This window comes from Musca autumnalis, unplaced genomic scaffold, assembly GCF_047663935.1.
Source record: "Musca autumnalis isolate F117 unplaced genomic scaffold, ASM4766393v1 scaffold_1, whole genome shotgun sequence".
Taxonomy (NCBI): domain Eukaryota; kingdom Metazoa; phylum Arthropoda; class Insecta; order Diptera; family Muscidae; genus Musca; species Musca autumnalis.
Genome location: NW_027411644.1, coordinates 64198423 through 64324451, shown reverse-complemented (window position 1 = coordinate 64324451; position 126029 = coordinate 64198423). Strand labels below are relative to the sequence as shown.

The 126029-nt window shown below is 31.1% G+C and overlaps 1 protein-coding gene and 1 long non-coding RNA gene across 36 annotated transcripts; both read right to left on the bottom strand.

Annotated features, from left to right (window-relative positions):
* Positions 1-52940: 52940 nt before the first annotated feature.
* Positions 52941-122817, bottom strand: Mf (myofilin). 35 transcript variants are annotated; one of them, XM_073979075.1, is made up of 10 exons: positions 122617-122678; positions 110541-110704; positions 104457-104669; positions 97556-97625; positions 93170-93279; positions 75493-75837; positions 66527-66811; positions 61551-61612; positions 61034-61263; positions 52941-53665 (listed from the first exon to the last, which is right to left on the bottom strand). In XM_073979075.1, exons 2-9 carry the CDS (start codon positions 110629-110631, stop codon positions 61228-61230), a joined length of 1212 nt encoding a protein of 403 aa, XP_073835176.1. In that variant the 5' UTR covers positions 110632-110704; positions 122617-122678; the 3' UTR covers positions 52941-53665; positions 61034-61227. The 35 variants fall into 35 exon arrangements, with proteins under 35 accessions (XP_073835176.1, XP_073835288.1, XP_073835159.1 ...); XM_073979187.1 differs by lacking the exon at positions 122617-122678 and adding an exon at positions 122433-122562 and having other exon boundaries at positions 66527-67552; positions 75607-75837; XM_073979058.1 differs by lacking the exon at positions 122617-122678 and adding an exon at positions 122433-122548.
* Positions 88767-91761, bottom strand: LOC141399926 (uncharacterized). Its single transcript, XR_012412024.1, has 3 exons — positions 91452-91761; positions 89140-91292; positions 88767-88971 (listed from the first exon to the last, which is right to left on the bottom strand). It is a non-coding gene; the product is annotated as an uncharacterized lncRNA (long non-coding RNA).
* Positions 122818-126029: the final 3212 nt, after the last annotated feature.

Sequence of the window (126029 nt, the reverse complement as noted above, 5' to 3'; positions counted from 1 at the left end):
ACCAAACGTGGATTTATTAAAAAATAATTTTTGGGGGACCTTCAGACCACCAAACGTGGATTTATTAAAAAATAACTTTTGAGGGACCTTCAGACCACCAAACGTGGATTTATTAAAAATAAATGTTTGAGGGACCTTCAGACCACCAAACGTGGATTTTTTAAAAAATAATTTTTGAGGGACCTTCAGACCACCAAACGTGGATTTATTAAAAAATAATTTTTGAGGGACCTTCAGACCACCAAACGTGGATTTATTAAAAAATAATTTTTGAGGGACCTTCAGACCACCAAACGTGGATTTATTAAAAAATAATTTTTGAGGGACCTTCAGACCACCAAACGTGGATTTATTAAAAAATAATTTTTGAGGGACCTTCAGACCACCAAACGTGGATTTATTAAAAAATAATTTTTGAGGGATTTTCGACCACCAAACGAGGATTTATTATAAAAAAATTTGAGGGATTTTCGACCACCAAACGAAGATTTATTAAAAAAAAATTTGAGGGAACTTCAGGCTAACCAAATGTGGATTCATTACAAAAATTTTGAGTGACTTTTAGATTCCAAACTAGGTTATATTAAAAAAAATTTTGAGTGATTTTAGATTCCAAACTAGGTTATATTAAAAAATATTTTTCAGGGTTTGTTAGACCTCCAAATGTGGATTTATTAAAAATATTTTTAATAAATGCAGTTAGCCAAACAAATATTTTTAAGGGTTTGTTTTACCTCCAAAGATGGGTTTATTAAAAAATATTGTTGAGGGTTTGTTAGACCTTCAAACGAGAATTTATTAAAAAATAATTTTTGAAAAGTATTCATAAAAATATTCTTAAAAGTATCAGCTATTGCATAAAATATTCTATAAAAAACCTCGGATATTAAAAAAAAGATTCTTCAAAATCCACTTTTAAAAAAAATCTTTAAAAACCCCACCAATACTGAAACAATATTCTTCGGAAAATCCTCGAATCCACGAAAAAATATTCATAGAAAAATCTACAAATATTAAAAGGAGATTGTTCAAAATCATTGTTTAAACAAATCTTTAAAAAAATATTTAGTAAATCCATGTTTAAAAAAAAAACTATTTTTAAAAAAAATTCACGTGTGCTGCAAAAATATTCTTCGAAAAATCCACAAATCCACGAAAAAGATATTCAAATCCACGGATATTGAAAAAAATTCATAGAAATTCTACGAATATTGAAAAAAAAAAAAACAAGTAAAAAAGGATTAGTTGGCTTTGCCGACAGAGATATACCATCAGCCTGTGTGAATTGAAACACTTTTTTCCCCAAAAAAGTATATATTTAAAGGGTTTTGAAAATTTTTAGGCATATGAAGCGACAAAAATATGGATTTGGATAGAAGCTCAACAAGTTTTGCGGGGAAGGTATCGAAAGGAATGGACCGACATATTCCATTTTGAATGTGGGTCTTAGTATGGTGACATTCCCCTCGATAGATATCGCGACCACCTGTCGTTTCAGTTGGTCACCATATAATTCACAGGTTTTGGACCATTATATCAGGAAGCATGTACTTGCCAACGAAAAACATGATATCGCTGTAAACAGTACCACTAGGTAAAAATTTGCAAGGGATCCTCGCACAGACCCTTAACCGGGTTGCTCTGTTTATGAGATATCGCGCGTACTATTTTAGCTAATATTTTCGAATTTTTGTGGGGGAGGTACCGGAAGGAGTGGATCTACAAGCACCACCTTCGAATTTCATCTAATATTCGAAGAAATAGTACGATATGCAAAGTGTGGATTAACTCAGTATTTGGTTCGAGAGTTCTCGTGCCATAGAGGATTTTTAAAATTTTGGGGCTGTTTTCTTAAGAAGTATGGACTTGCCCCTGAAAAAACTTTTACCGTCGTAATTGAGGCAGCGAATGAAAGTTGTTTCAACAAAAATCAAAGTGATTGCAGAGCAGTTCTTAAAGTGAACTTATCCAAAATTTTGTGTGGGAGGTACCCGAAGGAGTGGACAAATATAGTCCATATTCGAACCTGATATATATTTGGTAGATATATTGTGATGTGTAAAGTATGGACCAAATCGGTCACTATCATCAAGAGTTATCATACGCACAATTTTTCCGAACATTTTTGAACTCTTGGGGGGACTTGCCCTTGATGAAACTTGTACTGTCGTATAGAGGACAGTGAATGGAAGTTGTTACAACAAAAAAACAAAGCGATTCGAGATCAGGTCCTAAAGTGAACTTTTCCAAAATTTTGTGTGGGAGGTACCCGAAGGAGTGGACGATTGGGTCCGAACATTTCTGAAGTTTTGTGGGGGAGGTACCGGAAGGAGTGGACCGATATAACTCATCTTCGAACTTAAACTAAGTTTGGAGAAAATATTACAAAGCCAAATATTGGACCGAATCGGTTAATCCGATCGAGAGTTATAGTGCGCTCCAACCACTACACATTGTGTCATAGGATTTTTTTACACCTTGCAGGCTATTTTCTCAGGAAGTATGAACTTGCCCCTGATGAATACAAGTTGTTACAACAAAAATCAAAGCGATTCGAGAGCATGTCCTAAACTGAACTTTTCCGAAATTTTGTGTGGGAGGTACCCGAAGAAGTGGACCGATTGAGTCCATATTGGAACCTCATCTAAATCCGGTAGAAATTTCACAATGTACAAAGTATGGGCCAAATCGGTTACTCCCTTCAAGAGTTATCGTGCGCACAAATTTTCCGAACATTTTCAAACTTTTGTGGGGGAGTTACCGGATATAACCCGTCTTCGAACTTTAACTAAGTTTGGGCAAAATATTACGAAAGCCAAATTTTGGACCGCATCGGTTGATCCGTTCGAGAGCTATCGTGCCAAAGTTTCTAAGAAAAATCCAAGAATATTGAAGAAATTTTTTTTAAAAATCGACGAATATAAAAAAAATATTTAAAAAAAATCCACGAATATTGAAAACATTTTCTTAGAAAAATCCACGAATATTGAAGAAAATATTCTTAAGAAAAATCCAAGAATATTAAAAAAATATTCTGAGAAAAATCCACGAGTAACGGAAATTTTTCTTAGAAAAAAAACATGAATATTGAAAAAATATTCTAGAAAAATCCACGAATATTGAAAAAATTTCACCAAAAATTTACGGATATTCACAAAATATTCTTCAAAAAATCCAAGATTCTTGAAAAAAATATCTTTTTAAAGAAAAAATTCTATGTATTGACAAAAAACTCTTAAAAAATCTACGATTCTTAAAAAATCCATGATTATTTAAAAAAACATTTTTCTTATTGAGAAAATATTTTAAAAAAACCAACGATTGCTGAAAAAAATTTTCTCAAGTTATAAATGAATTTCAAAAAATATTAGAAAATTATAAAAGAAAATTCACAACTAACGAAAATATATTCTTTAAAAAAAATTCTAGAACATTTTAAAAACATTCTTTAAAAATTCTACGATTAAAAGAACGTTCTTTAAAAAATGCATAATAATTGAAAAAATATTTAAAAAAGGATACTTTTCTTGTTCTTTGATGTACCTCTATTTGTCCTACATTCATTAAGTACCTCACTCAAATTTTGCAGTATAACTAGCCAGAAATAGTACCAGAAACTTTGCTAACATTTCGCTAAACCTTTAGGTCTTCATCACATGAATTTTCTCAATCAGTCATTTGCAGGCTTAGCAAGTTTGACAGGGCAATACACACGTGACACACATGTTGACAAGTAATTGACTAAGAAAAAGGTGGAGATGGTAACATGTTTTGAAGCTAAGGACAAAAAGAATAAAATCTAGGGCAGGATCTTAAAGCTCCGATTAGAAAACAAAAATCTAACGAATCTGTTTCTATGGTGACACATCTAACTTGTTCCTGTCCGTGTGCCTTGAATTTCCTTTTTTCCTCTGTTATTTTATTCCTATTAAATGTAAATTGAATGTGATATAGTGCTGATATGTCTGCCATTATTATCTTGGCAATCTATCAATTTGTAATTTTCTCTTTTATTTTTCTTCTGTTTGCAATCCGTTGATGCCTTCGACATAATCTTCTAAGGCTTAAAGCCAAAGTTTTCTTTAGTTTGTTTTGTTTCTTTTTTGCATTTGTCATCCCAAAATGACAGAGAAAAGTTTTTCATGTGTGCTAAGCCGCCTTCTTTGGCCGGAGGCAGATTTTTCCTACTCGTCTTGCTTTGCTTGCTTTAATAAAATTAAAGAGATTTCATGGAGAAAATAATGGCAACCTTCCAAAAGTTCTTTAAATTGCGGGCTAATTTACTAAAGGAAACCGGAGATGGATATATCCACTAAGTAGCAAAATGGGTTAGCTTTTGCAAGTGGTGGCCAATAACAACTGAAAGAGGACAGGAAAGGGTAAAGAAGAAGGGTAACAACTTAAAGAAAGTGAAAGAGTACCCTTGAAATCCTTGGTGAAAACAGTAACAACTGTTGTTTTGTTTACCTCCTGCAATTGTTCACAGCCGCACAAACACACTCACACACACACACATTACCGCTCTGGTGGCTAAATCCTTGTAGCGAAGTTATTAGTTTCATTTTTATAGAACTTTTAAATTTGTATTATTTTCCTTGCTTCTGTTACGGAGGAACAAAATAAGAAGAAGAAAACCTCCAGTAGCTGTATAATGAAATCTTACCAGAAGTGTCAAACTTTTGCAATTGACATGTGAAAGTTCACAAGAACACGCAAAAGAACTGTTTACGCTTAACTCCTTGAAATCAGCGTTGAAAGGAAACTTTTCAATTCAATTTTGATTTTTGCCAAAGTCATAAAAAGCAGACATAAATAAATCAATCAAAAGCAAGCTAAATGGAAGATAAAAAGTTTAAATCTAGGAGTTTTCGGTTCTAAGTGGAAAGTTCAAATGAAACTAAGGGTTCAATAAATTTAAAACTTTGTCAAAAATAAAAAAAAAACTTTTTAAGGAATAAAAAATTAGGAGTTTTTTAATGGATTACACTGGTCAACAGGACTTTTGTTTCAACCGAAGTTGCAGTTGTTTCTAGATGAAATCGGCGAGTTATTTTCAAATCCGGTCTCGGTTTTTCTCCATCAGCTCTTGTTTTTGAGATATAGCTCAAAATCGGGTTTTACGTGTTTAACCCAGACTTTCGTTATTTTCGGATACAAACAAATATTTTTTGTGGGTTTTTCGACATTAATATATTAAGGAGATGTTGTACGCTCGATACAAATCGTTTTTGGAATAGTTATGGTGAGTATATATCAAAAAATATAGAAAATATACGACGGACCTTGTAAAAATTGCATATTTTGAGTACTTTAAATTACAGCTTAAAGTACTCAAAATAAGCAATTTTTACAAGGTCCGTCGTATATTTTCTATATTTTTTTGATATGTACTCACCATAACTATTTCAAAAACGATTTGTATCGAGCGTACAACATCTCCTTAATATATTAATGTCTAAAAACCCACAACAAATATTTGTTTGAATCCGAAAATAACGAAAGTCTGGGTTAAACTCGTAAAATCGGATTTTGAGCTATATCTCAAAAACAAGAGCTGATGGAGAAAAACCGGGACCGGATTTGAAAATAACTCGCCGATTACATCTAGAAACAACTGCAACTTCGTCTGAAACATTCAACTTTTTCCATTTTGTCGAGCAGTGTTATCTTAAGATAGAATTTTATTGAAAAATATTTTTTAAAAAATCCACCAAATATTGAAAAATATTTAAAAAAGAATCCACGATATATTGAAAAATATTTTTTTAAAAAAATACGAAATATTAAAAAATATTTTTTAAAAATTCACGAAATATTGAAAAATATTTTTTAAAAATCCAAGAAATATTGAAAAATATGTTTTTAAAAAATAAAAGAAATGTTGACAACTATTTTTTAAAAAATCTACGATTTCAATAAAATATTTTCCTTTAATATCACGATTATTGAAAAATATTATTTACAAAATATTGATTTTTTAAAAAATATTTTTAAATAATCGTTGATTTTTTAAATAATATTTTTTAAAAAATCCAAGATTAATGAAAAAAGTTTTTTAAAAAATCCACGCTTATTGAAAAATATTATTTTTAAAAAATTCACGAAATATTGAAAAATATTCTTTAAAAAATCCACGATATATACAAAAATATTTTTCAAAAAAATCACGGCGCATTGACAAATATTTTTAAAAAAATCAGCGAAATATTGTAAAATATTTTTAAACATCCACGAGATATTGATTTTTTAAAAAATATTTTTAAATAACCGTTGATTTTTTAAAAAATATTTTTTAAAAAATCCAAGATTATTGAAATTTATTTTTTAAAAAATCCAAGATTATTGAAATTTATTTTTTAAAAAATCCACGATTATTGAAAAATATTTTTTTAAAAAATCCACAAAATATTGAAAACTATTTTTTAAAAATATCCACGAAATGTTGAAAAATATTTTTTAAAATATCCACGAAATGTTGAAAAATATTTTTTTAAAATATCGACGAAATATTGAAAAAATACTGAAAACTATTTTTTTTTTTTTTTTTTTTTTTGGATCCATGAAATATTGAAAAATATTTTTTTAAATCCAAGAAATATTGAAAAATATTTTTTTAAAAAAATCCACGAAATATTGAAAAATATTTTTTAAAAAAATCCTATTTCGTGGATTTTTTTTTGAAAGATATTTTTTAAAAAATCCACGAAATCCCAAAAAAAATATTTTTTAAAAAATCCACGAAATACCAAAAAAAATATTTTTTAAAAAATCCACGAAATACCAAAAAAAATATTTTTTGAAAAATCCACGAAATACTAAAAAAATATTTTTTAAAAAATCCACGAAATACTAAAAAAATATTTTTTAAAAAATCCACGAAATACTAAAAAAATATTTTTTAAAAAATCCACGAAATACTAAAAAAATATTTTTTAAAAAATCCACGAAATACTAAAAAAATATTTTTTAAAAAATCCACGAAATACTAAAAAAATATTTTTTAAAAAATCCACGAAATACTAAAAAAATATTTTTTAAAAATCCACGAAATATTGAAAAATATTTTTTAAAAATCCACGAAATATTGAAAAATATTTTTTAAAAAAATCCACGAAATAAATATGTTATGTTTTTAAAAAATACACGAAATTTAGCAACCATGTTTTAAAAAATCTACGATTTCAATAAAATATTTTATTTTAAATACACGATTATTGACCAAATCTACGATTTCAGTAAATATTTTTTTTAAATGCGCGATTATTGACAAATATTTTTTTTAAAAATCTACGATTATCGAAAACTATTTTTAAAAATAAATCCACAATTAATGCAAAATATTTTTTAAAATAAATGTTTTTAATCTAGGATTATTAAGAAATACTTTTTAAAAAATCCACGATGATTAAAAAAAGTTGAACAATCCATGATGATTGGAAAATGTTTTAAAAAATCCATGATGATTAAAAAATATTTAAAAAAAAAAAATCCATGATGCTTGAAAAATACTTCTCAAAAAATCCATGATGATTAAAAAAATATTTTTAATTTTCTTTTTTTAAATCCATGATGATTGAAATAACTTTTGAAAAAATCCACAAATAATGAAACTATTAAAAAAACACGAAATATTGAAAAATATTTTTAATAAAATCGACGTTCATTGGAAAATTAAATCCGCGTTTATTAAAAAAATGTTTAAGAAATCTAAGTTTCTTAATTTATATTCTTTAAAAAATCTACATAGGTTGAAATTATATTCTTTAAAAAAATTGCGTTGGGTGAAGTTATATTCTTCAAAAATCTACGCTGGTTGAAGTTATAGTTTTGTTTGAAAAATTATCCTTTAAAAATCCACTTTGTTTGAAAAGATATTCTATAAAAAGTCTCATTTTTTGAAAATATATCCTTTAAAAATCCACTTTGTTTGAAAAGATATTCTTTAAAAAGTCTCATTTTTTGAAAATATATCCTTTAAAAAATCCACGTTGTTTGAAAAATATCCTTTAAAAAATCCACTTTGTTTGAAAAAATATTCTTTAAAAAATTCAGGTTGGCTAAAAAAATATTCTTTAAAAAATCCAATTTGTTTAAAAAAATACTCTTTAAAAAATCCAATTTGTTTAAAAAAATACTCTTCAAAAAATCCACGTTGTTTAAAAAATATTCTTTAAAAATTCACGTTAGTTGAACAAATATTCTTTAAAAATTCACGTTAGTTGAACAAATATTCTTTAAAAAATCCACGTTTGTTAAAAAATTATTTAAAAATCCAAGTTTGTTAAAAAATATTTTTAAAAAATACACGTTGTTTGAAAAAAATCTTTAAAAAATCCACGTTGTTTAAAAAAATTATCTTAAAAAAATCCAAGTTGTTCGAAAAAAATATTATTTAAAAAATCGATGGTGTTTAAAAAAAATTTAGTTTAAAAAATCTACGTTGGTAGAAAAATATTCTTAAAAAAATCGAAATTATTTGAAAAACAAGTAAGAAAAGTCTATAGTCGGACGGAGCCGACCATGGGATACCCTATACCACTATCCCTGAACCATCGCTCTCCACGGAATTTCTTTTCAATGATTGTGCAAATTTAATTATCAAATATCAGAGATGTAATGTATAATACTTATGACCAAAACCAAAAAGTTATCTAGCATGACAAAGACATTTTTGTAGCAGGAAAGGAAAATTTAGTTCACACAAACTAAAATGTAATGAAACCCACTTATGTAGTACTACTACTTCCGTTGTTTAACCGCTACGTTATTAAAATTTTTACCAATTTCACACAAAAGTTTCAGTCCATTGAATCCGCTAAGTATTATCTGATCTTCACGTTGATTTGTACGCTTCTTCTTCATCATAAACTCAAACTTTGTTTAAAATTTTGCGGGTTATTATTTTGACCTACAGAGCCGCTACAAAATTGGTTAAAATATTGTTTTTGGTCCATTTCATCCCCTGAACATTTCACGATCATCACCAAAAACTAATCATTTCTATTCTGGCCCGAACCCAACCTCCTTAAAAAATTCGTTACAATCGGTCCATAATTGCGGCCTTAAGCTTGTTTGCAATTTTTAATGGACGGACGCACATCGCTAAATCGCTTTATCTCGTCGAGATATGACGAATATTTCGTGGTGTTACATAAACTTTTGGAGGGACAATATTTAGCATGGGATAAAAATGTGGTTCTCTACACAGAACCCATTATATATTAGGCATTAGGCCCGTTATCTAGCAAACACTTTATTGCAATTTACATCAGAGGAAAGGTCAGTAGTTTTTTTCCCATATGTAGGCTACTTTGCGAAATATATATGTCCTCAAGGAATTAAAATATCGACCAAAAATAAAATTTTTATATTTTTCATACAACTGTAATGGTCCATTTGACCCGCTAAAGAATATCAGATCATCATTCAAAATTGTAGGCATCTTTTTCGACCCATACTCTTACCCGGTGCAAAATTTCGTGACTATTGATGTATAATTGCGACTTCTAACGAGTTTATTATTACACTACAAACAAATAACGGAATATATTAGGCTGTAACTCTGTTATCTGATCATGCCCACCAACATAATTGGCATCAATTGAAAGGTCAAGCAATCCACTTTCAAGTTTATCTCACTTGTCCAGAATGTCACTTCCAGGAATTAAGATATAAGCTGTATATTAAAAATTTTCACAATTTTCACACAAAAGTTTTGGTTCATTTAACCCTCTAAATATTATCCGATCGCCATCTCAAGTTGCAAGCTTCTTCTTTGTCATATACTCTTACCTTATTTAAAATTACGCGTTGATCGGACTATTATTGAGACCTACAGAGCCGCTACAAAATTGGATAAATATTATGTTTTTGGTCCATTTCATCCGCTAAATATTTAACGATCATCACCAATAAGAATAGGGATCTATTCTGATCTGAACCCGACCTCCACACAAAATTTCGTGACGATCGGTCCATAATTGCGGCCTGGAGCGTGTTTACAATTTATAATGGACAGACGGACGGACGGACAGACACACATCTCAAAATCGCTTTATCTCGTCGAGATATGAAGATTGGTATACCACATTGGGGGTCTCCGACGAATATTTCGCGGTGTTACATGAATTTTTACCAAAACAAACTTATAATACCCTTTTCCACATTGTGGTATAGGGTATAAATATTCTTTAAAAAATTCACGTTGGTTAAAAAAATATTCTTTAAAAAATCTACGTTGGTTGAAAAATATTCTTTAAAAAATCCGCGTTGGTTAAAAAAACATTCTTTAAAATCCACGTTGGTTGAAAACATATTGTTTAGAAAATCCTCCTTTGGTGGAAAAACAGTTTTTAAAAAATCTACGTCGCTTGAAAAAATATTGTTTAAAAAATTTACGTTGGTTGAAAGTATATTCTTTAAAATATCCAAAGAACATTCTTTAAAAATTCCGCGTTGGTTGAAAAAAAATATTCTTTAAAATAACCACGTTTGATGGAAAATTATTGTTTAAAATAACCACGTTTGATGGAAAATTATTGTTTAAAAAATCCACGTTTAGTGGAAAAATATTCTTTAAAATCTTGCATGAAAAATATTGTTTAAAAAATCTACCTTGTTTGAAAAAAATTGTTTAAAAAATCCACGTTGGTTGAAAAATATTGTTTAAAAAAATCCACGTTGGTTGAAAGAACATTGATTAAAAAATCCACCTTGGTTGCAAAAATATTGTTTAAAAAATCCACGTTAGTTAAAAAATATTGTTTAAAAAATCCTAGTTGGATGAAAAATATTCTTTAAAAAATCCTCTTTGGCTGAAAAAATATTCTTTAAAAAATGCACGTTTGGTGGCCTAATTTTACTGAAGTCAGGAGTACACAGTTTATCCTTATACCTTCCTGACTAAAGCAACAGTTAAATTATCTAAAACAAAGTGACCATCCCAAAAAGGACAAACATGGCAAATAAAGAGTCAGTCGTATTACCGAAACAGAATTGATGATAATAAACGCACAAAAGGGAATGTTAATTCATATAAATGTAATGATAAAGTCCTTCCAAGGAAATAAAATGAATGATCATCATTTAGTGTGTCCACCTATTATACACAGACTCATACACACGCAGACTAGTAAAACAACCTTCGTATAGATTTCGTATTTCAAATGTGACAAAACATTGAGACATGCCTGTCCCACTGTTTTTGCTGTGTTAAACAAAAAAATACATATATATATATATATATATATATATATATAATACACACATATGTATATATAAATACATAAATATATGTATGTACATTTGTATTAATGTGTCTGCAAACATTTTTTCTTGGGATTTTTAATGGAACCATTTTGTATGTGATTTAATAACTTCTACATGACGAAACAAATTAATAATTGTGACATATTAGGGTGTGCTATGTGAAACCCCCAGAAAGAAGTAGTTAGGACGGGTAGGCATGATTTTTCATTAAAAAGAACGTTCATCACTTAAAATGAAAAATGATGATGATTTATCTTTGGTCTGTCTACTTTTTTAAATAAATGAGAAATATATTTAACGTGGGAAATATATTTAAAATATTTTTTGGACCGGATTTTCCCGGTGATATTAACAGCATTCCCGAGAGATTTTGTGATGTTGGGGTCTGATGGTACCTTAAAAATATTCTAGTATCGTTTGAGATTTCTAAGCTATTCTTAGATCTCCTAAATCACCCAGGGATGCCACGAAAAAAATTATTACTGCTAATAATGTTTGTGGAACAATTATATATTATGAATTTTGAAATTTTCAAACAATTTGATGCTCAACATTTCAATTAAATTGAAGTGTGAATTGTTCCAAAACGCCTTTGGAATCTTAACGACTATTGATGGCTTATACAGTAATTTTCCATAAATCAATTTTCTAATAGAACGCCTTCCATCCTTCTCTCTCCCCCCAATAAGCAGCAGCACGTGTTAATAAAGAAGCGTGACACACATTTTTAATCTCCCCAAAAAGAAAAAAAAAAAAACAATTAAAACTTCAATGTCGAACTCTTGCTTTTGTGTTTGTGGTTTCCAATTAAATGCCTAAGCAAATGTTTTCTAATCTTTCTTATCAACTTCTTAACCAAATCATTTAGGCTTCTTTACAAATCATTAATTTACTTCTAATTTAAAATTGTTTTCGAAGAAAGAATTTGCCTTCCGCATGTCTACAGTTTGTCTGTTTAAGCGCTTTAATCCGCACAAATGTTTGCCAAGAATTTTATAATTATATTCTTTGCTTCTTCTTTCATTGTTGCCTTGCCTCCTTATTTTAAACATAAAAAACAAATAAAATAAACCTTAATGCCACTAAAAATTAGTCAAGACTCATTAAAAACTTTAGCAGCTGAAAACTTTGGACTATAGCCAACAGTTGTCTCTTAGCAGAGACAAATTCCCCTATCCTTTGGTGGAGAAACAAACACGCATTCTTAGCAAGTATTTAAAATGAAAGATAAAAGATAGTTAGCAACAAGGATTACAAGAGGAATACATGTAAAAATTATAGGTCACTATTTTGGCAGTTATTGCCAAACAAGTTTTAAGGACAATAAAAACAGTTGCTTTAAAGAAACATCCGAACAAGAATGGATTTTTTTTTTTTGCAAAAATATTTTTTCAAAACCTTATACTGCAAACAGAACATGGATTTTTTTAAAAATATTGTTCAAACAACGTATATTTTCAAACAACGTATATTTTTAAGCAATATTTTTTCAACCAACGTAAATGTTTTAAATAAATTTTTTTCCAATCAACTTGGAATTTTTAAAGAATATTTTTTTAAACAACGTGGATTTTATAAGGAATATTTTTTCAACCAACTTGGATTTTTTAAACTACATTTTTCAAACAACGTGGATTATTTAAAAAATATTTTTCTACCAAACATGTATTTTTTAAACAATATTTTTCCACCAAACGTGGATTTTTTAAACAATATTTTCCCACCAAACGTGGATTTTTTAAACAATATTTTTCCACCAAACGTGGATTTTTTAAACAATATTTTTCCACCAAACGTGGATTTTTTTAAACAATATTTTTCCACCAAACGTGGATTTTTTAAACAATATTTTTCCACCAAACGTGGATTTTTTAAAATATGTTTTTCTAGCAAACGTGGATTTTTTAAAAAATATTTTTTCAACCAAACGTGGATTTTTTAAAAAATATTTTTTCAACCAAACGTGGATTTTTTAAAAAATATTTTTTCAACCAAACGTGGATTTTTTAAAAAATATTTTTTCAACCAAACGTGGATTTTTTAAAAAATATTTTTTCAACCAAACGTGGATTTTTTAAAAAATATTTTTTCAACCAAACGTGGATTTTTTAAAAAATATTTTTTCAACCAAACGTGGATTTTTTAAAAAATATTTTTTCAACCAAACGTGGATTTTTTAAAAAATATTTTTTCAACCAAACGTGGATTTTTTAAAAAATATTTTTTCAACCAAACGTGGATTTTTTAAAAAATATTTTTTCAACCAAACGTGGATTTTTTAAAAAATATTTTTTCAACAAAAGATGATTTTTTCAAAAATATTTTTCCACCAAACGTGGATTTTTTAAACAATATTTTTCCACCAAACATGGATTTTTTAAACAATATTTTCCACCAAACGTGGATTTTTTAAACAATATTTTTCCACCAAACGTGGATTTTTTAAACAATATTTTTCCACCGAACGTGGATTTTTTAAACAATATTTTTCCACCAAACGTGGATTTTTTAAACAATATTTTTCCACCAAACGTGGATTTTTTAAACAATATTTTTCCACCAAACGTGGATTTTTTAAACAATATTTTTCCACCAAACGTGGATTTTTTAAACAATATTTTTCCACCGAACGTGGATTTTTTAAACAATATTTTTCCACCAAACGTGGATTTTTTAAACAATATTTTTCCACCAAACGTGGATTTTTTAAACAATATTTTTCCACCAAACGTGGATTTTTTAAACAACATTTTTCCACCAAACGTGGATTTTTTAAACAATATTTTTCCACCAAACGTGGATTTTTTAAACAATATTTTTCCACCAAACGTGGATTTTTTAAACAACATTTTTCCACCAAACGTGGATTTTTTAAACAATATTTTTCCACCAAACGTGGATTTTTTAAACAATATTTTTCCACCAAACGTGGATTTTTTAAACAATATTTTTCCACCGAACGTGGATTTTTTAAACAATATTTTTCCACCAAACGTGGATTTTTTTAAACAATATTTTTCCACCAAACGTGGATTTTTTAAACAATATTTTTCCACCAAACGTGGATTTTTTAAACAATATTTTTCCACCAAACGTGGATTTTTTAAACAATATTTTTCCACCAAACGTGGATTTTTTAAACAATATTTTTCCACCAAACGTGGATTTTTTAAACAACATTTTTCCACCAAACGTGGATTTTTTAAACAATATTTTTCCACCAAACGTGGATTTTTTAAACAATATTTTTCCACCAAACGTGGATTTTTTAAACAATATTTTTCCACCAAACGTGGATTTTTTAAACAATATTTTTCCACCAAACGTGGATTTTTTAAACAATATTTTTCCACCAAACGTGGATTTTTTAAACAATATTTTTCCACCAAACGTGGATTTTTTAAACAATATTTTTCCACCAAACGTGGATTTTTTAAACAATATTTTTCCACCAAACGTGGATTTTTTAAACAATATTTTTCCACCAAACGTGGATTTTTTAAACAATATTTTTCCACCAAACGTGGATTTTTTAAACAATATTTTTCCACTAAACGTGGATTTTTTTAACAATATTTTTCCACCAAACGTGGATTTTTTAAACAATATTTTTCCACCAAACGTGGATTTTTTAAACAATATTTTTCCACCAAACGTGGATTTTTTAAACAATATTTTTCCACCAAACGTGGATTTTTTAAACAATATTTTTCCACCAAACGTGGATTTTTAAACAATATTTTTCCACCAAACGTGGATTTTTTAAACAATATTTTTCCACCAAACGTGGATTTTTCAAACAATATTTTTCCACCAAACGTGGATTTTTTAAACAATATTTTTCCACCAAACGTGGATTTTTTAAACAATATTTTTCCACCAAACGTGGATTTTTTAAACAATATTTTTCCACCAAACGTGGGTTTTTTAAACAATATTTTTCCACCAAACGTGGATTTTTTAAACAATATTTTTCCACCAAACGTGGATTTTTTAAACAATATTTTTCCACCAAACGTGGATTTTTTAAACAATATTTTTCCACCAAACGTGGATTTTTTAAACAATATTTTTCCACCAAACGTGGATTTTTTAAACAATATTTTTCCACCAAACGTGGATTTTTTAAACAATATTTTTCCACCAAACGTGGATTTTTTAAACAATATTTTTCCACCAAACGTGGATTTTTTAAACAATATTTTTCCACCAAACGTGGATTTTTTAAACAATATTTTTCCACCAAACGTGGATTTTTTAAACAATATTTTTCCACCAAACGTGGATTTTTTAAACAATATTTTTCCACCAAACGTGGATTTTTTAAACAATATTTTTCCACCAAACGTGGATTTTTTAAACAATATTTTTCCACCAAACGTGGATTTTTTAAACAATATTTTTCCACCAAACGTGGATTTTTTAAACAATATTTTTCCACCAAACGTGGATTTTTTAAACAATATTTTTCCACCAAACGTGGATTTTTTAAACAATATTTTTCCACCAAACGTGGGTTTTTTAAACAATATTTTTCCACCAAACGTGGATTTTTTAAACAATATTTTTCCACCAAACGTGGATTTTTTAAACAATATTTTTCCACCAAACGTGGATTTTTTAAACAATATTTTTCCACCAAACGTGGATTTTTTAAACAATATTTTTCCACCAAACGTGGATTTTTTAAACAATATTTTTCCACCAAACGTGGATTTTTTAAACAATATTTTTCCACCAAACGTGGATTTTTTAAACAATATTTTTCCACCAAACGTGGATTTTTTAAACAATATTTTTCCACCAAACGTGGATTTTTTAAACAATATTTTTCCACCAAACGTGGATTTTTTAAACAATATTTTTCCACCAAACGTGGATTTTTTAAACAATATTTTTCCACCAAACGTGGATTTTTTAAACAATATTTTTCCACCAAACGTGGATTTTTTAAACAATATTTTTCCACCAAACGTGGATTTTTTAAACAATATTTTTCCACCAAACGTGGATTTTTTAAACAATATTTTTCCACCAAACGTGGATTTTTTAAACAATATTTTTCCACCAAACGTGGATTTTTTAAACAATATTTTTCCACCAAACGTGGATTTTTTAAACAATATTTTTCCACCAAACGTGGATTTTTTAAACAATATTTTTCCACCAAAGGTGGATTTTTTAAACAATATTTTTCCACCAAACGTGGATTTTTTAAACAATATTTTTCCACCAAACGTGGATTTTTTAAACAATATTTTTCCACCAAACGTGGATTTTTTAAACAATATTTTTCCACCAAACGTGGATTTTTTAAACAATATTTTTCCACCAAACGTGGATTTTTTAAACAATATTTTTCCACCAAACGTGGATTTTTTAAACAATATTTTTCCACCAAACGTGGATTTTTTAAACAATATTTTTCCACCAAACGTGGATTTTTTAAACAATATTTTTCCACCAAACGTGGATTTTTTAAACAATATTTTTCCACCAAACGTGGATTTTTTAAACAATATTTTTCCACCAAACGTGGATTTTTTAAACAATATTTTTCCACCAAACGCGGATTTTTTAAACAATATTTTTCCACCAAACGTGGATTTTTTAAACAATATTTTTCCACCAAACGTGGATTTTTTAAACAATATTTTTCCACCAAACGTGGATTTTTTAAACAATATTTTTCCACCAAACGTGGATTTTTTAAACAATATTTTTCCACCAAACGTGGATTTTTTAAACAATATTTTTCCACCAAACGTGGATTTTTTAAACAATATTTTTCCACCAAACGTGGATTTTTTAAACAATATTTTTCCACCAAACGTGGATTTTTTAAACAATATTTTTCCACCAAACGTGGATTTTTTAAACAATATTTTTCCACCAAACGTGGATTTTTTAAACAATATTTTTCCACCAAACGTGGATTTTTTAAACAATATTTTTCCACCAAACGTGGATTTTTTAAACAATATTTTTCCACCAAACGTGCATTTTTTAAACAATATTTTTCCACCAAACGTGGATTTTTTAAACAATATTTTTCCAACAAACGTGGATTTTTTAAACAATATTTTTCCACCAAACGTGGATTTTTTAAACAATATTTTTCCACCAAACGTGGATTTTTTAAACAATATTTTTCCACCAAACGTGGATTTTTTAAACAATATTTTTCCAACAAACGTGGATTTTTTAAACAATATTTTTCCACCAAACGTGGATTTTTTAAACAATATTTTTCCACCAAACGTGGATTTTTTAAACAATATTTTTCCACCAAACGTGGATTTTTTAAACAATATTTTTCCACCAAACGTGGATTTTTTAAACAATATTTTTCCACCAAACGTGGATTTTTTAAACAATATTTTTCCACCAAACGTGGATTTTTTAAACAATATTTTTCCACCAAACGTGGATTTTTTAAACAATATTTTTCCACCAAACGTGGATTTTTTAAACAATATTTTTCCACCAAACGTGGATTTTTTAAACAATATTTTTCCACCAAACGTGGATTTTTTAAACAATATTTTTCCACCAAACGTGGATTTTTTAAACAATATTTTTCCACCAAACGTGGATTTTTTATACAATATTTTTCCACCAAACGTGGATTTTTTAAACAATATTTTTCCACCAAACGTGGATTTTTTAAACAATATTTTTCCACCAAACGTGGATTTTTTTAAACAATATTTTTCCACCAAACGTGGATTTTTTAAACAATATTTTTCCACCAAACGTGGATTTTTTAAACAATATTTTTCCACCAAACGTGGATTTTTTAAACAATATTTTTCCACCAAACGTGGATTTTTTAAACAATATTTTTCCACCAAACGTGGATTTTTTAAACAATATTTTTCCACCAAACGTGGATTTTTTAAACAATGTTTTTCCACCAAACGTGGATTTTTTAAACAATATTTTTCCACCAAACGTGGATTTTTTAAACAATATTTTTCCACCAAACGTGGATTTTTTAAACAATATTTTTCCACCAAACGTGGATTTTTTAAACAATATTTTTCCACCAAACGTGGATTTTTTAAACAATATTTTTTCCACCAAACTTGGATTTTTTAAACAATATTTTTCCACCAAACGTGGATTTTTTAAACAAATTTTTTCACCAAACGTGGATTTTTTAAACAATATTTTTCCACCAAACGTGGATTTTTTAAACAATATTTTTCCACCAAACGTGGATTTTTTAAACAATATTTTTCCACCAAACGTGGATTTTTTAAACAATATTTTTCCACCAAACGTGGATTTTTTAAACAATATTTTTCCACCAAACGTGGATTTTTTAAACAATATTTTTCCACCAAACGTGGATTTTTTAAACAATATTTTTCCACCAAACGTGGATTTTTTAAACAATATTTTTCCACCAAACGTGGATTTTTTAAACAATATTTTTCCACCAAACGTGGATTTTTTAAACAATATTTTTCCACCAAACGTGGATTTTTTAAACAATATTTTTCCACCAAACGTGGATTTTTTAAACAATATTTTTCCACCAAACGTGGATTTTTTAAACAATATTTTTCCACCAAACGTGGATTTTTTAAACAATATTTTTCCACCAAACGTGGATTTTTTAAACAATATTTTTCCACCAAACGTGGATTTTTTAAACAATATTTTTCCACCAAACGTGGATTTTTTAAACAATATTTTTCCACCAAACGTGGATTTTTTAAACAATATTTTTCCACCAAACGTGGATTTTTTAAACAATATTTTTCCACCAAACGTGGATTTTTTAAACAATATTTTTCCACCAAACGTGGATTTTTTAAACAATATTTTTCCACCAAACGTGGATTTTTTAAACAATATTTTTCCACCAAACGTGGATTTTTTAAAAAATATTTTTCCACCAAACGTGGATTTTTTAAACAATATTTTTCCACCAAACGTGGATTTTTTAAACAATATTTTTCCACCAAACGTGGATTTTTTAAAAAATATTTTTCCACCAAACGTGGATTTTTTAAACAATATTTTTCCACCAAACGTGGATTTTTTAAACAATATTTTTCCACCAAACGTGGATTTTTTAAACAATATTTTTCCACCAAACGTGGATTTTTTAAACAAATTTTTTCACCAAACGTGGATTTTTTAAACAATATTTTTCCACCAAACGTGGATTTTTTAAACAATATTTTTCCACCAAACGTGGATTTTTTAAACAATATTTTTCCACCAAACGTGGATTTTTTAAACAATATTTTTCCACCAAACGTGGATTTTTTAAGCAATATTTTTCCACCAAACGTGGATTTTTTAAACAATATTTTTCCACCAAACGTGGATTTTTTAAACAATATTTTTCCACCAAACGTGGATTTTTTAAACAATATTTTTCCACCAAACGTGGATTTTTTAAACAATATTTTTCCACCAAACGTGGATTTTTTAAACAATATTTTTCCACCAAACGTGGATTTTTTAAAAAATATTTTTCCACCAAACGTGGATTTTTTAAACAATATTTTTCCACCAAACGTGGATTTTTTAAACAATATTTTTCCACCAAACGTGGATTTTTTAAACAATATTTTTCCACCAAACGTGGATTTTTTAAACAATATTTTTCCACCAAACGTGGATTTTATAAACAATATTTTTCCACCAAACGTGGATTTTTTAAACAACATATTTTTCAACAGAACATGGATTTTTTAAAGAATAGTTTTCAAAGAATATTTTTTTATTTTTAAAGAATACTCTTCCTGTTTCCTTAGAAAAATAATTCGACCACAGATTTTTGAATTTATTTTTCATCCAGATGTTTTGACATGGTTCATGTTCTTTCATGTTGCTATTACTACAACATAAGACACAACACACAAAAATTTTTGCTTTGTTATCAATCAAAAATGTCCTTTCATGACACCGTAGAGATTACTTGTATCATATGCTCACTCACACATTCATCCAAGTGTACAGAAATGAAAATATGTTAAAAGTTATGAATGACACTGTCAAGCAGCCGGCAACAGCGTTTAATCAATCAGTGCTGAAAGTTCTGCTAGGCAACATGTGAATTCATGTGAGACATTGTGACAAGTCACTGTGACAATATTGCAAAAGTCGCAAGTCAAACGTGTCGTCCTGGGGATTACCATCGACAACAGCAAGCCGTTCATCCATTTGCAGCATTCTTTTCAAAATTACTTTTGTTGAGATTCTAACCTTGATAATGGGGGGAGGGGTGGCGGTCTTGTGTCAGTGTGTGTGTGAGGGTGATTACTTTCATTTTTCCAAGCCAACCATGAAACCACACAACCGCACATGCATTAGTATACAAATGTTATTCAAAAGCCCAGTTGGTCTTTGTTGTTGTCTTCCAACAATTGCATTCTTGCACCTCAGCAACTTACTCTAATTGGAGAGGCCTGGCTGGCATGATGACCACGACCACACAACACAATGCATTAGCAGAGAAAAGATTGTTATAAGGTGAGAACTCGAAACATACTTGCCATCAGTGCAACTGGTTGTAATGGGAATGTTCAAGAGAAAGCCATAAGGAGAAATTCAACCTTGAGGAATAAAACAGCAAATGGGGTACTTAATGTTTACATTAAATAAGGATTGGATTTGCAATTTTTCCAAGAAAAAGGGGCAACCTTTAAGCCTGTTTCCAGATGATATAAAATTTTAAAAAAAACAGGTTTTGATGGTTAGAAAAATATTTAAAATAAAAATACAAGTTTAGTGGAAAATATTTTTTTAACATCCACATTTTAAAAAAATATTGAAAAAAAAACAATATTCAAATCTTAGAAAAAAAAATCCGTGTAAAGATATTTTTTAAGAACCTATGGTCTTATGGAAAACAAATTTAAAAAAATCATCGTCCGGTGAGAAAATATTTTTCAAAAAAATCTGGCCTCTGGAATGTTATGGTTTAAAAACATCTTCGTCCTTTGGAAAAATACCTTTTAAAAAAAACCCCGTGCTATGGAAAAATATTTTTTAAACAATTCATGTTCTGTGGAAAAATATTTCATTAAAAATCCACGTTCTGTGGAAAAAATTTTTTTTTAAATCGCGTTTTAGAAAAATGTTTTTTAAAAAATCTACGTTCTTTAAAAAAATATTTTTTAAAAACCTACGGATTGTTGTCTTATGGAAAAATAACATAAAAAATCATCGTCGGATGCGAAAATATTTTTTAAACAAATCTCGCCCTATGGTTTAAAAAAAATATTTTTTTAAAAAATCCATGTATGGTAGAAATTATTTTTAAAAAACCTACGGATTGTTGTCTTACGGAAAAATACTTTAAAAAAATCATCGTCCGGTGCGATATTATTTTTTAAAAATATTCGTCTTTGGAAAAATACCTTTTAAAAAATCCTCGTCCTATAGAAAAATATTTTTTAAGAAACCCGTGTTCCATAAAAATCCATGTTCTGTGGAAAAATATTTTTTAAAAATCCACGTTCTGTGGAAAAATATTTTTTAAAAATCCACGTTCTGTGGAAAAATATTTTTTAAAAATCCACGTTCTGTGGAAAAATATTTTTTACAAATCCACGTTCTGTGGAAAAATATTTTTTAAAAATCCACGTTCTGTGGAAAAATATTTTTTACAAATCCACGTTCTGTGGAAAAATATTTTTTAAAAATTCACGTTCTGTGGAAAAATATTTGTTAAAAATCCACGTTCTGTGGAAAAATATTTTTTACAAATCCACGTTCTGTGGAAAAATATTTTTTAAAAATCCACGTTCTGTGGAAAAATATTTTTTAAAAATCCACGTTCTGTGGAAAAATATTTTTTACAAATCCACGTTCTGTGGAAAAATATTTTTTAAAAATCCACGTTCTGTGGAAAAATATTTTTTACAAATCCACGTTCTGTGGAAAAATATTTTTTAAAAATTCACGTTCTGTGGAAAAATATTTGTTAAAAATCCACGTTCTGTGGAAAAATATTTTTTACAAATCCACGTTCTGTGGAAAAATATTTTTTAAAAATCCACGTTCTGTGGAAAAATATTTTTTAAAAATCCACGTTCTGTGGAAAAATATTTTTTACAAATCCACGTTCTGTGGAAAAATATTTTTTAAAAATCCACGTTCTGTGGAAAAATATTTGTTAAAAATCCACGTTCTGTGGAAAAATATTTTTTAAAAATTCACGTTCTGTGGAAAAATATTTGTTAAAAATCCACGTTCTGTGGAAAAATATTTTTTACAAATCCACGTTCTGTGGAAAAATATTTTTAAAAATCCACGTTCTGTGGAAAAATATTTTTTACAAATCCACGTTCTGTGGAAAAATATTTTTTAAAAATCCACGTTCTGTGGAAAAATATTTGTTAAAAATCCACGTTCTGTGGAAAAATATTTTTAAAAATTCACGTTCTGTGGAAAAATATTTGTTAAAAATCCACGTTCTGTGGAAAAATATTTTTTAAAAAATCCACGCTCTGTTGAAAAATATTTTTTAAAAAGTCCACGTTCTGCGGAAAAGTAGTTAAAAAAAATATTTTTTTTAAAATATCCACATTCTGTGGAAAAATATTTAAAACAAATCACCTTTGCCGAAACGTATTATTAAAAAAAATCCAAGTTATTCACGTTCTGTGGAAAAATTAAAAAAAAAACATGTTCAGTGGAAATTTGTTTTTTAAAAAAATTACGTTCAAATTCAAAAAGTCTAAGAAATTCAATATACAACAAGTAAAAAAGTATCAGTGGCCGACAGAGATATACCCTCAGCCTGTGTATATTGAACATTTTTTTCACAAAAAACTTATGTATTTTGAGGGGTTTAAAAATGTTGGGCGTATGAACCGACAAAAATGTTGATTAGGATTAAAGAGCAAAAGTTTTGCGCTGGAAATACTTAAAGGAATGGATCGACATTGACCATTATGGAAGCGGATCTCGAGCCACTACATATGGTGCCATAGGGGGTTCTTACACCCTTCGGGATTTGCCCCTGAAAAAACTTTTACCATCGTAGTTGAGGCAGCGAATGCAAGTTGCTTCAACAAAAATCAAAGTGATTCGATAGCAGGTCTTAAAGTGAACTTATACGAAATTTTGTTTGGGAGGTACTGGATGAAGTGGACAAATATAGTCCATATTTGAACCTGATCTATATCTGGTAGATATATTAGGAAGTGTAAAGTATGGACCAATTCTGCCACTCCCTTCAAAAGTTACTGTACGAACAATTTTTCCGAACATTTTTGAAATTTCGTTGGGGACGTACCTGAAGGAGTGGACCGATATGGCTTATCTTCTAACTTAAACTATGTTTGGACAAAATATTTCTAAGTCCAAATTTTGGACCCAATCGGTATATCCGTTCTAGAGTTATCTTCCGCTCCAACCACCTCACATGATGTCATAGGGGTTTTGTGCAACTTTCAGGCTATTTTCTCAGGAAGTATAGACTTGCCCCTGATGAAACTTGTACCGTCGTATGGGGGGCAGTGAATACAAGTTGCTAAACCAAAAATCAAAGCGATTCGAGAGCAGGTCCTAAACTGAACTTATCCGAAATTTTGTGTGAGAGGTACCCGAAGGAGTGGACCGATTGAGTCCATATTGGAACCTCATTTAAGTCTGGTAGACATTTCACGATTTGCAAAGTATGGACCAAATCGGTTACTTCCTTCAAGAGTTATCGTACGTACAAATTTTCCGAACATTTTCGAACTTTTGTGGGGGAGGTACCGAAAGGAGTGGACCGATATAACCCATCTTCGAACTTAAACCAAATTTGGACAAAATATTATGAAAGCCAAATTTTGGGCCGAATCGGTTGATCCGTTTGAGAGTTATCGTGCGCTCCAGCCAGCCAGACAGACAGACGGACGTACATTGCTCAATCGATTCCAAATTGTCTGAAACACATTTCGTCGAAACATACTTGGGGTCTAAAACCATTATGAAAGTGTATATACCCTCGTTAGCATAAATGCTGAGGGTATAAACAATAATATAAATTTTTGTATACTAAAATCTACGAAAACTAAACAATTTTTTTTTAATCCCGGAATATTTCAACAATTCACGAATATTAAAAAATTAAAAAAAAACCAGTATTAAAAAAGGATTTAAAAAATCACGATTATAAAAAGAATTAAGAAAAATAACGAATTAAAAAAAATATTTAAAAAATCCATTAATATTAAAAAATATTTAAAAAATCCTCGAATTTTAAGAAAATATATTTAGCAAAAAATTCCTTTAATATTAAAAAAAAAATCCACGAATATTAAAAAAATATTTTTTTTAAAAATCCACAAATATTAAAAAAATCCAAGTATATTAAAAAAAAAATATTTAAAAAAAATCCACGAATTTTAAGAAAACATATTTAACAACAAATCATTTAATATTAAAAAAATATTTAAAGAAAAATCAACGAATATAAAAAAATATCAAACAAATCCAAGAATATTAAAAAAATATTTTTACAAAATCCACGAATATTAAATATCCTTTTAAAAATCAACGAAAATTAAAAAAAAATATTTTAAACAAAATCGACGAATATTGAAAAAATCTTTAAAAATTCACGATTAGTTAGAAAAAAATATTGTTTAAAAAATTTACAAATTCTGAAAAATATAGTCTTTAAAAATCCACAATTTATCCGCGAATAGTAAAAAAATCCACGGCTCCAGGTTCTTTGAAAAAATATTTTTCTACAAACATATTTTAAAAAAATTCACGAATATTAAAAATATTTAAAAAAATCACCAATATTAAAAAAAAAAACAATATTATAAAAAGAATAAGAAAAAATCACGTACATTAAAAAAAGAAAATTCACGAATTAAAAAATAAATTAAAAAAATTCATAAATATTAAAAAAATATTTAAAAAATATCCACGAATTTAAAACAAAAAAACATATTCAACAAAAAAATTCTTTAATAAAAATTAAATTAAAATATTAAAAAAATATTTTTTAAAAATCCACGAATATTAAAAAAATATTTAATAAATTCAAGAATATTAAAAAAATATTTTTACAAAATCCACAAATATTGCAAATTATTTTAAAAATCCACGAAAATTAAAATAAAATATTTTTAAAAAAAATCCACGAATGTTGAAAAAAATCTTTAAAAATTCACGATTATATAAAAAAAATATTGTTTAAAAAATAAACAATTTTCTTAAAATCCAGGAATATTTGAAAAATTCACGAAATATTAAAAAATATCCACGAATTAAAAAAAACATATTTAACCAAAAATCTTTAATATTAAAAAATATTTTTAAAATATCCACGAATATTAAAAAAATATTTATAAAAAAATCGAATAATAAAAAAATTATTTAAAAAAATCAATTATTGGAAAAATATTCTTATTGGAAAATATTCTTTTAAAAATCCACGAATATTAAAAAAATATTTGAAACAAAATCCACGAATTTTAAAAAATATTCTTAAAAAAATCCACGAAAATTAAAATAATATTTTTAAAAAAATCCATTATTACTGCAATTTTTTTTTTAATTCACGAATATTGAAAAAAAGTTCTTTAAAAAATTCACCATTATTTAATGCAATATTCTTTAAAAACTCCACGATTATTGACAAAATATTTTCTAAAACAAAACGCCACGAATTTCGAAAAAAATTTTCTTTAAAAAATCCAATATTTAAAAAAATATCCACGAATTTAAAAAAAAAACATATTTAACAAGAAATCCTTTAATTAAAAAACATTTTTTAAAAAATCCACGAATATAAAAATAATCTTTATAAAAAAATCGAATAATAAAAAAATTATTTAAAATATCCATGAATATTAACAAAATATTAACAAAATATTTAAACAAACCACGAATATTAAAAAGAAAATATTAAAAAAAAATCCACAAATATTAAAAAAGTATTCTTAAAAAATCCACGAACATTAAAATAACATTTTTAAAGAATTCCACCATTACTGAATTTTTTTGTTTTTAAATTCACGAATATTATAAAAAGTTCTTTAAAAACTCCACGATTATTGACAAAATATTTTCTAAAACAAAACACCACGAATTTTGAAAAAAATATTCTTTAAAAAATCCACGAATATTGAAAAAATATTCCTTAAAAACTCTACAAATTCTGAAAAAAATGTTCTTTAAAAATCCATAATTTATATATTCCCATCCCTGACCTTAAATCTCCAAGCGAGTGTTCGAGTAAATTTCTTGTTGATAAGACAACAAAAACAAAAACTATTGGCAAATGGCCACGAAATTGTTTTTACGTAGGGTTCATACAGCAAAAAAAAAAACAATAACGCCCATATCTTGCCGAACCAAATCATTTCAATGTTGGTCGCGGCAGGGTAGCATATGGACTGGAGGTTAAAGTTAATTGCCTTGTGACCAATGACAATGTTGGAACTGTGACAATTTCAGTGGAAAATTATTAACTGTAGGATAAAGAGGATGTTTGCTGTGGCTTGACAACTGATGGTGCCAAGAGCAACTACATACATACATATGTCTGTGGTGATATAAGGGTGTAACAGTAGAGGAAAGAAAAATTCAAAGAAAATATATTAGGACAGGAATGCTTTGTCAAACCCCAACAGGACCTAAACAAAATTCAAAAGAAAAATATTCAAAAATCCAATTAAAGTGTATCCTGGTAAGGACGTTATTGGTTTCAGAACCGTTCTCCTTTCTGTGTCCATAGAACTACGTATGTGTTAGTAAAGAAATTTAATAGTCAATTCTTTTCAGCATATCAGCCACATAGACACCATCATTAATGGTTTTGGTGTCGAATAAAATTGTCGTTTAAGTTTTGAATGGTTACAACAACAAAAACACCAGAATACTGGACATCATCAATTATCTCCCACCAACACCTTAAGAGACCCCACACCCTCAACTCACCCAGGAATTTCACAATGACCACAATTGTTTGTGACGTTGTTGTTGTTTGTGTTTCCCAGTTTGTTTTTTTTTTGGCGTGCCATAATGAGTGTTGAGATTTGCGGCATGTCCTAAACAGTTGTTAGACAAATATTTGTTTTAACAATATTTGTTGTTTTGGTTTTGAAAAGATGCTTTTTTGCAAAACATACACAGGCACCAGACCTTGACTGGTGAACGACTAAATAACCTAATGACGATATAAGTAACCTTTGTTTTTGGAAGTTACATTTTTCGTTGTTTGTTTTCATTTCTTCGAGACGACTTTAAAGATGATAAATTAATAAAAGTTTTATGTTTTGGTAAAAACAAGCAGCAGAGGTGGCCAACAACACCAACAGTTGGTAGTTTGTGAAATATCATTCATTAACGTCATAAAAATTTGGGAAAAACACATTTTTGAAGGGGCTGTTGTTGTTCTAGCTAAAAAACCGACAGTTTGAGAAAAACAAGCAAAATAAGTTTATAATTCAATTAAGAAAAGTAAGCACACACATACTAACATTTGCAAATATTCCTACAAACCTACTAATTATAACGGATAACACTGGGTAACAAAGGTTTTCTCAAGGACAAACGAACCAATACGTGGATTTTTTAAACAATATTTTTCAAGGCTTCACAGGCCAATAAACGTGAATTTTTTAAAGAATATTTTTCAAGGCTTAACAGGCCAATAAACGTGGATTTTTTAAAAAACATTTTTCAGCGACCCCAGACCAATCAACGTGGATTTTTTAAAAAAATATTTTTCAAGGCTTCACAGGCCAATAAACGTGGATTTTTTAAACAATATTTTTCAAGGCTTCACAGGCCAATAAACGTGGATTTTTTAAACAATATTTTTCAAGGCTTCACAGGCCAATAAACGTGGATTTTTTAAACAATATTTTTCAAGGCTTCACAGGCCAATAAACGTGGATTTTTAAAGAATATTTTTCAACGACGCACAGGCCAATAAAGGTGGATTTTTTAAAGAATATTTTTCAACGACCCACAGGCCAATAAACGTGGATTTTTTAAAGAATATTTTTCAACGACCCACAGGCCAATAAACGTGGATTTTTTAAAGAATATTTTTCAACGACCCACAGGCCAATAAACGTGGATTTTTTAAAGAATATTTTTCAACGACCCACAGGCCAATAAACGTGGATTTTTTAAAGAATATTTTTCAACGACCCACAGGCCAATAAACGTGGATTTTTTAAAGAATATTTTTCAACGACCCACAGGCCAATAAACGTGGATTTTTTAAAGAATATTTTTCAACGACCCACAGGCCAATAAACGTGGATTTTTTAAAGAATATTTTTCAACGACCCACAGGCCAATAAACGTGGATTTTTTAAAGAATATTTTTCAACGACCCACAGGCCAATAAACGTGGATTTTTTAAAGAATATTTTTCAACGACCCACAGGCCAATAAACGTGGATTTTTTAAAGAATATTTTTCAACGACCCACAGGCCAATAAACGTGGATTTTTTAAAGAATATTTTTCAACGACCCACAGGCCAATAAACGTGGATTTTTTAAAGAATATTTTTCAACGACCCACAGGCCAATAAACGTGGATTTTTTAAAGAATATTTTTCAACGACCCACAGGCCAATAAACGTGGATTTTTTAAAGAATATTTTTCAACGACCCACAGGCCAATAAACGTGGATTTTTTAAAGAATATTTTTCAACGACCCACAGGCCAATAAACGTGGATTTTTTAAAGAATATTTTTCAACGACCCACAGGCCAATAAACGTGGATTTTTTAAAGAATATTTTTCAACGACCCACAGGCCAATAAACGTGGATTTTTTAAAGAATATTTTTCAACGACCCACAGGCCAATAAACGTGGATTTTTTAAAGAATATTTTTCAACGACCCACAGGCCAATAAACGTGGATTTTTTAAAGAATATTTTTCAACGACCCACAGGCCAATAAACGTGGATTTTTTAAAGAATATTTTTCAACGACCCACAGGCCAATAAACGTGGATTTTTTAAAGAATATTTTTCAACGACCCACAGGCCAATAAACGTGGATTTTTTAAAGAATATTTTTCAACGACCCACAGGCCAATAAACGTGGATTTTTTAAAGAATATTTTTCAACGACCCACAGGCCAATAAACGTGGATTTTTTAAAGAATATTTTTCAACGACCCACAGGCCAATAAACGTGGATTTTTTAAAGAATATTTTTCAACGACCCACAGGCCAATAAACGTGGATTTTTTAAAGAATATTTTTCAACGACCCACAGGCCAATAAACGTGGATTTTTTAAAGAATATTTTTCAACGACCCACAGGCCAATAAACGTGGATTTTTTAAAGAATATTTTTCAACGACCCACAGGCCAATAAACGTGGATTTTTTAAAGAATATTTTTCAACGACCCACAGGCCAATAAACGTGGATTTTTTAAAGAATATTTTTCAACGACCCACAGGCCAATAAACGTGGATTTTTTAAAGAATATTTTTCAACGACCCACAGGCCAATAAACGTGGATTTTTTAAAGAATATTTTTCAACGACCCACAGGCCAATAAACGTGGATTTTTTAAAGAATATTTTTCAACGACCCACAGGCCAATAAACGTGGATTTTTTAAAGAATATTTTTCAACGACCCACAGGCCAATAAACGTGGATTTTTTAAAGAATATTTTTCAACGACCCACAGGCCAATAAACGTGGATTTTTTAAAGAATATTTTTCAACGACCCACAGGCCAATAAACGTGGATTTTTTAAAGAATATTTTTCAACGACCCACAGGCCAATAAACGTGGATTTTTTAAAGAATATTTTTCAACGACCCACAGGCCAATAAACGTGGATTTTTTAAAGAATATTTTTCAACGACCCACAGGCCAATAAACGTGGATTTTTTAAAGAATATTTTTCAACGACCCACAGGCCAATAAACGTGGATTTTTTAAAGAATATTTTTCAACGACCCACAGGCCAATAAACGTGGATTTTTTAAAGAATATTTTTCAACGACCCACAGGCCAATAAACGTGGATTTTTTAAAGAATATTTTTCAACGACCCACAGGCCAATAAACGTGGATTTTTTAAAGAATATTTTTCAACGACCCACAGGCCAATAAACGTGGATTTTTTAAAGAATATTTTTCAACGACCCACAGGCCAATAAACGTGGATTTTTTAAAGAATATTTTTCAACGACCCACAGGCCAATAAACGTGGATTTTTTAAAGAATATTTTTCAACGACCCACAGGCCAATAAACGTGGATTTTTTAAAGAATATTTTTCAACGACCCACAGGCCAATAAACGTGGATTTTTTAAAGAATATTTTTCAACGACCCACAGGCCAATAAACGTGGATTTTTTAAAGAATATTTTTCAACGACCCACAGGCCAATAAACGTGGATTTTTTAAAGAATATTTTTCAACGACCCACAGGCCAATAAACGTGGATTTTTTAAAGAATATTTTTCAACGACCCACAGGCCAATAAACGTGGATTTTTTAAAGAATATTTTTCAACGACCCACAGGCCAATAAACGTGGATTTTTTAAAGAATATTTTTCAACGACCCACAGGCCAATAAACGTGGATTTTTTAAAGAATATTTTTCAACGACCCACAGGCCAATAAACGTGGATTTTTTAAAGAATATTTTTCAACGACCCACAGGCCAATAAACGTGGATTTTTTAAAGAATATTTTTCAACGACCCACAGGCCAATAAACGTGGATTTTTTAAAGAATATTTTTCAACGACACACAGGCCAATAAACGTGGATTTTTTAAAGAATATTTTTCAACGACCCACAGGCCAATAAACGTGGATTTTTTAAAGAATATTTTTCAACGACCCACAGTCCAATAAACGTGAATTTTTTAAAGAATATTTTTCAACGACCCACAGGCCAATAAACGTGGATTTTTTAAAGAATATTTTTCAACGACCCACAGGCCAATAAACGTGGATTTTTTAAAGAATATTTTTCAACGACCCACAGGCCAATAAACGAGGATTTTTTAAAGAATATTTTTCAACGACCCACAGGCCAATAAACGTGGATTTTTTAAACAATATTTTTCAAGGCTTCACAGGCAAATAAACGTGGATTTTTTAAACAATATTTTTCAAGGCTTCACTGGCCAATAAACGTGGATTTTTTAAACAATATTTTTCAAGACTTCACAGGCAAATAAACGTGGATTTTTTAAAGAATATTTTTCAAGGCTTCACAGGCCAATAAACGTGGATTTTTTAAATATTATTTTTCAACGACCCACAGGCCAATAAACGTGGATTTTTTAAAGAATATTTTTCAAGGCTTCACAGGCCAATAAACGTGGATTTTTTAAAGATTATTTTTCAACGACCCACAGGCCAATAAACGTGGATTTTTTAAAGAATATTTTTCAACGACCCACAGGCCAATAAACGTGGATTTTTTAAAGATTATTTTTCAACGACCCACAGACCAATAAACGTGGATTTTTTAAAGAATATTTTTCAACGACCCACAGACCAATAAACGTGGATTTTTTAAAGAATATTTTTCAACGACCCACAGACCAATAAACGTGGATTTTTTAAAGAATATTTTTCAACGACCCACAGGCCAATAAACGTGGATTTTTTAAAGAATATTTTTCAAGGCTTCACAGTCCAATAAACGTCGATTTTTTAAAGAATATTTTTCAACGACCCACAGACCAATAAAGGTGGATTTTTTAAAGAATATTTTTCAAGGCTTCACAGGCCAATAAACGTGGATTTTGTAAAAAATATTTTTCAAGGCTTCACAGGCCAATAAACGTGGATTTTTTAAAGAATATTTTTCAAGGCTTCACAGGCCAATAAACGTGGATTTTTAAATAATATTTTTCAAAGCTTCACAGGCCAATAAACGTGGATTTTTTAAAGAATATTTTTCAAAGCTTCACAGGCCAATAAACGTGGATTTTTTAAAGAATATTTTTCAAGGCTTCACAGGCCAATGAACGTGGATTTTTCAAAGAATATTTTTCAAGACTTCACAGGCCAATAAACGTGGATTTTTTAAAGAATATTTTTCAAGGCTTCACAGGCCAATAAACGTGGATTTTTAAAGAATATTTTTCAAGGCTTCACAGGCCAATAAACGTGGATTTTTTAAAGAATATTTTTCAAGGCTTCACAGGCCAATAAACGTGGATTTTTTAAATAATATTTTTCAAGGCTTCACAGGCCAATAAACGTGGATTTTTTAAAGAATATTTTTCAAGGCTTCACAGGCCAATAAACGTGGATTTTTTAAATAATATTTTTCAAGGCTTCACAGGCCAATAAACGTGGATTTTTTAAAGAATATTTTTCAAGGCTTCACAGGCCAATAAACGTGGATTTTTTAAAGAATATTTTTCAAGGCTTCACAGGCCAATAAACGTGGATTTTTTAAAGAATATTTTTCAAGGCTTCACAGGCCAATAAACGTGGATTTTTTAAAGAATATTTTTCAAGGCTTCACAGGCCAATAAACGTGGATTTTTTAAAGAATATTTTTCAAGGCTTCACAGGCCAATAAACGTGGATTTTTTAAAGAATATTTTTCAAGGCTTCACAGGCCAATAAACGTGGATTTTTTAAAGAATATTTTTCAAGGCTTCACAGGCCAATAAACGTGGATTTTTTAAAGAATATTTTTCAAGGCTTCACAGGCCAATAAACGTGGATTTTTTAAAGAATATTTTTCAAGGCTTCACAGGCCAATAAACGTGGATTTTTTAAAGAATATTTTTCAAGGCTTCACAGGCCAATAAACGTGGATTTTTTAAAGAATATTTTTCAAGGCTTCACAGGCCAATAAACGTGGATTTTTTAAAGAATATTTTTCAAGGCTTCACAGGCCAATAAACGTGGATTTTTTAAAGAATATTTTTCAAGGCTTCACAGGCCAATAAACGTGGATTTTTTAAAGAATATTTTTCAAGGCTTCACAGGCCAATAAACGTGGATTTTTTAAAGAATATTTTTCAAGGCTTCACAGGCCAATAAACGTGGATTTTTTAAAGAATATTTGTCAAGGCTTCACAGGCCAATATACGTGGATTTTTTAAAGAATATTTTTCAAGGCTTCACAGGCCAATATACGTGGATTTTTTAAAGAATATTTTTCAAGGCTTCACAGGCCAATATACGTGGATTTTTTAAAGAATATTTTTCAAGGCTTCACAGGCCAATAAACGTGGATTTTTTAAAGAATATTTTTCAAGGCTTCACAGGCCAATAAACGTGGATTTTTCAAGACTTCACAGGCCAATAAACGTGGATTTTTTAAAGAATATTTTTCAAGGCTTCACAGGCCAATAAACGTGGATTTTTCAAGGCTTCACAGGCCAATAAACGTGGATTTTTTAAAGAATATTTTTCAAGACTTCACAGGCCAATAAACGTGGATTTTTCAAGGCTTCACAGGCCAATAAACGTGGATTTTTCAAGGCTTCACAGGCCAATAAACGTGGATTTTTTAAAGAATATTTTTCAAGGCTTCACAGGCCAATAAACGTGGATTTTTTAAAGAATATTTTTCAAGGCTTCACAGGCCAATAAACGTGGATTTTTTAAAGAATATTTTTCAAGGCTTCACAGGCCAATAAACGTGGATTTTTTAAAGAATATTTTTCAAGGCTTCACAGGCCAATAAACGTGGATTTTTTAAAGAATATTTTTCAAGGCTTCACAGGCCAATAAACGTGGATTTTTTAAAGAATATTTTTCAAGGCTTCACAGGCCAATAAACGTGGATTTTTTAAAGAATATTTTTCAAGGCTTCACAGGCCAATAAACGTGGATTTTTTAAAGAATATTTTTCAAGGCTTCACAGGCCAATAAACGTGGATTTTTTAAAGAATATTTTTCAAGGCTTCACAGGCCAATAAACGTGGATTTTTTAAAGAATATTTTTCAAGGCTTCACAGGCCAATAAACGTGGATTTTTTAAAGAATATTTTTCAAGGCTTCACAGGCCAATAAACGTGGATTTTTTAAAGAATATTTTTCAAGGCTTCACAGGCCAATAAACGTGGATTTTTTAAACAATATTTTTCAAGGCTTCACAGGCCAATAAACGTGGATTTTTTAAACAATATTTTTCAAGGCTTCACAGGCCAACAAACGTGGATTTTTTAAGAATTTTTTTCAAAGATATTTTTCAGTGACCTGTAAAAGTGTTGTCTGGTGTAGTGAAAATGAATTCATGTTCGCTTCCCACTTTTTGGTTTGACTTACAATATCTTTTGACAGCCACATTAATTAGTTGTGGTTTCTTTTGTTTTTGGCATGCGTCTGCTTTGTCGACTGGTGAGAAGGGGTGGAAGCTATGAAATTTGTCATTTTCAGTGTGTTTGTTAAACTGTTTATAATTGTGTTATAATTTTCATGAAAAACTTTTGACAACAATTTTAAAATTATGATGTTTGTGTGTTTGTGATTATTACTTAAGGGTTTTTGCTTACCATTGGGAATTAGAATATCGAAATCTATTTGGGTGCCTACATATCTAAAAATTTGTATGAATATGACAACATAACGCTTTTCCGGAGAAGGGCCAGCGCCATGCATTTTTTTATAAGTTTTTTTTCTGTCAAAAAATTCTTAATAAATGAAATCATACTGTGTTCGTCTAACCCTGCGAAAACGTAATTATGTATGTAAATTTGCAATTATATTTGTTTGTAAGGTTACATAATTTAATTAAAACGGTCCTTGAGATTACAAAAATATTAACATATATACATATGAATGTAGCTGGTAATATATGTAGCCCATGGAGAGCATACCCAAAAAATATATCCTCGCTCCCCTTTATATATCCCTAATATTTTTGATTAGGCAACCAAACATGTGATCATATTAAATACATATTATTATATATGTTCGTACGTATATACATACATATGTACAATGTACATATCAGCAAAAATGTTCCATAGAAATTCATTTAAAGCTCCAATGAAATCCTTTTTTATGTTCGTTTATTTATTTTGTTTTTTTTTTTAAGTATTGATTTTATGTTTGAAAATAATTTCTAAACCATAAAACGAATGGCACGTGTTTTGTGGTGGTCCATTTGAAAATCCTAGCATTTTGGATAAAAAATAAAAATCCAATATTGTTGATAAATCATTTGCTCGACAAGCACAAAAATAATCCTCAATGAGTGGGTTATTCTCAGAACAGAAAGAGCGAGAAAGAGAGAGAGAGAGCTGGGGGTGTTGCAATAAATAATGTCATTAAATTTTGTATTTTATTGTTAATGCTGTTTTTTGGGATTTAAGTGCAAAACAATATTTTTTTTTAATATGAGTTATAATTTCAAAATTGTTATTTTATGTTCAAAATAAGTCAACTTCAGTTTTATGTTTTACGAACGCTTTGTTTTGGGTTTTATTTATTTATTTGTTGAAAATATCCTTTAAGAACAAAACCAAAACAAAAGCTTAATGCTTTTGTAGTCATGGCTTCACTTCCTGTTTATCTATATAAAATATAAAAAATATATATTTATAACTGAAATACTAGTAAAGACGAAGTATGGGAAGCCATGACGACACCAACTTTTTTGTGTTTTTGAAAAACAATACCCTTAAAGAAAATGTTAACAAGACATTAGCCAATCTTTGCCTAGCAAAATTATGCTTATATTTCAGTGTGAGTTTTTGTGCTTATTGTTGACCCAATATCACTGATAACAGTAAAATGTTTTATTTCAAACGTTTACCCATAATCTTAAAATGTAATCAAAAAGGAAAAACAACAAAAATCGAAAACCTTTATTTACCTTTTGTTTTTTTTATCACATATCTTTCAGTTTATCTTCTATTTTCATTTTTTTCTTTTTTTGTGAGTAATGGAACCTTTGAGACTTTGCAAACTTGAACATTGGCAATGCAGTGTTGTTAGGGAGCGTATGAGTGCTTAGTTAATGCACATGAGCAAATATCCATACGCCCCACAATCAACTAAAAGCTTTAAACTAACCAAAAGGCTATCTTTTTAATTTAAATTCAATTACAATTTCATATTTTATCATTTTTATTTTTTATTTGACAGTAAACATATTTATTTCAACTTCATCTTAATAATGCTTAGTAAACAAAATAAAGGTCAAATTCCGCCTAGTAAAATATGTGGTTGTCGTTTTTAGTTGAGACTATGAGTTTAATATTTTCGAAATACTCAGGGTGTATTAAAAAACGATAAATGGAAAACAATAAAAAATATTAAACCAGCATTTAGTGTATCCTCAACAAAACATTACGTCCTGATTTCAGCCATTTCAAAGGTAGTCTGTAACTTGTACTTCTGGCTAGCAGATTAAAAATAAAAATCATCGCTAAATAAAAAATAGTTAAAAAATATTATTTAATAAATCCACTTTTATTGGTCTGTTGGTGGTTTTAAAAACCATGCTTTGAAAAAAAAAATTGTTTTCAAAAATATAATTTTTGGAAATATATTGTTTTACAAAATTCGCGTTCGGATAAAAATATTTTCTTTTTTAAAATCCGTTCTAAAAAAATTGTTTCTTTTTTAAAAATCCAGTTTTGAAAAACGTAATTTTTTAAAACTCAAAGTTAAAAAAAGGTTTTGACAAAATGTTTGAAATTCTTTCCCTTTCGAGTTGATCTGTTATGATATAAGAGGTACATTCAAAAATTAGGAGTCTACCGAAGTCACGCACACCCAACCATTATGCTACGTTTCACGGGTGGTTATGTCCGATCATCTGGAATATTTGAATGTTAGTTATGTGGCAGACGAAAACTTAAAAAAATAATTAATTAAAAAAAAACACATTTTGAAACATGTATTAATAAAAACACGATTTAAAAAAATATTTTTTGAAAAATCCACGTTTTGAAAAGAAAAACATAAAAATTTACACGTTCTGAAAAAACAATACTTTTTAAAAAATCCGCGTTTTAAAAAATATATAAAAAACACGTTTTGAACAAATATTAAAAAAAAAACACGTTTTGAAAAAAATATCTTTAAAAAAGACACATCTTAAAACAAATTCACGTTCGAAAAAAAAAATTATATTTTTTTAAAACCAATTTTAAAAAAATATTGGTTTAAAAAATTCAAGTTCTGAAAAAATTTATTATATTTAAATCCAAAAACTTTAAAAAAAATCCACGTTTTAAAAAAATTGATTACGTTAAAAAAATTAAATCCACGTTAAAAAATTTTAAAATTCAAGTTTTGAAAAATTACGATTGGAAAAAAAAATGGCAAAATCCATATTATGAAAAACAATTTAAAATCCACGGTTAATAAAATATTTTTTTTTTTTTTAATGTAATTTTAAAAATATATAAAACAATTTAAAAAAATAAAAACCAAATATGAAAATGAAAAAAATATTTTGTAAAAATTTCTGTTTCGAAAAATTGGAGTTTCAAAAAAAATATTTTTTTTTAATCCACGTTTCACTTACTATTTGTATGTAAGTCACGTTTCGAAAAATTTGAACTTGAAAAAAATAATTTATAAAAACTGCACGTTCCGATTAATTGGAGGGTGAATTTTTTTTTTTAAATCCATGTTTCGAAAAATTAGAGCTTGAAAAGAGGATCTTTTAAAACATCCACGTTTCGAAAAATTAGAGCTTGAAGAAATATTTTTTAAAAAATGAACGTTTAAAAAAACTGGAGTTTGAAAAACATATTTTTGAAAAAATCACCGATTCGAAAAATTGGAGTTTGAAAAAATATTTTTTTAAAAATACAGTTTGGAAAAAATTATATAAAAAATATTTTTTTAAAAAATATAAGTTTTGAGAAAAAAAGACAAATCCATGCATAAAAAATTTTAAAATTCAGGGTTTGAAAAATTAGAGTTTGAAAAAAATCCATGTTTTAAAAAACAATTTAAAATTCACTTGCAAAAAAATATTTTTTAAGAAACTTAAGCTTAAAAAACAATTAAAAAACGAGTAAAAAATTTTAAAGATCGAATATGAAAATTAAAAAAAAATATATTTTTTTTTTAAAAGTCCACGTTTCGAAAAATTACAGATTGCAAATAAAATTAAAAAAAAAAATCTCCGTTTCGATAAATTGAATTGAATTTTGTTTTAAAATTGAATTTTTTTGTTTTAAAACGCCTTTCCAAAATTCTTTTGCTAAAAAAATAATGTTTAGAAAATCAACGTCAAATTGGAGTTTGAAAAAAATGTATTTTTTTTAATCCACGTTTCGAAAAATTGCAGCTTTTCTTAAAAAAAAACAAGTTTCAAAAAATTAGAGCTTGAAAAAAATATTTTTTTTGTAAAAATCCACCTTTCGAAACACGTTTGAAAAAAAAAACTGATTTGAAAAAAAAAATTTAAAAAAGAACAGGTTTTGAAAAAATTAGAAACACACGTTGGAAAAAAAATGTTTTTCTTTTTAAAAAACCACGTTTAGAACAAAATATTTCTTAAAAAAAACACCTTTAGAACAAAATATTTTTAAAACAACACGTTTTGAAGAAATTCTTAAGAAACATATTATTTAAAAATATTTTTTTAACAAGTTTTTAAACAAAATTTATTTAAAAATAAACACTTTTTTAACTAAAAATATTTTAAAAAACATGGTTAAAAAAATATTTGAACAAAATATTAAAAAAAAAACCCTTTTGAAAAAAAAATATTTGTTTAAACACGTTTTAAAAAAATATATTTTTAAAAAACCAAGATTTGAAAAAAATTCAAAAACATGTTCTGAATTTACGTTTAAAAAATCTCAAAAAAATTACTTTGAAAAAAATAAATTTCAAACAAGCCATGTTTAAAAAAATTCGAGTTTTTGAAAAAAAAAATATATATTAAAAAATGAAATATGAAAACGAAAACTAATATTTTTTTAAACAAAATCCACGTTACGAAAAAGTGGAGCTTAGAAAATATTTTTTAAAAATATCCACGTTTCGAAAAAAATGGAGCTTGCAAATAATATTTTTTAAAAAATCGCCGTTTCCAAAAATTGGAATTTGAAAAAAATATTTTTTAAAAAATTCGCGTTCCCAAAAATCTAGTGCTAAACACATATTTTTTAAAAAACCACCTCAAATTGGAGTTTGAAAAAAAATATTTTTTTAAAAATCCACATTTCGGCTTGAAAAAAATATTTCCTTAATAAAATCCACGTTTCGAAAAATTAGAGCTTGAAAAAAATATTTTTTGTAAAGATCCAAGTTTCCAAAAATTGGACCTCAAAAAATATTGCACTGTTTTTAAATCCACTTTTTGGAAAAAAATCCACGTTTCGAAAATTAGAGCTTGAAAAAAATATATTTTTTTAATTCACATTTCAAAATATTTTAGCTTGCAAAAAATATTTTTTAAAAAATCCAGGTTACGAATAATTTGAGCTTGCAAAAAGTATTTTTTTTTTTTAAATCCACGATTCGAAAAACTGTAGCTGGAAAAAATATCCAAAAATCAGGGGTTAAAAAAATAAATTTTAAAAAATTAACGAAAAATTGGTGTTTGGAAAAATATTTTTTAAAAAATCCAAAGAAAATTATTGTTTGAAAAAGTAAATTTTTAAAAAATCCACGAAAAATTAGTGTTTGAAAAAATATTCTTTAAAAATTCCACATTTCGAAAAACTGGAGCTTGAAAAAGCTTTTTTTTTAAATCCACTTTACGAAAAATTTGAGCTTGAAAAAAAAATATTTTTTTATAAATTCCACGTTTCGAAAAATTGGAGCTTGAAAAAAAATATTTTTTTAAAAAATCCACGTTTTGAAAAATTTGAGCTTGAAAAAAATATTTTTTTCCCAAAATTTGAGAATGAAACTAAAAATTATTAAAAATTCGAGTTTGAAAAAATATTTTTTAAAAAATCAAAGTTTTGAAACATTTTAGTTTGGAAAAAAAATATTTTTAAAAATTTACCTTTTGCAAATTCGAGTTTTGAAAAAAGTATTTTTAAAAAATCCATATTTTGATCAATTCGATGGTTTTGTAATCAACATTTTGTTTTGAAAACAATTTTTTTTTAATAAATACATTTTCAAGAAAATATTTTTTTAAAAAATCCAGAGTTTGAAAAATTCAAGTTTTGAAAAAATATTTTTGAAAAACTTGATATTTTTAAAAAAAATCGAGTTTTGAAAAAAAAAAAATCTTGAAAAATCCGCATTTTGAGAGAAAAGTAAAACCATGTTTAAAAACAAAACTTTTAAAAAATCCGTATTCAAACAAAAATTATTATTAAATAAACTCTTTTTAAAAAAAATCTTTTTTATATCCACCTTTTAAAAACAAGGTACATATTTTTAAAAGATGCAAGATTTGAAAAAAGAAATTATTTTTTAATGAAATCAAATCAAAGATACAAGTGTTGTAAAAAATCTATATTTTGATAAATTCGAGGTTTTTTAATCAACATTTTGAAAAATACGAGTTTTGAAAAAATTTTTCTAAAAATCGATTTTCAAACAAATATTTTTTAAAACATCCAGAGTTTGAAAAATTCGAGTTTTGAAAAAATATTTTTGAAAAATTTGATGTTTGAAAACAATGTTTCTTAAAAAATTCGAGAATTGAAAAAATATTTAAAAAAATCGGGTTTTGAAAAAAATATTTCTTTTAAAATAAATATTTTGAAAAATTCGCATTTTGAGAGAAGAGTAAAACCACGTTTAAATGCAAAACTTTTAAAAAATCAATATTCAAACAAACATTATTTAACAAATCCTTGTTTAGAAAAAATCTTTTTTTAAATCCACGTTTTAAAAACAAGGTATTTTTAAAAGATGTAAGTTTAGAAAAAAGAAATTATTTTTTAAAGAAATCATTTTTTTAGTAATTAGAATAATTATTGTTAAAAGAAACAAGTATTGTAAAAATTGTTTTTTTAAAAAATCAAAGTTTGTTTTGTTTATTGTTGAAGATTCAATCTCATTTGATTGCTTGAGTTGGAGTATTCCCCCAATGGCTCAACTTCATTTATTACCCTATATTACATAGAGTAATGTTTTTCAAAAAGAACTGACAGTGTTGCAAAATTTTACTGATCGCTACCAATCTCATGATTTCATCCCGGCGAAGGGAATTATCAATTGGCTTCTCAGGTTTTGAAATTATGCCTTCTTAGCGAAAAACCGAACTCTTTAAGTGTCTAGCATTCTCATATGAATGAGAATCACACTCACTTTTCGGCTTTTCCAAAGAAACACCAAAATCAAAATATTCTGCAACATGTCAGCACGTATCAACTAAGAATTCATCGAATTCTGTGAGTTGAAAAGACATCAAAATCCAAGTTTAGAGAAAAAAAATCAAATTCACTTTTAAAAAAAATTTAAGTTCAAACTTTAAAGAAATATTTTCTAAGAAATTTACGTTTGAAAAATATTAAAATTTTTTTAAGAAAACAACGTTTTGAAAGAACAATTTAAAAAATGTAAGTTTGCAAAAAAGAATTTTTCAAAATCCTACAATATTTGTTATTTATTTATTATTAACAAAGTAGTAAATACAGAAGACATACAGACATAAATGAAGGACACACACACATATATATAAATTTGAAATGAGATTAAGCTGGCCTACTTCAAAAATAATAAATATATTTATTTTATTCAAACTTGATGTACCTGAGGAAGATATCTCTACCTAATTGTAACCCAATTGAAAAAAATTAAAAAATATTTTCTAAAAAACAACGTTTGAAAGAACAATTTAAAAAAATCTAAGTTTTCAAAAAAGAATTTTTCAAAATCCTAAAATATTTTTTATTTATTTATTATTAACATAATAGTAAATACAGAAGACACATAGCCATAAATGAAGGACATACACACATATATATAAATTTGAAACGAGATTAAGCTGGCCTACTTCAAAAATAATAAATATATTTATTTTATTTCAACTTGATGCACATGAAGAAGATATCTCGGCCTAATTGTATACACAATTCGTCACTTACCTTCTCATCAGTCATTTTAGTTGCTAGTCTTATTTTATTTACAATTTAGAAGAAAGAAATGATGACCTTAAAAGATGCCGCGAAGATATCCCGCTGCAAAACATATTAAAACTATCCTATAAGAGGCTTTCCGAAGATGGAAGGCCTTAAGGTGGCTTTTATCTTATAGGTAAGACGTATGTACGGAAAACTTTAAAAATCCCTTTTGTTTTTAAAGACCTCAAGTACAAGAAAAAGGAAGCTTCCTTCCTGCTGATGTGACAAATGGTACGGCGTACCCTCTTTAGCTCGTACCCTCTTAAACTCGTTTTTAACCGTGTCTCAGAAATACCCATGTAAACTGAGTATACACCCACACACACGTTTAATCTCTAATTGTGTAAAATTGTATTTACTTGACAAAATAAAGTATTCATTCCTATGTCATTTAATTAAATAGTTCATTAATAAACTTCTAAGCCAACCATACTTTCCACTCTCATCCACTTCAAAATTCAATTAATGTTTTGGAGATTAAAATTCTTGCTTTTAATGAGTTTCTTTTTAAGCTCAATTAATTTTTTGAGTTATGGAAAAAAGAAATGCTTAGTGGGATAAACCCAGAAAAAATGAAGAAAAAACTCAGTTAACCCTAAAATAGAAACCATTTTTTGAGATAGGCTAAGCAGAAAAAGGAAATATCCCCTTCTCCAATGTCTACATGCCAATTCATTTATCCAAAACGAAACCAAAAAATTAATTTTTAATTTACAACACAATTTGACCTCAATTAGGCCAAAAAAGCAAAAACAGCCATGGCCACTAAGGAAAAAACCAACAACATTCCAAGACCAAAATATTTAGCAAGGGGAAAAACATGGAGTCCTTTAGCCCCCTTTGTGAACTTTTGGATATTACATTCCTCACCGCTCTCTCTCACTGTCCCTCCCTTACCTTTGCATCAATTACCGCAATGTCAATAGAGCAAAGGAGCTCAAAGTGCCAGAGCGTTCTTGGTAGACTAGTTCACTTACATTGACATTGCTGCTGACCTTTTTGCCATTTCGGCAATTGCCAAAAATGGGGATATTTATTGTCGTTTGAAGTACGTGCGTGTCTGTGTGTGTATGTGTGTCAGTGTTTGAGCCAGGATAAGTTAAACAACACTTCATTGCAAATGATAAAAATAATAACAAGAGAATCATAAAACTTATGACCCCCGCTAAAGCAGCTTGAGCATGGCCAAAGCCCTCCAGCGCGTACAAACACACACAAACGCACAAAGAGTTCATAAGCCGACACTTAGCTCCTGACTGACATGACACTAAATTAAACGACACGCAACTTATGATGTGAAATATGGTCCGTTAGTATTCAATAGTATTAGTGTTTTTAGTTAATAAAATAATGTTATCGTGAGACGCTTTAGTAATTTCCTTCATGTTTTGATAGTCGAAAATGCCATCGGAATTGTATTTAATTCAATAAAACAATTTTTATAACCTTTTATAGCCTTTACTCTGAACATTACACCCACTTCCCCCTTCGTTATTGCAATGAAAGGAAAAATTCCTTAACAATATTTTTTTAAATAATTTAATATACCAAAAATGTGGTTTCAGATATCAAAGGATATCCATAGCTTGACACAAATGTTAGCATCAATTAAGGACGACATTAAAAGAAAAATATTTTCTTTAAAAAATCCACTATAATTTATAGAAAAATATTTTCTTTAAAAAATCCACGATTATTTATAGAAACATATTTTCTTTAAAAAATCCACGATTATTTATAGAAAAATATTTTCTTTAAAAAATCCACGATTATTTATAGAAAAATATTTTCTTTAAAAAATCCACGATTATTTAAAGCAAAAATATTTTCTTTAAAAAATCCACGATTATTTATAGAAAAATATTTTCTTTAAAAAATCCACGATTATTTATAGAAAAATATTTTCTTTAAAAAATCAACGATTATTTATAGAAAAATATTTTCTTTAAAAAATCCACGATTATTAAAAGCAAAAATATTTTCTTTAAAAAATCCACGATTATTTATAGAAAAATATTTTCTTTAAAAAATCCACGATTATTTAAAGCAAAAATATTTTCTTTAAAAAATCCACGATTATTTATAGAAAAATATTTTCTTTAAAAAATCCACGATTATTTATAGAAAAATATTTTCTTTAAAAAATCAACGATTATTTATAGAAAAATATTTTCTTTAAAAAATCCACGATTATTTATAGAAAAATATTTTCTTTAAAAAATCCACGATTATTTATAGAAAAATATTTTCTTTAAAAAATCCACGATTATTTAAAGCAAAAATATTTTCTTTAAAAAATCCACGATTATTTAAAGCAAAAATATTTTCTTTAAAAAATCCACGATTATTTAAAGCAAAAATATTTTCTTTAAAAAATCCACGATTATTTAAAGCAAAAATATTTTCTTTAAAAAATCCACGATTATTTAAAGCAAAAATATTTTCTTTAAAAAATCCACGATTATTTAAAGCAAAAATATTTTCTTTAAAAAATCCACGATTATTTAAAGCAAAAATATTTTCTTTAAAAAATCCACGATTATTTAAAGCAAAAATATTTTCTTTAAAAAATCCACGATTATTTAAAGCAAAAATATTTTCTTTAAAAAATCCACGATTATTTAAAGCAAAAATATTTTCTTTAAAAAATCCACGATTATTTAAAGCAAAAATATTTTCTTTAAAAAATCCACGATTATTTAAAGCAAAAATATTTTCTTTAAAAAATCCACGATTATTTAAAGCAAAAATATTTTCTTTAAAAAATCCACGATTATTTAAAGCAAAAATATTTTCTTTAAAAAGTCCACGATTATTTAAAGCAAAAATATTTTCTTTACAAAAATCCACGATTATTTAAAGCAAAAATATTTTCTTTAAAAAATCCACGATTATTTGGAACAAAGAATTTTATAAAAAAAATCCATCATTTAATAAATTATAAATATTATTCATCCACCTCATTTGCAATATTCCCTTGTTATTTTAATCGTTCAACCTGATTTATTGCTTAGCAATGTGCTCATCGCAAAGTATTTTAATCAAGCAATTTATATCACAATTAACTTCATATCTTATTATAATTACTTAAGGATATTTGCATATATTCAGTTTATATTATTTCCAGAGGAGATTTTAATTGAATAAAGCAATCATAAGCATTGCTTTTAATATTCCCGTTGCAAGTCAACGAATCACTCAGTCATCCAGCCAGGCAGACAGCCAGCGAAAAATTCAATTACGTTATGAATACAACACAGGACTAATGCAACAACCAACCAAGGCAACTTCATTCCATGCTTTGTCAAGCACAAACCACTCAGACACTAAAAAGTCAAAGTAGATTTAAGAGCTTGGCACTAAGGAGCAGTGGTGATGACAAGACGTTTTAGTGTGGTGGTGGTGGTGAACATAACGATGGCCTCCTGGGAAGATTTGAAAAAAAAAAAAATAAATATTCTTAATACAACAACAAGAAATTGCATGTCTTATTAAGATAAAATGTTTTTCAAGGTAGGGAATGGATGTGTGTGGAGACTTACAAGACAACCTGTGGAAAAAGTATTAGAACATTTAAAATATTAATTTTTAACGCAATAGTTTTATTTTTTATTGAAAGATTAGAAAACCAAAAAACCCCACTTTTTGTATTTATAAAAAATTAAAATCTTGTTTGCTTTAATAGAAAATTTTATTTCCACCTCAGCACCTTGGTTAATACTTTGATATTCTTCCAAGTCCTTGTTTTCTTGCACAACACCACTGTGTGTACTCAGCTGCGTGTGTGTGTTTGACCGACTTCAACATCAAACACAAATACCACTGCTCATCAGTGTAAGACTTCCATGCTAAGCCTCTGGACTCTTTACCACTCACTATCCACTTAGCAATGTGTTCCACCAGTTAGTAAATGCTTTTCTCATCTGTCCGTCTCTGTTTCCGTCACAACTTGAGTTCTTGTCTCCGGGAATATTTTATTAATTGTGACCTTAATTAATTTTTAATTTAACTACAAACAACATTCAACACGGCAAAGTAGTGGTGTTTAGCGACATGGATAGCTGGGGTTGGCAAATGGAAACATAATAAGATTAAAATGTGCGAGAGATGAAATGCAACCACAGCCGGTGGGGTATCAGTTACCTCCTGCAGCTGAAACCTTGTTTACTGGTTATGAAATTCGATGTTGTTATTCTTTTATTAATTGAAAGTAAATCGCAAAATATTATTTTTTAATTGATGATGTTTTCTTGGAATTGAATAAGGAATATAAGTAAAGGAGGGCAATCAGAAGGATATACCTCCAAAAGTCCAAATTAATTATTTCAAAGACGAACAGGACATGAAACTTTGAAACATATTTTTCTATATAATAGTGGATTTTTAAAGAATATTTTTCCTATAATAATCGTGAATTTTTTAAAGAATATTTTTCCTATAATAATCGTTTTTTTGTTTTGTTTTTTTCCTATAAATAATCGTGAATTTTTTAAAGAATATTATTCACAATTATCGGGAATTTTTACAATAATCGTCGATTTTTTTAATAATATTTTTCCCAACAACCCTGCATTTTTTAAAATATATAGTTTTCAATATTCCTTAAAATTGTTAATAATATTTTTTTTCGATATAAGGGGATTATTTTACAAATATTTTTCAATATTCGTGGGTATTATAAAAATATTTTTCCAATAATTGTGGATTTTGTAAAGAATATTTTTCAATTATCGGGGAGTTTTTAAAAATCATTTTTCAATATTCGGGGACTTTGTAAAGAATATTTTTTTTCGAAAGAATTGTGTATTTTTAAAGAATGGTTTTCTAAATAATCTTGGATTTTTTAAATAATATTTTTGAATGAATGATTTCTTAAAAAATATTTTTCAATTAACTAGGATTTTTTTAAAGATTTTTTTTTTAAATAATCGGGTTTTTTAAGAATATTTATTCCATAATTAGGTTTTAAAGAATATTTCAATAACCGGGGATTTTTAAATAATTCTTTTTCAATAATTGTAAATTTTTTAAAAATATTTTTCAATATTCGTGGATTTAAAAAAATTGAATGTTCGTGTAGTATTTAAAAATATTTTTTAATATTTGTGGATTTTTAAAAAAAAAAAATTACTATTCTTGGATTTTTTAATTTTTTTTTCAATATTCTCGGAGATTTTATTTTAAATATGTTTTTTTTTAATATTCGTGGATTTTGTTTTGTTTATTGTTGAAGATTCAATCTCATTTTCGATTGTTTGAGTGGAGTATTCCCCCATTGGCTCAACTTCATATATTACCCTCTATTACAGAGAGTAATGTTTTTCAAAACGAACTGACAGTGTTGCAAAATTTTACTGATCGCTACCAATATCATGATTTCATCCCGGCGAAGGGAATTATCAATTGGCTTCTCAGTTTTTGAAATGATGCCTTTTTAGCGAAAAACCGAACTCTTTAAGTGTCTAGTATTCTCATATGAATGAGAATCACACTCACTTTTCGGCTTTTCCAAAGAAACACCAAAATCAAAATATTTTGCAACATGTCAGCACGTATCAACTAATAATTCTTCGAATTCTGTGAGTTGAAAAGAATACCAACACAGTTGGCTGTGAGGTTGTTTATTGGAATTTTGTTTTTTGTTTTTAACAAAGCTCCATTCATTCGCCCGTGCCTCGGCTGTTTTTGTTTATTGTTGAAGATTCAATCTCATTTTCGATTGTTTGAGTGGATTTTTAAAAATTATTTTTTGAACATAAGATATATAAAAAATATTTCTTCAATATTCGTGGATTTTTAAAAAATGTCTTTTAAAGTCGTTGTTTTAATATTGTTTTAATATTTTATTAAAACAACTTTAATTTATTAATAAATTATTAAATTATTATTAATAAATTTAATAAAAAAAACTTTAAATAAAAAACTTTAATTTATTAATAAATTATTTAATTATTATTAATAAATTAAAGTTGTTTTAATAAAATATTTAAACAACGACTATGGGTATAAGCCTGACTATTTTGCAAAACAAAATAGAAGTCGTCATACCAAATAAAAAACGCCAACCCTCCTAATATTTTTTTATATTCGTGTATTTTTGAAAAAAAATATTTTTTTATATTCGTAGATTTTTGAAAAATGTTGTTAGAAGGACGTGCATTTTTTAAAATTATTTTTGCAAAGACGGGGATTTTTGAAAATATTTTTGGAAGGATGTGGATTTTTTATGAACACTTTTGGAAGGACTTGGATTTTTTGAAAGGGCGTGATTTTTTAAAAATATTTTTGGAAGAAAGTCGAAAGTGGGGGAAATGGTCTTTTTAAAAATATTTGGATTTTTTCAAAATATTATTAAAAGGACTTGGATTTTTTCAAAATATTTTTGGAAGGACGTGGATTTTTCAAAATATGTAATAATTTTACAATAATCATCGATATTTTAAATAATATTTTTTCCAATAATCGTGAATTCTTTTAAAAATTTTGCTTTCAATATTCTTGAATTTTTAAAAAATATTGTTTTCAATATTCTTGAATTTTTAAAAATATGTTTTCAATATTAGTGGACTTTCAAAAATATTTTTTACATATTTGTGGATTTTTTTAATATTCGTGGACTTTTACAAATATTTGTTCAATATTCATCCATTTTTGAAAAATATATTTGCAATATTCGTGGATTTTTGAAAAATATTTTTTTTTCAATATTCGTGGAAAAAATATTTTTTTAATGTTAGTGGATTTTTGACCAATTTTTTAAAAATAATTTTGGAAAGAATATTTTCAAAAGGACCTGGATTTTTTATTGTAGTTTTGGAAGAACGAGGATTCATTAAAAATATTTTTGTTGGGACGTGGATTTTTTGAAAATATTTTTGGACGAACGTTCATTTTTTTAAATATGTTACGTTAATTTTTTTTTTTAAATTTTGGAAGGAAGTAGATTTTTTCATTTTTTTTTTTTTGGAATAACGTGGATATATTAAAAATATTTTTGGAAGGACGTGGACTCATTAAAAATATTTTTGGAGGGACGTGGATTTTTTAAAAATATTTTTGGAAGGACTTGGATTTTTTAAAAATATTTTTTTGAAGGACGTGGAACTTGGATTTTTTAAAAATCTTTTTTTGAAGGACGTACATTTTTCAATTATTTTTGGAAGGACGTGGTTTTTTAAAATATTTTTGGTGGAACGTTGATTTTCTAAAAATACTTGTTTTGAAGGACGTTCATTTTTTCAAATATTTTTGGAAGGACGTGGAATTTTTAAAAATATTTTTGAAAGGACGTGGATTTTTTAAAAATATTTTTGGAAAGGCGTGGATTTTTTAAAAATATTTTTTTTTAAATATCTTTGGTGGAACGCGGATTTTTTAAAAATACTTTTTTTGAAAGATGTTCATTTTTTCAAAATATTTTTTGAAGGACGTACATTTTTTAAAATATTTTTGGAATGACGTGGATTTTTTCAAAATATTTTTGGAGGGACGTGGATTTTTTTAAAATATTTTTGGAAGGACGTGGATTTTTTCAAGATACTTTTGGAAGGACGTAAAATTTTTTTCAAAATATTTTTGGAATGACGTTGTTTTATAAAAAAATGTTTTTGTAAGGACGTGGATTTATTAAAAATATTTCTGGAGGGACGTGGATTCATTAAAATTTTTTTGGAAGGAAGTGGATTAATTAAAAATATTTTTGGAGAGACGTGGATTTGTTAAAACAATTTTTTTGAAGGACGTGGATTTGTCACAAATACTTTTGGAAGGACTTGGATTTTTTAAAAATATTTTTTTTACGTGGATTCACTAAAAATATTTTTGGAGGGACCTAGATTTTTTAAAAATATTTTTGGAAAGACGTGGGTTTTTTTAATATTTTTGGTGGAACGTGGATTTTTTAAAAATATTTTTTTTTTTGAAGGACGTGGATTTTTTCAAAATTTTTTTGGAAGGACGGAAATTTTTTTCACAATATTTTTGGAAGGACGTGGATTTTTTAAAAATATTTTTGGAAAGACGTGTTTTTTTTTAATATTTTTGGTGGAACGTGGACTTTTTAAAAATATTTTTTTTTTTTTTGAAGGACGTGGGAAAATTTTTCAAATTATTTTTGGAAGGACATGGAGTTTTAGAAGTATTTTTGAAAAAAGTGGATACCCTCAGCATTTATGCTAACGAGCAAGTATGTTTGGACGAAATGTGTTTCAGGCAATTTGGAGTCGATTTAGCAATGTCCGTCCGTCTGTCTGTCTGGCTCTCGATACGGATGAACCGATTTGATCCAAAATTTGGTTTAAGTTCGAAGATGGGTTATATCGGTCCACTCCTTCCGGTACCTCCCCCACAAAAGTTCGAAAATGTTCGAAAAATTTGTGCGCACGATAACTCTTGAAGGGAATAACCGATTTCACCCATACTTTGCACATCGTGAAATTTTTACCAAACTTAGATGAGGATCCAATATAGACTCAATCGGTCCATGCCTTCGGGTACCTCGCACACAAGATTTCGGAAAAGTTCAGTTTAGGACCTGCTCTCGAATCATTTTGATTTTTGTTGTAATTACTTGTATTCACGGCCCCCCATACGCCGGTCCAAGTTTTATCAGGGGCAAAACCATACTTCCTGAGAAAATAGCCTGAAAGGTTCAAAAAACCCCTATGACACCGTGTGTAGATAACTCTCGAACGGATCTGCCGATTCGATCCTAAATTTGGCTTTCATAATATTTTGTCCAAACTTAGTTTAACTTCTAAAAGGGCCCATATCGGTCCTCTTCCTAGGAAACCTCCCCCACAAAAGTTCAACATTTGTGTCCAAGTGCAGTTGAGGGTCTGTTCGGAGATCCTTTGCAAATTTATACCGATGATGTTTTCCTGACATACTGGTCTAACAGGTGTACGATAACCCACTGAAATGACTAGTGGGCGCGATATCTATCGAAAAGATATGACTCTCAAAATAAGATCCACTTTTGTTATGCACTATGTCGGTCCATTTCCTACTCCGCAAAACTTTTGAACTTTAATCCTAATCCAGATTTTTGTCGGCAAGTTCTAATGTCCAAAAAGTGCCACAAAATTCTGAAAAGACCCTAAATACATTTTATCTGTTCGTAGATGAAAGTTTCAATTCACATAGGCTGAGGGTATATCTCTGTCGGCAAAGCCGACTGATACTTTTTTACTTGTTTATTTATTTATTTTTTTTTTGAGTACAGATATTTTTCAACAATACTCGTATTTGTGGACAATTTTAAATTGTGTTTGGAGGTATGTAGGTTTTTAAAAAACAAATTTTTAGTACGAATATTTATTAAAATTTTTGTGGATTATATAAAATTAATATTCGAGAAACGCTGATTTTTTAAAAATTTTTAAGAATTGTTTTGTGGAGGGTCGTGACTTTTTTGTTTTTTTAGGAGGAACGTGGATTTTTTAAAAATTATTTTTGGAAGGACGTGGATTATTTAAAATTGCTTTTAGAGAAACGTGGATTTCTTTAGAATATTTATGAAAGGACGTGGATTTTTATTTTGATTTATCTATGGAAGGACGTGATTTTTTTAAGTATTTTTGGAGAGACGTGGATTTTTTAAGTATTTTTGGAGGGACGTGGATTTTTTAAGTATTTTTGGAGGGACGTGGATTTTTTAAATTTTTTTGAGTACGAGTATTTATTAAAATTTTTGTGGATTATTTTAAATTATATTTTTAGGGAAGTGGATTTTTTAAAAATATTTTTTGAGTACGAAGCCTTATAAACATTTTTGTGGTTTATTTAAAATTTTTTGGAGGGACGTAGATTTTTTAAAAATATTTTTGAGGGACGTCGATTTTTAAAAAATATTTTTGAGAGACGTTGTAGGTCATGGAGTATTTAAAATTACTTTTTAAAATTGCTTTTATAGGAACGTGGATTAATTAAGAATATTTATGGAAGGACGCGGATTTTTTAAAAAATATTTTCTGAAGGACTTGATTTTTTACAAATATTTTTTGAAGGACGTGGGTTTCTTTTAATATTTTTGGAGAAACGAGAATTTTTAAAATATTCTTGGTGAGACACGATTTTGTTAATATTTTTGAGGGCTGTGGTTTATTTTAGAGGATTTTTCTTAAATATTTTTAGGGGACATGGAGTTTTTAAATATTTTTGGAGGAACGTGGACTTTTTAAAAATATTTTCTGAAGGACGTGGATTTCATAAAATATATTTGGAGGATTTCTTGAAAAATATTTTTGAGGGGCACAGATTTTTTAAATATTTTTGGTGAAACGTCGATTATTTAAATATTTTTAGTGAGACGTGGATTTGTTTAAATATTTTGGGAGGACGTAGATTTTGTTTTAAATGTTTTGCAGGGACTTAGATTTTTTTAAATATTTTTGAAGACGCATGGATTTGCTTGAATAATTTTGGAGGGACTTGCAAATTTTTAAATATTTCCGGAGGTATGTTGATTTTCAAATATTTTTGGCGATATGTGGATTTTTAAAAATATTTTTAGAGGGATGTCCATTTTTTTAAATATTTTTCGAGGGTCCCCCATTTTTTAAAACATTTCGTAGGGACATGATTTTTTTTAAATATTTGTGGAAGGACGTAAATATTTTTTTTTTAATATTTTTATAGAACCTTTCCTAGTTCTTAATATTAACCCAATTTCTATGACAAACCCATTTAAATAACAGAACACCAACAATTACTTAAATGTAAATCCTTTATTTATTTTTTTTTACAATATGATTTTTTATTGTTTTATTTATTTTTTATATATTTTTTAATAAATTTGATTTAGAATTAACAAAAATTATACATAGAATTTACACAGAAAATAATAATAAAAAAGTAAATTAATTAATTTTAAACTTAGTAGCAAAAAGAGAGAATAATGATGTAAGAACGGCTTTACATGTATTTGGTTTTGCGAGAGGATATCATTTTCTTCAAGTAACGCACACACACACTCACGTCTAACTTAAACTAAGACCGGCCAAATGCTCTGTTGAAAATTATTTGAATCTTGCTTTAAGTGTGCGGTTGGTGTTCAGAGTGTGAGTTAACAGAGCAAATAGGAGGTGGTGATCCCCCAAAACAAACAGTTTGGAGAATGGTGTTGATGTTTTTCTGTTTTCTAATTAATGGTTGGTGGGTTTTGAAAAAATGTTCTTCGTTTCGAATTCGCCATTATAAGGAGTTTAAGAATTTGTTGTTGTTATTGAAGGAAAGAATCGTTGCTTATTTCTGTTGTAATTGAATAGACCGCCATAAAGTTGCTGAGGGTTGTTGGTTGGTTGTTTGGATGGCAGCTGATATGTTTTTGCGCTTAATTACTTTATTTCGTTTCTTAATATCGTCGTTGTAGTTGTTGTTGTTTCGTCGATGCTTTTCTTGTTGTTGTTAATACATTTTTTTACATGCGGCGAGCTATAACAGCAGCAGGTGCAGCAGGGAAAGAAAATAAGAAAGAAAGAGAAAAAAACTCAATTAATTGAAAATCAATAATAAATGAATCGACATAAATAAATGCAAAAAATAACAGAAAGAAAACTAAATAAAAATAAAATGAAACTAATTATTTTGGACCATTGACGTAAAACGCACAAAATAAACTACTTTGGCTACGAAGAGAAACAAAAAGTCATTAAGGCTATGTATTGAGGTCAATACATACATATATAAAAAATTACTTTAATATGGCAAACCTTGAGGAGTTTAAAGGGGGATGGCAGATCTTCTCCAGGCCTTTTTTTATAAATATTACTATCAATTAGTCTTATTTTTCGAAAAAAAATAAATTTAGGGTATATATTATAAATGTGCTTTAAATCTTTAACATGTTTTTGGAGGCGTGTTGATTTTTTTGTAAAAATATTGGAAGGACGTTGACTTTTAGAGCATTTTTTGGAAGGACGTTGTTTTTTAAACCATTTTGGAAGGACGTCTTTTTTAATATTTTTGTAAGAACATGGACTTTTTGAAAACATTTTTTTTGTTTTTTTTTTTTTTTTTTTTGTTTTGATTTTATAAAATATTTTCAAAACAAAAGAAAAAATAATTTTTAAATGGACGTGGATTTTTTAAGATTATTTTAAGGGAAGTGGATTATTTAAAAAGTATCTTTTTCTGCTGAATTGCTTTTTTTTTTTGTTTGAATGGACGTAGATGATTTGAAAATATTGTTAGACCCAGGTGGATAAAATACTTTCGAATGGGCGTAAATCTAAAAACAATCCTCGTCCGTCCAAAAATATGTTAAAAAATCCACGTCGTGCAAATATACTTAAAAAAGGTCCGTCCAAAACTATTTAAAAAAGGTCAACGTCCGTCCAAAAATATTTAAAAAAATCCACGTCCGCCCAAAAATAATTTTAAATAATCCACAAAAATTTTAATAACAAAATATTTTTAAAAAATCCACGTCCCTAAAAATATAATTTTAAATAATCCACAAAAATTTTAATAAATATTCGTACTCAAAAATATTTAAAAAGTCCACGTCCGTCCTAAAATATTTAAAAAAACCACGTTCGTCCACAAATATTTAAAAAAAATCCACGTCCGTCCAAAAAAAAATTAGAAAATCCGCGACCGTCAAAAGGAATTAAAAGAATCCAAGAAAAAAATCCTCGTCCGTCCAAAAATATGTTAAAAAATCCACGTCGTGCAAAAATATTTAAAAAAAATCAAAAAATCAAATCAAATCAATATTTTTTTTTAATTCACCACCCTTTTAAAATATTTTTAAAAAAATCCAAGACCCATTTAAAATATTTTTAAAAAATCAACGACCCATTTAAAATATTTTTAAAAAATCCACATGCCTTAGAAATTATTTAAAAGAATGCACGTCACTCCAGACAAAATTCGAACATATTTTTAAAATATTCACGTACCTCCAACAATATTTTAAAAGACATCCAAGTCCCTCAAAAAAATATTTTTGAAAGACCGTCTATTTTTTTAAAATTGTTTTGAAAGAAAATTATTATCAACGTGGATTTTTTAATAATTTTTGGACGAGGAATTTTAAAACATATTTTTTAATGATCACCAACGTAATTAAAAAAAAAAATAAATGTTTCCGGCAACATCAAGCCATAGGGATTTTTTAAAAGTATTTTTTGAACGCCTCTGACCACCTGGATTAAAAAAAAAAAAAACATATTTTTTAATGACTTTTAAAACATATTTTTTAATGACAATCAACGTGGATTTTTAAAAAAAATTTTCCTGTGACTCTCAGATCACGTGGATTTTTAAAAACTAATTTTCCTATGACCTTCAGAACACTTGGATTATTTAAAAACTAATTTTCCTGCGACCCTCAGACCACGTGGATTTTTGAAAACTAATTTTCCTGTGACCGTAAAACCACGTGAGTTTTTTTAAAAATATTTTAAGGTTACATTCGAACCACAAAGCGCGGATTTCTTACGGAATATTTTAGGCCACCTTCGAACCGCAAAAGGTGGGTTTTTTAAAAAATGTTTTAAGGCTATTTTCGAACCACAAAATTTTGGTTTTTAAAGAATATTTTGCGGCCATCTGTGAACCACTAAACAAAAACTAGATTTTTTATAAAATATTTTAAGGCCATCTTCGAAGAACAAATATTTTTGAGGAACCGTTAGGCCAACAAAAGCGTCTATTAGGATATTTTTAAGCACCGTCAGGTCAGCAAACGTGGATTTTTTAAGAATATTTTTGGGGTACCTTCAGGCCATAAACGTGGATTTTTAAAGAAAATTTTTGAGGCACCTTGTGGTCAAAAAACGTGGATTTTTTAAAGAATATTTTTGAGGTACTTTCAGACCACAAAACGTGGACTTTTTAAAGAATATTTTTCGAGGCACTTTCAGACCACCAAACGTGGACTTTTTAAAGGGTATTTTTCGAGCACCTTCAGACTACGAAACGTGGACTTTTTAAAGAATATTTTTCGAGCACCTTCAGACCACCACACGTGGACTTTTTAAAGAATATTTTTCGAGAAACCTTCAGAACACCAAACGTTGGATTTCTTAAGAATATTTTTTGGGGTACCTTTAGGCCATAAACGTCGATTTTTTAAGGAAAATTTTTGAGGCACCTTCTGGTGCCAAAGAACTTGGATTTTTTAAAGAATATTTTTAGGGGGTCTTATAGACCACCAAACGTGGATTTTTTAACGAATTTTTTGGGGTACCTTCTGGACATAAACTTGCATTTTTTTAAAAGAAAATTTTTGGGCCACCTTCTGGCCAGAAAAACGTGGATTTTTAAAAAATATTTTTGAGGCACTTTCAGACCAACAAATGTGGATTTTTTTAAAGAATATTTTTTGAGGTACCTTCAGAACACCAAACGTGGATTTTCTAAAGAATATTTTTGAGGCACTTTTAGACCACCAATAGTGGATTTTTTAAAGAATATTTTTCAAGGCCCCTTCAGACCTCCAAACTTGGATTTTTTAAAGACTATTTTTGAGGCACCTTCATACCACCAAACGTGGATTTTTTAAAGACTATTTTTGAGGCACCTTCATACCACCAAACGTGGATTTTTTATAGAATATTTTTGAGGCACCTTCATACCACCAAACGTGGATTTTTTAAAGAATATTTTTGAGGCACCTTCAGACCACCAGACGTGGATTTTTTTAAGGAATATTTTTGAGGCACCTTCAGACCACCAAACGTGGATTTTTTAAAGAATATTTTAGGGGATCTTATGGACTACCAAACGTGGATTTTTTTAAGAATATTTTTTGGGGTACCTTCAGGTCATAAACGTGGATTTTTTAAAGAATTTTTTGTGAGGCACCTTTTGGCCAAAAAACGTGGATTTTTTTAAGAAATTTTTGAAGCACCTTTTTGGACAAAAAACGTGGATTTGGAATATTATTTTGAGGCACCTTTTGGCCAAAAAACGTGGATTTTGAAAGAATATTTTTGAGGCACCATTTGGCCAAAAACGTGAATTTTGAAAGAATATTTTTGAGACATCTTTTGGCCAAAAAACGTGAATTTTGAAAGAATATTTTTGAGGCACCTTCATACCACCGAACGTGGATTTTTTAAAGAATATTTTTAGGGGGTCTAATAGACCACCAAACGTGGATTTTTTTAAGAATATTTTTAGGGGGTCTAATAGACCACCAAACGTGGATTTTTTTAAGAATATTTTTTAGGGGTCTAATAGACCACCAAACGTGGATTTTTTTAAAGAATATTTTTGGGGTACCTTCCGGCCATAAACATGGATTTTTTAAAGAAAATTTTTGAGGCGCCTTCTGGCCATAAAAACGTGGATTTTTTGAAGAATATTGTTTAAGGGATTATTACACCACCATACGTGGATTTTTAAAGAATTTTGTTTGAAGGACTATTCAACCATGAAACGTGGAAGTTTTAAAGATTTTGTCTTTTGGACTATCAGGCCATAAACGTGAATTTTTAAAAAAAAAATTTTGAGGCACCTTCTGGCAAAAAACGTGGATTTTCTAAAGAATATTTTTGAGTCACTTTCAGACCACCAAACGTGGTTTATTTCTGGAGCCACCTTTAGACCACCAAACGTGGACTTTTTGAATAATATTTTTAGAGGCAACTTCAGACCACCAAACGTGAACTTTTTAAGGAATATTTTTCGAGCACCTTCAGACCACCAAACGTGGACTTTTTAAGGAACATTATTGAGGCATCTTCTAATCACCAGAGTTGATTAAAAAAAAAAGATTTTTCCGGCTACCTGATCAGTCGTGATTTTTTAGAAAATTTGTTTAAGGACCAGCAGGCCTAAGGGCTTGGAATGTTTAAAGAAATCTTTTTTAAGGACCGGTAGGTTACACGCCCTGCATTTTTTAAGGACCACCTGACCAAAATCGTTCAATTTTTATAACTTTTTTTAAATTAAGCGGTCAGATGCCATGTTTATTGTAGAGAAAAGGAAGGAAGGAATAAGGAAAGGAACAGGGAAAGGAAACTTTTTCGATGACCACTCGTGGATTTTTTATATATTTTTTCATAGACCGGGCGTGGATTTTTTTTAATATTTCTTCCAGGCGTGGGTTTTTAAGATTTTTTTCAGATACCAGCAGACCAGAAGCATTCGATTTTTCAACGAAAATTTTCTAGGACTAGGCGCGAATTTTTAAGAAATTTTTTTCGAGGGTCAGATGTGTATTTTTCAGAATATTTGTTCATGGACCAAGCATGGCTTATACGATTTTTCTTAAGGACCAGACTTGGATTTTTAAAAATTTTCTCAGGACCAGGCGCGAATTTTTGCAAATCTGCTTTTCAACGACCAGGCGTACATTTTTAATTGTTTTTTGTTTCAAGGACCCCACGTGAATTTTTTCGAATATTTTCTTCCAACGACCTGGCGTGGATTTTTAAAAATGTCAAGGAATTCAAGGACCAGGCGTGAATTTTTACAATTTTTTTAATTTGTTGGTTGTTATTCGACCTTTTTTCCTTTTCTTTCCTTACACAAAATTAATAATTTAGTCAAAAATTAATTAAAAAAAATTAAACGTCCAGGCGCGAATTTTTTAAAAAAAGATTTTTCGGTCTACCTGATCAGTCGTGATTTTTTAGAAAATTTGTTTAAGGACCAGCCGGGCAAAGCGCTTGAAATGTTTAAAGAAATGTTTTCAAGGACCAGTAGGACACAAGTCCTGCAATTTTTTCAAGGACCAGTAGACCAAAAGCCTTCAATTTTTATAACTTTTTTTTAAATTAAGCGGTCAGAGGCCATGGTTATTTTAAAGAAAAGGAAGGAAGGAAGGAATAAGGAAAGGAACAGGAAAAGGAAACATTTTCGATGACCATTCGTGGATTTTTTATATATTTTTTCATAGACCGGGCGTGGATTTTTTTTAATATTTGTTCCAGGCGTGGGGTTTTAAGATTTTTTTCAGGTACCAGCAGACCAGAAGCATTAGATTTTTCAACGACAATTTTCTAGGACTAGTCGCGGATTTTTAAGATATTTTTTTCGAGGGCCAGATGTGTTATTTTAAGAAAATTTGTTCATGGACCAAGCGTGGCTTATACGATTTATTTTAAGGACCAAACTTGGATTTTTAATAATTTTTTAAGGACCAGGCGCGAATTTTTGCGAGCAGGCGTACATTTTTAATTGTTTTATTTTTTCTTTCAAGGACCAGACGTAAATTTTTTCGAGTCTTTTCTTTGAGCGACGTGGCGTGGATTTTTAAAAATGTGAAGGAAGTTTTGGATTTTTTAACGAAAACTTTTTAGGACTAGGAGCGGATCTTTAAGATAATTTTGTCGAAACTTGTTCATGGACCAAGTCTGGCTTAAACGATTTTTTTAAAGTCCATACTTGGATTTTTAAGAATTTTCTAAGGACCAGGCGCGAATTTTTCAACGACCAGGTGTACATTATTAATTGTTTTCCTCTCTTTTTTTTTTGTGTTTTTCTTTTTCTTCAAGGACCAGACGTGAATCTTTTCTTTCAAAGAACAACGGCCGTGGATTTTTAAAAAATGTCAAGAATTCAAGGACCAGACGTGAATTTTTACGATTTTTTAATTTGTTGGTTGTTACGCGACCATTTTTCCTTACACAAAATAAATAACTTATTCAAACATTAATTAAAAAATTCAAAGTCGAGACGCGAATTTTTGAGAAACTTTTTCAAGGTCCACATTTGGATTTTAAAGAGAATTTTTTCAAGGATCAAGCGTGGATTATTGAGATTTTTTTCCAAGACCAAGCGTGGATTTTTTAGTGATTTTTTTTCCAAGACCAAGCGTGGATTTTTTAGTAATTTTTTTTCATGAACGAGGCATAAATTTCAGTAACTTTTTATCAAGGACCAGCCATGGAATTTTAGGTATTTGCATGGATTATGTGATTTTTAAAGAATTTGGATTTGGAGACGTAAATTTTTAGGAAAAATTGCCAAGGTTCTGGCGTGAATTTTTAGGTATTTTCTTCAAGGACCAGTGAGGATTTTTTTTTAATTTTTTGGTCAAGTACCAACAGGCCACATAGCGTGAATTTTTATAAGATTTTTTCAAAAGGACTAGACCACAAGTCGTGCCTGTGTTCTTTAAATATTTTCCTTATTATATTCATCTATAGAAGACCCTCCTCCAATCAAAGAAGACCTACAGAAGGGATTCTAAAAATCTATAGAAGACCTATTAATGGTCTCATATAAGTCCTTTAATGGTACAGAGGGAAAGGCTTGATGATTTAAGTTTCTCTCTGCCAAGGTATATATTTTGTCATATCAACAATGGTCCGTCCTTAAATTTATGTTATGTAATAATATTTATTATTATTTCAAAATAGGTTAGTTACATTTAATAATAAATAGGTATTTCTAAGGTGGTTTGTATCACGTACCACTTCGACCTTATGTCTAAGAAACCACAGAGAGTATTAATAATAACAACTAACTACAGACGGCACTACTTTTGGGTAGTTTTAGTGCTTGTCAATGGAAAGAGATGTCTGATTGGGCCAACATATCTTAATGTGTGGTTGTGTGGGTGCATGATAATTTGTGAATAGGGGTGAATAACACAGACAAATATAATTTTACAAAACCAATTTCTAAAACAAAAATAATTATTTTGTTTCTTGGGGATGCAAATTTCAAACCAATCTATGGTGGATAGAGGATGTCTTTGTGAGGGGAGATTTTTTGCAACATTCCCAATGTTTTGAACAGGTTTATGTGGGTGTGGGTGTGTGTATTTGTGAAGGAAACATGCTTTCTATGTTGCAAACTATAACCTACTAACTTTTGTTTGGGTTTTAAACTGAATCTTACCAATTGTTCGTTTATTTTATGTTTTTGTTTTTGTTTTTTTCTTTAATGCATTTGCCTATTAAATTATGGGTTAGTTTCGTTTGAGTTGTTGTTTTTCTTGCTATTCGGATGATGAAATTAAATTCAATATATAAAATGTGGAGAGCACAGTGGTTCGATTTTTATGTTATTTTTGCGATTCGTTTGTGCTTTTTTTAGAAATTATTCAAATAACTCATCCTCTTCGGCAGCTATTGGTGGGTGTGTTGTTGAACGATGAAATTGAATTAAATAAAAATAAAATAATTGATGTTAATTCGTATTCAACATTACTAATTTATATCTACATATATACATATAGGGAATATAAACAAGAAGAATTTAAAGCCAATGGAGAGAGGGTCGAAAGTAGAATTTTTGTCAATTAGAAATATTTCGTAAACAAATTTTAAATAATTTTTGAAAATCATTTAAAATTTTGAAACAATATGTATTTATGTATGTTTGTATTTGTGTGTGTATAACGATACTCATCTACCTGTGATTTTTTGATACGAATTATGTACTTATGATATTGTAGCCATTGTGTGTGAAATGTATCTGTAGAGAATAGAAATCATTTCGTAAGCGAAATGATAAATTAATGATGAGTGATATTTTTTTAACGGGAAAGTCTAATATCAAACTGATATATATGTTTTTATTCTGTGCTGAAAATCATGGCTGCCAAAAAGCTGTACTGGGGGCTTTTTGTTATTGACAGACAAAGCGAATACTTAGTAATATTCTGCAGTTATTCTGTGCTAATTTTTTTAATAGTTATCCAATTTCAAATAAGCATCTACGTATTCTACTGTCATCATTTGCTGTTTCTTTTATAATTGCTATTACAAAAAAAAATCGGGAAATGAATACACAACCTACTATATTTTGAGGATCACAAATGTTTTAACGACCACTATCGATATTGGGTATCTTTAAAAGGTATAAAGCTGACACTGAAAGGGCAATGGATAGGTACCACCGCTCAGGAGTCTTCCCATAGGAAAACCTCTATTCAGCCAGATGGAATAGAAGTTTTCCTATGGAAAACCTTATTCAGCCAGGCCGAATGGAAGTTTTCGTATGGAAAACGCTAATCAGCTGGGCTGAATAGAAGTTTTCGTATGGAAAACGCTATTCAGCTGGGCTGAATATAAGTTTTTGTATGGAAAACCTTATTCAGCCAGGCTGAATAGAAGTTTTCGTATGGAAAACTCTATTTAGCTGGGCTGAATAGAAGTTTTCGTATGGAAAACTCTTTTCAGCTGGGCGGAATAGAAGTTTTCCTATGGAAAACCTTATTCAGGCATGCTGAATAGAAGTTTTTCTATGGAAAACGCTATTCAACTGTGCTGTACAAAAGTTTTCCTTCAACCAGGCTGAAGGGAGACCTGCAAGTCATCTGAAGGAAGACCCGTATTCTCAAAAATACCCGTAGGTATTCTCAAGGAAGACATATGGTGCTTCTCAGATCTATGTATCTTCTCAAAGAAGAGTTGTAGGTCAGGTCTTCTGTTGGTCTTCCCATTGAAGTTCTTAAGGTATTCTTAATGAAGTCCTTTAGTTCCCAAGGAAGACCTGTAGCTCTTCTCAAAGGAGAACCTCTTCTCAAATAAGAACCTGTATGCCTTCTCAAAGAAGTGCTGTGATTCGTCTCAATGAAATGTTTGTGGTCTCCTCATAGAAGACCTCTTGGTCTTTTCATAGATGACCTCTTAATCTACATTTAGAATAGCTCTTGCTGTTCTCATAGAACACTTTTTGGCCTACCCACAGAATACCTCTTGGACTTCTAAAAAGATGTCCTTTCGGTCTTCTCAAGGATCAACTCTAATTCTTCGCATAGAAGACTTGTTGGTCTTCTCCTAGAAGACTTGTTGGTCTTCTCCTAGAAGACTTCTTGTTCTTCACATAAAAGACATGTGGGTCTTCCCCCAAAATTTGTTTAGAGCTCTCAAGGAAATCATCTCGGTCTTCCCGAAGAAGGCCTGTGGGTCTTCTCAATAGAAGTCCTTTGATTCTTCTCATAGTGTTCTCAAACGAGACCTGTAAGTAGTCATAAAGAAGCCCTGTGATTCTTCACAAGGTAGACCCCCTGGTATTCTCATAGAAGTCCTTTGGGTAGACCTGTTTTTATTCTCATAGATGCCCTGTTTGCCTTCTCCTATGAGGTGTTCTCAACGAAGACCTATAGGTCGTCATAAATACTCCCTGTAGGTCTTCTCAAAGAAATCCTCTGGGTCTTCTCAAGGATAGAAAACTGTGTTTCTTTTCAATAAAGTTCTGTGGATCTTTTCGAGGAAAAACAGAAGGCCTATTCAAAGAAAACCTTTAGGACTCCTCATAGAAGACCTATTGGCCTTCTTATAGAAGATCTCTTCTCATAAAAGAGCTGTTGGTCTTCTTATAGAAGATCTTTTAGGCTTCTCATAGAAAACCTCTTAGGCTTCTCATAGAAGATCTCTTAGATTTCTACCAGAGGATCTCTTGGTCTTCTTAGAAAATACCTCTTAGTCGTCTCATAGAACACGTCTCGGTCTTCTGATAGAAGACTTTTTGGTCTTCTCATATAAAATATATTGTTTTTTTTTTCTTAAAAGGCCTCTTGGTTTTCACATAGAAGACTTCTTGTTCTTCTCTTAGAAGACCTTTTGCTCTTCTCATAGAATACCTGTTGGCCTCTTCCCCTTGGTCTTCTCTTAGAAGACACGTTGGCCTTTGCTATTAATACACGGTGGTATTCTCATAGAAGTCCTCTTGGTCCTCTCTTGGAAAACCTCTTGTTCTTTTCTTAGAACAATAGTCAGTCTTCTGATATAAGACTTCTTGGTCTTCTCATAGAATACCTGTTCTTAGTCTTATCATGCTCTCTTCTCATTAAAGAGCTACTGGTCTTCTTATAGAAGATCTTTTAGGCTTCTCATAGAAAGCCTCTTAGACTTCCCATAGAAGTTCTCCTGCTTTTCTCATAGAAGATCTCTTAGATTTCTGCCAGAGGATCTCTGGTCTTCTTAAAGAGTACCTCTTAGTTTTCTCATTGAACACGTCTCGGTCTACTGATAGAAGACTTCTTGGTCTTCTCATATAAGACATATTGGTTTTTTTCTTAGAAGACCTCTTGGTTTTCTCATATAAGACTTCTTGGTCTTCTCATAGAAGACCTCTTGCTCTTCTCATAGAATATCTGTTGGTCTCTTCATAGAAGACCCCTTGGTCTTCTCTCAGAAGACAAGTTGGCCTTTGCTATGAATACATGTTGGTATTCTCATAGAAGACCTTTTGGTCCTCACTTAGAAAACCTCTTGGTTCTCTGTTAGAAAACCTCTTGATCTTCTCTTAGAAAACCAGAATATCTCTTAGCCTTCTCATAGAAGAATAGTCAGGCTTCTGATAGAAGTCTTCTTGGTCTACTCATAGTAAAGCTCTTAGTCTTAGTCTCATAGAAGACCTTAGCCTCATAGAAGACCTGCTGCTTTTCTCAAAGAACGTGACCTCAAATAAGACCTGTAGATTTTTTTAAAGAAGTCCTGTGGGTCTTCTTAAAGAAGTCCTGTGGTTTTTTATCAAGGAAGACCTCCAGGTTTTCTCAAGGAAAATCTCTATGACTTTACAAAGAAGACCTGTTGGTCTCCTCACAGAAGACATGTTGGTCCTCTCATAGGAGTTGTTCCAACAGAAGACATATAGGTCTGTAGGTCTTCACAAAGTCCTGCAGGTCTTCACAAAGATGTCCGTATAAATCATAAAGAACTTCGTATGTCTTTCAAAGAAGACATTTAGATATTTTTAAAGAAGACCTGTTGGTTCTCTCACTTCTTATTGAAGACATGTAGGTCTTAGCATGGAAGAACTGTAGGTCTTCTTAAGGAAAGCCTGTAAGTCTTCTTAAGAAAGCCTGTAAGTCTTCTTAAGGAAGGCCTGTAAGTCTTCTCAGTGAAGACCTATAGGTCTTCCCAAGGAAAACCTGTAGCTCTACTTAAAGGAAGAAAAGGACCCGTTTGTCTTATTGAAGATGACCTGATGATCTTCTTATATATTACCTGCTGGTGTCTTCTTATAGAAGACCTGACCTACTGGTCTTCTATGAGAAGACCTGTTTGTCCTCTGAAGAAAGTCTTGTTGGTTTCTTCTTAAAGAAGCTATTATCATAGAAGACCTGTTGGTTTTTCCATTAGAAGATTTCTCATAAAGAAGTTCTGTGGGGCTGCTCAAGGAAGGCAACTAAGTCTTCTCAAAGAAGTCCAGTGGATCTTCTCAAAGAAGACATATTGGTCTCCTTAAAGAAAACCTGTTAGAAGCTCTTCTCAAATTTTCTCGACTTCTTATAGAATGTCGTGGGTAGTCGTTTTAAGGAATTCTGAAGGCGGGGCGCCGATGGCAACTATAATCTGTATTTATGTAAAATTTCAAGGGAAACCAGTCCTGTGATCTTGCATCGTTGAACCCATTCCCTACTCTCCCTCCCCCTCTCTCTATCTTTCTTAGTCTCTTCCTCTCTATTCATCTCTCTCTTTCTGCCTCTCTTGATAAGTTAGAGATTTAAACATCGCTCTGTCCACTGTATCTCCCTTACTCTCCCTCTCTCTGTTTGCCTCTCTTGATAAGTTTGAGATTTAAACATCGTTCTGTCCACGGTAAACTGTAGAAAAAAGAAGGAGGATCGAAACCCATTTTTAGTCCTGAAATTAGCGAGGCGTTTATTATGCTCTTACCTTCTTATGCAACATAGTTCCCCTTGTCTTGTATTTCTCGCTAAATACCACTTGTGGCTTAACATAAAACAAACTCAACCAATTTTGTCAATTTTTTACAAGACTCATTGGCAATCCTTTCTTCTTTTCTGTTACTCATACACTTCACAGATTCCAGGATAAATTCAATTGATCTTTTTAGGTGCGGTTTGGAAGTAAAACTAACCTAAACAAACATAACAATGGTGGAAATCGGTAAATAGCAAGTGTTTTGAAAGGGTGTTCCAGAATGATTATGAAAGAAGATTATTTCAGCTTCAACGGAATACTAGCTATGATGACCTAAGGGATTAAATTTAGTTGCACTCAAAGAGAAGGCACGAATCACCAATCGAGATTTTCTGAGCTTAAAAAAAAATTAAATTTAATAATTAATTAAAAAATAATAATAATAAATAATGACTTGTACAAATTACAGTTCATATCACAGGTAGAGGAGAGTAGGTAGGTAGGTAGGCTGGTAATTTGAAAATTGTTTCCAAATCTAATGGCTTTTGTGTGTTGATTTAAAGGCAACGATATTTTTTTAGTTACATCAAAGGACTCTATTTACAAGAGGAATTGGTGCTGGGGAGAGGTGTTTTTTAAGAAAATTAACTAAAATTTTTTAAAGGATTCGTCTAAAAGGGGTTTTTGCAAATCAAAAAAGAAAGTATAAATACTTAAAAATTAAAAAAAATCTACGGCAAAATTAAAAATAAAATTTTTTGGCAATACTTACGGGTCAATGGTCTGGCAGGGTGCTTCGACCACAAGTAACGATTCTTAACGGGCGACAAGAACGAATCTCTGGTAATGGGGCTGGAGGCACGTGGCATGGACAAGGCACGCACTGGAGAGCCGGCACGGAAGGGTGAGCCAGCACGGAAGGGTGAACCAGCACGGAAGGGAGCTAAGTCATCCATATCCCACCAGAAGGGATCACGAGTGAAGGCAGAGATGGGGGCATTTGGATTGGGGTCCAACAAATCCCTGAAACGGTTTCTGGGATGGAAGACTGGAAGTCCTGCCGGGGGGCAACAACAAGCAGCAACGAGCAGGAACGATATATTGAGAAATTAGCGCATTTATCCAGTTGATTGGTTGGTAATAGAGTAGAGTGTATAATAATAATGACGGTGCGTGCGTGCGAGTGAGCGTAATTGTTTTTGTTGCCATGAGAGAGTGACGCAGCATTATTATAATTGATTGTTGTAGTTGTTTTTGATTTTTGACGAGAGCGGGGATTAAGAAATAAAGAAAAATGTGTGAAGAATATGCATGTAGTTTCTAATTTTGGTTTTTTTTTCAATTTTTTACACTGTAGACATAAATGCAGGTTAGAAAAAAAAGAAAGAAAGAAGAAGTAAAGAACGAAAAACAAAGAATCACAATCAAATTCCAAGTAAATTTTGAATATTAAACCATGCGTGCGACATCATTATCATCATCAAAGGTGCTGTTTCCAAGTTTGTGATTTTATTTGGGGTGGGACGAGGAGAAGGTGAAAACTAAAGACTTTGATAAGCCAAATGGTTTTGGAAAAATCAAAAAAAAATGGCATGAAGAAACTTAAAAGGATGCTGTTTTGTAATGATAAACCATGAAATAAACAACCCTGATTTGTAAGGGTGTTGTTTGTTTGTTGTTTTTGTTTTTCTTTTGAAGCAAAATCAAACTATCTTTGTCTTTAAAAAGAAATTTGATTTGTTTTAATCATCAAGGCCAACAAATGTGAATGAAAATCTGTCTTTGTGAAAGAGGTTAACTAAAATTCGAAAAAAAATTATAGAGAAAAAAAACAGGAAAAATGAAAGGCATTTTGAAAGCATTTTTAAAATGGTGATAACACAAATAAATTGCTTAACTACTAAATAGGAGAAAATGAGAGAGATAATTCTACTAGGTGGAGAAAAAATTTGAAGAATGTTTTGACAAAAAAAACATAATATATAATTAAATACATTTTTCATTCCAAATTAATGTCTGAAAAAATGTATTTAATTAACTAAAAAAAGATAAAAAAAATAAATATAATTTAATTTTAATAAAATATAATTATTGCCATGAATTGCTTTGAAATACAAAGAATCCGTTGAGGTGTGGAGCGAAAAAACGACGAAGCCATTTAAACGAAAAAGCGTTGCAAAGCTATAATGTAAATCAGAGTATCGAACTCAGGATCATCTCAATGCTAGACAAGCTTGTCCACCATATTGCTTTGCGATGGTGTCGAGGTCAGTATCAAAATCAAAGCGTCTACAGTCGAACTTCCCTATAACGAATTGTTCTCCATGACGAAGAAATCTGGAAAACACAGCTTTTTTCAGCCCATTTTCACCTATTTTAACCTCTATATAACGAACTTCCCTATAACGAATACTTCTCTATGACGAAGTGTGCTACGTTATAGAGAAGTTCGACTGTATTTAGTTTTCGCTCCATAAATTCCATTTTTGTGATATTTGATAATTTATGCCTAACAATATGCTCTCTAATTTGACTTATTCTGATAATGATTCCAACAAAATTGTTTGACATTTGAAATATAGATGGCGCCACAAAAACTTAATACACTCGACTACGCATTGATGAAATTTAAAACAATAATTTCGGTTAAATGAAAAACGTTGCATTTATACGAATTTTGTAGCACCAGTGGATGATTTTCACCCAAAGAAACGTGGTGGTGAAATCGAAGTACCATTTTCTAGGTCCTTGTTCGATGATTTTTATCGAAAGCATATTCTCTTGATACTTATCACATGGATACTTTAGTCCACAAAGTGACAAAATCCAAGAGAATTACATTTATATCTCCTCAATTTTTCTTGCCTATATTTTCAATTAAGGACTTGCAGTAAAGTCAAGAGGTGGTGTTTAACATGGGTTCCTACTTGAAGGACTAAGAACAGCGTGAGGTTTTCACTCCCGAGTTGGATCCAGTATCCGAAAAATAGGTATCTAGTATGGCATCAAAACCAAACCAGTTGGATTCCAAACGAAAGTGGTGGCACCCAGTCAAGTCGCAGTAACACCATCCTTTGCAAGCGTTTAATTCGTATGGGGCCACAACAGGGTTGTAAAAAGCTTACTGCTACAATCATAGCCTTTTTCAGCTCGAGCTCATACAATTCAAGTCAGTCAGAAGCAAATTGGACCATCGTGGTAGAATACATAAGGAGGTATGAGAATCGGGTAATCCAAGACACTTTCGAAGTTCTTCTACTTAGCCACAAAGACTGACCGACTTCCACGGACAATAAAATACCGCAAGATGGCTTCTGCTGATCTTCTGCTATTTACAGGAGACTTCTAAAGACATCCTATTAGCCAGAAAAGATTGCTGATAAGCTTTAGTCAATGAAAGATTCCTTTTATGGTCTTCTTCTGAACTTTTAAAACCTCTACAGAGATCCTTTTGACCTATAAATTCTTTCGAAGCTCTTTAAAGCATGTGCGGCCTTTACTGGTCATCCGAAAATGTCTTATTAACCATTCAGTACACTCGAAGTTCTCTTCCGGTGCCCAGATTACCACAGAAGATCTTTCAACGGTCTTATAAGACTTTTTAGGGGCTCTTCAATTGGCAAAAATACCTCTATTGGTTTCTGGAGCTTTCTTATTGAAGTTCTTTTACTTAGCCACAAATCCTGAATAAATTCGTCGGACAATAAAATACCTCTAGAAGGCTTCCGATGATCTTCTACTACTTATAAGAGACCTCTAAAGACTTTCTATTAGCCAGAAAAGGTCGCTGATTGACTTTGTTCAATGAAACATTCCTTTTAAGGTCTTCTTCTGAACTTTTAAAACTTCTACAGAGTTTCTTTTGACCAATAAATTTTTACGAAGCTCTTTTAAGCATGAGCGGCCTTTACTGGTCGTCCGAAAATGTTTTATTGACCATTCAGTACATTCGAAGTTCTCTTCCGTTTCCCAGATTACCCCAAAAGATCTTTCAACGGCCTTTTGGGGCTCTTCAATTAACAAAAATACCTCTATTGGTTTTCTGGAGCTTTCTTTTTCACCATTAAATAATTTCGAAGTCCTTCTACTTAGCCGCAAAGCCTGAACGATTTCCACTGACAATAAAATACCGCAAGGTGGCTTCTAATGATCTTCTACTACTTACAGGAAACCTCTTAAGACTTTCTATTAGCCAGAAAAGATCGCTGATTAGCTTAAGTAAATGAAAGACTCCTTTTAAGGTCTTCTTCTGAGCTTTAAAACCCCTACAGAGTTCTTTTTGACCAATAAATTCTTCCGAAGCTCTTTTAAGCATGGTCGACTATTACTGGTCGTCCGAAAATGTCTTATTGATCATTTAGTACATTCGAAGTTCTTTTGTCTGTGCCTAGAATACCCTAGAAGATCTTTCAACTGCCTTATAAGACTTTTTTTGGGGCTCTTCAAGTGACAAAAATACCTCTATTGGTTATCTGAAGCTTTCTTACTGACCATTAAATACTTTCGAAGTTCTTCTACTAAGCCACGGACAATCAAATGCCACAAGATGGCTTCTGATGATCTTCTGTTACAGGAGACCTCTAAAGACTTTCTATTAGCCACAAAAGATATCTGATTAGCTTTAGTCAATGAAATATTCCTTTTAAGGACTTTTTTCGAACTTTAAAACCTCTACAAAGTTGTTTTAACCAATAAATTCTTCCAAAGCTCTTTTAAGCATGGCCGACTTTTACGGGTCGTCCGAAAATGTCTTCTTCACAATTCAGTACAATCGAAGTTCTTTTTCTGTGCCTAGAATACCCCAGAAGATTTTTCAACGGCCTTGTACGACTTTTTTGAGCTCTTTAATTGACAAAAATACCACTATTGGTTTTCTGGAGCTTTCTTATTGACCATTAAATACTTTGGTAGTTCTTCTACTTAGCCACAAACCCTGAGCGACTTCCACGGACAATAAAATACCGCAAGATGGCTTCTGATGATCCTCTATTACTTAGAGGAAATCTCGGAGGATTTTTTATTGGTTAGAAAAATCGCTGATTATCTTTTGTCAATAAAAGATTCATTTCAAGGTATTCTTCTGAGGTTTTAAAACCTCTAAAGAGTTTTTATTGACCGTTGACTACTTTCAAAGTTATTTTCCTAACCACAGGAGACGCCTGAATGTTATTAACTGGTACTTATTGACGGCTAAATACTTTCCGAATTTCTCTACTAAGTCTAAAAGACGTCAGCGGACAAAACAAAATTATTCGATTGCTTTTTATTTAAAGTAGAAGACTTTTACTGATCTATAGGCCACAGGAGAAATCTGAAAGCTTGCTATTGACCAAAAATACTTTAATATGTCCTATATGTATATGTAGAAAACTTTGTATGGTCTTCTTCTATTGAATACAGATACTAGACGACCACTTATGGCTTTCGATTAATTCGATTAGGATTTTAAATACCCAGAAGATCTTCCACAGCCTACAAGAGATTTTCAACAACCAACATTGCATGGAGAACAGAAGGCTTATTATCATTTAAAGAAGGCCTCTGAAAATCATCTGCGGCCATATTCGAGAATAAAAAACCTTTTATGGTAGTTTATTGATGAAATACGGACTCTAAGACCTAATGGAGGACGTATTATTGATGAAAGAAGAACTCTGAAGGGTTCAGCCGGCAATAAGTTAAGTTGTAGACCTCTTATTGTATTGACGAAATTAAGTGCCTGAAAGCCTGGTACTGGTCATTAGAGAATTTATATTGGCAATAAAAACCTAGTATCAATGGAAGATGGCTCCCGAATATTGCCATAATTGATGGTCTTATATTGATGAAAGACCGAAGGTCGTCAAACGAGCTGAAGAGGCCTTTTGTAGATTTCATTGGAAACAGAAAATCTCTTATCCATGAAAGAAGACATCCGAAGAAGACCACCTATGGTTTTCTATAGATGAAAATAAGACTTCGAAGGTTTTTCGCCGGTCATAAGAGACCAATTGTGTCTTTTCATTGACACCAAAAGATTTCTTATTGATGAAATATGAGCCTGAAGGTGGCCAACAACAATAATTGTGTAAAGAAGACCCCTAATAGATTTCAATTGATGATAGACCGACACTAAAAATTTCTATCGGCCACTAAAGTCCTCTTGTGGACTTCCATTGAAAACTCTGTCCCTAATGGTATTTTAATGATGAAAGTTGGATTTCATAGGATCTTTACTTCCAACAAAATACCTTTTATTGACAAAAGACTACCTTTCGAGGCTTTTCAATGCAAAGAGAATACTTATTTTGGATGAAAGACAGTCCTAAAGCTTATTCAACGGCCATAGTTGACGATTGAGGGCTTACGGTCATTTTTCCAAGAAATATGGAGCATGAAATTGGCCAACCTACCACGAGAGACTTTTGGGGATCTAATATGGTCAACTGGGCCGTTTCCATGGTTTTGTCTTTGCTCTTCTTTAGTAGTCCGTAGTTTATTATTTTTAAATATTCTCAGTCAACTTTACCAATAATACTGTCAAATTAGGAATATAGATGGCGTTAAGGCATTTTTTTTAACAAAGTTCCCAACCTTCTTGGAAGATAACAGTAAATAAGAAATCGTAATATCATCCACGGATCATAAGAGGCTTCTTGTGTATTTGCATTGACGATAGAAAATCTAGTATCGATGCAAGTTGGCCCCTGAAGGTCATTATAATAAATAAATAATAATTGACAAAAGATGACTTTTTACGGTCTTCCAACCGAATCTGATGGTCGTCAAACGGGTTTAAGAGGTAATACAAGACCTCCCACTGATAAAAGAAGGCCTTCGGTATTCGCTATTGGCAACAATTAACAATAGAAGGCCGTTTATGGTTCTGAAGATTTTGCACCATTCAAAAAAGACTTATTGTGGTTTTCATTGACAAGAGAACACCTATTATCGGATAAAAGAAGGCCATCGGTGGTCGCTATTGGCAACAATTGACAATAGAAGACCGTTTATGGTTCTGAAGATTTTTCACGGTTCAAAAAAGACCTCTTGTGGCTTTTCATTGACAAGAAAACACCTATTATCGATAAAAATAAAGACTGAGGTGCCCAGCGGGTAAATCGACATTTATGACTGAATTCCTTTTGCCGACTTTCATTGACAACGGATGAACTCTAATAGTATATTATGAACGAAAGGGGGACCCAGAAAGCTCTCTACTGGCCATAAGACAGCCATTGTGAATTCCATTTCCAATAAAAGTCCTACTGTAGATGAAAAACTGCCGTTGTGGCTTTCCAATGATAACGGAAGAATATAGAAGGCCTGAAGATCCTTTAGCAGCCACAATGACATTATAAGACGTCTTACGTTATTTTATTACTGAGTGACGGACCTTGAAGATCATCAAACAGCCATCATAGATTTTGGGATATTTCATTGGGCATCTTGGGCCGTTCCCCTGTCTTCGTATCTTGTCTAGATCTGGTATTAGTGTCTGTTAATAAAATCTAGTAGTCCATAATTTATTATTTTTAAATATTCTCAAACAACTAAACCAATAATAGCGTTCAATTTGAAATATAGATGGCGTTGAGACCTCTTTTAGCAAAGTTCCCAACCGTCTTGGAAGATATCAGAGCTTTTTCAGCAAATTTTTCAGATACTAACTGCAGTCGTCTCATTTTCAACCTGCTGATTTGACAGTATTTGTAAATTTTTGAATATGGATTATTTATTTATTTATAAATAGGCATTCAACATGGCACGCACTAATATATATTAAGCTTGCAAGTATGGATCGGCCTTAAACTTCATAATAGTTGAAATCCTGACATAAACTTTACAGCTCTCACTTCAGTGATACTAAAAATTATAAACATGTCACAAATAAATACTTATTAAATCTTTTACAGCTTCCGCAATTTTGCTCTAAAATAGCTGCGCACTTGGAGTTAGCTAACATTTTCTGATTAAATGAACGATAAAGCTTTCAGTTAACTTTATTGTTTTCTAATATGAATATCGCTTTAAGCTTCTTTTATCATTTAAGCATGCACCCATTTCATGTAGGCTTTGGGAATTTCCTAAAGAAATTCACTTTTGCACGCTTCAGGCGATCATAAGCTTGCACACATGAAGCGGATTTTTATGAGAGGAATACTGACATCTAGACGTAAACTAGACAGCTATCAATTCTTGTTTAAATCAATTAATTGAAGCTTGAAAAAGATCCATAAATAAACAAAATTGAAGAAAGCCCATTTAAAGGCTGCGATTTTTGCTCTAACTAGCTGCACGCTTGAATTTGGCTAACAGGTTCTGCTTAAGTAATCTTGGCGTTCAGTTTATCTTCTAGCGTAATTAGATCAATTCGTTCGAAGCTTTAAAAATCATTTAAGCACATGTCAATAATGGGTTTGTAAATGTGCTATAGGTGTTCAACTTTGCTTGCACAAAGTTTTCATAAGCTTGCACAAATGAAGCGGATTTACATAAGAGAAAAGTAGCCGTCATGGTGTATACTAGGCCCTCCTTTAAATTGAAGAAGCCCCATTTAAAGGCTGCTCTTTTTGCTCTCAAATAGCTGCATACTTGAATTTGGCTAACAGGTTCTGCTTAAGTGACCTTAGCGTTCAGTTTACCTTATGGCATATTTAGATCACATGTCGATAATGGCTTTGTAAATGTGCTATAGGTGCTTAAGTTTGCTTGCACAAATGAAGCGGATTTATATAAGAGAAAAGTAGCCGTCATTGTGTAAACTAGGCACTCCTCAACATATATAAATCCATTACATTAAGCTTAAAATATGTCCGCAATTAAACACATTTTTAAAAAGGCTGTGCTAATATTCTCGCAATTTTTAATTTTTTTTCAAATAGCCGCACACTTGGATCTGGCTAACAGTTTTTGCTCAAGTGGTCTATTAGGCGCTCAATTCACTTTATAGGGCACTTAGATCACTTAGCTTTAGGAACCATATTGTACCTTTATCATTTAGGTACATATCTTGAAATGTCCTACTGGCATTCAATCAAAATCTTGCTTGGTGTAAATGCGGCTTTAGTGCTAAATCCAGAGGTTCTGAACTCGGTCAAATAGAAAAGCTAAAGAATTTAGTGACATTAGACATCACTTATAGATGACAGTTCGTAATTGTTCGCTATGAATCTTCAAAGGCTGCAAAACAAAACATTATAGCTGTAGGCAAGCAATTCATGGCATACTTTTAGGCTGTAACAAAAACATTCTTCAAATTTCTTTTTTCGAGGCACTACTTAATAAAATAAAAAATAAAAATAAAGGATAATAACACGTAGAATAGTTTGCATTGATGCTGCTGGCAGCTAATACGGCGACTAAAGAGCTTCAAATTCAAATCAAATTCACATCAAATACAAAAAAACACGCTTTAAGCCCATTCAACATTGACCACAAATTTGGTTTTTGGCTTCTGTTGTAATAGAAATTATACCCAAAAAATCTGAAGCTTATTGCTGCCGGTTGTCGATTTAAGGGGATAATTTTCAAAATCACATTCATATAGAAAGACATTTAGGCATTATTTAGGCCATTCAATTAGAAATACGCCAAAACGATAACGTAGAAACATTGAATAAACGTTCAAAAGAACAAATAAAAAAGACATTTAACAAATTGGCCAATTGACAGAAAACTGCTTTGGTTTCTTGTCACATCAAACAACATGAAACGAATAATTTTGAAAAAAAGTAAAGTCAGTTGTTTCGTGTTTACCATCAGCATCGAAAGAAACTTCATTGGGGCGTGGACCCCAACGACCGGGCTTAACAGGAGTGGGACATGGAGAGCCAGCACGCTCATCTACTCTAGGCTTATCATCACACTTACTGGCAAAGTATTCATCCAAGGGTTCCAATGAGCTGGCACGGAACAATGGCCTGGTGAATGGGGCCAAGCTGGCGGCACGATCGAATACGGAGGGTGCACGATCGAACACAGAGGGGGCACGAGAGCCTCCACGGGCAGCGCTGGGGGCATTACCGGTCCAGTAGGATGGTGGTGGAACATAAGGTTCACTGCCGGCACGTCTTACGCGGCCAGGTGAGGGAGAACGGCGAGCTGTAAAATACAAATAAAAAATAAATCAATTAAATCAGGAAAAAAAATAAAATACAAAATTGTTTAACAACACCACAAAAATTGTATACAACATATAGAGTCACCTCTTGGAGACACACAAACACACATAACCAAGGTCTACACGAAGGTCGGACAATTAGACCACCTTATAGATTTTTCATTATTGTGATTTTAGTATTTCTTTGTATTTAAAATTTGTATAAAGTATTTTGTCTGCAAAATGTATAGTCAGCTGGGCTTAAGGCCTTGACACATTAGAAGCATGGCATTCTTGCTGAAGTCATATCTGATAAAAGACTAAAGACCAAGTTCGACCTAATAAAAAGATTTCAGAATCACATTTGAATTAGGTCGAACTTTGTCTTTAGTCATTTACCAGATATGACTTAAGCCAGAATGCCATGCTTCTTATGTGTCGAGGTCTTTACTATTCGACCTTACACCGACCTTGCACATAACTCTTGGACACTGAACATGTGTTCAACGGAAATATAAATGTTTTTGTTTTTTTTCTTCTTCTTTGCTATGCATAATTAACATCATGCCATACTCGTTGATAAATTGAACAACAAAACCCAGCTGTATTTATGTAAATAGTTTTTCTATCATATTTTTTTACAGTTCCTGGGAATTTTGTGTGTCTGGGAGTATGTAAGGGTGTGAGTGTAATTTTATGCATAACATTTCGTGTGAAAAATTTGGTCACAACAAATAAATAACAGACGATTGCATATTGTCGATTACACATGAATGGATATATTCGGGAAAAAATTTTTAAAATTTTGTTATGATAAACCCTTGGGAATGTGTAAAAAATTCAACAAATATATAACAAAATATACTACCAAATATTTAAACAGAATACAAAAAAATACTTTTCATTTCCCAAAGCTTAAAAAAAACTTTTTCTGATTATTTACATATCACATTTACACACTTGAACCGAATAAGATAAGATAATTAATTTCTTCAAACTCAGCCTGAATGCTCTACATTAGGGTGACCCAAAAGAAGAAAAAATTGTAAAGGCCTTAATTTTTTCCATTTGATTCCAAAACTGGTGCCACCTGAGTGATCTTTGTTTTCATAGTAATTTGTATGGCATCAAAGGTGAATTTTCTCGAAAATGCTCTAAAGGACGAATTTATAGTCCAATTGATGAAAAACTACCAGTTCGTTGTTGTGGCAAAAACATCGAATCCTACAAAAATTGGAAATCGCTTCAGAATTTCCAGAACATCAAAAATGTTGCCGGTGGCAAATTTCCTCAATGCACTGTGGTTCTGCCCGTGGACAAAAATCGAAAATTTTATGTCGACAAATTTGATTGCGATTGAAAAAAATATTCTCTAAACACATTAATGTTTTTTTTTTTTTTTTTTTTAAATTTTGCCTGTTAGGGCGAAGATAATTTTTAATGATTTTTATTAATTTTCTCGTTTAGAGTTAAGCTTGATGATCGGAAATTTTTTGCACGTGAAAAAGGAATGCCAAGGACTCGAACCCACACAGTTACCAAATTACGTGGCCAGGTTTCGCTGTTGGTTGAGCAGCTCTTCAGACGTATGGACTGTTGAATGGCTTCTCTATCCTAGAACTTTTCGTTTTTCAAATGCAAATGTGTTTTTATACATTAACGGATATTTGGCCGTTGAAATGTATTTCTTCATGACAAACGGTATTTGGCGCTGCCTTTGAAGTTATGAGTTTTGGCTTTGAACGCTAACACGCCGTGACAACATTTTTGATATGTTTTTATACCCTCCACCATAGGATGGGGGTATATTAAGTTTGTCACTACGTTTGTAACTACTCGAAATAATCATTGTAGACCCCACAAAGTATATATATTCTTGATCAGCGTACAATTCTACATCGATATAGCCATGTCCGTCCGTCTGTCCGTCTGTCCGTCTGTGGAAATCACTCTAGCGTCCGAACGGATTGACGTAGGTTGATGAAATTTTGGGAAAATATGTTATTTTTACGTAGGACTTTTGGTATTGAAAGCGGGCTATGTAGGTCCACCCTTTCGTATAGCCCCCATACAAAATGACGCGTGACGCGTCGTCGTTTTAAGGAATTTTTAAGATATTTGGCCCATTTTACCACCGAATTGGTTGTAATTTGGTACTTTGTGTCTCCAGAGGCCAAAAAATATTCCTACCAAAGTTGGGTTATATAGGTCCACGTTTTGGTATAGCCCCCATATAAGGCCCCATATAAAGTACGCGTCATTTTAATATATTTTGAATGTATTAGACCCATTTGACCACAGAATTGGTTGTAATTTGGTATTTTGTGTCTTCAGAGGCCAGAAAACATTCCTACCGAAGTTGGGTTATATAGGTCCACGTTTTGGTATAGCCCCCACATAAGACCCCTTATAAAGTACGCGTCATTTGAATATATTTTGAATGTATTAGACCTATTTGACCGAAGAATCGGTTGTAACTCTGTATTTTGTGTTTCCCGAGGCTAAGAAACATTTCTACCATAAAATGTTTATATAGGTCCACGTGTTGATATAGCCCCCCATAATACAATATCTCCCGATTTTCGATATTTTGAACGTTTTAGCCTCATTATCACACCGAGATGGCTGAAATTTGATATTTAGTCTTCTTTAGGCGTATAAAACTTTCCCCCAGAAATTTTTAGGTATAGGTCCACGCCATCATATAGCCCCCATAGAACGGTACCTTCCGCACTTCGGTATTTTGAAGGTTGTGGCCACATTAATCCACCGAAATGGCTGAAATTTGTGGTGGAGGGTATAAAAAGTTCGGCACGACCGAACTTAACGCTTTTCTTACTTGTTCAGTATTATTTTTGCCAATTTACAGCGGTAATATGCCAAGTTAAGTCGAAGCAGTTGAGATTTGTATGTGGTGCCTTAAAAACGAAAAAAAAAATCCGCAAAGCCTTCGTAGCTTATGAGTGAAATTATAAAAAAATTAAGAGGTAAATGTACAATTTCCAAAATGAATCTTATAGTTGATGGCATTGACAATATTCTTACGAAAAAACAAATTCAAAATTCGTTTTCTAAGTTCCTTAAAAATAAATTCTTTGTAAATGACTTTTTGTGCTATTTTAAATATGATTGCTATAAATTTATGTTGAGTTTTACTAATGTTGGCCCCGTAAGGGCAAGTCCATATGTTTTTAAAATACAGGGGAAAGTCTCTAGTTCACGATAAAAAGAAATCCAGCTGCCACCATCTGCCACTTTGGAAATTATTTCACTTATACCACGCCTGTAAAATCGCCAGAATTCCGAAAATCGGGAGAAACGTTTATATGGAAGCTATACCGAAACGTGGACATATGTATATTGAACATTTTTTGCAAGGAAGATGGTTTTCCCTCAGAACTTAAAATGCAAAATTACAGCCAAATCGGTTGGAAAATTTGACTAAAATCGTCAAATACCGAATATCGGGAGGTACGTTTATATTGGAGCTATACCTAAACTTGTTCCTATATTGAACATTTTTTGCACGGACGTATGATCTTTCCTCTGAAGTCAAAATACAAATATACAGCCAATTCGGTTAGAAAATCTGGCTAAAATCTTGAAAATACCGATAATAGGGAGGTACGTTTATATGGGAGCTATACCTAAACTTGGTCCTATATTGAAAATTTTTTGCACGGATGTATGATCTTTCCTCTGAAGTCAAAATACAAATTTACAGCTAATTCGGTTAGAAAATCTGGCTAAAATCGTCAAAATACCGAATATCGGGAGGTATGTTTATATGGAAGATATACCTAAACGTGGACCTGTATTGAACATTTTTCGCACGGACGTATGATCTTTCCTCCGAAGTCAAAATACAACATTACAGCCAACTCGGTTAGAAAATCTGACTAAAATCGTCAAAATACCGAATATAGGGAGGTACGTTTATATGGGAGCTATACCTAAACGTGGACCTATATTGAACATTTCTTGCAAGGTGGTATGTTGTTCCCCCAGAACACAAAATGCAAAATTACAGTATGTCCCATCATTGAGCAAATATGAATATCTTCTTCTTTTTCTGTCCGTTCAACTATCGGTATTAAAGGTCGCCTTGAAGTTTCGCTCTATCTATTAATGATCAAGTTATTCTTGAGCGATCTATGGCGAACACCTGCCTAGAAGCAACCGAAATTATGGCTTCTTAGGAAATACAAGACCTGCTCTGGAAATCACAACTAAAAATCTCTTGAAGTTCTCTATTGGCAATACAAGTTAATTTTAGACTTCATACTGATAAAGCGGGGCTTTGAGGTTTTAATATAGAAAATAGACTTCTTTAGGTCTTCTAGGGACAATACAAAGCCACTTGAGGTTTTCTATCGCCAATAAGAGAACTCCTGTAATGGGATTCTATAACGCATTTGCTGGTTACCCACAAAAATCGGTAAAACTAAAATCCAAAATGTGAAAATAAAAATTGGCAACACTGTTGCTATCGGTAGTACTTAGCGACAACTTTATTTTGGTTGCTAACTTGGCGACTAATTTCGTTAATTAACGAAATTACAATTATTTTAATTTTACCGATTTTTCTCGGTAACCAAAAATGCGTTAGAGAATCCCACTATTGCTGTCTTTCATTGAAACACAACGCCATTTAAATCGTTTATCGGCATTACACCTTGAACTATTGATAAAGAGAAGATCGCTTAAAACCTCATATCACCTATCGACAAGTTCGTTTGAGGCATTCAATTTATAAACAAGACCACCTTAGGCCTTTTATTATGTAATCAGGTGTCTTCTTAAGGCCTTCTTTAGGCATCTATCGGCAGTACAGCACATCTTGGTACAATCTGCCTTATGCTTCCATTGGAATACAATAAATCTTGGGGTGTTGTTTTGGCAATAATTACTGCTGATACCTTTAATCGCAACCACAAAACCACATGAGGATAGCCATCGGCAATAAAATACTTTATATTGCTAAAAGAGGGTGCCTTATTTCTCCTACAAACATTACAATTTGTCCCTCGGGTTTTAAATACAATAGGAATCCACTTGATGTCTTCGTTCGCCAATACAAAACCATCTGTGGATTTTTCTTGAAGAACAAGGCCTCCTTAAACCTAACCTACTATAGTAACGCTCCTCATGAGACCAACTATTGATAAAGAGACCATATGCTTCTATCGCCATATAAAACCTCTTGGTGCGGGCAATGCAGGACTATTGAGACGTCATATTGATAAAACAGGATTCCTTCCAACGATATTATAATTTCTCTAGGTGCTGTAGATTTCTAAACAGGACCCCCTTAGGCGTTCCGTAATCATTACAAATGTAATTAAGGTCTTCTATAGTCAATACGAGACCTCCTTAGGCCTTTCAAAAAAATAAATGTGGCCTTCTGAAACCTTTAATCGGCAGTGCAGTTCTTCTTGATTAACTAGGCAACTTACGAGTAAATGCCTCAATGCAGCCTGCCAATACAATACCTCCCGAAATCCTTTTAGCTATCTATGAGGCCTTCTTATGCCTCCTGTTGGTCATAAAATACATCTTCACGGTTTCTATTGAGAAGATAACCTACTTCACAATACCTGTTTTTGTGTGTCTTTTTTCTTTGGGAACTTTAAGCCAGATCTTAACAACAACAAATTATAAACATTTCATGAATCGACCTCAGCTTTGCTGAGAATTTTTAATAATACCCAGAATAATATTCTTTTCCTATTCTTTTTCGCACTACAGATATTCCCTGAAATAATTATTGGAAAATACATTCTACTATTTTGAAAGGTATGTATGACAAAAAAAAATAATGAATACTTCTTTGAATAAAACGAAAAAAATAGTGCTGGGGCTCAATTCTCTTTCTATGAAAATGTGAAATGAAAACTTTTATAAAGGAGAAAACTGTCAAATGAAAAATATTATAAAGGAAATATTTTTCATTTCAAATTTTCATAGAACAAGAATCCAGTCCCAGGTCTCATATTGTGTTGTATAAAATGTGTGAATAAAATATTAGTACTTACCAACAACTTAACTCCAAAATACAAAACAATTTTTAAAAATCAAAAAAATAATTATAATAAAAACACAGACATAAACCACTGAGAACGATTACAGACAAATATTAACATACACACACTTAAAGATGTCTCATTTTTACCATGTCCTACAGCAGAGAACAGAAAGAATTAAAGCTTGGTACACATGGTCAGTTTTAAATGACAGCTTTGCCCAAATAATCGGTTGCTTGCTAGTGTGACCGTTCATTTTTGTCATTCATCATGCAACGGTTGGACAGTTATCGGTAATTGTGACAAATCGACATTCAAAACTGACAATGTGTACTGCACTTAATGTACGAAATTCTATTAATAATAAACAAGACCTACCAATATATATTGCGGAGTTTAATCGCTAATACAAGATATCCTGAAGCTTTTCTACTTAGAAACTGGGGATTCTTAAGAACCTGGCCGTACAGGCTCTTTTGAGTAGAGATAAAAATATAAGTCCTCTGCGAAACAATTTTTATTAATTTCTCACGGTTAGGAGTTACCAAATGTTGCCCATGGGCAAAATTGGACCATTGCACAGTGGTTCCGCCCGTGGACAAAAATTGAAAAATTGATGGCGACAAATTTGATTGCGACTGAAATAAATATTCTCTAAACATATCAAATTTTTAACATCCAGCATTATTTTTGTAAATTTACAGAGGTTATATGCCAAGATAAGTCGAAGATATTGTGATTTGTATGTGAGGCCTTAAAAACGAAAAATACATCCGCAAAGCATTCGTAGGTTATGAGTAAAATTATAAAAAATTGGAGAGGTAAATGTGCAATATTCAAAATGAAACTAATATGATGATGGCATTGACAATGTTTTAACGAAAAACCAAATTCATAATTCGTTTTCTAACTTGATTAAAAATATTTTTTTATAAATGACTTTTTCTGCTATTTTTAATATAATTACTATTAATTTATGTTGAGTTTTACTAATGTTGTGAGCATTTGTGAGTCTCGATTTTTTTTAATGCAAGGGATAGTCTCTAGTTTACGATAAAAAAAATCCTGCTGCACCCATCTGCCACCCGCCAAGTTATTCCTCCTATACAACGCCTGTAAAATCGTCAAAATTCCGAAAATCGGGAGGTACGTTTATATGGGAGGTATACCTAAACATGGACCTATATTGAACATTTTTTGCAAGGAGATATTTTGCTCACTCAGAACTCAAAATGCAAAATTACAGCCAAAAATGTGGGTAAAATCTTCAAAATTTCGAAAATCGGCAGGTACGTTTATATAGGGGCTATACCTAAACGTAGACCGATATTGACCATTTTTTGCATGGAGGTATTTGGTTCACTCAGAACTCAAAATGCCAAATTACAGCCAAATCAGTTGGACAATTTCGCTAAAATTGTCAAAATACCAGAAATCTGAGGGTACATTTATGTGGGGGCTTTAAACCTACGTTTAAAATTTGGAGGCGGTAGCTCGATTAGAACTATTTTTGAAAAACTATATTGAAAAACTTTTTGCAATAAGGTTGTTTATTCACTCAGTACTCAAAATGCAAAATAACATCCAAATCGGTTGGTAAATTTGGCCAAAATCGTCAATATACCAAAAATCGGTCCGTACCTTTCAATGGGAGCTATGCCCAAATATGGACCTAAATCCACTAAAAATGATTTTCTACCTTTTTGGCTTGTTATAAACCTACGTTTAAAATTTGGAGGCGGTAGCTCGATTAGAACTATTTTTGGCCCTCCTTTCCATACAAGTGGGACCACTGTGCATTGTGGTTATAAAAATTAACAAAGTTTGTTTCTTAAGTCTCTGTATTATCGTTATATTTTTTATTATTCATGATGCGAAAAAGCATAAGCTTATGAGTTTGTTTCATTCTAGAGGAAAATTAATGGAAATGGAAAATTGATCTAAATTTATCATTAATAGTTCACAAATTAGACAATTTTGAGATATATGGTGGTTTTAATATAATATTAAATTCTCATATTGACATTTTTCAGAGTAGAAGGTTTTGAAAAATATTTTCCATTTTGTATGCAGACTCTTAAGCTGATAATAAATATTGCCCTTCATGCAATACCTAAAATTATCATCATCGATATTTAAACAGATATCCGCTTGATATCTTACAAATCCCTAATATGTAATATGTATATTCTACCAAAATTCAGGTCCAATCTTCAAATAATAATATAAATACAACATTTTTCACAAGCCCGAATGTCTCAATGACCCTTTTGTATTTCATTGTATATCACTGACCACCATTTTCATCTTCCACTAAGGTAACCAATTTTATACCAAAAAGGCCCAATGTTGCTTACAGGCAACTTTAAAATTTCAAATAAATTAGTCCATATTTACATTAGACAATTTTCCTTGCGGCAATTGTCAGTTTGAAGGAGAGAGGGGTGAGGCGTATGGTAACCCTTTGCCTCTCAACACTCTCTGTCACCTACAAACTGACAATTGCCGCAAGGAAAATTGCCTAATGAAAAAATGGACTTATAACTACTGATTGGAACTGTAAATTGTAGGTTTGTTCCTTTTTTTATTAGATCAACATTTCAGTAAGATTTTTCAAAAAATGTTGGCTGCAATTATTCTATTCATTTGATATTTAACGACATTTTATAAAATCACTAAAATATTTCTTGTTCAAATTTTTACACGACTATTTATACTTAAACAAGCATAACTTCGCCAATATAGCTATTTATTCAAAAGTACTTTCCATTTTTCGTATTCTTCTGAAATCAACCTACTGACACCCGCTTAGTATATATAAATATCTCATACGCATACGCAATCATGCTAAATTGTCCACAGGCAACGTCGGGACACAAAGGGTTCAGAATTATTAATTTCATGTTTGCCCCCAAAATTGTCATTAATGTAATTTCCTCTTTCCTATGTTACAGAAATATAGCAAGGCGGGCGGAATGTTCAAAATATAACACATGACATTTTTAAGTCCCTAAAAATTTATTTCAGCTATAATTTTTTGAATTTTTGGTCGATTTTTGTAATTAAAAATTACTTGATGGACTTCTTGTATGCGTCTGATATTTTCAGACATTTTGAAAATATTACAAGGTGGGTGGAGGTGGGGTAAATGGTCTGGGTGAAAAAAAAATTAAATTACTTTTTTTAAAAGATAATAATTGATTTCACCCCACTATTAATTTTTATATTTTTGCATGATTTTTCTAAATAAGAATCACCGAACCGAAACTAAAAATTTCTAAGATAACTGGTATTACAGGTAGGGCAAAATGTCTCAAAAATTATATATGCCTTTTTAAGTCCATTTCGATTGATTTTAGCTCAATATTAATTTCTATATTTTTTATTGATTTTTCTACTTAATAGACTGTTGTCATGAAATTTTCTAATATAACAGATGTAATTGTCATTAATGTAATTTTCTCTTTCCTATGTTGCAGAAATATTGCAAGGCGGGCGGAATATTCAAAATATTACACATGAAAATTTTTAAGTCCCTAATAATTTATTTCAGCTATAATTTTTTGTATTTTTGGTCGATTTTTGTAATTAAAAATCACTTGCACGCGACTGAAATTTTCAGATATTTTGAAAATACTACAAGGTGGGTGTGGATGGGGTGGGTGGTGTGGTTGTATAAAAAATTAAATGATTCTTTTTAAAAGATAATAACAATTGATTTCGCCCCACTATTAATTTTTATATTTTTTGCATGATTTTCCTAAATAAGAATCACCGAACAGATGTCAGGTGTGCAGCTAAAAATTCCTAAGATAACTGGTATTACAAGTTGGGTATTACAAGAAGGGCAGACTGTCTCAAAATTTATATATGCCTTTTTTAAGTCCATTTGAATTGATTTTAGCTCAATATTAATTTCTATATTTTGTTATTGATTTTTCTACTTAATAGCCTGTAGGCAAGAGGCTGAAATTGTCTAATATAACAGATGTTGCAAGGCGGGCGGAATGTCTCAAGAATTACATAAAGATTTTTTAAGTCCATTTGATTTGTTTTCAGCTAACTATAATTTTTTATAATTTTTTATTTTTTCTACCTAATTGTTGCCCAATAAACGTCAGGCGTGCAGCTAAGATCTTCAGATAATACAAGGCGGGCAGAGTGTTTAAAAAATTACATAAAGCTTTTTTAAGTCCATTTAAATTGCTGAAATTTTCTTATATAACAGATGTTACAAGCTGGGCGGAATGTCTCAAAAATTACGTTTCGCTATTTTAGGACCATTTGAATTGATTTTATATTTTTTGTTAATTTTTCTACTTAATAATCACATAATAGACTACAGATGTGCATCTAAGATTTTCATATCTAACAGATATTACAAGGCGGGCGGAATGTGTCAACAATGTCATAGCTAGAGTTGTGTAGTACCGGAACGAACTAGTTCATTGGAACTATTCCGAGACTGGAACGATCGGAACGATATCCGACTCGTTCGTTTATATAGTTCCTTTCGTTCATCTCGTTCCTTTTGACCATCTCGCTCTATTCGCTCATCTCGTTCTATTTGTTCAACGCTTCACATACACACAAACACACGCATCGTCAATAACAAACAAAATAGAAACAGAATAGAAAAGAACGTATGAATCTCTTTTCTATTCTGTTTCTATTTTGTCATTGACGATGCGTGTGTTTGTGTGTGTGAAGGGTTTTGCGTTTAACTACGACATGTGTAGGAAAATATAATAGATTTTCAACATAAAAAGTGAAAACTTCTCTCTATCAATTACAAAAAATTACAAATATTTGTTACTAGTCTTTAATAAAGCGCGCATAAATTCTATAAAATAAAAAATATAAAAATGTGTTTTTATTTGTTTAACATTAAAAGAACGGCGGAGTTTTACACAAAATGATATTTGAACGAACGATTCATCCAAAGGAGCTATTTAAATAAAAAGAATATTTGAGTTAAATGTCAAACGAACGAAGGAACTATATGGAACGAAGGAACGATATTAAGGAACTAGTTCCTTTTGATAAAAGGAACGAGAAAGATCGAACCGTTCAGTGAACTAGATTGCCCAACTCTAGACATAGCCTTTTTTTAAGTCCATTTAAATTGATTTCAGCTCACTAGTAATTTCTATATTTTTTGTTGATTTTTCTAATAAAAAATCAGGTCAGGTGCGCAGTTAATATTTGTAGATATAATATTTATTACAAGGAGGGCGGAATGTTTCAAAAGTTGCAAAATGCTTTTTTAAAGTCTTATTCAAATGATTTCACCTCACTATTCATTTTTATATGAGGCTGAAAATTTCTTTTATAACAGATACTACAAGGAGGGCGGAACGTCTCAAAAATTAGATAAAGTTTTTTTTTAAATTCCATTTGAATTGATTTCAGCTCACTATTAATTTTTATAATTTTTGTTGATTTTTGTATTTAATAATGGTTTAATAGACTTTGGTTATGAGGCTGAAATTTCCCTAGAATTGGAAAAATATTTGTTTATGGCGTCCTTTTTGAATTAATTTAATTATTATTTAATTACTGATTTATTCTGGGGCATTATAGCTTAAGTTCAGAGGAATTTCCTATAGTGGTGCATCCTATCTGTACATTCTAAACGATTTTCTGTTGCTCTAAATTTTAAAGAATTTCTATGACATACAAAACAAATACAACAAGTACTGCCATTTTTCAGGAAATATAATAAATTAATTTCCAAAAAATTATTTTTCAACATAAAAAATTATATTGACACACATAAAACAATTACAAATTAACATTTATAAAAAAATGACATAACAATACACAAAAAGTTTTTTATTCGTTAAATATTTCATATTTGTTGTTTTAATGATTGTTTCTGATTGAATTGAGAGAGATAGACGAGAGAAAGATTATGTAAATTTCGAATTTATGAGTGAAAATATATTAAAAATAATTGATTAGGGGATTAAATGGCAGTAGTGTTTTAATATTTACAGGTAAATTACAAACATTTATACAGATCAAGACAACATACAAAAAAGGGGGTTAGTAGTAAAAATTAAAAAATTAAATTAAAAATTTAAAAAAACTTGTTAGTTTTAGAAAAGAAACGAACCCCTACAAAATTCAAAAAACCAGTAGCGGCGGAGCCTTTCTTTTCCTTGTCGCAAAAAATAGTAGTTTGGTTTGAAATGAAACAAAGTAGTTTTTTTGTTTGATTTTAGTTTTATTTTTTTATTGATTAATAAAAATGATTTCTTGTTTTTTTCGGTTACTTAATAGTTACGAGGAGAGGAATGGGAAAAAGGTATGAGGAATTTCTTTTTTTTGTGATTTTAAATGAATATGATAAAATGGAAAATGGAATTTTGTAGAGATTTTATGTGGTTGTTTTTTTAGTACTCAAAATAGTATCTGCCAGGCACACACAAAAACGCCGGTAGTCAGTCCTCTTTCATCAGTTTTTCGGTTTTTATTTGGATGAGTTTGGTTGATGTTGTTGGCTGTTGTTTGTTGAAATGTAACGCATATTGTACAGAGTGTGGAATTGTTTCTTTTTTTTTTTTTGGCTTGATGGTTTTGTTGTTATATTAGATATTTTAATTAATTTGTTTTTAATAATATTATTATTATTATTATGTTGTTAATTAAGAGAATTATTTAAAGGCATAATAAGAAATTTAAAAATGCACACTTGACTTTCTACTAAATAGCCCAATATTAGTCGAATTAAGCCCGTTTTTTTTATTTCAAAATTAAATTTTTCCAGGTAAAGTGTTTGTAAATATTATTTTGGTCCTATAATATGGACCAAATGTTGCAAATATTTCATACAGCTTTTCTAAGATTTTAGGAACTGATTTGAGCGATTTCTTAGAAAAAGCCTTATATTAGACTTCATTGCGTTTTTTTCTTTTTTAGCGCTCCATAAATTACAAGACGGCCGGAATTTTGATAATATTTCTGACAGTTTTTTTTAAGTCCCAAAGAAATAATTTCAGTTTACTAATAATTTTTATTTTTTCATTGATTTTTCTACATTCCTAATTTTCCTTTAATGGAGAGCCATAGACAGCAAGGCCGGCGGAATGTTCTAAATATTTCATTTAACTTTTTTTTAAATCCATACGACTTGGTTTAATTAAAAATTCTTTGATTGGAACGTCCTTTTCTCTGAATAAAATGTCTTAATGAGTTCCTATTATTTTTCCTAATTTTCCTTTAATGTAGAGCCATATACTGCAAGGCCGGCGGAATGTTCTAAATATTTCATTTAACTTTTTGAAATCCATACGACCTGATTTGACCTGACTGTTAATTTTTATATTTTCCTTAATATTTCTAGACAAGAAAATCCTATTCGACTTCCGGTGTGCGGCTAACATTTTAAGAAAAATGGAGCCCAAAAAAATAAGAATTCTTTGATTGGAACGTCCTTTTTTCTGAATAAAATGTCTTAATGAATTGCTATTACTATTTTTTTGTTTTATTTCTTTTAAGAAGGTCCATATACTGCAAGGACGGCGGTATGTTCAAAATATCGTTGTCGTCCTTGTTTTAAATGCTGGCCAATCTATTTTTAATTCTAATATTTATAAATTTTATTTATGCACCAAATTTTTATTCCAAAATTTATTCCACTTTTCTCTTTATGATGTTACCAGATATTACAAGACCGGCGGAATGTACAAAATTTAAAATATACCCCTTTTTAAGTCTATAACAATTGATTTCAGCTCACTTCGAATTTTTATTTTTTGGGTCGATTTTTCTAAATAAGAATCTCCTAAAAGACCTTAGGTGTGCAGCTTAAAATTTCGGATATAGCTCCTTTTCTGTAGCAACAAAATAATAAATGTTGTCCGATTTTTTTTTTTTTTTTGATTGTAGAGTCTCCCGAATTTGAGTGTGCAAATCCCTAATTAGATTAATGTTATGCCTTTTAAATAATTCTGTTAATTTGTTGTTGCATATTTTTTATACAGCTATTGCAGTTTGTTTGTTTTTTATTATTACACATGAGCGGTTGGTTAAACCAAATGGATTAAGAACATAATTTACATCAATGTAGCCAATGGAAATTTCGAATTTCTATGACAACAACAATTTGTTAGAGCCTCTATGCTAAGATACATATAAATGGTTGTTTAGCGTTTAGTGTTTTTTTTAGCATTAGTTAGTTTGAAAATTTAATCAATTTAGCTTGTTAACCGCTCATGTACAATAAAGAAAAATGTTATTAGAGAAACAAAATAAACTAATAGAAAACTTAGATATTAAGAAAAAGAATATTATGTGATAAATACTAAAAACGAAAATGGTAATTGTATAATGTAGAGAAGAAAAATATGCAGAGAAAAAACTTCAAATCGAAAAATATTTTGTACCATCAAAGGCGCGTAAGAATTATTCACTTTTAAAACAAAATATTGCAATAAATTTCATCCAGAAAATCTATCTATAAATTTATTTCGATCCCCAGGACATTTAACCAACTGTTGCCTTATTAATTATTATAAGGCGGGCGGAATGTTCAAAATATTGTGCATGGCATTTTTAAGCCCATAAGAATTAATTTAATCCCACAGATAATTTTTATATTTTTGCTTGATTTTTCTAAGTAAGAATCACCTAAAAGAGCTCAGGTGTGTAGCAAAGATTTTGGGATATAACATATTGCAAAGCGGGCGGCATGTTCAAAATATTCTACATGGCATTTTTAAGCCCGTAAGAATTAATTTAACCTCACTGTTAATTTTTATATTTTTGCTTGATTTTTCTAAGTATGAATCATCTAAAAGAGCTCAGTGGTGTAGCTAAGATTTTGGGATATAACATATTGCAAAGCGGGCGGAATGTCTAAAATATTCCATACCGTATTTATAAGCCCGTAACAATTGATTTCATCTTATTGTTAATTTTTATATTTTTGTTTGAGTTTTTTAATAGAGCTCAGGCATGCAGCATAAATTCCCGCACATAACAGATATTACAAGGCGGGCGGCATGTTCAAAATATTGCACATGACATTTTTAATTCCATACGAATTGATTCTAACTCGCTGTTAATTTTCATATTTTCCCCGATTTTTCAAAGTAAGAATAACCTAAAAGACTTCAGGTGTGCAACTATTTACTGTTAATTTAAAACAGATCCTGTAAGGCGGGCGACATGTTCAAAATATTGTATATGGCATTTTTAAGCCTCTACGAATTGATTTACGCCCAATTTTTTTTTTTTTTTCATGATTTATCTAAATATGAATCACCTAATAGAGCTCAAGCGTGCAACTGAGATTTTCCGATATAACATATCAAAAGGCGGGCGGCATGTTCAAAATATTGCACATGACGTTTTTAAGTCCACACGAATTGACTTAAACTCGCTGTTAATTTTTATATATTTATCTGATTTTTCTAGGTAAGAATAACCTAAAAGACTTCAGGTGTGCAACTATTTTTTCTTTATTTAAAACAGATCCTGTAAGGCGGGCGGCATGTTCAAATATTGCACATGGAATTTTTAAGCCTCTCCAAATTGATTTACGCCCAATTTTTTATTTTTTCATGATTTATCTAAATACGAATCACCTAATAGAGCTCATGCGTGCAACTGAGATTTTCCGATATAACATATCACAAGGCGGGCGGCATGTTTAAAATATTGCACATGCCATTTTTAATTCCATACGAATTGATTTAAACTCACTGTTAATTTTTATATTTTTACCTGATTTTTCTAGGTAAGAATCTCCTAATAGAACTCAGGTGTGCAGCTGAGGTTTTTGGATATAACCTGATTAAAATTCGTTTGAAATAAATACGGGCACTGATGGTTTGTTATTTTTCTCGACTTTAAGTAGTGTATAAAATTATACGCCTTGGTCTCATTATTACACATTGCCTGTGTATCCTTTTTGGAACTGATATTATTTATACTCCCTTGATATTAATATTAATCATACGCCTTAAAGGGTTTTTATTTTAAATTTCTCTGCATATTTTTCTTGTAGTTTTTTTTTCATGATTTTTGCGGTTATTTTTATCTTCATTTTTCTTTATGGAAAAGATAATGAAACATTTAACGAATCGTTGTTTGTTATTTTTTCTCAAAAAAATTTTATATGATTTTTGGTTTTGTGTTTTTGTGATTTTTTGGTAATAAGTTTTTTATTATTTAATAATTTTGGCATAGTATTTTTAATTTAAATTTACAGAGTACATATGTTTACATTTAAACTATATTTAAAAGTTTGGACTTAATTGTATTTTTTGTAGTTGTTGTTTTTGTTCTTGTTAAATTTGTTTTCTCTTGTTTAAACATATATTATTTTTGTTAATTTTAATAGACACAAATATTTATGAAGAAAATATAATGTAATAAACAAAATCAATTGCCCCCAATCGAACGATAGATGATGACAATTGATGTTTGAGTATTCTTGGCATTTCCTAAGTTTGAGCTTCACTAACTAATTTTAAAAATTTATTGTTGCTCTTAAAAACAAAATTCTTTCAAGCTCTTGCTGTAAAGTAGAGAGATATAAAAAGAAAGGAAGCCAAGTGTAAAAAATTTGAGAAATATTTAAAATTGAAAATGCAAATAACTTTGTCTGGAGATGAAAGGAAGAAAGGGAAACTAGGGAGCTTGGAAGGCTAGTAGTCGGGTTAAGGTAATTGAAGAAGAAGAAACGAATAAAAGAAAACACCAAAGAAATTTTGAGGGAGCAAAAGAAATTCCCATCTTTCTAAGAGAGTTTTAGATCTCAGACTTCACTTTATTTAAAGCCCCTTTTTGCCTTGGATGTTAGTGGCAAAAAATAAATAAAAGAAATCCTTGAATCCTAACTCTCTCTGTTCCCTTTATCTAATAATAACTTTCAACAATTATTTCAAACGTCCCTCATTTTTCTCTTTAAGTGTTTCCTTGTCATCGTCATTTCATTAAAAAGGATTTTGGTTTTCGGTGTTGTTTTTTGTTTTGATGGTGTATATATTTGTATATATATTTTTTATTGTTGTTTTTATGAATTTGAAAAAATTCTTTTAGAGTTTTATAAATTTCATGTTTATAAAGTAGAGGATAATGCTACAAAAAATGATATCGTTTTTCTCTGATTACTACTACTCGTTTCAATTTACATCGAATTTATGTTAATTGTTCGTTGATGTTGTTGTTTATATCTGTGTTTTTGTATTTATTTTACATTGTATTTTGTAGTTTTTTTGTTGTTGTTTTATATATATTTTTGAGAATTGGGTTGTGTTATTGTTTTTTGGGAGGTGTTTCCCTATTTACAATTCCTTACCCTTGTTGAGTTCTGAGAGCAATTTATCCTCTGGCTCATATTCCAAGGGCACCAAGGCATTGGGTGTGTAGGGCTTGTCCTTCAGATACAAACCATAACGGGATGGGTATCTAGGTGGATAAAGAAAAGAAAAAAAAAAAAAAGAAATTAAAATAAAATCAAAAATAAATATATGTACATATACATATAATAGGCAAAATAAAGAATCTTAGAATATAGTCTCCTAGGTTTTCCAAACCGCCTTTTAATAACAATTCGTTTCTTTGAGAATATAAACCCCCCAGTATACAAAGGGAAAATCGTTGCACACCTGAGAAAATCATATATGTATATGAAATTGGGAATAAAAATCCTATATGAAAGTTTTGACCATATCACAGTATCAATTCTTTCAAAAGAATTATGACCACTTAGATTCATTTCTAAAAAATAGCACGCCCTTTACCAGACATTACAAGCCCGGCGGAATGTTCAAAATGTTGCCAATGATATGTTCTAAGACCTATATGAAAGTATAGATCATATCACAGTATCAATTCGTTCAAAAGAATTATAACCACTTAGGTTCATTTCTAAAAAATAACACGCCCAGCACCAGACATTACAAGGACGGCGGAATGTTCACAATGTTGCCAATGATATGTTTTAAGTCCTATATGAAAGTATTGATCATATCACAGTATCAATTCGTTTAAAAGAAATATGGCCACTTAGGTTCATTTCTAAAAAAAATACGCACTTTAGCAGATATTACAAGGCCGGCGGAATGTTCAAAATGTTGCCAATGATATGTTTTAAGTCCTATGTGAAAGTTTTGATCATATCACAGTATCAATTCATTCAAAAGAATTATGGCCACTTAGGTTAATTTCTAAAAAAAATAATACGGCCTTTATCAGATATTACAAGGCCGGCGGAATGTTCAAAATGTTGCCAATGATATGTTTTAATTCATATATGAACGTATTAATCATATCACAGTATCAACTCGTTGAAAAAAAATATGGCCACTTAGGTTCATTTCTAAAAAAATAATACGCACTTTACCAGATATAACAAGGCCGGCGGAATGTTCAAAATTTTGCCAATGATATGTTTTATGTCCTATATGAAAGTATTGATAGTATCACAGTATCAATTCGTTTAAAAGAAACATGACCACTTAGGTTCATTTCTAAAAAAAAATAATACGACTTTAACAGATATTACAAGGCCGGCGGAATGTTCATAATGTTGTGAACGATATGTTCTAAGCCCATAAGTATTGATTAGACATCACTGTTAATTTTTATATTTTTGCTTGATTTTTCTAAATGGGAATCACATAATAGACGTCAGGTGTGGAGCTAAGATTTTTGGGATTCAACAGATTTGCAAGGGCGGAGGAATGTTTTAAATATTATAAATATTTTATTTTAAGTCCATTATAATTGGTAAAGTGTTGAACTTTTGCGGTAACTGTAGAAATGGACTAAGGTAATGGATAATGTGCCTGAAGGAAAGGATCAACACAGTCCATCTTAAATTATCACCATTTCTGATGATAATTATTGGGCTCACCAGACATTTTAGTTGGACAGCGCTAAGACGACTCCAACACAAATGTCTGGAAGGAAGGATTTCGCCTAAAGTTACTTGTGGTCCAAAACCATTATTTCGACGAGGCACTTTTCAGTCTAAAGGTGCAAAAATATGCTTTAAGAAGGCCATATGGTCCAGAAGGCTTCAGATTTCTTTTTCAAGTAGGCCCTCTGGTCTTCTAAATGAGGTACTCCTGGTATTTTTTAAGGAAGACCTCTGGTCTTTTAATGAAAGGTCTACTGGTCTGCATGAGGCACATTTCAGTCTAAAGGTGCAAAAATATGCTTTAAGAAGGCCATATGGTCCAGAAGGCTTCAAATTTTTTTCAAGTAGGCCCTCTGGTCTTCTAAATGAGGTACTCCTGGTATTTTTTAAGTAAGACCTCTGGTCTTTTAATGAAAGGTCTACTGGTCTGCATGAAGACGTCTTTCACGGTCTTCTTTAAAAAGGCATCCTGGTTTATTTCAGAAACGATTCAGGTACTCTTTAAGAAGATATCCAGTTCAGCTTTAAAAAGGCCTTCTGATCTTCATTAAGTAGATTTTCGTCTCTTCTTTAGAAAGGCCTTCTGGTGTTCATTAAGGACGCCTTCTTTGGGAAGACCTTTTGGAATGCCGACTAAAAATGTTTGTGCCTGGTTTTGTTTATGAAGACCATCTGGTTTTCCTCAAGAATATATTTTGTTCCTCTAAAAGAACAACGAAATGTCGCCTTAAAGAAGACCAGTTGGTCTTCTTCTTTTAAGAAGGTCTACTTTAAGAACACTCTCGTTACAAATAGACCTTCAGGGCTACTTTAACGAGAATCTCTGGCCTTCAATCAGAAGACCATCTTCCTAAGAAAGGATTCCTGATTTCCTATAAGAAGGCTTGGTGGAAAATATAAAACTTCTACTTTAAGAACACTCTCGTTAAAAATACTTTCTGGGCTACTTTAAGGAGAATCTCTAGCCTTCAATCAGAAGACCATCTTTCTAAGGAAGGCTTCCTGATTTCCTATAAGAAGGCTTGGTGGAAAATATAAAACTTGCTTTCTTTAAGATGTCCCTCCGGTATACCTTTAGAAGGCCTACTGGACTTCTAAATGTTGACTTGCTGGTCTACTTAACATGTTGCCTTTGTGAAGAAGGTCGTCTGGTTTTCTATAAGAAGGCTTGGTGGAAAATATAAAACTTTCTATCTTCAAGATTTCCCTCTGGTATACCTTAAAAAGGCCTACTGAACTTCTAAATGTAGATCTGCTGGTCTACTTAAAATGTTGCATTCGTGAAGAAGGTCGTTTGGTTTGCTTTCACAAGACCGTCCGTACATCTTTAAAAAGATCTTCTGGTATTCCATAAGGAATTCTTAAAGAAAATCAGAAGGTCTTACTTATGAAGTCCAGATGGTCTTCATAAAGAAGACCGAAAGGTCTCCGTAAAGAAGACCAGGAGCTCTTCGTTTTAAAAATACTATTTGGAAATCTAGAAGATTTACTTTAAGAGGACCTTAAGCTATTCTTTAAGAAGGTTTCCAAAGGCCTGCTTTAAGACAGGGATAGGTAATGGGAAGCAATAATCGAAAAAACGGTCTGGCGATTATTTCAGTTGTCTTAAAACTCGACTTTCGACTTTTTCATTACCGCAGCAAATCGATTATTCATCGATTTTCGTGTTGTCGTTTGAAACTGTAAAACCGACTAAACTGAAATACCGCCAAGTCAACAATCTATGGACAAACTCGAAAATCGATCACAAGATAATCGATTATGCGATTTTTCCTCCAGACAAAAGTTGACTACGATTTTTAGACTTTTGAAAAGTCTCGTTAAGGAAAATCTCTTCGGTCTGCTTTAAGACGACTTTCTGGACTTTATAAAGAAGACTATCAGAAATTCTTAAGATTGATTTTATATAAGAACTTGTGGACTATTTTTAGGTAGACTTTGGTGGTCTTCTTTAAGGAGAATTGCTGGTCTTCATTTTCTTCTACAGGAAGGTCTTCTGATTTACTACGAAAAATGTAGAAGTCTGTCATTAAACAGACTTTCCGCCCTCCTTAAGAAGACTTTTTGGTTTCCTTTAGAAAGACCTTTTGCTCTTCTTTAGAAAGACCTTTTGGAAGCCGTTTTAGCCTTTTATGTGCTGCACACATGACAAAGCATCACAGATTTATTTTGAGAAAGTTTCGAAATTACCAAGAATATTTTTGAATTTGCGTTATCAATTCGCGTCTTCGATTAAACTTCAAATTAAATGCCGAATTCTATGTGGCGTATAAGTGTTGACGTAACTTATACGCCATGGTATTTATTTGGTAAAAGGGTGGCGTATGTTTTACGTAAATATTACCCAGCAAAATCTTTGTAGCCAAAAATTTAGCTGAATCACTAAATTTTATATGTGAAACAAGTCACGTGGAGCCTCAAGGATGAAGTATATTTTGCGTCTTGATCACATATTTTGCATGAATCTGTGGAAAGGAGTAAAGAGGCATTTCTGAAGATCTTTTTTGAGTCTATTCATAATCATATGGATGCAAATGTTGTCATAAGATGAAGGATAGTCTTTATTATCTCTTATTACTTTCTGTGGACCGTGCTCAATAATGTTCAATTTCAATAATATTTTTGTTTTGTTGAAACTTGAAATTAAATAACAAATTCTAACTGGCGTATAAGTGCTAGCGTTACTTATACGCCAAGCCATTTCTTCTTAATAAACCCCATAATTTTTAGATAAGGTGGCATACGATTAAGGTAAATATTTATGATAGGTCCTCCTGTTGAAATGCTGTTGTATTTTTTTTAATAACAAAATCATCTTACCTGCGTTCAATTTCTTGCATACGTTTCAAATGTTCATTCCAGGCACGTTCAGCGTCATAGTTAGCTGGAACTGGAAATTTTAAGAATAAAATACAATTATTAATAATTTAGTTTTTTCGTTTGCTGGCAATTTAGCACTTCAAAGCTCAATGAGAAAATAAAAACTTACATTTAAAGCAATAGAAAAGAATTTTAGCAGTCTCTCATTTATGGCTCTCAGACAGTATTATGCGGGTATTTAAAGCATTTTATTATAATTACCACAAAAGTTTTTTTACATTTTTTTGAAAGTAAGCAGCAGAAGTGTTTGTGTAACAGTTCAAAGTTTAGTTGGCCACAAAATTTGTTATGTGTTTTATTTTTGGCAGTTGAGGTAAGGCAAAAAGTATTTTTGTGGTGAAGAAAAAAATTTCAAAAATTATTAAAAGCAAAAAACAAGCAAAGAGAGAGACAAGTAAAGGCAGCTAAGTAAAGCTATCATGAAAAATATGAAGTGATAACAGAAATGCACAAATGAACGATAAAATGATAACGAAATAGTGAACTGAACATTAAAACGACAAATGAAAACAAAAACTTTGTGAGTTTCTTAACACAGAATCATCAATATTTTCAACATTTATTATAAAATTATTATTAACAGTTTTATTATATATTGCTGGCTAAGAATCTTGAACATATAAAGAACTTTGTGGATATAGGGTTAAACACATTTCCCAAAGAAGTTATAATTAGGAAGTAAGTAAAAAAAATATTTAAAATTTACCTAGTATTCCAATGTCCTTTAATATATTTTTTTTTTAAAATATCTATGAAATTTTCGGCGGTAGACAAATGAGTATCCTTGTGATTGGTTTTCATATCTACTTTATCTAATAAAGGAGCCTAAAAGAATATCTGCCGTAAAATATACCACGGTGGAGTATGAGTATTGACATAAATAATACGCAATGCTGTCCGAAAACTCCTATAAATATTATCTTAAAAATTCTTCAGGAATTTTGTTGTCTTAAAAGTCCTTTTCTAGGGTATTGACATAACTACTGATGGCATTTAACATCAAAATTATTTTCACAAATCTCCTTAGAGGATTAAACGTCTTAATAACATGTCCCATATGGGGTATAAGTATTGGCATAACTCATACGCACTACCGTAATGAAGATATTTAGGCTCAGTGTTATTTTGTGAAACCCCTGAAAGATGCATTTATCTCCAATTTCTCAACACTGATAATTTATTTGAGAGTATTAGTAGTCAATGACCTCGAGAGTGACCTGTCCTGGTCCTTCCCTTCAATTAAAACACATTATTTTCACTTCAAATTATTTTTTAATAAAAATTATGATTTTTATTTATTTTTTAATGGGGCTTATATATAAAACATATATATATATTTTTTGGTTTCCTAATTTATCTTTGAGTTGTTAGATTGATGATCTGATCATTAAGGATTTGGTAGGTCCTTTATTGAAGCTTTTTATGCTGAACTTGGCTACTCTATATAGCAGTTATTCATAACTATATATTTTTTAATATTCTGCCAAGAATTTTCGAATGAGGTTTTGTTGGTTTTTGAAAAGAAAACAAAAAAGAGAAAAATGGAAAAAATCAAAATTAATTAGATTCCCGTTTTTTCAATGAAAATATGAAAAGGGGAAGAATGTATTTCACCAGTTCATGGCTTTTTTTCGGGAGAAAGAGAAAAGCATTTGGAATTTTTGGGGACTTTTTTAAATATCCGTTAATTCAGGACATTTTTTTTTTTTGTTAGACAGTGGAAAGATAAACATTTTGTGTATTTTGTGTTGTTGTAATAGACCTAAAAAGTCTACAGTGGCAGTCAGCCCTAGGCCGAATTCTGATCCACTGTAGGCCTTGTATATGTATTTGTCAAGGGAATCTGGCTATATCATCTTCACTGGTAAAACAGATTGTTTTATTTGACTTTAATTTTTGTCTTGTGGTATACAGATTGTTGTTTGTGTATCCGGGGCCCTGTATATGTAAATTTTCTACAGCTATAACATTGAAATTATCAAAAACCTTGGTATTCTTGTTTTTTATTTTTTTATTTTTTTGCTATTGAGTGAAAACTAAATCTGTTTATTTTCAATCAAAAAAATTCGCAAAAATAAATTTTGATATGGGTATTTACACTCAGATATGAATACACATACATACATATAATTATGTGTAAGATGTGTTAAATTTATTTAAGAAAAATGAAACCTTGAAAAGCTCATTTTCGTATTTTGTTTTTCATCGATAAACGCCCACACAAGGAATGCTCTTGAAGAACTACCATTGGATACATATGACAGATATGTAGAAAAATTTTATACATACATATATAAAGACCATGGGCACACATATACATATGTATATAAATTTTTATAACAGCAAATACATATATACACAACACTTAAATAAAGCATTTTCATTGGCTACTATAAAATTTCTCAATTTTTTTTTTTGCAAAAACAAAAAAAAAAATATTTATTAAATGTGAAAAGAGAGAGCGTTATATGATCCTCACATTTCTTGTATATCTATAAACATGTATGTATGTATGCATGAACAACAATGAGAGAAAATCAACACACACAACAAACACATATATGTACATATATAATTTTAAATATATATTTTAAACGAATTATAATGAAATATTAAACCAAATCGTCAGTGCCATTTTTTTCTTCTTCTTAAATATTTCATAATAAACAATAAAAAAGACAAAAATATTATACAATTTGTGAAAATATATAAACAGGTATTTTGTTGTTGTTGTTTATATGTCCACAATGTGACAAGGTATAATTTTTGAATTTGTGTGATAATATTGAATAATATTTGTGGATGAGAAAAAATGAAAAAAATCTGAGATAATAATGGTAAGATGTTCTGATGGATGGACAGGAAAAAATGATGATCACCTACAAAATTTAATACAAATGTCCCCATAAACCTATTCGACAAGTCGATGCATTCAAAGGTGTTCCAAGCCATGTTCGAATAACTTTAACTTATACAAGATCAGCAGTTAAACTAGGAAAGAACCTTTCCCAGCCTTTCGTAACACAACGCCACAGAGGGAGCCATAGTGGTGCAGTGGTAAGAAAGTCCACCTTGAACTTAAAGGGTCTGCGGTTAAATCTCCGACCAGTGTAATGTGGACTTACATTTCCTGAGTATTTCAGCCATGAACAACTTCTCTACAAGTGGTTCGTAAGAAACGAGTTGGTGATAAAAAGTAGACCCCCCTATTCATTGGGCCAATATGAATCGACATACACTCATTGATATGAGATATGTCTTCCTTGTCCCTTCAGGGATGTTGTGGGAACATATGTATGTATGAGGCTTCAGACAAAGCTCGAGCAGATGGCATTTTTTCTATGAAATCTATTGATATTCTAGGCAAAGGCCTGTCGGGTCATTACGATCTGATTTATTTGTTGTATGAGATAAATTTTATTGGGCTTCTATTAGGCTGTTGCTACTGGCTTTTTATGACCTATTGAAGTTCTGTTAGAAGATCTTCTAGAATTCTTTGGTAAAGCCAACTTATATATAAATAGACGTCTATGGGAGTAGATCTCTATAAATGGATTTATAAGCTGCCTACGAGAAGATCTACTGGTCTTATACAAGAAGACCCAGTGGTGAGAGTTTTGACTGAGCCATTCTCAATTATAAGATCCATTCGTCTTTATAAGAAGACTTACAGGTCTAGACCTACTTGCATTCATTGTGAAAACCTATTTGTCTACCATAAGAAGTCCAAGAGGAAGGTCCTTATGAAGAGACCTATTATCCTTATATGAAGAAACCGCATTCTCGACGAAAATAAGAATTGGCCTCCTATGGAAACACCTACCGGTCTTTTATGATAAGGCCAGCTGGTCTCTTAAAAGGGAATAAGAATTAGCATCCTATGGGTCTCTAAAGAGAAGACCTGCAGGTTTCTTTATAGAAGACCTGCTGGTCAATTAAAAGAAGACCTGCAGGTTTCTTAAGAGAAGACGTGCTGGTTTTCTTTGCGAAGATCCACCTTTCATGAGAAGACCAACCGGTCGTATATGAGATGAACTACTGGTTATTTATTACAAGACTTTCTGGCCTTCAAGAAGAAGACTAGTTTTTTATAGGTAGACCTGCCGGGGTTCCATGGGACGACGTACTTCTCTCTCTTTTGTGAAGACTTACGGGTCTTTTATAAGAAAACCTACCGGTATTCTAAAAGAAGACCTACTTGTGTTCTGTAAGAAGGCAACAAAAAGACCTAATGGTGTTCTTTGAGACGTCCAACCTATTAGAAGACGAACTAACCTTCTATAAGAAGGCATACGAATTTTCTATGAGAAGACCCCGAAGAACCAGATGGCATACAAATCTTTTATATCTCATTTTTAATGAGAAGACCAACTAGTCTTCTATGAGAAGACCAAGTGGTCTCCTGTGAGAAGACCTCCTAGTCTTCTGTGAGAAGACCTCCTAGTCTTCTGTGTGAAGACCTCCTAGTCTTCTATGTTAAGGCGTTCTAGTCTTCTATGAGAAGACCAAGTGGTCTCCTCTGAGAAGACCTCCTAGTCTTCTGTGATAAGACCTCCTAGTCTCCTTTGAGAAGACCTCCTAGTCTTCTATGGGAAGACCTAGTGGCCTGTTATAAGAACATCTCCTTGTCTTCTATGAGAATAGCTACAGGTCTTCTGTGCGATTATTTACAGAACTTCTATGAGAAGACCCATTGACCTGCTATAAGAAGAACTTCTGGAAAACGTACTGTTTTTCTGTAAAAAGGCCTTCTGATCTTCCCTGAGAAGACGATCCAATATTTTATGAGAGGACCTTGCTTAATGATCTATGAGAAAACCAAATGGTCTTGTTACTCTCATAGAAGACCAGTAGGTATTCTCTTAGACTTTACATGAGCAGACCTACAGATCAGCTATGAGACGAACTTTCGATCTTCCAAGAGCTAACCTTTTAGTCTTCTATGGGAAGAACTGTTGTTTTTCAATGAGAAGACTAAAAAGGCTTTCTGGTCTTCCCCGAGAAGACGATCCAATATTTTATGAGAGGACCTTGCTTAAGGACTTAAGAGAAAACCAAATGGTCTTTCTCACCAAGGACCAGTTGCTACTCTCATAGAAGACCAGTAGGTATTCTCTTAGACTTTACATGAGCGTACCTACAGATCAGCTATGAGAAGAACTTCCGATCTTCCAAGAGCTAACCTTTTAGTCTACTATGGGAAGAATTGTTGTTTTTCACTGAGAAGACCAAGAGTTCTTCTACGATAAAACCTACTGGTCTTCTGTGCGAACACCTTCTAAGCTGCCATGAGAAGATCGTCTGGTCTTCCATCAGAAGACCTGCTGAAAAGTTCTACCTGTCTTCCAGCGGAATACTTTCTTATTTTCTATGGAAAGACAAACTGACATTACACAAGAAGACCTACTGATCTTCTTTAAGAAAACCTATTTGTCTGCTATAATAAGAGCTTCTGATCTTCTATGAAACTTGTCGTCCATAAAAAAGGCCTTATAGTCTTGTATGAAAAGAACTCAGAGAAAATCTTCTGGTTTTCTTTGGGAAGACGTCCTGATCTTTTTTATAAGTCCGAAGAGAAGATCTATTGGTCTTCCATGAAATTACTATTGGCATCTATGAGAAGATTTTCGGGTATTCTATGAGAAAATCCACTAGTGTTCTGTGAGGGGTTTTCTATTATTCTATAAGAAAACCACTATTTCCATGGGAAGATCTTCCGACCTTCTATGCGAAGAATTACGGGCCTACTGTGAAAGGTCATACTGGTTTGGGGATGCAAATTTGTCTTTTAAGAATATGAACCAGAAGGTTGACCTTCTATGAGAATAACATCTGGAAGACCTCTATTACGATGGTCTTCTGGTCTTCTATGAAACGATCCGTCCATAAAAAAGGCCTTATAGTCTTGTATGAAAAGAACTCAGAGAAAACCTGCTGGTCTTCTTTGAAAAGACATCCTAGTTTTTTATAAGTCCGAAGAGAAGATCTATTGGTCTTCCATGAAATTACTATTGGCATCTATGAGAAGATTTTCGGGCCTTCTATGAGAAAAATCACTGGTGTTACCTACTATTTCCATGGGAAGATCTTCCGAACTTCTGTGCGAAGAATTACGGGCCTACCGTGAAAGGTCATACTGGTCTAGGGAGGCCAATTTGTCTTTAAAGAATATGAACCAGAAGGTTGACCTTCTATGAGAATACCAACTGGAAGACCTCTATTAGGATATTTATTGTCCTTCTTCTATTGACCTTCTAAAAGAATTCTTATTTCATTTTATAAGAAAATACATGTTCCTGCCCTGTTAAAGGCTTCGTTCTATTGGTGTTGATTCTAATGATCTTCTCTTTATATTAGTTGAGGTTATGTTGAATATATTTTATAAAATGTCTTCCAATTTCAAGACTCTCAATACTGTTAAAAATGAAGAAAATTCTACTGATACTAGTGTGTAGCTGATCATGTCTCAGTTTTTGAGTTTAGATAGGATCTTTGTGAGCTCAAATTCTCTTCCTTAAAATTCACTAAGAAAGTTTTTTTTGGGCAAAAATCAAATTTGAATGAATCAGTGGAATTGTTAGGACCTTCTGCTTCCTGAAGTGTTTTCAGAGGTAATATTCTATTATGTGTGTTATTTATGTCATTTATGCATGTTTGTATGTATTCTCTGATGCAACAATATGTTTGGTATGATGAATGCTCCATAATGTATTCACTTTTCAAAGCTTCAAAGCATTTTAAAATAGTGCACAATGAAAAAGTTGTGATGAAAATGTTAGGCAGGAATATCACAATAACAAAAAAAAGCTAACAAAGTTACACTTGAACAACTTCAACTTACTTGTTCTGCTGTAGTGATGATCGTAGATGGCACGGGGAGAGTAACCGTAGGTATCTCTGCTGACGGGCAAATATCTGTAGCCATGAGACTGGACACGTTCGTTAGCAGTGCTAGGCTCATCAAAGATGCTCCTGTATGTGGAGGGAGAATCAATGTATGAGCTGTATGGACGACCGGCCCTGGGGGTCTCATGGGCACGGATATCCTCAGATCCTGTAAAGTAGAGAGATAAAAACAATAAATATTTAATTAATTAGAAAAATATGGCAAATAAGAAAAAGAAAATATGGGAAAATTGGTTTTGGGCCCTAAAAGGGAAAAACACAATAAAGTGACTAATTTAAACCAATTGAGACGTAATATAAAATTAGGGGGAAATGGAATTCATACCGTCGTTAATTTTCTACTCGAAACCAAGCTTGACGTAGGGTGCAATACTTCACTATGACTAAATATGAAATCATTGAATTTGGCAACTATCCCAATAAATGAGCCATAACTCGTTGAGTTTTGAAGATATTTCGATAAAATTTTGGCATTTTATGAAAAAGAAATTGGAGAAATAATAGAAATTACAAACTCAAAAATTTATTTGTTTTGTTGAGACAATCAATCCTTTAGTAAATGAGCGTATGGAGAATATGTTGCAACTAGCAATTATTTGTCTACTTGAGTCGTTGTGTTCTTAAAGACCTCCTTAAAATGCATTTAAAATTAGTATGTTTTTTTATTTATAGTCCTGGATTTTTTACTGGCATTTTAATTGTTTATTTATTTGCATTTTAATTATTATTATATTTTTTATATATTTATTATTATTATTATTATAATTATTATTATTATTATTATTATTATTATTATTATTATTATTATTATTATTATTATTATTATTATTATTATTATTATTATTATTATTATTATTATTATTATTATTATTATTATTATTATTATTATTATTATTATTATTATTAATATTATTATTATTATTATTATTATTATTATTGTTATTATTATTATTATTATTATTATTATTATTTTTATTATTATTATTATTATTATTATTATTATTATTATTATTATTATTATTATTATTATTATTATTATTATTATTATTATTATTATTATTATTATTATTACATTAATATAGTCGTTATGTTATCAAAGACCTCCTCAAAATTTATTACTTTTTTTTAGTCCTGAATTTTTTTAGGGTCTTCCCCGTTTTTCCTTTATTATTTTCTAATTTTATTATTATTATTATTATTATTATTATTATTATTATTATTATTATTATTATTATTATTATTATTATTATTATTATTATTATATTAAAATAGTCGTTATGTTCCTCCTCAATTACATTTAAAATTATTATATTTCTTATATTTATAGTCCTGAATTTTTTATTTGCATTTTAAAGTCTTACCCGTTTTTCCTTTATTTTTTCTAATTTTTTATTATTATATTATTATTTTAGTAGTTATGTTCATAAAGACCTCCTCAATATTCATTTAAAATTATTATATTTTTTTTATTTATAGTCCTGAATTTTTTATTTGCATTTTAGGTTCCCCGCTTTCCTTTATTTTTTTTCCTATTTTTTTATTATTATGTTATTATATTTTCTTATTTATCACCCTTGATTTTTTATTTTCATTTTTAGTTCTTCCCCATTATTCCTTGATTATTTTCTAATTTTTTCAATATTTTTTAAATTATTTTATCTATGGCCCTGGATTTATTTTTTGCATTTTTAGTTTTCCCCCATTTTTCCTAATTTTTTCGTCTTATTTTTTAATGCTCTATAAAAAACATTTGTGCAACGGCTTTCTTTCGCTGTGCTACATAACCGCTTGACTCTGTCCATTTAAATTTAGTTGCAGTTTTTATCTAAAACATTGAGCACAGGCACACCAAAAGACAGACCCATTAAAAAACGTCACATAAGTTTATTTTTGACCAACAAACAAAAAGACGAAGTGTGCTAAGTGGCCCACATAAAAAAGACCACTAGAAGTACTATTTTTAAGCAGCAAAGTTTCTCTATAAAGGTAAGGAGTGTTTGAACAGAAAACACAATCAGCATAATTTTCCCTTCCAATTTTTTGGGGACAAAAAAAAAAATTCCAATATTTATTATTATTAAAAAAATGTAGCAAAGTACCATTTACGTCATGCCGCCGTCCTGTTATGTACTTGTGTCTGTGTGAGCGATTGTGAAGAAGTTGTTTTTTTTTTTTTGGAATACAAACAAATAATGTTCCCAATATTTTATTGTTCTTTGTGTGGTTTTTGAAGATTTTCAGTTCAGTACTGCGCAAATTTTTGGATATTTGCCAAAAAACGAAATATTATCGTGAAAAGTTCTATATGTGTGTTCGAAAATATATGGGATTTTGTGGAAGCATTTGAAAAGAAATATTTTCAAATAGCAAACCAAAAAAAAATATATATTTTTTTTTTGGTTTTTGAGTATAATTTAATGTGTATAAATAGTTTATTTATAAATGTATGCCGTTGTAGATCACAGCATATTTTGTTCATATCAAATAGCTAACCTAAAATCTGAATATATGAGATTTGGAGTGACTGTTTTGAGAAAAACTAAAATAGTTCCATTTAGCAAATATTTAGTTTAGTAGACCACGCTAATTATTATTGTGCGGAAGATCTCATTAGGAGATTGACATAATGGAAAAAATTAAAAAAAAAAGTTCCTTAGCTAACTAACTAAAATGGCTCTGAAAATTGGATTCAGTCAAAGATAACTAATACTTCTGAAAAGTTCAACACTTTTCCTCTTTAATCCAGTTTAGGGCCCCTTCTCGGATCGTGTTGAAATTTTTTAATAACGAGTAATCGCTAATATCAGCATTATGGGCCAAAATGTCCCAATATGTTGGGCCAACTAAATAAATATTATTTTTGCTTAACTGTGTCGATTGGCTCTGCCAGAGGAATAATTAGGCCCACTGTTTACGAACCCCAACCCACAAAGGCCTAAAAATTGATACTGGAAACTTTCAAAATTACTTTTGTAACCTATGAAAATTAAATTTACTTTAAAAATCTGAGATCGGTTAATCTCGACATATTCCGAGTGATACTATTATACCGCAGTCTTTTGTTTTATCGAAATGATGGTTTTGAACTCCACATATATTAAAGCCAAATCCCTTTTTGGATAAATTGGAGTCAGTTTAGCCATCGTTACGATCGTTAAACTGTTGCGCACGATAACTCCGGAAAGGAGAATTCGATTTGGTCCAAAATTTGTGTCGTCGCCGTAGTTCAATGATTTCGGACCACTGTATGTAGTAGTAGGCTGTCCAAAACTATTGAGGTAATGGCTCGCAACCTGTCAAATATCTCACGGTAATAAAATAAATGGCTGTAGTATACGATAACTTCGGCGAAGAGGACTGTTTTGTTTCAAATTTCCGCATATCGAAATATTTTTTGCAGTCATAGTTCGAGATCGAAGTGGACTTGATCGGTACGGTTTTGATCTTCGCAGCAATAAAGGGAAATTGAGTTTTGTTCGATAAGATCTATCATTGATATATTTAGGTCCAACACCTTTGGGCATACCTCCATACATAGTTCAATATGTCATATTTAATTTCAGTTAGGGGTCGCTTTTATAACCGTCTTGACATTTTTACAGCAGACTGTCTTTATTTATTTCTTAAGGAAGCCCGTATTTTGCTGGAAAAGGGCCTCAAAATTTCGCCAAATTCCTATATCCAGCAAAAAAAAACAAAAAGCTATACATTTATTCTGTAGCCTGTCCGTGGTAAGATTAGACTTAAACCTTGCGGTAATGTTTTATTCTCTCTTATAGCCATAGGTTGAGGGTAAATTTCTGCCAGCACTTGCATCTCCAAAATCCAACATTAATTTACCAATTCCCAGCTATAACTTACAAATAATGGTAGTCTTCCGCCTAAAAGTATGCTTACAAAGCTATATTTTTGATTAAGACCCATCAAATAATTTGAAGTATAGATGTCGCTATGGAATTTTTGATATTTTTGTAATTTTCCAACATGTTAAGGCTCAAAAAATGTCCCATACGGGACAAGGGAGACTCCTCTTATATCAATGAGTGCACCCCGATTCATATTTAGCTCAATGAGACCTACTGTTTATCGCCGAGTCCGAACGGCGCGTCTTAAGACAACACTTGTGGAGAAGTTTTTCATAGTTGAATTACTCAGGAAATGTCGCCAACATTACTGATGGGTATTTTGCCACCGTTGAGAATCTTTGAAGTTGACTGGATGGGGAGTCGAACCCACGACCTTCTGCGTGCAAGGCGGTCATGCATACCATTGCAAAACGGTGGAAGGCTCTGTTTCTGGCAAATTAGCCTAACCCCGCTCCTAAGTATCTATAGTTATCCTGATGATGAAAAGTATGCTGTGCTTGTGGATGATTGTGGTAAGCCGTCAGTTGTTCATCTACAGTTTCCTCTATTGTATTTTGCCTGAAAGTATGCTTATCACTTAACACTTTTGGGAATATACGTTAAATAATTTGAAGTATAGAGGGAGCATATGGCAACGTATGCCTCCAAATCAGAGCCGACCATAGGTATACAAACAAAACAAATGCATGTGTGAATGTATGAGTGAAAAAAGCAACAACCAAATGATTTTTTTGTTTGTTTTGTTCACCCATAGTGTACGTGAGGGAGAAAAACAAATGCAAAGATAACTCAGTGGGATCGCTGAGTATACTGTCCGTCGGCCCTGCTCCAAATACACGTCATGAAAGCAAGTTTCCTAGATCTGCAAGCTAAATGGTCGACTTCTTTAAGTCTGTTACTGTGTTTCTTTATATATTCTGGCTGAAAGTATACTTATCAATTAACACTTTTGGGAACATACATCAAAATATTTGAAGTATAGATGGAGCTATGGCATATTGGATATCTTTTGTAATTTTCGCATCTTTCTTTCTTTGTTGACAAGTTAGTCCCACCTCACATCTTGGCATCTAAAGTTACGCAGATGATGGAAAATATGATACGAAGACTTTCGGCAATTCACACATACACGATCCGAACGCAAAGAAAGAGCGTGCAAGAGAGAGAGAGCAAATGTTTTGATTTGTTTTGCAGCTTGCGTGCATACAATCTTACTAACACATTGTCATAAATTGCCAATGTTTTGAATACATTCACATTTGTGGCTTCGCTCTTCTTGGTCGCCACTGGTCTAGTATTGCTTTCCTTACAAATTCCGCGCCTAGAAGTATGCGTATTAAGTAATATTTTTCAAATTGTTTGACCCATATTTGAAGTAAAGATGGCGCTATGACATATTTGATCTTTTTGTAATGTTCCAACATTTCTACCCAAAATTTCTTATAAATTATAGCCTGTTTCACTGAAGGCTTCGACACATAAGAAGCATGGCATTCTTGCTTAAGTCATATCTGATAAAAGACTAAAGGCCAAGTTCGACCTAATAAAAAGATTTCAGAATCACATTTGAATTAGGTCGAACATGGTCTTTAGTCATTTACCCGATATGAGTTAAGCAAGAATGCCATGCTTCTTATGTGTCGAGGCCTTAAGACGATCCTAATTCAATGTTGTTTGAACTACTACCAAACTTTTGTTTTTTTTTTTTAATGTTTGATTCCGTTTTTGTTTTCAATCAAACAAAATTTTAATAAAAAGTTTTTTTCAACGGGCTACACCCAATCAGCCATGTGAAAAACACTTTTTATTAATACAGTAATACGATCATAATATCCCGTAAACAAAATTTTATTTATATTCAAATCGTCTTACAGAAACCGGTGATTAGTCGAACCTCCCTCTTTGGCACCTACAGTTACCTTGATGATGATGATGATGAAAAATATATTGTGTTTATGGCTAGTCAACGCTCTTGTAAGAGCAAAAATTGATACCAAGGCGGCAATCGCTCATCTACATTTTCCCCCACTTTATTTTATTGAATTTGTGTCTCTTATACATGCAATGCATTTTCCTGGTCCATTTTACAACTTTCCCTTTTAATTGTCTTCCCATCTTTCAATACTGTTTTATAAACAAAATTTTCAACTTACCCTTCAAGGATCTGATGTAGGATTGCCAGAACTTGGCCTTCTTGCTGGGGCTCTCATTGCGGCCAATCATTTCCAAATGGTTCTTGAACATTTTGGATCGGTTTTTGGGGTGTTAGCGTTAGCAAAAAAAATTGAAAGATGTTCGTTAAAAAAGGACTCGTTCGCTGCAAAAAGAGAAGGGGGAAATTAAAAAAGTTAATAAATAGAGGATTTACTATTTTTAATTTTTTTATACAATTAATTAAAACCCGGACTGAAGTATACGAAACATATGGTGTGATACGAATCAAGGTATTGCGGTATTCAAAAGAAATGCTTGCTAATATTATTTATTAAGGAATTCAGTTTAATCTCAGTTTTTTGAAAACAGCAAGTTTATTTTTTATGGGAAATAGTTGAAATTTGTTTTTAATATATAATCAGCTGATTCGAGTACTATAAGAAGTAATAATTATTGCATACTTTTAGGAGTTTTTATTATTATTTAAAATACGAAATTACATGTTACTATTGTTCTTATTACTACTGATAACAAAATCAATTTTCGATTGAATTTCAAAAAACCTCAGAGACAAAAATTATTCTATGATTAATAATAATAATTGTTCCATAAACATCCCAGACGGGACAAGGGAGACTTCTCTCATATCAATGAGTGCACCCCGATTCATATTAGCTCAATGATATGGGACCTACTGTTTATCGCCGAGTCCGAGCGGCGTATCTTACGACACCACTTTATAGAGAAGTTTTAGATGACTGAAACACTCAGGAAACGTCGCCAACATTCTATGATTAGATTCCCAAAAGTTTGATGACCTTTTATATAATTATATGAATTAGATTATGTTTTGTGTTATTAATTATTTTTATTTATGGGTTTAAAACTCAATTCGTGTTCTCTTCAAAGGATTGAATCTCAATTGAAAATGTAATTTTTTATTTTTGTTATTGCTTTTGTTAATTTAAGAACAAACAAATCATTTAGGTTATTAAACCTAAAACCAACTTAGCCAATGAGAATAAAAAGCTTACTCAGCACATGACTGTATTTGCTCTCTTGGTTTTATCATTCTCTCGTGACTAGCAATTTGATTTTTTTATCATTGTGAGAACTAATTAACTTAATGAACTTCTATTAGCTTTGTTCCTTTACTTTTTTTTAATGGTAAAAGTGGTAACAGAGAAAACTGTCAAAATTGCTCTCTCATGACCAGTTTGACGAGAAAAGTAAAGGAACGAAAAAATGGTAGATCTGGTAGCAATGTCAAAAAGAAACACAACTATAAAGGTATCATTCTGCTTTGCCGACAGAGATATACCCTCAGCCTACGTCAGGGGTCTTTTGAGAATTTTGTGGCCCTTTTTGGACATTCGAACTTGCCGACAAAAATGTTGATTAGGATTAAAGTTAAAAACTATTGCGGAGGAAGTACTTGAGAGAATGGACCGACATAGTCCATTAGGCACAAACGTTGAACTTTTGTGGAAGGGGTACCCTAAGAAGAAGGCCAAATTTTGGACCGAATCGGCTAATCCGTTCTAGAGTTATCTTGCGCTCCAACCACTACACACGGTGTCACCGGGGCTTTTGGCACCTTTCAGGCTATTTACTCAGGAAGTATGGACTTGCCCCTGATGAAACTTATACCGTCGTATCGGGGGTAGTAAATACAAGTTGCTACAGCAAAAATCAAAGCGATTCGAGAACAGCTCCTAAACTGAACTTTTCCGAAATATTGTGTGGAAGGTACCCGAAGGAGTGGACAAATATCATCAATATTTAAACCTGATATGCACAGTATGGACCAAATTGGTTACTTCTTTCATGAGTTATCGTGCGCACAAATTTTCCGAACATTTTCGAATTTTTGTGGGGGAGGTACCGGAAGGAATGGACCGATATAACCCATCTTCGAACCTAAACTAAGTTTGGACAAAATATTGCGAAAGTCAAATTTTGGACCGAATCGGTTGATCCGTTTGAGAGTTATCGTGCGCTTCAGCCAGACGGACTGCCATGGCTAAATCAACTCCAAATTGTTTGAAACACATTTCGTCCAAACATACTTGAGGTCTTAAACCATTATTTCAATGAGGCACATTTTGCCCGTATGAAAGTGTATACAGCCTCGTTAGCATAAATTAAAGTTCTCTTTTCTTCTTTTATTTCACAGTTTTTAATTTTGTTTTGTCAGCGTTCGCTTTTTTTCTTCTCTTTTTGTCCATTTTTTTCTTCATTGTCAAATAATCGTCCAACAAATGTTGAAAAATCCGTTCTATCATTTTTTACCCGAAGAAATTTGTTTGGTAGCCTGTGGTAGAAGAGAAAGGCGTTTTTGCTCTCTCTATCATCTCTCTCCTAAAAATTGCTTCCAGTTTTATCACTTTTTGGGGTTAAGGAACGCTTTACAGGTTAAAAATGGTAACAAATGGTAAAAATGGTAACCTCAGGTAAGTAAAGGAACACATCTATTTTGATCAGCTGATTCAAAGTGTTAGAATAGTAGTGCATACTTTTAGGATTTTTTATATATAACTAGCTTGTTTTATGCTCATAATAGAGCTGCATACTTTAAGAATCTTCAATAGAAATTTGAATTTCATATTGCTTAGCTCTTAGAGATATTAACTGACTTTTAGAAATTTTGAGAATTTCACATATTTGAGTCTTCGGGAGGACAAGATAATAACACTGTGATACAAAAGTGGACAAAATTTTTTTGCAGGATTTCTGATGCACAAATTCGGTTTTGTGGGAGTCCATAGAAGACGAAAATACCTTTGGTTTCTTTGGGTCACTTCGGGTTTTGATTTTATAACGGTAAATGTAGTGAAAAATGGGCTTTCTTGGCTTTTCAAATTTAAACTGACATTACTTCTTTTTTCCACCACTGATTTGCACACACTATTTTTCGTTATAAATGGGAGAGTAATGCCTTTCGAACAAGCCAAAGATTTTTAAAATCGGTTAACAAATGGCTATATAATAGTGGTTTGAGTGTGACAAAAACGCATTAAAAAACAGTAAAATGTTTTTCCTTGTGCTCTAGGCTGCGTAAACGACACCTAACAGTACAATTATTTAGTGTTAGCAAGTAGGAAATTTAGTTGGCTTTCCAAAATGGGAAAAACCAACGAAATAGGTTGAAAAATAAATGCGTTATGGCATTTTTTGTGTTTCAACTTTTTGGTTTTTTTCATATTTTCCTTTATAAAAGATGGGTATCTTAGCATGTATGATTCTAATTGTGATAATCCTGCTTAACAATTACGAACAAGGTTTCAATGTTTTATAAAGGAAAATATGAAAAAAAAACAACAAGTTGAAACACAAAAAATGCCATAACGCATTCATTTTCCAACGGATTTTGTTGCTTTTTCCCATTTTGGAAAGCCAACTAAATTTCCTACTTGCTAACTGTAAATAATTGTACTGTTAGGTGTCATTTACGCAGCCTAGAGCACAAGGAAAAACATTTTACTGTTTTTTAACGCGTTTTTGTCACACTTAAACCACTATTACTTAGCCATTTGTTAACCGATTTTAAAAATCTATGGCTTGTTCGAAAGGCATTACTCTCCCCTTTATAACGAAAAACAGTGTGTGCAAATTGGTTGTGGAAAAAAGAAGTAATGTCCGTTTAAAGTTGAAAATCCAAGAAAGCCCATTTTTTACTACATTTACCGCTATAAAATGAAAAACCGAAGTGACCCAAAGAAACCAAAGGTATTTTCGTCTTCTGTGGACTCCCACAAAACCGAATTTATGCATTAGAACCCCTGCAAATTTTCACTGTAGCACAGTGTAATCAACCTCTGTTTAAACTTTTCAGTGTCTCCCAAAAATTTCCAAAACTTTTTATACAAATTTCCAGCCTCTAGAATAAGTCAAGAATGGTTGATCTTGTGAGACCAAACCTTTAGAGTCTTTGGGGGCATTCGAATAAGAATAAGTCAATAATGGTAGACCTTGTGAGACCAAACCTTTAGAGTCTTTGGACGCATTCACAGTAGCCATTTTTGATTTTTCAAAAAATTATACCATTTGTATACCAACGTTGTCCCAAGAAAATCAGTTATTCCAGTCCTGACAGGATTTTCGTATGGCATAGTTTTTTTTATCTGAACCAAACATCCTCGAAGGGATAAGGGAGACTTCTCTCATATCAATGAGTGCACCCCGATTCATATTAGCTCAATGATATGGCATCTGCATTTTATAACCGAGTCCAAATGGCGTGTCTTAAGACACCATTTAAAGAGAAGTTTTACATGGCTGAAATACTCTAAGAGGCTCGCCTATGATGGGGCATTTTCGCCACAGCTACAAATGTGTGTGTGTCCTGGGATGTGGGTGTGCGTGCTTTGGCACCACGGTGGCACTCAGAAACCACTAGCACTAATTTTTTTATTAAATTACAATTTGCTTTAAGTTAAGCCTCTCTTTCAGTATCTTAACTGCTGATTGTGATGTGCAATTAGGAAGACTGTTGCATACTTTTAGGCAAATCACCATATTTATGGAAATATTTAAATTTTTAAAGGATATTACTTTATTCCACACTAAAGTATGACTATTTGTGGCATTTTTCATAAGAATTAAATTTTAATTTTTTTTTAACATTTGAGTTTATTTTTATATTTAAAAAATATTTTTTTGTTTTAATAAATAAATTTTATATTTTTAAAATTTTTTTGGCAACGTTTAATTTTTGCCTGTTTTTCATTACAAAGTCCAATTATTATTATTTTTTTTTGTGGGGGGGGGGATTTTGGTGTTGTTGTTATTTTTGCTTAATTTGTTGCATTTGCCACATCACTTCAAATGAAATGCAATCTAATTAGAAAATGTCAACACTTGCATTGAGTATTCCAAGTTGCCTTGTAAAATGCGTGAATATGGTGTTCCAATTTTCACTAATTTCTTTGCTTATTTCTGTTTTTTAATTTCGAAAATTGCACCACAAGATCATGGCATGGCACCAACATTAAACGGCTAAATTTGTAACCGAGGGGAAATTAAAGTGAAAGGAATTCGTTCTAAAGTGAAGCCAATTTCTTAATCATACAAAAAAACTGCACACGAGCCGTAATTTTACTTTTTTTTTTTAATTTTTACATTTAAAAAAAGCGCATTCGAAAACACCAACAAAAAAGTAAGCAAAAATATTTTTCTTTTCTACTAACCCAATCGACGAACTCAGGCGATCAATCTATAACGATGGATGACACAACGACAACTGACGCAATTTAGCCAAGATATGCGGGGCAACGACAGCGAATCGTAAGATTTTTGAAAATACAAAAACAAAACAAAAGTATATAGACAAGAGATCAAATATATATCTCAACACAGACACAGGCTCATTTATACACCCGCAAATTTAGTGTGATATATAAATGTATTTTTTCTTTGTATATATATTTTAGCACAAATATGAAAAGAGAGGGAGAGCAACAAAATTGAGAATTTTGTGTTGTGTTTGTTGTTGCTGGTTGGCAAAAAAACTTCTAGCTAACACTTGATGCTTCTTGCTGCGGAAAGAATTGAAAGAATTTTTCTTAATTTTCTTCATTATATTCTTGTTGTTGTTGTGGTGTTTTTCTTTTAGCCAACGACTAAGAGATATTTATAAATGTCCTTGAGCAAGTTGTATGCTGTTTGTCAGCAGCATTATTGTTATTGTAGTGGTATGTTGATTGCTTAGATCATTTTAGTGCTTTTGTTTTTTGTTTCGGTTGCTGAGTGTTGGTGCACAGAAATTCGAGGTGAGTTGAGGTGAATTATGATATTCATGGCTATTTGAGGGCCACAACGACCAGTCAAACGTCTAACAATATGCGACGTTGTTGTATTTTGTTTTTATTTATTTATTTTTGGGTTAAGAATATGTGTTGGCAAATAATAGAGCAAATACTAGAGGGGTAACGTGTGAAAAGGAACCTTAAATAGAAGTTTATATATAGAGCATCAAATAACAAATACATTTATTTTTACTTTTTAATTTCTTTTCTAATTTTTTGTGTCATATGATTTTTCCTAAAAATATGCATAAATCACTGGGATAAAAATTAAAATAAATTAAATTAAAGTAAACTAAATTATTGTAGTGTCTTCTCGGAAGCAAATCAATTTAACTGCCGCCAACTTTAAAAAACGTGCGGTTTAATTTAGATTTTAATCAAAACTAAAATTAACCTGAATCGCTTTACAAATAATACATTAATTTTTATTTGATAAACTTTGTGTGCTTTTTAAGTCATATTTGACATTAACAAAAATTATTTTAAGTACTCAACCCTAATCTCAATTTTGAAAGGGAAGTCATGCGAAGGCTGATATATATTGTCAAATTTATATTTTTAAAATACAGGATGCAAAATTTAAATTAGTGTATAAGTACAATGTGTCAAAATATACAACATATAAATAATTAGGGAACATAAATCATATTTCAGCATTTTAAAATGAAAACAATACATTTATCATATGATTCCTCTAAATGTATGCAGCAAACATGTAAACATGTTTTAAAATCCATAAAAAACAACCTGGATTTAACACGTGGGACTGGATTCTTGTTTTATGAAAATATGAAATGAAAAATATTTCTTTTAGAATTTTTTTCATTTGACAGTTTTTTCCTTTATAAAAGTTTTCAGTTCACATTTTCATAGAACAGATAATTAAAATATTTTGAGTACATACATTTATGCATTTGTTATATGATTCCCCTAAAAGTATGCAGCAAACATGTAAACATGTTCTAAACTCCATAAAAAATACAACCTGGATTTAACACCTGGGACTGTATTCTTGTTCTATAAAAATATGAAGTGAAAAATATTTCTTTTATAATTTTTTCCATTTGACAGTTTTTTCCTTTATAAAAGTTTTCAGTTCACATTTTCATAGAAACATAATTGAGCCCCAGGATCCAATAACAGATAATTGAAATATTTTGAGTTCGTTAACAGACGCTTCAGATGATTTAGAACACCAAAGGCAAAAGCGAATATTGCAAATAAAGGGAAAACTCAAAAAGTACAGAATTCGACTTTTGGTTTCGATTATGTATTCCTTATGCTTGTCCGCAGAGATTTCTTCCAAACTTTGATGAATTTCAATAAAAAAGAACACATCCTTTTAAGCCTTCTGGTACTTCTAACGCAAAAGTTCCAAAATTTATCTTGAGCATAATTTCAGTCCCTATTTCGGGTTTTTTCTAAGTTTTTGCTGTGGCTAGTATTTGTGGTCCTAATACTTTTTGTTAACATTTCCTGAGTTAATAACACGATAATTTTAAAGGTTCCTATAACATCCAAAGTGCTGTGGCGCAAGATTAATCTGGAAAGAAATACCAGATTGAAATTTGGTACCAAGCTCCTTTTAAATACTACAACAACATTATTTTGATTGAAATTCTTTCCACCATTCGACATTTTTATTTACATTTTCATATGTATAAATCACAATAACAATGAACTTCACAGACTGGGTTTCATATAAATGTCTACCTGTCTTCCAGCCTTTTTTCAAAAAGCTACCTATCTTCTACATGAAAACCGTATGTTTTCCATAATATTACCTGATGGTCTGTATGAAGACCTACCTGTAAGATTACCTTCTCGTCTTTTATATGAATGTCTACCTGTCTATAAGAAGACCTGCCTGGCTTCAAAAAGAATAGCTACCTGTTTTCTACAAGAAGTCCTAAAGTCTTCCATAAATTTATCTGATGGGTTTTTTATGTGAAGACTTCCTGTTCTCTATAAGAACAACTTCTGGTCTTCTATTAGAAGACATTCTAGATTTCTAGAAGAACACCTTCTGGTAGTGATCTTTCCCCTATAAGAAGACTTACCAGAGTTAAACAGCTACATGTCTCCCAACCTATTTATACGAAGACCAAGCTGTCTTCTATAAGAACACCTGCTGGTCCTTTATAAGTAAACCTTATGATTCATTATAACAAGACCTACAAGTCTTCTTTGAAAAGATTTCAGTCCCTCTATAAGAAGATATACCGCTCCTACAGATCTTCTCGAAGACGATCTACTGATCTTATATAAAAGGCTCCTCATTCTTATATAAAATAATCTTCCACTATCAACTAAAAAGACATACTGATATTCTAATAGAAGATCTACTATAAGAGAACCTACACGTCCTATATATGAAGGTCTACAGGACTTATATAAGAAGATATTCTGGACTACGGGTCTTTAAAAAACAGACATACTGGTCAGAAATGAGAAGACCTACAGGTCTTATAAAATAAGCATTTCTGGTCCACTATGAGAAGATCTATTGGTCATTTAGGAGAAGACCTACTGGTATTTTATAAGAACGCGGTCTGATCTTTTAAAAGAACACCTTCTTATAATCACCTATATTCTACAGAAGATCTACAGCTGGTCCACTATGAAAAGATCTATTGGTCCTTTAGGAGAACGCAGTCTGATCTTTTATAGGAGCACCTTCTGATCTTTTATATGTATTTCTACCTGTCTTCTACAAGTAAATCTACCTATATTCAATACGAATAGCATAGTTACCTGACTTCTGTAAGAAAAGCTACCTGTCTTCTATTAATATTACCATGAGAAGGCCTAGCCGTCTACGCCAAGAAGACCAACAGGTCTTTTATGAGAAGATCTACAGATCTTCTATGAGAAAATCAACAGATCTTCTATGAGAAGATCCATAGATCTTCTTTAAGAAGATCTACATCTGGTCCACTATGAGAAGATCTATTGGTCCTTTAGGAGAAACCCTACTGGTATTTTATAAGAACGTGGTCTGATCTTTTAAAAGAACACCTTCTTATAATCACCTATTTTCTACAGAAGATCTACATCTGGTCCACTATGAAAAGATCTATTGGTCCTTTAGGAGAACGCAGTCTGATCTTTTATATGTATTTCTACCTGTTTTCTACAAGAAAATCTACCTATATTCAATAGGAATAGCATAGTTACCTGTCTTCTGTAAGAAAAGCTACCTGTCTTCTATTAATATTACCATGAGAATACCCAGCCGTCTACGCCAAGAAGACCAACAGATGTTCTTTGAGAAGATCTACAGGTCTTCTATGAGAAGATCCATAGATCGTCTATGAGAAGATCCATAGATCTCATATAAGAAGATCTACATCTGGTCCCCTATGAGAAGATCTATTGGTCCTTTAGGAGAAGGCCTACTGGTATTTATAAGAACGCGGTCTGATCTTTTATAAGAACATCTTCTGATCTTCTATATGTATTTCTACCTGTCTCCTACAAGAAAATCTACCTATATTCAATAGGAATAGCATAGTTACCTGTCTTCTGTAAGAAAAGCTACCTGTCTTCTATTAATATTACCATGAGAAGACCTAGTCGTCTACGCCAAGAAAACCAACAGGTCTTCTATGAGAAGATCTACAGGTCTTCTATGAAAATATTAACAGATCTTCTATGAGAAGATCCATAGATCTTCTATAAGAAGATATACAGAAGATCTACATCTGGTCCCCTATGAGAAGATCTGTCGGTCCTTTAGGAGAAGACCTACTGGTATTTTATAAGAACGCGGTCTGATCTTTTATTAGAACACCTTCTGATCTTATCTATGTATTTCTAAAAGAAAATCTACCTGTCTTCTAAGAGAAAACCTACAGGTCTCCCATGAAAGGATCTACCGACAATTATAAGAAGACCAACAGAGTTTCTATGAGAAAACCTACAGGTCTTCTATGAGATGATCTACATGTCTTCTATGAGAAGGCTTACCGGCCATCTATAAAAAAAAAACTTACTCTTTTATGAAAAGACCTATATCTACCGGTCATCTATAAGAATACCGACAGATTTTGTATGAGAAGATCTACATGTATTCTATGAGAAGACTTTCAAGCCCTACCTACAAATCTTTTGTAAATATACGTACAGATATCTATTAGAAGGCCAACATATAATCTATAAGAAGATCAACAGATCTTCAGTCTTCTAGACGAATATCTATTAGCCTTCTATGAAAATATCTTCCGATCTCCTATTAGAAAACATCTTGATCTGCTACGGATCTGAGCTACATGTCTTCTAAAGGAGGCCAACAGGCATTCTATAAGAGAAACAAAGAGGTAAAAATACCTACTGATCTTATGTGAGAAGATCTATTGGTAGTTCTACTGACCTTTTAGGAAGACTTTACAGAATAACCAGGTGGTTCCATTGGACATAGTAATCTTTTATGAAGTATTTTAAGACTTTTGTAGAAGAAGAGAAGATTTATTGGTAGTTCTACTGACCTTTTAGAAAGACTTTACAGAGTAACTAATTGGTTCCATTGGACCTAGTAACCTTTTATCAAGTCTTTTAAGGCTTTTGTAGAAGAAGACGCACTTGTTTTCCAACGGAAAACGTTCTGGCATTCTATCTTTTGAAAACCTCTGTGACCAATAAGCACAAAATATAATATTATTATTTTTGGTTTAATGGAACATTGGGTTTCTTCCATTTTTTTTGTATAATTCAGGACGTGTAGAAGAGTTGTAATTGGAAAGAGAGAGACTTTTTCCCTGGCGCATCCTTCTGAATTTTACAAGATGTTTTCACTTCCGGAATACATGCATACATATGTTGCCATACGAATCCCCGAAGGAACATGGGAGACTTCTCTCATATCAAAGAGTGCACACCGATACGTATTGACTCAATGATATGGGACCTATTATATACTGATGACCACTATCGATCTTTTCCTAATTTTTTTTTAATTTCAATTTTCTTGCTTTATTCCATAATAAAACATTTTGCTCCATCAGAAAATAGATGTTTTGAAGGCAGCTTCTGTTCCTTTACATATAAAAATATGTTCGTACAATATCCTCTCGTATTTTAAATTAGACACGTTTTAGCATTTAAATATGTTCCAACTATGTATGGCCCATAATCCTGATTACACAAAAACACCTGATGTGTGTGAAATTTGAGATATAAAGCTTTTTTTCTTGTGATTTTGTTTATAAATAAAAAGATCTAATCAAAAATTATCACATAAAAAATTTCTCTTCAGATGCTCAAGATTCTGGTGATTGAGGTTGGTAGTGTTGGGTCCCACGATTGCAGAATATTTTGTAGGCGTCTTATGTATCTGCCTTTATTAGTTTTTTTTAATATATATATTCCCATCAGCTATGAAATATATTTATATATATGTCACATGTATAGACAGAAGAAAACGAACTTAAAAAGTTTAATAATTCATAAAAAAAATATTTTTCGTTTTGAGAAAAAAATCCACTAATTTTCATATCGCTCGAAAAAAATATTTTTTTTTTTGTTTGTTACTAAAAATCACTTTAGCAGCCAAGGCGATGCTTCCTCTGTAATATCCACATTCACATAACTTATATATTCAATTCAGCAATCATGTAATCCATTTATAATAATTTGTGATGAATGCAGAGTCAGTTCCTTTGATAATATTTCCAACAATTGTTTCATTTCGTTCAGCTTTATATAAATAAATATTTTTTTCATATATTTTAGTTCTTCACCGTCTTTTTGGTTATATAACTTTAGAGAATTTATCTCACTTTCTTTTTGATTCATTTTCAATTTCAAGTCTTCTTTTTCTTAATTTCTTTTATTTTTAATCCATGTAAATTTTTGTTTACAAACACTTTGTTTCTTCAGTTCTTCTTTATCTTCTTTCTGCCATTGTTTTTACAAAATAAAAATGTCACTAATTTTGGCAAAAGAATTACTTTACAATAAATTCAATTAATTGTTTCGTATACTTTCAGTTCAGTTCATATCAGTTCTTTTTTCTTGGTTATGTTTTCATTTTCATATTATTTTTCTATTTTATTTTTTTTATATATATTACAATTTGCTTCTTACTTTTTACTCCCTAAATTATAGCGATCTATCCTCAACGAAGAATTTTTTCAAACTGATTTTTGTTAAATTTTACTTTACCAAATTCACTCGCTTTGGGTAGCAACGATGGCAAAAATGTAGAAGTGTGTGTGAAAAACCAAAAACCCACGCATACCACATAAAAACCACACACAAGCTTACATACCTAGAGTTCCTTTGTAATAAAGCAGAAAAGCTTTCTGTTGTTCTGATGATCCTCCTCCTCAGCACACAAAAAAACACACCGCGTAACCGCAGCGATCTCTGTGAGAAATAATGAAACAAAGAGTTATCACACAAATACACGCACACCACAAAATCACGTCATCGCTGATTTTCTCTAATAAAAATTCAGAGAAACGATGAAGAAAGCTTTTTTGCCACACACAAAACTCATAGTTGAGACTTGTCGTTGTATTTGTAAAACAATTTTCATTAACACCAAAAATAACAAAAAAAGATGAAAACAATGCAAAAAAATAATTTACACAAAAAATTGTTTTTATATAAACAAAAGAAAAAGTGTTTCTTTTTTTTACTATTTTTCGAAAAAGAAAAACAAGTTTCTTTTGTTTATTCAGATCATTTGGACTATTTAAACCTGCCAGTAGTTAATCAAAATTTCATTGAATTTTTCTGTTCCATTTCACAAAAAAAATCAGATATTAAAATGGTCCATTACTTGTCTCATCAATTTTGAGGTTTTTGTAGCTGCTGTTGATTGCTGTAAACGTGTCAAGAAATTATTTAAGGCGACAAAATTCATTTATTTCCCCGCCCATAAACAAACAACCACCGAATACAAAAACTTTTACGAAGGCATCAAAACAAAATAGATCATGTTTATAAATATTCTATTTGGCCATCAAATTTTTTATATAAATACAGGATATTGGTTTGTATTGTTCCTGACATTTGTAAAATGAGTCAAAACAGACCTCCCCATCTTTGCCTGCTCACCTTGACCTTGACTCATATCATACGGGTATGTTCTGAGACACACTTCACCTTTCACTTCACGCCTCAAGGCATTTTGTTCACCCCAATTACGCTTATTTTTCGAGTACTTTATGGGCGGACTAGGGTGTACTCTTCTTTTTGAATACCCTAATGAATCTTAACCCCGAAAAATTCACAAAAAATAGGAGTAAAATGGGTGAACAAAATGCTTGAGGCGTGAAGTGAGAGGTGAAGTGTGTCTCAGACTTAGTTCAGAGCTGAATTAAGTTTGGAGTGACCTTAAATATGTTAAAGGAAACGATAGAGCAACATCGGTATCAAAAAAGGAGGGTAGAATGGGAATTATTATCGATTACTTGATCCTGAACGACACTGCACAACTTAGCAAATAATTACTAGAAAAATCAGACAGGTTATGAAATAGAGACGAAGAATAGAGGGCCCGTGAATTAGTGTTTTGAAATATTAGGTCTCCCTCTTTTGTACTATTTTTTAAATATTCGGCATTTGATTCGGTGATCCTTGGATTTTGAATATAGAGTCTTCATCATATTTGCTGATAACACTCTTTAGAACAGTTATGTTGAAAACTTAAAAAACCCCTCCCTGAAGATGTCGTTTTGGTCCATTTACCAGTCTAGGGTTAAGAATTCCTTTAACTTTGTCCGCCATAAAATTTGACTATAGACTTCTGAATACACCAAAATTCAGTGCTTAACCGAAACTCCAGAAATAGGTGAAATAAGTAAAATAGAATTATTCAGCTTTGACGAAAGCTAAATAACCTCAGCCTATGGCTGGGACCAAAAAAAAAAAAAACAGCGTAAATTCTTAGACTTTAGTGGGCAGTTATGATAAACAGTAGGCCTAATTATTCTACTAACAGATCCAATCAACACAAGTCCACAGATGTAGCCAGAGGTAATTACCAAAATGGTATTTTTTTAGACATTTTACATCCAAAATTCAAATTTTGTCTGCCGGGAGCTTGTCTTACTACACCACTTATATAGACGTTTTACAGGGCTGGAATAAACAGGAGAGGTATTTTCCCCATCATTGAAAATGAGATGTTGTCTGGCCTGGGAATCGCACCCGGACATTGTGCGTGCTAAACTCGTGAGCTCACCATTGTACCACGGTGGCATATCGATATCAAAATTCGCTAATATGGTCATTCCGATAACTCTGGAATTCGATTTAGTCCAAAAATTTTGCACATCGTAATATATGGACTATCTCGACCCACTTCTCAAAATTTCAAATTATTTTGCAATTCTGCGGTTTAAGGACTTGTCTCGGAGAGTTTTATTTTTTATGTTTAGTTCTGTTGTCCTCGCGACGGAACAATTTTTTCAGGGCAATATCATTCTTCCTGAGACAATGCTACAGAAGATTTAAAAATCCTTCCAGCGCCAAGTGAAATGTCTATTGAGTACGATCATTTGTGAATTCAATCGAATTCGATTCGTACGAAAGTTAACATATTGTATTATTTCTTCCAAACGTACATCGAATTTCACGAATGTCGTTATCGGACAATACCTTCGGCTAACTCCCCCGCAAATGTTTGTTTGCAGCTTAATGGCTATGTGAGGATAATTTTGAAATTTATGCCGAAGGTACTCAACCAGTTCCTCTTTATATCGATATAATGTTTTTTGTGGGCAAGTGCATCATGCTTCCGGACATAAAGTTTTAAAAACTACTACGATCACCAAGCCAATGGATGTTCTCATATAAGACCATTGGGCCTTCTCATAAAGGACTATCAGGTCTTCTCATAACAGATCATTGGATCTTCTCATAAAATACCATCGGGTCTTCTCATACAAAACCATTGAACGTTGTTGGATCTCCTTATAAAAATCTATCGGGTCTTCTCATATCAGACCATGAGACTTTTCATAGAGGATCGTTCGATCTTCTCATAAAAGACCATCGAGTCTTCCATAGGCCATTTCACAGAAGTTCACTGAATCTTCTCATAGAAGACTTCGGGTCATCTCGTAGAAGATTATTGGGCCTTTTCATAGAAGACCATTGAACCTTCTCATAAAAGAAAATTGGGTTTTCTTGTAGAAGATCATTGGATCTTCTCATAAAAAACTATCGGGTCTATTCATAGAAGATCATTGGATCTTCTCACCGTCAATTATTCTAATCCAAGACCATCAGTCTTCACATATCAGGTCTTCTCATAGAAGATAATTGGATCTTTTCATGGAAGACCACCGGGTCTTTTCATAGAAGACCATCGGGTCTTCTCATAGAAGATTGCTGGATCTTCTCATAGAACAATTATTCTCATTCAAGATTATTGGGTCTTCTCATAGAAGATTGCTGGATATGTTCTTAAAAGATCATCAGGTCTTCTCATGGAAGACCATCGGGTCTTCTCATAGAAGATCATTGGATGTTCTCATAGAAGACCATCGGGTCTTTTAATAAAAGATCATTAGATCTGCTCATATAATACCATCAATTATTCTCATCCAAGACCATCGGGTCTTCCAGAGAAGAACATCGAGTCTTCTAATATAAGATCATTGGATCTTCTCATAGAAGGCTGTCAATTATTCTCATCCAAGGCCATTGGGTCTTCTCATAGAAGACCAT

What these genes read in the sequence shown, in the direction of transcription:
- Mf (XM_073979075.1), bottom strand. Translation starts at nt 110,631, where the DNA reads ATGTTCAAGAACCATTTGGAAATGATTGGCCGCAATGAGAGCCCCAGC. An exon ending in ATGCAAGAAATTGAACGCAG is followed by an intron (nt 93,280 to 97,555) that starts GTAAGATGATTT and finishes TTATCCACCTAG; the next exon opens with ATACCCATCCCGTTATGGTT. An exon ending in GCTCTCAGAACTCAACAAGG is followed by an intron (nt 75,838 to 93,169) that starts GTAAGGAATTGT and finishes TGTATTTTACAG; the next exon opens with CTCGCCGTTCTCCCTCACCT.